Source organism: Amblyomma maculatum, chromosome 8, assembly GCF_055883805.1.
Source record: "Amblyomma maculatum isolate TAMU_Amacu chromosome 8, ASM5588380v1, whole genome shotgun sequence".
NCBI lineage: Eukaryota > Metazoa > Arthropoda > Arachnida > Ixodida > Ixodidae > Amblyomma > Amblyomma maculatum.
This window is the reverse complement of record NC_139351.1, coordinates 91,633,454-91,775,955: the sequence shown is the minus strand read 5'-3', so window position 1 is coordinate 91,775,955 and position 142,502 is coordinate 91,633,454. Positions and strand designations below refer to the sequence as shown.

Sequence of the window (142,502 nt, the reverse complement as noted above, 5' to 3'; positions counted from 1 at the left end):
TTTTTTTGCGTGGAAGCCTTTGTCGGTGACATCACTGACCCCTTTTGGAGAGTATTCCGTGATTGTGCGGTACAGTATGTGGGGGTTAGAGGGGGAACGGTCTTCCGCCTCGCTCCTACTCCGCAGGTGCAGCGTTCTCGCTAGCGACCCGCGGAGGGGAACAAAGGGACGAGGACGTGGACGACACAGCGTTAATACTGAAATGCTATTTATTACACATGCAAATAATACAGAGCATGCCGGCTAGCTATACATCAACAAGGTTTTCCTTGGAAGGGCAAGGCTACGCAAGAAGGACTTTTGACTCACCGGCTGGGGAATTGGGGTGCGACTTCGTCGGCGGACATTTGCACGCGCCGTGAATATGGCGGCCGGGATCTCCCGTGCGCGCCGCATTCTTCGGACAAAGCCATACCATGGCGTCTGCCGCGGGAGGCGGCGAGAGCGCGCGGTACTTACCGGTCGCTTCGCCTTTGGGAACCAAAAGACGGGCGGTCATGCACGACGGGTCCTCCCATGTGCGCTGCGTACTCCGTGCCTGCTATATCCCTCGGAATTTGCCGGGAGAGGCGGCGGGAGACGACTGCTCGCGCTGCCGGCTGGATCCAGAAGCTTTCTGTCTTCGTCTCGCGGGAACCCGCGTAGACGTCTTGGTGGCGCATCCATCGTTGATTCCCCCAAGGGGAGGTATTTACCTCTGCCAGGCGGCGCTGCCACGAAGCTCGTTGGGGTGGTGGTGGTCGATCGCGGCGAAGGGGGAGAGAGGCAACTGGTTTTCCACAAGTATCCGCAAAACTGCGGCGTTGGCTCTCTGCCACTTTTTAAGGTGGTGCGCGAGCTGGCGAGCGCAGGCCAGTGCCGCACATCTCCCTTTGTCCTATTAGGCAGTGCAACATTTCCATTCGTCCATGTGGTTTTATGCGGGTAATATGTGTTAACGACCAAATTTCACGATATCGTCCAGCTTTCAGCTTTACTTCCATTATGGTGGTCGTAGATGACAGCGAAATGTGACCTCCGCTCCACTGATCCTAACTCGTTCTATTTTATTCAGGTGCTGCATTCTCTCTGACGTCGTTTCCACCAAGTTGTCGTCGAAGCTCGCCTTTGTGAACCAGACTGACTATTTTGGGATACTTATGGAATTTGAGAAAAACATGTCCGACTCTGAAGGACAATGCGCTAACTCTGACGACAACGGGACGGATGCAAGCGGCTGGGGTACCACTCACCCTACGTTCCTGAATGAAGCTGGAGTTGAGTTGTCCATGGCATTTGAGGCAGAAAGTATGTCAGACGCCGAAGGACATCATTGTGAGTCTGACTGTAGTGAAAACGCAGCTGGCGGCTATTATACTCTTTGTCCGACATTTGTGACCGAGGCCGCCGTTGGATTAGCCCCGAAAGTAAAAGAAGAAAACGTGTCAGAGTTAGAAGAACAGTATGGTCAGCCTGGCGATAGCTGGAAAGCTACAGAAGCCTATAATACGGCGAATGGTATGCACATCAACGAGACCGCTGTTAAGTTATCCATGAAATTCGAGAAAGAAAATATGTTGGGCGCAAGAGCACAGTATGATGACAGTCAGAAGGGTTCAGGAGGCTATCACTCGACTAGACCGCTGTGTGAGAATGAGACTACAAAAAGAATATTCCCGAAAGTAAAGGAAGAAGAGGGGTCAGACGTACAAGAAGAAAGGAGTCAGTATGATGACAACAGAGACGATGCAGGCGGCTATGATAACGCTAACTCAACGATCCTGAACTATACTTCAGATGAGTTATCCATGAAAGTTGAAGAAAATATCTCGGACGCAGGACAGTGGGTTGAAGGTGAGAAAACAACAGTCTGCTGTGATATGACTAGACCTACGTTTGTGAACGAGACTGAAGTTGGAATATTCCTGAAAGTGGGGAAAGGAAACGTGCCAGTCGTGCAAGGACAAATGGGTCAGTGTGGCGACAGCGGCAGCGCTGCAGATGGCTCTGATACCACTAATCCTATGGTGCGGAACGAGGCTGCAGTCGAGTCACCTGTGAAAGTAGATGGAGAACAGTGTGGCGAGTCTGATGACGATGAGAACGATGCAGACGATACAGATGCACGTGACAGCGACTTTGAAAGTAAGTACAAAGTTGCATTAAAAACTCGAATAAGTTCTGAAACTGTAGTCACTAATTCCTTAACCTAAGTTTGATATACGAATAAGTGTCCGCATTGGACTTGAGAAGAAAGCCAAGCGAGCAATGCTTTCTGATCCAAGAGGGAACACTCGTAACAACGCTGCAAAGGGGCCTAGTTGGTTTTCCACCTTGAATCATATTAAAAACACACACACACACACACACACACACACACACACACACACACACACACACACACACACACACACACACACACACACACACACACACACACACACACACACACACACACACACACACACACACACACACACACACACACACACACACACACACACACACACACACACACACACACACACACACACACACACACACACACACACACACACACACACACACACACACACACACACACACACACACACACACACACACACACACACACACACACACACACACACACACACACACACACACACACACACACACACACACACACACACACACACACACACACACACACACACACACACATGTCAGTGCACGTTAAAGAACTCCAGGTGGTCGAAATTTCTGGAGCCCTCCACTACGGTGTCTCTCATGGCCTGAGTCGCTTTGGGACGCTAAACCCCACAAACCAACCAACCAACACACACAGCGTGGCGGGGCGAATGAGCAGCGGGCGACGCCAGTATGCAAAAAAAGCAGGGACCATGGAGGAAGGTAAGAACTTAGGAGAGGCCCTGACGTCATTTCTTTGAAGCCGGCGCGGCCGCGCCGAGACCGGACGTTGCAACTCTCTCCTCCTCCTTTACTCCCCGCATTTTCTTTCTCCGCGACGCTCACGTACCTGGGCCTTTAGCAACGCTGTTGCTAGTGGCCCGAGTTTTCATAGCAACAGCGTCGCCGTTGCTAATGGCCCGACTTGGCTAACCCTAAATTTTGACGTCACTTCCGCCACACTTTCTCTAATGCATTGGGAATGGTAAGGGCCTCTCCTAAGTTGTTTCCTTCCTCCATGGCAGGGACATATGAACTCGGCCGCGTGTGGAATTTAGTAGTGCAGTTTTGGAATCCGTGAGTACGTATTGTGCTTGCGTGTGGGCAATCGCAAGAGCAATGGCGTCCGCCTCGGCCACTTCTGAGAAGGTGACCGAGGGGAGGGGGAGGGTTACAAGAGATGAAAGCTATTGTCCACTGCGACTGCCGCCGCTTCCTCGCCCGAGCATGCGGCGTCTACCCACGCAGGTGGACGGCGCTCTGATCGAGAGGCCGTCCACCTGTTTTCCGTCGTGTATAATTGCAGTCCTGTACCATCCTTCCCTGAAGTAGCTAGAGACTACGATTATTGACGTAGAAGGGCATCCGCCAGCGCCTGGAGCTTGTCGTGCTGATCCTCCTTGTCCACCTTAGTCACAAGGAGCCGAAAGTAGATGCCACCTGTCCACAGCTCGGACAATCGAACCCTTTCCATCGTATGATAGTCATTTTTATATATAAATGATAAAAGGGCGAAGACGCGGTCTGGGCAAGAAGCGCGTATTGGTTACCAAGATGCGCCTCGCGATGTTTGCTATACCTGTTCACCAATCATCATGCACATAACGCAAGGAGTAGCACATTGGAAGTTGAGATCAGGAGGTCGGGCCCGGGGCTGTCGCTAGCATTTTGCGGAGCACAACCTTCAAACAATCTAGTCATGCCTCCGTAAGTGGAGGCAGGGAGTCGAGTACAATTAAGTGCGAATCTAGGCATATGGGGGCCGCAATGCATCCGTGCTTTGAAACTCTCGTTTTCGGAAAGGCGGCGAATGAGCCGGCCCTCTTGATCGGCTATTTTGCGGAGTTTGGCAATAGTTTGGCAATGGCAACGCCTTGCGATGTGAATTGATGAAGATACCGAGTACACGGATCCCCTGCGCTTCGCGGATGGCGAGAGAAAGCTGAAGTGGGATATTACATTTCAGAGAAAGCTCAAGTCAGATGTTACATTTCGGTCAAAGTCGAATATAACAAATTCAGACTTGAGTGGGGACCAGCTGCTTGCAGGCATTCCCCCGGGTGATTTTGTTGGGCCCACCCCGTCGTGTTAGAAGAGAGGCCCAGCCTTTATAGCGGGTCGTCGGCTTAACTTCAAAAGGCTAAAGGCATGCCAAAAATTGAAGCAAAGAACACAAAATCACTGTAGTTGCGGCCGCGTCCCTCCTGCTTCCCATAGTGGCCCAGAGAATGATATGGCGTAGAGTGCATACTTAACACCGGTGACACACGCGAGCTATGCCAGGAGAAGCATCATGGCAATTTAAAAAAACAACTGGCTGACAGCACAGCGACTTATGCGCACTGATTACATGATACCATCTGTAGCACACAAGGCGATCTTCCCATACCCATCGATGTCTTTTTTTTTTCTATTTTACTTGACAGCTCATTGTGTTTAAAGGGGCCCGTATTTTCTAGTTGCATTACTGACAACGCCTTACCATTGATTACATCCAGACTTAGAAATAGGCCAATTTTGTTTCAAAATTGGATTTGCTTAATGACACTCAATCTTGTATTATACACGCTGTCGCACGCTTGGAACCAGTTTGCCCTCGACATTTAGCCGCTTGCGACCGTAGCGCTCGTGATCTGTGACACGTGAGGTGCTGCATTTAAAAAAAAATACAAAATGTTTCAGGTGCCGCCTCTGTCACCACACAAGACAAACAAAGCACGTCTTCCGGGAAAGATTCGCCTGATGGAAAGTGCTCTCCGGAGTGTTCTGCGGGAACCAGTCGCACTACTTCAGGACATCGCCGCTCTAAAAGCAGCAGCAGCAGCAAGCAGTGGTACCAGTGCAGCCAGTGCAGCAAGTGCTTCCCCCAAAAAAGCAGCCTTACGACGCACCTTACCATCCACACCAGTTACCGCCCTTATCAGTGTGACCACTGCGAGCGCCGCTTTCGCCGAAAAGCCCACCTAGTGGCGCACCTCCGCACTCACACGGGCGAACGCCCATACTCTTGCGAACACTGTGGCAAATGCTTTGCTTTGGAGCGTACCCTAGCGGTACATCTTCGCATCCACACCGGCGAGCGCCCGTACCATTGCAAGTACTGCGATCGCACGTATAAACAAAAACACATACTGGTCGCACACATGCGCTACCATACGGGTGAGAAGCCTTTCCATTGCCAGCTTTGCCCCATGGTATTCACACAACGCACGAACCTCTCGCGGCATATGAGAGTTCACCAGCGTGTGAAGCCATTTCAGTGTGAGTTCTGCCTAAGGGTGTTTAGAGAGAAGCACCACTTAACACGTCATGTAGACAAAAAACATCCAAAGGAAAAGGCAGCCCCACAGTTGCCAACTTGACCTAGCATTAAGACGGACTTTGGTAACTGACCTGCTTGTATATAGGTTTTTCCCTTTTTGCATGCTACGTATTAAAAAACAGTACCTGCCTTCCAGGTGGTCGAAATTACTTCGTAGCCCTCCACTATGGCTCCCCTTTCTCTCATTACACTTTCATTCCCACCTTCATCCCTTCCCTTACGGCGCGGTTCAGGTGTCCGCATAGCAAGTGTGACAGATACTGCGCCTTTCCCTTCCTGTGAACCAATTACTTGCTACTTCAAGGCAGTCGCCCTCTGCACAAGTAAGATTACTATACTTGAACAATGATTTGATGGGTTTGAAATTGTGTCGTGTTCTGGTGGATGCTATTCATTGCAACAAAATAAAATTTCCCTAATGAATATGTTAAATAGGGCAATATCTTGGCGAACAAAAACATTCTTGGCGTTCAATAGAAAGTAACCTTCAACAGTCACGCAGTGAGTGCACCCTTTTATATATCTGTCATTGGCTTCAAGCACATTTGCGTAGAAAAGTCATATGATATAGGTTAGTCAATTTATCTTTTATTGCATTCGCCATTATAATGGTCTTTGCATTGCAGCTGCTACTGCCATTCATACATATGATTCACAGTTACATCAATAACAAATGTTCATAGCGTGACGCTGCACCGAAGTGTCGCAAGTATCAGTAAAGCACTGAGACCTTGACAAGAGAAGTACAAAGGATTTGATAGATTATATGATATCAGTTCTGTTTCGTCTGTGTACCTCTCAACAAAATGTTGCCATTATAGACCATTGTGAATTGTGAGTAGGTCCAGACACAAAATAAAATTTCAAGTAAAAATGTCTATACGATAAACATAACTACGAAGCCATCATCGAGAACAAGCCAATATCGCACAACCTTTGAGTTCTTTCGCAACCAGTCAATCCAAAACAATTGCTACTCTTCAAAAAATACGATGAACGAACTGGCTAACAGGCTTATTCCGAAAATACGTTTTAATGCAAGCCAACAGAATCCATATTATAATAGGGCATTAAAAAGAGTAAACAATAAGAAAAAACGTCTTTTCCGTGCTGCGAAACGAAAACACGATGCTTGCGCCTGGAAAAGATATTATGCAGCAGAACGCGCATATCTAACTGCAGTCTTCCAATGCTAAACATCCCTTTCTTCATGCCGATCTTGGAAAAATCCTAATTGACAATCCTAGCAAATTCTGGCAGATAGTAAACGATCAGCACCCTAAACTTAGCATCGCTCTTACTAAAGAATCTGGAGGAGCCAATGACACCGAGTGTGTTGAAATTTTTAACGCCTTTTCCTTCTCGTTCACTAATGAGACTCACCCGCCGGCTACTGCTGCGTTTGTCACTAATACACAATCCACTAAGTTCGCTGTCACACTCGGAAGCCGGCATTTCGTCGCTCATAGAAAACTTGAAAATTTAATCACCAGATGGCGTAGACGTAATTGCCTCTGAAATATTGTGCAATGCTAACGACATAGTGTACTTGTTTTATTGTTCTCTCAGACACTTTCTGCAGGATGCATACCGGACGACTGAAGGTGGGAGAGGTTGTTCCCGTCTATAAATCAGGTGACGAAGGTACCCCACTAAATTGCCTTCCAATCTCATTAACTAACGTGCCATGCAAAATCATGGAATACGTCATCTACTCTCAAGTGATGCACTTCCTCGACAGTAATAATTTTTCTTCCATCCCTCACAACACGGGTTCCGCAAAGGCTTCATGCGAAACGCAATTGGCCATCTTCCTTCATGACTTGCATACTAATCTCGACTTAAATTCAGTCTGACACTGTGTTTCTAGACTTTGCCAAAGCATTTGACAAGGTACCCCACAGGCATTTACTGCTAAAAACTATCCCTTCTAAAATTGCATCCTAACTTACCATGGACCGAAGAATTCCTCACTAATCGCTCCCAATTCGTCCTCGTTATTGATCATAGTTACACTCCTCTCCCGGTTACTTCAGGGCTCTGTACTAAGGCTCTGTACTAGCTCCCCTCTTGTTCTTAATCTATATAAATGAATTACCTTCGACACTGGCTTGTAATATTCGACTGTTTGCCTACGACTGCATCATTTATCGCACAATTTACTAACACGTCTAGTCAATCGCTGCTCCAAAATGATCTTAACCGCATCCATGCATGGTGCGAGGACTAGCTAATGCTAATGTCCCTAGGGTCACGTCTGATCTGTCGCTGCTCCAAAATGGTCTTAACCGCATGCATGCATGGTGTGAGGACTAGCTAAATTGTTCCTTAAAGGGGCGATGACAGGGTCATTCGAGGTACTGCCATTTTATACTTCTTTGAATAATATACAAATCTGTGATTCCAGTCGCCAAGTTTTAGGGCCTAGCGCGCGGCCCATATTATAAAAAAAAAAAAAAACACGACAGAAATCGGAATCGGGAAGCTCCTCCCACCGAGAGCGTCCGCCATTTTGAAATGCTTGTGTGAAGACACAAGAAAATAGGCGGCGAAGCGTCGTCTGCAATGCAGGCAGCAACATCAAAGCGCACGTCTCTTTTTCTTGAAGAGGTTACTGCACAAAAACGATATAGAGTATGTTTTCTTCAGCATAAGGGTCACAGTCACTTGATTGTGCGTTTAGGTTCCTTATCTTATCGACGCACTGATCTGTCGCATTACATCGGTAACGACGCTAGCACGACCAACTGTCGCCTACCGCCGTAGTGTGAAGTTTTCGGCCCCGCGACGTTGATGGAACTAAGTAGCGGACGATCGCTGTTTTGGTCAGACAGGAGTCCGAGGAACTTGACACCCCATGAGTTACGGCCTGAATATCTGCGCTTGCCTGTAGCTTAACCGTCTTAGAAAAGGGAAAACAAGCAGTTACACTTTATATGTTCCCCATTCTCATCAGCAATGACATTGGCCTGAAATATCTGTCGGCGCAGAACAGCCGGCCCGTTCCACTATAGCGCGAGTTCGCGGGGTTCGGGTTTGCAGTTTCGACGATTACGAAGCGCACATTCACAAGCTTTAGCGGTTGCATGCTGCCATCGAGTGTAGTTCTGGCAGTAGTGATCCCAAATCGACGACCGCTTACATCACAAAGCGCGTGCACATTGAGCGGGATGCGTCGATGTGACCATCTGGGAGCGCAGCATGGCAGGGGACGCTGTCGGCTGCCGCGCGGGGGACGACGGGAAAAATGAAGCCATTTTCCGCTTCCGGTCCGCCATAGTCTTGGTGATCGTCGTCGTCTGTTGAGGTTGTTTCGTTTTTGTAGTTGGGAATATCCAAGCTGCTACGTGAACTCTGTAACTTGCTACAATAATGGTCAATTGCGATGTCTACGGATGCAGCAATAGGTCCTGGTGTAAAAACTCCGAGAACAGCACAGCTGTCAACTTTTGGGGGGGGGGGGGGGGGGGGTAGACGCCTGCTGTCGCGGTTCTTACATTGTTGCTTCTGCTGAGTTGTATTGGTAAAGCATTGCTCTGCTAACTGTCCCACTCGATGTGATATAAACGCGGTACGTGCAAGTGATCGCGCTTACTCAATAACAAGTTCATAAACATGCTACTTTTAATCCTTGGAGGAGAACCTTCGGACTGCTGCCCCTGGTCTCCCGGTACGTGTTAAAAACTTAAGCTTATGCAGCGTAATCTGCAAACGCGCTAAAGCGCTAAAGGAAATAAGCGACAAATACCGTCAAGCTGTTGCACGTTACTAATTAGCTCTTGATAGCTTTTCTCTGTGGCTGTGGGTACCATACCTACCGCTGCGCGCAGTGTAAGCGTCGGGCTAAGATGATCGGGACGCCCGTTCGTGCCTGCTTTGCTGCCATATAAGTCAGTCCCTCAAAGCCCGCTTTCCTTCGGCGTTTTAGTACAATACATGTTACGCCCTACATGCTTGGGCACCGGTTTTTGGCTGAAAAGATTTCCGCTACAAAAACAAAATATTAAAACAAAAGGAAAGTGTCGTTCGTGGAGAATCCGAACTGCGAAAACGCTGCTCGCGCAGACAGAAGCAAAGCAGTGGAAATCGCTGTCGCAAGGGTCACGTCTACCCGCGTAATTACTTTATATAAATAAAGTTTATTCTCTCTCTCTCTCTGCAGTGTGCTAGAATATTCTAGCTCACTATAGTCACGTAATGACAGATCGCTATAGCGCTTCGTTATTTTGTCCGTCGTGTGAATCAACGTGGTGTGAATCCACCACACGTCAACTTTGGTATGCGACGACCGGGAAGCGTCGCCCACGTGACCAAAAAAAAAAAAAAACGACGGGCAATAGTTTAAGCAATCAGCAACACAACGCGCTAATCCATTCCCCCTTTCGCGGAGCACACGGCGGAAGGAAACGTCATGTACCTTTTTACATGCGGAAGTGCTTGTTGCTAAAACAAGCAAGCTCTCATAGCATACGAATAATATGCTTCTGACTGTATGCTTAAAATACAATACTGCATGAGCCCATCGATTCCGGCCTCCTCGACGATCTCTAGACAGAAGTCCAAAACAAGTCCGAGATAAGATCGCATATTATAGTGAAGTCATCTCTATGAAGAAAGATATCATACAAATAAAATCTTTTTATTGAATGAAAAGAAAAGCTCTCGCCGTCCACGGCGTGCATGCAAGAGCGCAGCCGACACCGCGAATAGTAGACGACACGGGGATGAAATGTAGTTGCGTCGTGAGCGGCCAATGGGTGCCAGACCAGAAAGCTGCTTTCGAATTGATAAAAAAACATTTTTAAAAATATCTACTGCATCGAATGAGCTCAAAGTTCGAGTATTATAATTTAAAGCATGTGGAGTGAAATGCAATAATGAAGTCTATGCTAAATATTAGCTGTCATGACCCCTTAATCCCGGTAAATGCAACCTCATGTCTTTTCATCGCTTACGTAATCCATACCACGTCACGTATTCAGTTGCTAACATTCCCCTGAAATATGTACATCATGCAAGTACTTACGTGTCACCTTGGGTTAGGATCTGTCCTGGCGCATATACGTAACAAACTTCCGTCACATTCGCTAACCGATCAATGGGATTTCTGAAGCGGCATCTGCGACATGCACCTCAAGATGTTAAGCTTCTCCGCGTACAAATTGCTTATCAGACGAAAGCTAGAATACGCATCTGTTATCTGGAGTCCGCATCAAGCATATCTCATCAGCACATTTGAATCAGTTCAGAATCGTGCCACGAGGCTCATTCATTCCGCTTATTGACATCAGTGTATCGTCACACAAAGCACAATCAGGTCTGTCTGTTTTGCAAGTTTCTTTTTTTCTTTCTACAATTCACTTTGCCAAGCACCCTAAATCCCCCTCTAATGACTCTAATTTCCACTTATGGACAACGAACAACATTTACGCAAGCAGTTTATGTGACTTCTTGCACATGGCTGCACTCCACACATTTCTGTGTTGTTGTTGTGGCTGTAGGAAGAAGGAAAAGAAAATGCACGGGCCTGCTACTGGCTCTGTAGCTGAGCCACCTCCACTGCCTCGTGCAGACAGAAGGGAAAATAGATAAGAAAAAGAAGTGGGAGAGCAAGACGCGCACCGCTACAGCCGGCGTCCACCACCGAAGCAGTGGCGGGTGCAATGACGGCCTACAACAGCTAAACATTGGTGGCTGGCTAGTCCCTGCCGCAAGCGGCGTTGACCTACCGTCCCAGCTCCGTAGGGCCAGGAATAGCTACCCTTCCCGGGACCGATGTCAACGCACGTTAAATATCCCCATGTGGTCGAAACTACTCCGTAGCTCTCCACTACGGCTTCTCTTTCTCTCCACTCTCACCTTCCTCCCTTCCTGTACGGCGCGGTTCAGGCGTCCACAGGAACAAGTGTCACAGATGCTGCTCCTTTCCCTTCCTGTAAACCAATTATTTTATATAAAGCAAAGCAAATTAGAAAGCCGCTATCCTTCATGCTGTATAGTAGAAAATATGCGCTTTGGGCTCAGCGCATATCGTCGGTATGTGAACGCTTCTGCTGGCGGCTCTTCGGTTTTTTTTTTCTTCTTTTAAGTAGGAATTCGGAACCCGAGCAATATGACACTTTGAAAGTAAGGAGATATGCAAAAAAATCAGCTCGCGTTTAGTTTTAGTTAAACCCGGTAGGTTGCGTAAGTAAAGCCGACGTAGCTTCTTTTTCTCGGCGGTCGCTTTTCGATGGAGACGAAAACCAAGGCGTCCGTGTGCTGTGCGATGTCAGTGCACGTTAAGGAACCCCAGGTGGTCGAAATTTTCGGAGTCCTCCACTACGGCGTCTCTCACAGCCTGAGTCGCTTTGGGACGTTAAACCACACAAATCAAACAAACCATCTTCTTCGGCGCGGCGTGGCTACCGACCGGGTTTTTTTCGCCAGAAACTTCTGAATGGCTATCGGAATCTTGGTCTCCCTGCTGATACGGAAGGGCAATTGCTCTTCCCAGCTCGGAACCAACTTTCTGCTCACCGGCTCCTCCTGATTTATCTGGAGGAGTCTGGCCTCAGCTCTGTTCTGTAGCCCTGCATGGGCCTATAGTGCTTCGTGCGGAAATGGCGGCGACATATGCGGCGTCAGCAACCTTCCCCTCCCCAACCTTCCCCCAACTCCAACTTCCCCTTCCCCCTGGTCACCAAGAGTGATGCCACAAAGATGGGCAACATAAGACGTGACCAGTGTCCCCTCCCCCCAAAAAAAAATAAACCATAGTCACCACCACCACCACCGACAGCTTGAAGAGGGGCCCCATCTGCGGTCGCTCTTGTTGCTATGATTGATTGATTTACTGGAAGGGAAAGGCGCGGTAACTGTCTCGCTTGTTTTCTGTGGACACCTCAACAGCGTCGTAAGGGAAGGGAGGAAGGTGGAAGGGAAAGTAGAAAGAGAGAAAGAGGAGCCGTAGTGGAGGGCGACGGAGTAATTTCGACCACCTGGGAATCTTTAACGTACGCTGACTTTGCACACACGGACGCCTCTTCGTTTCGCCTCCATCGGCTCTTGTTGCTATGGCAACGACGCGCTATCTGCGGCGCGGCGTACTGTTTACGCGGCGTGGGACGGGCTGAGAGACGAAGAGGCGTCCGTGTGCTGTGCGATGTCAGCTCACGTTAAAGATCCCCAGGTAGTCGAAATTACTCCGTAGCCCTCCACTACGGCTCCTCGTTCTCTCTTTCCATTTTCCCTCCCGCCTTCCTCTCTTCCCTAACGGCGCGGTTGAGGTGTCCACAGAAAACAAGTGAGACAGTTACCGCGCCTTTCCCTTCCTATAAAATCAGAGAGGGGAACGGAGGGTGGCTGATCCTGGCCCTGATGGGGCTGGGACAGGTAGGTCGCCGCCGCTTGCGGTGGGGGCTAGCCGGCCACCTAATTTTTATTTGTTTTAGGCCGTTATTGCACCCGCCACCGCTTAGGTGGTGGACGACGGCTGTTGTGGCGCGCGTCTTTCTCTCCCTCTTCTTTTTCTTTCTTCTCTACTTTTTCTCTTTGGCCCGAGGCCCCGCCGGGTTGGCGCAGTGGTAAGATGCCCGACTACTGTGCCGGAGTACCCGGGTTCGAACCCGACCTCGGCGGCTGCGCTTCGATGGAGGCGAAACGAAGAGGTGTCGTGTGCTGTGCGATGTCAGCGCACGTTAAAGATCCACAGGTGGTCGAAATTACTCCGTAGCCCTCCACTACGGCCTCGTCCTTCTCTCTTTCCACTTTCACACCCACCTTCCTCCCTTCCCTTACGGCGCGGTTGCGGTGTCCACATAAAACAAGTGAGACAGTTACCACGCCTTTCCCTTCCTATAAATAAATCAGAGGCAGCGGGCCTCGGCGGCTGCGTTTCGATGGAGGCGAAACGAAGAGGCGTCGTGTGCTGTGCGATGTCAGCGCACGTTAAAGATCCACAGGTGGTCGAAATTACTCCGTAGCCCTCCACTACGGCCTCCTCTTTCTCTCTTTCCACTTTCACACCCACCTTCCTCCCTTCCCTTACGGCGCGGTTGCGGTGTCCACATAAAACAAGTGAGACAGTTACCATGCCTTTCCCTTCCTATAAATAAATCAGTCAGAGGCAGCGGAGGTGGCTCAGCTACAGAGCCAGTGGCAGGCCCGTGCGTTTTCTTTTCCTTCTTTCTACAGCCACAACAAAGAGACGGGTTGGAACCTCCCTTAGTATTGCTTACGCAATAAAAACTGAGCCAGTGTGCAATGCTCAAGCTTTTACCCTCGGTGGCAATGTATGTGTAGACGGCATGCTACACTCCCCAGAAGCGAGAGCCGAGTACAGCCGGGCACCGCCGGTCAATGGAAAGGCTCTTAAAAAAAAAAGGAAAAAAAAAGAAAACTCTTCCGCAGGACGGAATGAGCACAGGTTCTATCTCAAGATGTGCCCTAAAGCATTGGGGCTCGCGGGCGTTTTTCAGCGCTCGACAGTTCTGCCGTAGTTTTTATTTTCTACTCGGTGCGTCGAAACCACTGTGACTTGTGGCAGCGCAGTGCGCGGAAAAACAGGCACGGCTGAGTAGCTCCGCAGCACGTACTGTTCTGTGGATTTCGGGCTATCGAGAATGCTGAGACATTTAAGAATAACTGCTTGGTGCACGGTCAGAAACTGTACGAATACATGCACGTGTATGGAGTGCGCGAGGAACTTCACAGTGCAGAGCAAGGGGCCCTCGGATATATTCGGAAAATGCGCTGCCCAAATGAAAAAGCTTCTACGATGTCAGCTTGGAGGTGAGTGAGTGAGTGAGTGAAAAAACTTTATTGAGGTCTTTTGGTTAGTCTCGGAGAGTCTTCCTGCAGCCGCTTCTTCGCCACCGTTGGAGACTCCTTAGCACGGGTGGTTCCCTCATTCCAGGGCTCCACTGGTCCTGGCTACCTCGCATGCGTGCTGCACCAATGCCCTTTGGGCGGCGAGCTCGCAGCTGGTTAGCAGGCCCTCCCATTGCTCCGCACTCGGGTTTGTTTGTGGAAAGTGTAGTTGTGTTTACATTCCCATGTGACGTGGTATAGGGTCGGACTGTCTCCGCACCAGGGGCAGCTATCTCTATACTGTGTGGGAAACATTTTGTTTAGAATGTATAAGTTGTGGAAGGTGCCAGTCTGCAGTCTTCTCCAGCTGGTCGCTTCTTCTTGTGTGAGTCGCTTGTGGGGCGGAGGGTATTTTAACCTGCTGCCTCTGTAGTGATTTAAAATATCTGCGTACGTCGGGTCCACCATCACGGGGTCCACGAGGTCTTCTGTCAGCAAGGCTCGGTGCGTGATTTCGCGAACCAGGCGGTCTGCCCTCATGTTGCCCTCTATGTTGGTGTGCGCCGGTGCCCAGAAAACTACTTGTGTTGCTTTATAGCCCGAGGCTCCTGCGCCGAGGAGAATGCGTAGGACCTCCCTGCAGATCCTTCCTTGTTGGAACCTTCTGCAGGCTGTCTTGGAGTCTGTTATTATAACCTGTGATTCGTTTCTTCGATAGCCCTCGGCCGCTGCGAGTGCCACAGCGATCTCCTCTCCGTCTACTACCAATCTTCCTCTCGCGGATGCGCAGCTGATCGTGTTGCCTGAGCAGTCAACCACCGCTGCTGCTATCCTCGTGTTGGTGCTGTTTCTGTCTCTCGGGTATAGCCCTGCGTCTGTATATACTGTATATGCCTTTTTAGCTAGGTGGTTCTCCACGTATTCTGCTCCTGCCTGTCTTCTGGTCGCGTGTAGGTTGGGATCCATATTTCGTGGTATCGGGCGAATTCTGAGGGTTCGCCGGATTTCGTCTGGAATGTTTTCGTTTGGGTCTGGCGTGTTTTCCGCCTGATAGCCTAGTCTTCTCAGCAGTCTTCTGCCTCTTTCCGTGAGTTCTAGCCTTTCTAGCTGTGCTTCCAGTTGGGCCGTCGCCAGCTCCTCAAAGGTGTTGTGAACTCCCAGTTCTAGTAGCTTGTTGTTTGAGGTGTTTCTTGGTAGGTTTAGGGCCGTTTTGTAGGCTTTCCTTATCAGAGCTTCGGCCTGTTCTTTTTCTTTCTTGATTGCCGGGTGGTAGGGAAGGGAGTATGTCACCCTGCTGACTACCAGGCTTCTGACTAGTTTAAGAGTGTCGTCTTCCTTCATGCCATGCCTTCTATTGGAGACTCTTTTAATCATTCTGCTGACTTGTTCGGTTGATTTTTGCAGTAGGCTGATCGTGTGGCTGCACTTTCCGCTACTCTGCAGCCACATGCCTAATATCCTTATGACGTTTTTTTCCGGTATGTTTTGGCCTTCGAGCATGATTTCCAGGTTCGCCTTCGTAGGTTTCTTCGCCACCCTGAGTAGCTCCGACTTGTCTGTTGAACACGCTAGGCCTCTTGCCCTTACGTATTCTTCTACGCATGTTGCGGCTCTCTGTAGGCTTTCCTACTTGGTCCATACCGTAATGTCGTCCGCATACATGACATGCTGTATGTCTTCGATTTCTTCCAGTCTTTTGGCCAAGCCGATCATGGCTAGGTTAAAGAGCACGGGCGAGATCACCGACCCCTGTGGGGTTCCCTTGTGGGGGTGCTGAAAGGCTGACTTCTCACCTCCCCCAGCCCTATGGTGGCTGTTCTGCCTGCTAGAAAGGCTCTTACATAGTTGTGAGTTCTTTCCCCGCAGTTTATATTTTGGAGTCCCTCCATTATGGCCGGGTGGCTGACGTTGTCAAAGGCCCCTTTGATGTCTAGGGCCATGACCACGTTTTCCCCTGTTTTTGGGATGGATGGATGGATGGACTAAACTTTAATGTCCAACAGATAAGGGGATCTACCCACCCCCCGACACGCAGGTCAAGGGGCGGGTGCCGCCGCCTCAGAGGCAGGCCGGGAGGTCTTGGGTCCCAGCAGCCTCTTCAGCCAGTTGGACGAGTAGGAGCTGGAGCTCAGGGTCCGAGCTGCACAGCAGGGTCTCCCAGGTGTCTCTACAGCCTATATTGTTCGTCCTCCTGGGAGAATACGGGCATTCCCATATTATGTGGTCGAGGGTCCCTCTCGCCCCACAAAGATTGCACTTGTCACTCCTAGCCTCAGGGAACATGTGGTTCGCCATAACCGGGTGCGGATATGTATAAGTTTGCAGTCGCCTCAACGCTACTGCTTGTCTGCTGTTTAATTTCGGGTCTGGTGGGGGTACCAGTCTACGATCCAATCTGTAGTGCTGCGTGATCTCCCCATATTTTAGCAAGCGCTCTCCGCTTCCTCGGTCATCAAGTGGCCCTGTAGCGGCTCGGCGGTAGAGATCTCGAGCCAGCTTGTGGGCCGCCTCGTTGCCGGGGACGGCTTCGTGCGCAGAAGTCCAAATTATTTGAATTTTCCTATCCAACTTTTTCTGGCCTAGGATTCTGGCTGCTAAGGGCGAGATCCTGCCCTTGCTAAAATTTTGTATGGCAGTTTTGCTGTCACTTATGACAAACTTCGCTTCCGTTCCGACGCAAGCTAACGCGATCGCAGTTTCCTCAGCTATTTCTATGCTCCGCCCGCGCAAAGTGGCAGCTGTCACGTGATTGCCCCGGCCGCTGACGACCGTTGCTACCGTGAAACTGCCACCACCTCCCGCCGCGTCTACATAGGCCACTTCATGTTCCGAAATTTCGCCGAATCTAATTTCTAATGCTTCGGCTCGTTTTTTCCTCCTGTCCTTGTTATATTCCGGGTGCATGTTTTTTGGCAGCGGGGGAATCACCAAATTTTGTCTGACTTCTCCAGCTACCTCCACCTTGACCGTGGGACCCCTATCCGGATTTATTCCAACTTTCGTCAAAATGACTCTTCCTGTCTTCGTGGTGCTAAGTCTCTCAATTTGAGAGGTTCGCACCGCTTCCACAAGTTCTGCCCATGTGTTGTGTACCCCTAGAGCCATCAGTCTCTCTGTGGATGTGCATATGGGCAGTCCCAGCGCTCTTTTTACGCATTTTCTCATTAGAGACTCAATTTTTTCTTTTTCCACCGCTTTCAAATCTAGATACGGCGTTGCGTAGCTCACTCGGCTGAAGATGTAGGCCTGTATCAGTTTCATCAAATTTTTTTCCTTTAACCCTCGGCCTCTGTTGGCCACCCGCCTAATTAGGCTCAGGGTCTGCATCGCGTGATTCTCCAGCCTCTTGGTGGTCTCGCCATTATGTCCGTGTGACTGGAGAATCAAGCCCAAGATTCTGATTTGCTCGACTATTGGTACCTCGTTACCCGCCACTTTAATTTTGATCTCCGACGGTGCCTTGCACCTTAACTGCTTCGGATTGTATATAAATAATTCTGATTTCTGCGGCGAGCACGCTAGGCCTCTCTCTGCCGCGTAATCGACTATAATGTCGGTGGCGGCTTGGAGCAGGTTTTCGACGCACGAATCACTTCCCCGGTTGACCCAAAGGGTGATATCATCCGCATATATACTAAATTTTAATCCTTCGAGCTTTGCCAATTGCTCTGGGAGTTCCCTCATAGCCACGTTGAAGAGTAGGGGGGACAGCACTGATCCCTGGGGCGTACCCTTACTCCCTAGCTCTATTGCGGGGGATTCCAGCGTCTGGAACTTCATGCAGGCCGTTCTACCCGTCAGAAAGTCCCTGATGTACCGATATGTCCTGGTACCTACATTAATCTTGTTCAGCCCTTCCAGGACCGCCTCATGTTTTACGTTGTCGAAAGCCTTCGTGAGATCGAGCCCCAAAATTGCTTTCGCATCTTTAGACTTTGAGTCTATTATGTCATGTTTGATTTGGAGCATGACGTCCTGCGTACACAAGTGAGGACGGAACCCGACCATCTCATGTGGCCACAGATCACCCTGCTCCATGAAATTCATCAGTCTGGTCTGGACGACGTGCTCCATCAATTTCCCCACGCATGAGGTTAAGGAAATTGGTCGTAAATTTGCTAGTTGAGGAGGCTGGTTTCGGTATTAAAATAATGCTTGCCGTCTTCCACTGTTGTGGGAGCTCGCCTTTTTCCCAACATTCCTGCATATACTCCGTTAGATACCTAAGGGAGTCATCATCTAGGTTCCTGAGCATTTTGTTCGTTACTCCGTCAGGGCCTGGAGCCGACTTCGTTTTAAGTCTTACAATCTCCGCCCTCACTTCCGCTTCTGTGATGGGGGCGTCCAGCGCCTCGTTAGGCGCTCCACCATAGTCAGGAAGTGGGGTTCGTGAAGTTTCCCCCACATACGTCTCAATTAAGTTGTTCATGAAATCGTCATCGTTCCCTTCGAAAGCGTGCCTCACTTTTGCCAATCTTATACCAGATTGCGTCTTCGAGTTGTCTGGGTCCAACAAGTGCCGGAGGAAGCTCCAAGTCTTGGAGAGGTTCATGCTCCCCTCCATTTCGTCACACTTGTTGTCCCAATTTTGTTCGCATAATTTGAAAGTATAGTCTTCGATTTCCTTATTATGTCGCGCAATCCTTCTTCTGAGGTTGCGGTTCCATTTCTGCTTTTTGAGACGACGCTCCATGCTCTGCTTAGCTTCCCACATATGCAGAAGACGGCTGTCCGCAATCTCCGGGGCGTTATCACCTTCGAGCAATTTTGTTGCCTCTCTAACGTCCGATTTGAGCGCCGTCGCCCATTCCTCGATGCTTCTGATGGGTTCTAGTTCCTGAGCCCTCCTCATATCTCTAAATTCATCCCACTCAACGACGGCCGGCGTGCGAGCCCGGCGTGTTTTAACGCCTTTCCTCAGTGTGGAGACAATTATGTAGTGGTCGCTGACAAAATTTTGTTCCGAATTATGCCATTCTAGACCTTTTACGTTTTTCGAGAATGTTAGGTCTGGGGATGTATCCTTACTGACGCTATTGCCCACCCTCGTTGGGCTCTCGGGGTCCGTGTGCAAAGTGAGCCATAGGTCATGCGTATCCTCCCACAGCTGTCTACCTTTTGGGCACTGGTGCGGGTACCCCCATTCCTGGTGATGTGCATTAAAGTCCCCCACTATCAACAGTGGCTGGTTGTTTGAAATTTTGAGGGCCTTGCGAAGCAGAGCTCTGAACCTCACCTTCCTTTGCCTGGGTGAGCTGTATAAATTTAGAATGAATAGACTAGGGTCTTTCTGTTTTCCAGTTAAAACTTCTACAAACACGTTCTCGATCTCTCTCGACTCTAGATCGTGTTCAATGGCTGCAATGTTTCTTTTCACGAGTGTTGTGACCGAGGATTTCTCTCCCCTGCCACTATGAAATGACTGATATCCCGACAATTTTGCGGGCCCCCCGGTTTCCTGGAGAGCAATTGCCAATGGAGTCTCATCTAATAGCAAAAGGTACTGTTGCAGAATCGGCCGCTTGCGCCGGAAGCCGCGACAGTTCCACTACCAGATTTGATTTTCATTTGCGCGCCTGGCCATTTTGCAGTTGCGAGACGACCTGTTCTATATTTTGTTGCCACCCGTTTATGGCGGCCATCTCATTCCTTAACCTTTGGCATTCCTCGGCCTGTTTCTGAACTGCCCCGAGGACAGCTTGAATTTGGATGTTATGATTCATAAATTCACTCATCTTGGCATCTAACCTTTCCAAATTTTCCATCCTTTTCTCCATAGCCTGAATAGGGTCGGTGTCTTGAATTTTGCGTTTCACCGGTGGTAGGAGGGACGGCTCTATGACCATCTTATCCTGTCCCTGCGGCTGTTGACGTACCGCTTGGGAGGTCGTTTGTCTAATGGGTTGTTGCGGAGGAGGTGTTGCCTGCCTCTGTGATTTCTTTAAGTTTTGGATCTCGGACCGCTGCGATTCGACTATCCCCGTTAAGTTTTGGATCATTTGCTTTAATTTCTCAATTTCCTCGTCTCGTTTACCCCTGTGATTATTTTCCTGGGAGACCTTGCCCGCAAAACTCACACCCGTACGTTCCTTGCTCTTACCTCGTCTCCATGCGTTGGCAGTATCCCTTGAGCTTGAGCGTCCCCTGGACTGGCTCCTGGCACAAGAATCGGAGCGGTCTCTGGGCGGCGGCGGTGGTCTGCCTCGTTTCGTTTCCAGAATCGGGAAAGAGTCCTCGCGGAATTCGAAGTCTTCTTTTACTTTCGGTTCGCTTTTTCGACTCTGATGTCCCCCACCAGTCGTCGCTGCATGTTCCATCTTCTCCCAATGTCGCTTCTTCACTTCGTAGGGAGTGCGGAAAAGTTCTCGACACTTGGGGTCTCCTAGGGCATGGCCTTTGCCGCAGAGCTGGCATGTTGGTTCACATTTGTGTTCTCTTGACGGGTTCTCGAGGCCGCAGCCACGGCACTTGACGTTCGTCGGATCCGGGCACACGTCCTCGCGATGACCGAGTCGGCCACAGGCGACGCATACTTCGTATTTTTTGCGGTACAGCTGGCACCTGTGCGGCGTCCCGTTGAGATAAATCCATCTTGGCACTTCTTTCTCCTTGAAGAGAATGAAGATCGACTTGGAATCTTTGCCCAGCCTGCGGACGCCTCGAATCTCGGGGTTGTCTTTGCGATCTAGGCGGTATAGAATTTCTTCAACAGAATATCCGAGCGGAACCCCGTGGATGACTCCCTTGCCGCAGTGCTCGGGGGTGGCCACGTAGGTAGAAGTGTCCACTTTTTCACCGTCGAACATGAGGTGTTTCACGCTCACGTACTTCAGCTTCCTCTCCGCACTTGTAGTGATGACCAGAACGGAGTGCTGCTTCATATTTGGAATTATTATATCTTCCTTCTCTTCGCGTGGATTGATCCCCGCCGACATTTTGATGATGTCAGTGAGATGTGCTGTTCCATATTTGGTAAGCCTAAGTAGGCCTCCACGAGGTCGGAGAACAATTTTCTCGGCGCCATCTGGAATGCGCGTCTACTGACGCTCGATCGACTTGGCCGCCATTTTCCTGCGTGCTTGCTTTTCCTTGGCTCGCTGTTGCGCAGTTTTCTGCCCGCTCTTCTCTAGCGGCACGTACCTTCCTCCTTCGCTCGTGAACCATTGTACTGGTTCCGAAAATTCCTCCGGTGTAATCGTGGTTCCTTCCACAATATCCATGATTCACAGCTTTCGCACGACCACGAGCGGCAAACGATCCCCCGGTAGGGACGCCGTGGGCCCGGTCGGCCGTTTTAGGCTTAGCGCCGTTAAGCTCAACTCAGCTACGTGCTGCGTCGAACAAACAAAGTCAAAAAATGGCAAAATAAAGTCCCACTTGCCGAAAAAGTGGTATCCTCGTGGTCCTCTTCTCTTCTGCCGTCGATTGAGCACAAAAGCCAGGAAAGCAAGATCGACAGGCTGCCGAAAAAGCCAAAATTCGCGGAGCCCATGTGAAGCGCGTCCGCCCGCTTCGGCTCGTGGCTACCGCTCCTGATGGGGCTGGGACAGGGAGGTCACCGCCGCTTGCGGCGGGGGTTAGCCGGCCACCGATTTTTTATTTGTTTTAGGCCGTTATTGCACCCGCCACCGCTTAGGTGGTGGACGACGGCTGTTGTGGCGCGCGTCTTTCTCTCCCTCTTCTTTTTCTTTCTTCTCTACTTTTTCTCTTCTGGCCGCACGAGGCAGCGGAGGATCAGCGCACGTTAAAGATCCCCAGGTGGTCGAAATTACTCCGTAGCCCTTCACTACGGCTCCTCTTTCTCTCTTTCCGCTTTCACTCCCTCCTTACTCCCTTCCCTTACGGCGCGGTTGCGGTGTCCACAGAAAACAAGTGAGACAGTTACCGCGCCTTTCCCTTCCTATAAATAAATCAGTTTTAAATCAGGCAGCGGAGGAAGGCCCCGCCGGGGTGGTGCAGTGGTAAGACGCCCGACTACTGTGCCGGAGTACCCGGGTTCGAAGGTTCGAACCCGACCTCGGCGGCTGCGTTTCGATGGAGGCGAAACGCAGCCGCCTTACGGCGCGGTTGCGGTGTCCACAGAAATCAAGTGAGACAGTTACCGTGCCTTTCCCTTCCTATAAATAAATCAGTTTAAATAAATCAGGCAGCGGAGGAAGGCCCCGCCGGGGTGGTGCAGTGGTAAGACGCCCGACTACTGTGCCGGAGTACCGGGTTCGAACCCGACCTCGGCGGCTGCGTTTCGATGGAGGCGAAACGACTTCCCCACCCCCCTTGCTTCATCCTTATTCGACCTTGGGCGGGCAACTCACCCCTTCTCTTGCTCTTATGCACTATACTCGGACCAGTCTTCGTAGCCTCAGTCAGCATCGCATGCAGGTGGCCACACCAGACCCACCTTTTACGAGAAGAACCCACCTCACCCGAAGTCAAGAAGTCTTTTTGAATAAGCTCATCGCCCATGTGGCTTACACGCCACGTATTATGGCCCGCTGGCGTCAGTATAAGGAGAAAATGATTACGTGCCCCCACTGTACGACTCTAACCTGCGGCGGCATATCTCATTTACTTTGGGAATGCCCTGCTTTTTCTACTGGACGCCCCGAGATCGAACCCTACCGCCTGAACTACCGTTCTCTTCTAGAAACTGATGCAAACACACAGATGATATTTGCCAAGTATGGCTCGCTTAGTGGCCTGGTTAGAGCAATGTGATTCGAGTGACGACCTAAACAATGAAGATTCTGTCTACTCCCCTTTATCCCCATCCATGGCCATGAGCCTTCCAATTCAATAAAGGACATTCAATCAATCAAGAGGCGTCCGTGTGCTGTGCGATGTCAGCGCACGTTAAAGATCCCCAGGTGGTCGAAATTACTCCGTAGCCCTCCACTACGGCTCCTCTTTCTCTCTTTCCGCTTTCGCTCCCTCCTTACTCCCTTCCCTTACGGCGCGGTTGCGGTGTCCACAGAAAACAAGTGAGACAGTTACCGCGCCTTTCCCTTCCTATAAATAATTCAGTTTTAAATCAGGCAGCGGAGGAAGGCCCCACCGGGGTGGTGCAGTGGTAAGACGCCCGACTACTGTGCCGGAGTACCTGGGTTCGAAGGTTCGAACCCGACCTCGGCGGCTGCGTTTCGATGGAGGCGAAACGCAGCCGGTTGCGGTGTCCACAGAAATCAAGTGAGACAGTTACCGTGCCTTTCCCTTCCTATAAATAAATCAGTTTTTTTTTTTAAATCAGAGGCAGCGGAGGGCCCCGCCGGGGTGGTGCAGTGGTAAGACGCCCGACTACTGTGCCGGAGTACCCGGGTTCGAACCCGACCTCGGCGGCTGCGTCTCGATGGAGGCGAAACGAAGAGGCGTCCGTGTGATCTGCGATGTCAGCGCACGTTAAAGATCCCCAGGTGGTCGCTCTCAAATATCGGGCCAAACCTCGCCTTCGTGCACTTCGGGGAGCTGTACACACTGAGCAGAAATATGCTGCCTCTGTTCTTTTTACCGGTCAGGATTTCCACAAAGACCGTTTCGGTCTCCCTGTTGCCTACTTCGTGCTGGACGACGGCGACGTTGTTTTTGACGTACGTCACGACCTGTGTTTTACTTCCCTTCCCGCTATCGTAGCTTTTGTACCCCGAAAGCTTCCATACACCTCGCGTTTCCTGCAGAGCCATTGCCAAAGGCTGTGTGTTCTGGCTAGCTACGTACTGTTGCAAGAGCCATCGCTTCATTGACAACGACCGGCAATTCCATTGCCAAATTTTAGACGTTTTGGGATCCATTATGATTTTGATATTGTATACCCGATGCGTTGCAAAGGGCTTGAAGCATCGTTTCTAGCACTCCAAATCTCGCCTCGAGTTTCTTATTCAGGTTCAATTCGAAGTCTATGATTTCATCCTTGACTAATTTTCTAAATGCCACGTGCTTTCTGGCTTGTCCAATTACACTAGTGTCGTCTGATTTACGTTTCGCGGGTCTAGCCTGATCGATATTCATTTCATCTGAATCGTCACTGTCCCTTCCACAATTGCTCTCGCTTGCCCCACCGGTGCCCCGTATGACGGGCGGCCTGAGCATCGGAGGTGCCGGTGCAGGTATAGCTTTTACCTCTTTTAACTCTTTAATTACCTCGACTAGGGATTTGAGGGTTTTTTTAATCTCTTTGATGTCTTCTTTAATGATTCTGATTTCTTTGCTATGCTCGGCTTGAGTCTGTTGTAATTCCGAAAGTTCCAAGTTTTTTTCTTTGGAGACCCCGCTAGCGAAGCTGACCGACTTACCGCCTGCGTTAACTTCTTCATTCGTCTTTGCTTGTCCGGCCGGCGTCTCCCCGGGCTTCGGCCAGTGGTTCTTGTCGTCCTTGGGTGGCGGTGGTTGTGGCGGCCTCCTGTTCTTGCTCTTGGATCTGGGCTCATCTCTGGTGACGGATGCGCTGGAGTCTCTCGCACGGCCCGTTGTGCCCGCGGCGTCGCCTCTTCCTCTCGATCTGCCCCGGGTTTGCGTTGGCTCTTGCTGCTTGTTTTGAGCCTGGATGGCTTCTTTCTCTGCTTGTCGGACTTTGAGAATGTGCGGGGTCCGGTACATGCTTCTGCAGCGGTTGTGCCCCAGGGGGTGGCAGCCGCCGCACAGTAGGCATTGCGGCTGGATGTCTGGATGTGCGAAGGGAACGACTCGTACATTACATCCAGGCTCCAAGAGGCAGCAGATATAATCAGCAATCACGCAGAGGACGTAGGTCTATGCTGTTCGCCAGAAAAATCGGAGCTCCTGGTAATGACCAGCAGTAGTGGGAAGATAACTCCAGATATCAAAATTAAAGTCAACGGAAACGAAGTCCCGAAAGTAGATGAAATTAGAATATTAGGTATGATTATCAACCGCAGGGGTAGTAACAAAAGCTTGTTTAAGAAATTAAAAGATCAGGCGGAGCTCGTAGTCAGAGTATTTAGGAAGACGTCCAACAGAAGGAGTGGTCTCACGGAGGCTAGTAGACTCAGACTCGTACAAGCTTTTGTCACGAGCAGAATGTGCTACGCGACTCCATTCCTAAATATCAACAAGACCGAAAAACACAAATTAAGCACCATAATTAAGAGATGCACGAAGTGCGCTCTAGGACTCCCCATAACTACTTCTAACGACATTCTAGAGAAAATGGGATTGCATAATGAGTGGAAAGAGCTGGCTGCGGCGGTCAGGCTGTCCCATAGAGAGCGACTCGCTGGAACGGCGGCGGGTAGGCAAATCCTCGACTGGGTAAACCTACTAGCGCCCGGGGAAGGCGAAAGTGTCAGAGAAAGCATAGATCGAGAAATCAGAAAGCATCTATACGTCTCGCCCATACCGAAGAACATGCACCCCGTACACGACGAGGGGAGGAGGAAAAGCAGAGCTAAGCACCTCGCTAACAAACTGGACAAACTCCTGCCGGGATCGACCGCCTACACCGATGCAGCGATCGGGAAAGAAGGCGACGTAACCTCGGTCGCCCTATTAGACACTGGGATCGCCATAGGAATAGAAAGAAACCGAGATCTACCGCCGGTAGAGGCGGAGGAGATTGCAATAGCCATTGCCATTGCACGACCAGGCGTGAAACACGTCATCAGCGATAGCAAAGCGGCGGTTTGAAATTTTAGCAAGGGTAGAGTCAGCAATCGTGCTGCAAAACTTCTGAACGAGTCGTCTCTCGCCGAAAGCGTGACCGTAATCTGGACCCCAGCACACGCCGGTCTCTCCGGTAACGAGGCTGCCCCCATGCTCGCCCGTTCCTCGCTACCTCGGGATGCTGCGGACGCCTCCACAACATCTAAAACCAAAGATTGTATTGGTACCTTTAGGGATGTAACCGACAACCTGAAGAAAGACCGGAGGATATATCCGCCACCGGTTAGATCCCTGAGTAAGAAGGAATCGTACGACTGGAGAAGACTCCAAGCTCGAAATTTCTTTTCGCCCCTGTGGAGTTGGACGGGTGCCAGAGGGCGGAAGAGGGACGGTGCAGAAACCGAAATTTGTAAATTTTGCGGCCATGTGGCAACATTAGATCATATAATATGGAGATGCGTTCGTGCCCCAGGGCGCAACGCGATTAAAACTAGCGATGAATGGGAGACCACGCTAAGAAGCTCCGAGGAAAAAACGCAGCGATTCGCCGTCCGCCTGGCGGCCGAGGCTGAAGACCTCTACTCCTAGACGAGGCCGGGTGTCCTCTGGCCGCGGTGCGACAGACTGCCTCCCCGGACGCCTGCGTGCGGACCCGTAGGTGGCTGCTGCGCCATATTCGGCGGAAATAAATGTTCTTCCTCCTCCTCCTCCTCCTCCCCAGGTGGTCGAAATTACTCCGTAGCCCTCCACTACGGCTCCTCTTTCTCTCTTTCCATTTCACTCTCACCTTCCTCCCTTCCCTAACGGCGCGGTTGCGGTGTCCACAGAAAACAAGTGAGACAGTTACCTCGCCTTTCCCTTCCTATAAATAAATCGGAGGCAGCGGAGGTGGCTCAGCTACAGAGCCAGTGGCAGGCCCGTGCGTTTTCTTTTCCTTCTTTCTACAGCCACAACAAAGCGACGGGCTGGAACCTCCCGTAGTTATTGCTTACGCAATAAACTGAGCCAGTGTGCAATGCTCGGGCTTTTCCCCTCAGTGGCAATGTAAGTGTAGACGGCATGCTAGACTCCCCAGAAGCGAGAGCCGAGTACAGCCGGGCACCGCCGGTCAATGGAAAGGCTCTTAAAAAAAAAAGAAAAAGAGAGAGAGAGAAAAAAAGAAAGCTCTTCCGCAGGACGGAATGAGCACAGGTTCTATCTCAAGATGTGCCCTAAAGCGTCGGGGCTCGCGGGCTTTTTTCAGCGCTCGACAGTTCTGCCGTAGTTTTTATTTTCTACTCGGTGCGTCGAAACGAGTGGTAACTTGTGGCAGCGCAGTGCGCGGAAAAATAGACTTGGCTGAGCAAGCTCCGCAGCACGTACTGTTCTGTGAATTTCGGGCGATCGAGAATGCTGAGACATTTAAGAATAACTGCTTGGTGCGTGGTCAGAAACTGTACGAATACATGCACGTGTATGGAGTGCGCGAGGAACTTCACAGTGCAGAGCAAGGGGCCCTCGGATATATTCGGAAAATGCGCTGCCCAAATGAAAAAAGCTTCTACGATGTCAGCTTGGAGGTGAGTTTTATTCGGCCCTTTTGGCGTCTCTTCCCCCACATATGTAATTTAGTCTTGCTGTTTGTCGTTGTTGGCAAACACACGTAGTACCACGGATGCCAGTTGCATCTGCAAGGCCTGGTGCCACTGTTAACGACGAGTCACGTCGCTCTCGTAGGGTTTCCGAGAAAATCGAATGTAATAATAATAATAATAATAATAATAATAATAATAATAATAATAATAATAATAATAATAATAATAATAATAATAATAATAATAATAATAATAATAATAATAACTGATTCACGGGAAAGAAAAGGCGCAGTATCTGTCACACGTGATCTGTGGACGCCTGAACCGCGCAGTAAGGGAAGGGGGAGATGGGAGTAAAAGCAGAAAGAGAGAAAGGGGTGCCGTAGTGGAGGACTCCGGAGTAATTTCGACCACCTGCGTATCTTTAACGTGCACTGTATCGTACAGCACACGGACGTCCCTTCATTTCGCCTGCATCGAAACGCAGCAGCCGGCGGTCGGGATCGAACGCGGGTGACATGGAAGCCCGACATCGAGAGCGAAGCACATTAATTAAATTAAATTAAATTGGTTCACAGGAAGGGAAAGGCGCAGTAACTGTCACACTTGCTCTGTGGACACCCGAACCGCGCAGTAAGGGAAGGGAGGAAGGTGGGAATGAAAGTGGAAAGAGAGAAAGAGGAGCCGTAGTGGAGGGCTACGGAGTAATTTCGACCACCTGGGGATCTTTAACGTGCGCTGACATCGCACAGCACACGGACGCCTCTTCGTTTCGCCTCCACCGAAACGCAGCCGCCGCGGTCGGGTTCGAACCCGGGAACTCCGGCACAGTAGTCGGGCGTCTTACCACTGTGCGCGCTTTCTGACTTGCCACGCGTTCATAGCTCTCCGCAAAGAGAGTGAGTGAGTGAAAAAACTTTATTGAGGTCTTTTGGTTAGTCTCGGAGAGTCTTCCTGCAGCCGCTTCTTCGCCACCGTTGGAGACTCCTTAGCACGGGTGGTTCCCTCATTCCAGGGCTCCACTGGTCCTGGCTACCTCGCATGCGTGCTGCACCAATGCCCTTTGGGCGGTGAGCTCGCAGCTGGTTAGCAGGCCCTCCCATTGCTCCGCATTCGGGTTAGTTTGTTTGTGGAAAGTGTAGTTGTGTTTACATTCCCATGTGAAAACGACCTTTAAAACTAAAAGCTCGATTTACTGCTGTGTTCATGGGTGCCATAATAGTAAGCAGCGGCGAACGGGGGAGCGCGCGCAGCAATCAGATAAGCGCGGTCGGCGCCACACAGGAAGAGGGGAACTGAGCTGGGGGGCTGAAAGGAGGGCGGAGCTGGTTACGAGGCCGACGCCGACGCGAAACCCAGGAACGGGCGAAGAGCTGCGCTCTAAAAACTCCCGCTGTGCAGGAAGGCTTCGCGCTCTCTACAGGCCGTGTTCGAAGACTTGCCGATCGCTGATTCCAAGCATGCATACATAGTAAACTCTTAGTCCTCAAGCTGGGTCTAGCAGTAAAAAAAAAAAAAAAAAAATCTGCCCTGTTTTTTTTTTTTTATTTTTTTTTTTGCGTGCCGCGCGCTCGTTACAAACAAGCGATCGGCCGTGCCTGCTTGAAACCAAGCGTTCAGTCGTGAAAAAAAAGGTAAAAAAAAACGTGCAAAATGCGCAGCCGAAACGAAAAGCAATGGGTGCAATATGAAGTTGGAAATGACCATAAAGACCACAGTAAGTAGAGGCCGTTGTTTCAGTCAGCGCTTATTTGTTTATTCTTACGGGGAACCAAGAAGAAATCGGAACACAGCGTCAGCGCTACCCACGGCTGCGGATCCAGACAGCCGCCTTTTTCGGCGGCGCCACATGTACGGCCAAATAGGCAAAAAGCTGCAGCGCACCAGGCCCATAGAGACACAACAGTGAAAAAATTTAAGTTCTTATAAATTTTATCATGTCCACTGTAAGTGCAGGCATAATTAAACAAGTGAACTCTGAATAACAGTCACTGGTCCCAGAAGCACTGTTCAACGAATTGAGTATATAAATCTCTGCAAATTATCCTGTGGATATCCGTGTATGTGATGCATGCTTGTCTCTCGTGATTTCTGTAAAAACTTGTAATTTCAGTCCACTTGCATAAAAGTCGGCTCCCCTAGCTCGATTTTCGACAGAGAACACTGAAATTGCATTATCCATTCTCGTTTTCAACTATGGGGTTCAAACCACTTGAGCTCAATGGGTATGTTATTTGAGTTCAATTGGTGAATCATTTGGTTTTCATGAGTGACCAGTTATTTCCAATTGGAAGCACCAATTCATATAAAAAGGTCAGGTACAATGAATGGCAAGAACACAATTGGTTTTTGACCAATTCCTTTCACTTGGAAAATTCCCAATTTGACCCATTGATTTTTTTTACTGGGTTATGCATGACTCGTCCCCTACGGAGCCGTTGCGCAGTGCTGCCAGTGCACCATGACCGCGCAACACCGGCGGCTCTTGACGCGAGTAGGGCTTTCAGTATTTCATTACCAATTCATTCTTGCATTTTTCAAAAATTATCATAGGGCGGGCCTGGTCTTCGAGAAACTTCATACAACCTTAGAGCGCCTAGCAATCTGTCTATGGCTAGCTTCAAACCACCGCCCGCAACAGCTTCAATAGCCGTGTTTACATGAATGCGACAGCTAGCGCATCGCATCGCATCAACTTTCTAGCGTATCGCATTCATGTAAACAGGGGTAATGTGCCAGGAAAGCGCATCGCATTAATGCGCCAGGAGGGGCTGGATTGAGATGGGTAGGTCGACTTTCTCCTTGCGTGTAAACCCGGTCGCATCGCATTACGGACAAGATGGCAACGTCCGGCGAAGCGGCGGCCGCTCGCCTCACCACCAATTCGTCATTGCTGCGCCACTGTGTCTCGCGTTCGTTGCAAACGAGAGGTCAGCGAAGCTTTTTATTTGACTGAAGATGCCAGCACCATGCAATTCTGGCGACAAAACGCCTCAAATTTTAAGATAGCTTCTGGAATCGGGCAGGTGATAGTAGCTGCATTCGATTCAGCCGTGGTTCTCCGCACCGACGGAACCGGTTCACGGTGCGCAGCACCAAAGCGCTCGATTCACAGCATTCCCTTCACCACTGTCCGCGATTGATTTTAGGTGCAGTCGTGGTGCCGCTGTGGTGCAAAGAACCGCGGCACCCTCCGAGGAGGAGATGCAGAAAAGTGGTGCACGTGTTGACGGCACTAGCAGACGACGCGCGCTGCCAATGAGATGCTTAAAAACATCGATTATCGACTTAGGGACATTTTTTCCCGTCGTCGACGGATCCGGCGTCATTCTCTGTGAAAGGCAAGTTCCTCTGAGGTCTCTCGTGACAACCTGAATACCCTCTCGAGTTCAAAGCTGAAATATCTGGCAACGGCGCTTCAGTTGTAAGGGAACTCGGTTACTGCGGTCTGTCCGAACCAGTCGGTCTCGGTCTGAACAACGATGTTGCCTCGAAGGAAAGCACGGCGTAGGGCTCCTCATCCTCACTGTCGAAGGACTCCAGAAATTCCTTAAAATTGACTTCGATGATGTTGTCGTCCACGACGTCGCGACGCACCGCGAAAACTTAGCTCGCGGCGCTCGGGAACTCGCGAGCAGACGACTAGCTCGTCTGAAGTGGCGCTGCTGACGCGCTGCACCTGCACCTGAACCACAAAACTGGAACTGCACCTCACCGGCACCCGACTGGCACCGGCGGAACTTTTTCAGAATTGATGCCGAGAACCAGTTCTGAATCGAACGAACCTAGTAAGCGTTGTTGGGCGCCATGGACAGAAAGCGCGGGATATTCAAATACATTCGGATTGGATAAACAAAGAATTTTAATTTCGCTTCATATGCTGTTCTGGTATTTATTACAGCGTTCCTTTCATTCTGGTGTGTATAAAATAAATAATAAATGAATTTGAAAAATTTACAACCTGGTGCCACTAATGCTTTCGATATGCGACACCGCATGTCGCCACCACCGCGCTAGAGGACGCTGTCGCATCGCATTACCGTGGGGCGCTACGCAATGCGATGCGCTACTGTCGCCTTCATGCAAACGCGGCTAATGCGAAGCAGGTGTTACGGTATGACGTCGCTACAAGACCGTCCATACTGAACTATTCGCTACCCCCGTCGACTCTACATGTTTAAGCTCGCCCGTGTGAAGGGTGTCGCAGCATCCCCTCAATAGCAGAATAGAAAATTTTCCTTACAGAGGCTACTCGCGTACAGCGTGTCTAGGAGACAACGGGGCTGAAGAAGCGCGAATTGGCTGCAAGAGGCCCTTGCGTATAAACAAAAGGTGGCATGTACCAGCGGCCCATGGAAGTTTTAATTACGTACTTATGGTGGGTTGGCATGCCCACTAAACAAGAGCGTAAACTGGTCAAGCTGGTTCGTAATGTTTACAAGGTGGAACCAGCGAATAAAGACGCTGCTGGAAGCGTTTTTAATTTTAAAAAATGAGCAAACATGCATAAGCGATCCATCAACTATCAGCGAAAAAGGCTATTAGCTTTTGTGATGGATGCCTCTTTTGGTCGAAGTGTGTGCCTGCACAAGGACAATGTGTTTGTTTCTTTATTGGAATAGATCAGTTGTAAATGTGCCGGTGTTATGCGTGTACCTTCTCTTCTTGTCCTGTGCCTTTCTCTGGATCCATCTTTGTAAACCTACCAAACAGCATTTTGAAAACCACTCCCAATCCAACTTGCTACCCAAGATAATCCGACAATTTTGTTGCCTCCATATGCTCTAGTGGTGTTGAAGGAGCAGGCCGAAATCATTTTGCCACTCAAACGATCAGTTAAGACTAAAAGCGACTTATGCAATACAGAACAGCACCTAATACAGCTGGTATGCTTACATTTGTTTCCACTATCAATGGTGCAGTCTTTGAAGACATGCACTTGTTTTCATTTTGTTGACTCACAATATCAATACTATAAGTTTTCCACTCTAATGTCTAATTGATCCACTCCTTGTACTTGACTGGAACCTATGCAACACTCACAGTTCCCTCTCACATCAATGCAAGAGCCACGGTGCAGTGGGTGCTTTGTATCAACCAGCCGTGCGACAGCAAAGCCGGTTTAGCACAGGTAGGTGAAAGAGCAAAGGAGCATAACGTGGGAGTACTGGATTGTTTATTTCCTTGAAACGTAACATTGACTGATAATTATATACACTGAATGGATACAAATGAGTATACGTTGCACGTAGCTGACAGGGAAGGGATAAACACGACTAGCGGCGGCGAGAATAAGTCAGAAAGAGAGAGCGAACACAAAACGCAGAGAATATTTGTTACTCAAGCAGTATGCATATTTGTTTGCAACGATGCCCTACCACAACACTCCAACGCTGCATGTTACAAGAGCACCGAGAGGAAAAGCAGACATTCTCGAGGTCGGCAACAGAACAGAAACGGCACAGTGAATGAATATAGCAGCGACACAGTGAAACACCAACCAACATGCGTTCCACGCTTTCGAACTTTGCTGAAACTTGATACTTGGTGGCGTGCGACATTACCTGTATGGCACTACTGAAAAAACCCTGATTGGACCAAGCTTTGAATGGTTAGTACAGGGGATCGGGTACTTACTCGAGAAGGTGACAGCATAAATATACACCACTGGCAGAGAGGGAGGAGGAGGAACAGGGAAGGGAGGACGTGGAGGGGAGAAAGTGTTCCGCCAAAGCCACAAGCGTGCTGATACTAGACACAGCCGAGAGATATACAGAGCTAACCGTTATTGTGAAACGAGCTAGTATGCAAGCTACTACGCTGCGGGATGTCTACTTCCAAACACGGAAAACGCTGGCTGCGCCGATGAGGTGGATAGAAACATAGGTTACATACGGGGCGCCGCTAGAAAGCCAATATCTCAAATGATGCAGCCCTGCCTCGGCCACCTATTTAAACACAACGGCGGCTTGGGGAGGAGGGCAAATGGATTATGTACAATACGGAAACCAAAGCAGCAAAGCTACGGGTGTGATTACGTGTCAGACACAGCGTGCCACGCTGTCATGCATAACTGAAAATGAAGTAAAGAATAAAGGAACAGGCCCCCGGGGGCACTGTGAGAGGCCAACTGTAATGCATGGGTAAATGAACAACACAAACAAGAAAAGCAATGTTTCCTCATCTCTTTGCCACGAAAAATATATTCGTAGTGCTTGAAATAAAATTTCACCAGGCTCCATTCAAGACACTAAATGCCTACAACGAACGCAAGATGCTACTACGTATGGGAGAACAGACAAGAGCACAGAGCACTTACTGCGACAAAACGGAGCAGCATTTGAAAAAGTTCACCACGAAAGGAAGAAAACAAACAGAACGGCACTCAAAACGTTTCAACTCGGGTTAACGGCAATAAAAGTGAAAAACAGACAAAAAAAGGAGAAACATTTGATTCTGCCGTACAACATGTAGGGAAATGCGATCGTCACGAAAGGAGGGTCACGAGGAAAAAACTGACGAAACAGCAGGGAGCAGGGAGGTGGGGTGGGGATGAACCCAGGGCGACAGACACAATGCGAGGTATCCTATTCTTACACCGTGCATCCTTATGCCAGTATATCTGCTTGCTACAACTACTCCCGACGCAGAAATAAAAAAAAAGTAGGGCCCCTTTCCAAACAACAGCAGAGTAGGGACAACCGGAGTCCTCACTTACACACAAAATGCACGCAGGCGCACACACACGCACACAGTAAACCCATCACAGCGGCAAAAGGACGCAAAAACGACACAAACATAAAAACACGAAAATCAAAGGAACCATCCGTCACTGCCGCAGTACCTGCCGGCAAAAGAACCACAATCCTCATAGTTGTCATCTCCCTTTGTACAAGCCATTGGTACAAACACAGCAACTTTAACACGTGGGAAAAAAAAAAAAAAAAAAAAAAAAAAAAAAAAAAAAACCGTGTTGGGGAGTTATTACAAAAAAATGTGTCAATAAAGACAAAGAGAAGTCTACACCTGTGTTGAAAAAGGAGTGTGATAGTGTTTCGCTATAACTGCGGGGGAAAAAGGACGCAACGATTAAAATGGGGGGGAGGTTGCCAACTTCAAGAATAAACGAAACGTGAAAACGACGGTAATGGGGACACGGCTACGGTAACAACAGTACTGACAACTAAGCCACAACGGCCCGATTTCTAGGCCTTGTTTTTATTCTTTGTGTATGTGTGTGAACCGCAGTTCAAGGCTGCTGCTCCCAGAGCTTCGAGGCAACGCCTCGAAGATGTCAAGAAAAAGAATGCGCGCTCGAGAAATGCACCAACATCGTGTGCAGGAAAAGAAAAAACCTCGTGCGCGAACGGAAACACAAGGAAGGGAGCATTGCCGCAGTCAATTTCTTCTCTCGCTTGGAAGAGAAGGTTTGTCACTAGGGCTACAAAGTCTGGGGAGAATTCTGCAAAAGCAGTGCATAAAACTCCGGAGAAGCGGGGGGCTGCTGCGTGTTCCGCGAGGGAAGAAGTTTGCAACTCCGCCGCCATCTAAACTCTGGGCACGTCTCTCTCTCCCTTGGCGCTCTGAAGAGGAGAAGAAGCCTTGAAAAGCAAGGAGATGAGTGCCAGCCTTCGCCCGGTACCTCGGCGATGTGACACGGCGAAATCAAATGTTGCGAGTAAGAGGAGAGAGAGAGAGAGACGACGAAAACGGCAGGACTGCCTCTGGAAGTGTCGTCTGCATAGGTTCGTCCAACTCTGTCGCTACTGTTCTCCACGCGAGAAAAAACACTTTGATGGCTAGTTTGCACGAAGAGGAGGAGGAGGATCTCCACAACATCCTTCTTTCTTTTGCGGTGCATTGTGCACACTTCGTGTTCATCTTCGTCCTTCTTTTTTTTTTTTTCTGTAAATCTAGGCTCCCTCTCCCACTGAGAAAGAAAACAAGTCCTACGGCGCTCGCAAGCTGATGATGCGCTCGCTATCTACTACTCCCACCAATGATGAATGGGGAATATGGGATAACAGGGAAGCCACATTATCTGGAACAGTGGCAGGCTAGAAAGAGGGAGTTCTCGGGAAAGAGACAAAGCATACATGGAGCCCCCAAGACCTCACTCACTGAACGCCAGAAAAAGCTAGGCAACAGGGCACGCTTTCCCACCCCAAAACACTTTTCGCTCTGAAAAACTAGGGAACAACCACCGACAGACAAAACTGCTTCGGCGGGTGGAAGCGCTACTGCCCGTGATCTGTCTGCATCGGTCTCTTTATTTCTCCGCGTCGGTTTTTGACGCAAAAAAAGTGCTTCGCGACAATGTCGACGCGCAGTAGGTGGTATTTTTGTTTCTTTGCATCGAGTTTCCGGCCGGACAAGGTGGGTACAGTAGTCTGCGAACCCGTTTAAAATAAAGGGGCCGGAAACGGAAGAGCATCATTATTCTCGTCTTTGTTCAGCTGCTGCTGTCGACGACACAGAGTCAAAGAAAGAAAAAAAAAAAAAAAAAAAAAAGGAAAAAAAAATCCCCCGAGTTGTCATCGTAACCCCCCCCACCCTGGCGGACCTGCCCACCACCACAAGACCCCGCTGCAATTGATGTGCTCTGCTCATTATATTTATTCGCTGTCCCCTCCAGCACCTGAGTTCCTGCAGTGTGAAGGAATACTGGGACTGATAACCGTTGGAATAGAAAAAGGCAGGCATCAATTAGGCAGCTTACAAATGAGTCACAACTCAATTCAAACTAGGCAGGAGTACACTTAACTGCTCTAGAAAAGAAAACAGCTTAGGCACAGCATGGTATGTGTACCGATTCTCAATGAGGAACACTGGGACGAAATGTGGTGACGCATTGGCAATGAGGACAGCTTTTGCAGCACAGTAAAACAAAAAGAAACAAGGAGAAAGGGTGATGGAAGAGAAACGCATGTTTCTTTCACATTCCGCCCACGAGCGGGTCGAAAGGGAACTCTTCGGATGAGCTGCCACTGGCCCTGAGGCTCGGCCCGCTGAGACCGGCGGCGACGGTGTTGGAGGGGGCGAGAGAGAGGCGGTGCAGGGCTTGAGGGGGGGAGGTGGGCGGGCCTTAAGTGCCCACCTTCATCTTCTTGTAGCGAAAGTATGAGTCAGCGTAGTGGCCGCCCAGTGCCTGCGAGTGCTGGCCGATGTAGCCGTGCTCGGGCGACGGCTCGGGTGATGGCATCAGCTGGTGCACCTTGCGCTTGCGGTCTGACGGGGACATCTCGGATTCCTGTTGAAGAAATTGGAGGAAAGTGGGGGGAGAGGAATTTTTTTGAGCATACCTCCGGCAGAAACCACAGGTATGAGGTAACAGCTTGACGAAATAAGTTCCAAGAGGTCAGCCACAAACCGAGCCTATGCAACGCACTAAGAATGCGCTAACACTGCACGACGAAAAAAACCTTGAGCCACACAACCATATCTACATGACTGTAAATCGACGACTGTATGCGACGAGGAGAGCAAGAACAGAATCATAAGAATGCCACAGTGTCCCTGATACCTTTATAGTCTATATTCACAGTGCCATGCCTCTTGGTTTAGATTGTAAGTCATGCCCATTTTGCGTTTTTTAAATTTAAAAGACCAGTAGACTAACAATCATGTAAACGTTGTCCCACCCTAACTATCCCAAAGCACCAAGAACAAGTCAGTTGAGCGAAGCTCCTCACCTGTTTGTCGTAGGAGGAACCCTGCTGCATGATGGGCTGACCCGACTGCTCCTGAGATTGCTGCCCTCCTGCCCAGGCTGACTGCCAGCTGCAAGACGCGCCGGGGGGACTCTGCTGGTCGCGGCTCTCGCTCGACATGTTGATGGCTTCGTTGTTTGCATCAACCTGCGCAACACAAGAGGAAACACGGAGAGATTTAGCACAACACGCCGTGCAGCAAGCAGAGACAAAGCTGCGGAAGAATGAAGAACAGGCAAAAACAATGCGATCACAACCTATCCAGCCCCATCACCATCATCGGCATCAGCAGCCCAGCCTTGTGCACAGCAGGACAAAAGCACCTACAACTGACGTCCAACTAACCCCGTCTGATGCCAGCTACCCTAAGAAGGCTGATTTGTGAACAATGGGGAGGCCTGTTCTGCAGTTGACCGTACCTGCTGCTGCTGCTGTTGTTGCTGCTGCTGCTGCGGCTGGGGCGGGTAGGTGCCCTGACGCTGGCAGGCGCCCGCTGCCTCGAAGGCCCAGCTGGGGTGCTTACTAGAATTATCCATGGTGGAATAATTAAGTGGACACTGGGGCTGGTAGACGGGCTCGCCCTTGCGCTTGTGGCGCTCCTCGGGCGAGCCACCATCCTCCGCCGCCTGCTTGGCCTTCTCCTCCCCGTTGCTGCTGCTGCTCGAGGCTGCCGAGCCAGGCTGCTGGCCCTCGTACTGGCCGGCCTCCGACGGGGGCGCTGGCAGACCAAGCGCCATCTGGCCCTGTGGTATCGTCAATAAGAGACGATGTCTCACACTAGATATGTAAGAGCCCTACAAAATCCACACTACAGAGGCCCAGCTTCAAAATTGTGGTGTTTAATTGGTTACAACACAAAAAACAAACGAACGACGGTCAAGGGAAAGTTTCGGTCTGTTGGCCAGCGTTTTCAGCAAGAGGGCCTCTCGAAATGTTAGTCAAGAGGATCGACGACTCCCCTCTCACACCTTGTTTGATGCGTTCAGTGTTGTCAGGAATCCCATCATACTGCCTTTCCTGTACCGTTGTACACTCATGATAGCCTACACTAAAAACGACGAACTGACGTCTAACTACTGGTGCAAAAATGCAGACAAGTGCATCACGTGGTTCTGTTGATGGATTACATTTTCTTCAGAGTATCAATCACCCGTAGTTCATGATCCTTGCTCTGGTTGTTTCCAAGTTAGCGTGAGCATGACCGCACGCTGATCCACAATGCACTGTCCCTGTCCAGCATCATATTCTTGAACTCCTTCTGAACACTAGCGGTATGCAAGGCTAGCGCCAATTCGCATGTAGCAACTCTACTGATTACACCTTGGTTCGAGAAGCCCAGTCATCCAGACATGAAAACAAATATAAACAATGACCAGATGATGACCAGATGACCGCACAGGTTGTGTAGAGCCAGCATAGCTCACCAGGGCTTGTTGGGTGCAAATCTGTTGGTTGAAGAAGTTTTGAAGAGCAATGAGTGCATGGTTGCTTGCCGCAGTCGTCGAAACCTGCGGGCAACACAGGCGGGTTAGCACAACGGTGCCAGCCAACAATAAGTCAATACTATACAACACTATAACTGCCCCTGCCTTTTTACCAGCTACGGTAGACGAATGGTTAAATCCAGAATTGAGTCCAGACGTTAGGAATAATTTGTGCGCAGCTTCAATAAAGTAACAATAGAGACAAAGGAAACGAAGCACATATTTTAGATTCATGCCTAGCATTAAAAATGTGCTTCAACAATTATAAAAGCAAGTGCAATTCTTCGGCCCAGTCAGCGCAGTTTATGAAATGACGGCTCATCACAATGTAGCTCTTCCAGCGAGGAAAAAGTCAGAAAAAAAAAAGATGAAATAAAAGATAAGAAATGTGCTTGCACACATTCTGTGTCACATGCCTAATGGAATGGCAGTGCACATGACTACTGTGGTATGGAGGAGCACACAGAGTGAAGCTCACACAATTGCAATTCATCAAGATAAAATAGTGCCCCGACGTTGCTAATCAAATGTGCTAAATAAGACTAGTTTGAGGAATAAAAATAAAAGCACTCACCTGAGACGCATTCTTCCCCTTGCCCTTGAGGTTGATGGCTTTCTGGAAGGTCTTTGCAACTAAAGGATAAAAAGACAGCAAAAAGACAAAAAGAAAAGAGTGGATTTTCATTCTATCTGCACGACACTCCTGACGTGTTTACAAAAGGCACCCTTAACGCGCACTTTGGAGTGACAGGTACTCTGCTCACACACTAGTTCCAGATGCCAACGTATCTTAGAGATCCTATATAAACTTAGCCTAGCTCATTAACTCTTCAGGCCAACATGTTACAATGAATTAAATAACCATTACAAAATATAAGCAAGTGTTTTCAGGCAATAACGCACTTCAAAGCTAGCCTATGCTATTCAATTCAAGCTGTTCAACCAGTAATTTCCGGCACTTACACAATGGTTTAAGAATGCCGGAATACCAGCACAAGTGCTCCAACTGCAAAGACAACCACTTCAATGATGACAGGGAACTGTTGGACTACCATTCAATCCTCCGCGTGTTTTCCAACTCAATTTTCAGACCGACTCCACCAACCCAGAAAGGGGAAACGGGGCGCTTACCCTTTGAGTTCTGCACGACCGAGAATTGGGCGAGCAGAGCGGGCGAGAGTTGAGGCGTCTGAATGATACCATTGTTCTTTTCCAGCTTCTTAGCCTGCACATACATGAAAAAATAAAAAAAAAAATATATTATTGGCACACGCAAAACACAAGACAAACACATCTCAAGTCAGTATCAGCAGTGTTCGCTAATGCTCAACGAGACGGACATATAAAGCGACTATCAACACTTCCTGTTCATGCTGCCACACGTGAGACTTTTCTATACACCCTTGGCTCCGTTAAGAACACTGACAACTGGCAGTGGTGGAACTGACAATTGGCTTCTTGTAGCTGCTCTTGTGGCAGAAGAAATCGCAGTTTGTAGAAGAAATTTCAAGTTTTGTAGCGAGAAAAATGGCATTTTGTAGCAAATATTTGAGCTTTTGCAGCAGAAAAAAAAAAAAAAGCTTTGTAGAAAAATTTCAAATCTTGAGACGCTTAAATAAAGAAGGCTTATTTTATTTCTGGAACCCAATTGCTCAGGTGTATATACTGACCATAGCCACGCAAAACCAAGCTTCAAGCTCAAATGCAGTCTAAAGTGCTGTTCTTTCCTTAAAAACACAAAATTAAGCAAACAAGAGGTTTTGCTAAAATAAAGCCGTTTTTATTCAAGGGAAGGCATAACGAGATATGTAACTATACTATAAACACTGTAGCCTAGGAAAAAGGTAGCTAGTTGTCTTAATATAAAAACTCTGTCAAGTCCAGAACTGCTGCTTAAAACTGCAAACTTTAAGGCACTATATCTTCTCGTCTTGATAACTACAGCTTGGACAGTGCCACTGCGAGCCTTTCCTGTCAATTCTACAGAAGGGCTTGTCCACTCTTAACGTCTGCAAAATTTTTAGACTTGACGCCTTTGAGAAAAGCAGCTCAGCTTTGGTGCTCATATTCCTGGCCAGCCGGTGTACCTTTTCCTGATTCTGACCTCTTTTCTGGGTGTCCTTATCCTGCACATGAGGGTAATGGCGAGACGCCTGTTTTCTTCAATACCCGTGCTGATTAAGGAAAAGGGGGAAGAATATTTTTCCAGGTCCTGAGTGGAGATCTTTTTTTTTCACCCTCGAGAGAGGCGCGCTGCTGGCGCTGCTCAGTCAAAAAGCACGATGCGCGGGGATGTGGAGTGAGCGCCGATTCCATGCGTTCGTAATCTTTACTTTTATTTTTTTTCTTCTGATGGTTTGGCAGAGTGACTGGTTAATCAAAGCAATGCAGGGACTCAGAGTCATGAGTATGCTTCTTCGCAGCGTACTGCAGGGATTGTGAGTATGCTTTCCTCATTGTAATGAAAATATCCAAGGGTACTTACTGACCGTATGCGGGGCTGCAAATATATTGAGTACCTGTGCATGAGTTAAGCTGTGAAATTATACAAGATGTTCCACACAAGGGATTGAACTTAAGGTACAAAAGCGGCCAACAGAGTCCAGTACGCGCGCATAGAAGCAGTTCAGTTGAATACTTAGCACCCCCGCCACTGCTACTCAGGACATCGCAGCCCATATATCACTGGTACAAAAAAAAAAAAAAAAAAAAAAAAAAAAAAAAAAAGAAAAAAAAAAAAAAAAAAAGGAGGAAGCAATTGCATAGTGCTGCAGCTGTGGTTTGCCGAAGGCAGTTCCAAATCATCACTCGTTTGAAACCGCGTCGTCTGCGCTGGCCAGCCTGCTCGCACATCCTTCGCACGCGCACGCACGTACACACACACAATTAAGCGAGCGCCCAGGGCAGCTCGAAGCCGTCACGCATTAGAATGTGCTTCGAACCTTCGACGGCTGGCCTGCCAGCCCCTCCTTTCACCCTTCCCGTGCATTGGACTTGAGAGATATCTTGCAGCCCCTTCTCACTCCCTCCCAGTAGATAGAAAAAAGAAACTCCGGCAGGAGACATAGAAGTCCGCCCAGGACATGGAAAAATATTCTTCCGCCTTGCACAGTGTAGCCAGCAGATGTCAGTTTTGGTTCCGCGACAGCTTGGTGTTGCTGTCGGCAGAGTTATTCAGCGGCTTTTGGCGCAGGCGTGGCGCAGAAGTAGGCAAAAAATTGATTCTGTAGCAGCATGTAGCAGGAGTTCTGATTTGGAGCAGTTTGGCGCAATTGGCGCAGCAGTTCCACCACTGTGTACGATCATGATAGAACACGCTAAGGGGTCTGTGGTATGTAGGAGAAACAAGGAAGCACTTACAAAGGACACAATACGGGAATGACAGAGACAACACAACTGAACCATGCCGAGCTGGCAGCAAGACTCTACGTGAAACAGCACATAACATAGAGAGGAATTTGAGAAACGGGCTAAGCAAGCAACTTTCAGATCGGTATAAACGAATGTGATGGCGCAAGCAAGCCAGTCCAACAAAGGACGCTTAAGAGGGATGTTTCAGAAAAATTCAATGCCAGTGCAGGTCTCAAGCAGCGCATGCAAGTATGCACGGTGTTTAGGCGATAACATCACTACTCCAGAGTCTTTCCAACCATATTCTTTGACGATGCACTCGGAAACACCACCACCTGTTCAAATGTGTCAAAGCTGTAGTCCATGCTGACAAATAGTAAGTGCACCTGTGGGTACTGTTGGCACTGCTGGCTCCAATCAGTCTGTGCCAACACCAGTATTGCCTCAGCTCCAAAGAAGCGCACAATATGTTTCCCGGTGTATTTACTCGCCCTCAAAGGACCACTTCAACTTACCTTTTCACCAATAAAACCCTGTTAGTAATATTATTGCAGTCAATGAAAAGTCTTGAGCAGAGCTCTTGTACAGAACCGTAGGAATGCGAGTGCCTCACCTGTGGGTCGTTCCACGTGAAAGGAGACGCGCCAACTTCTTGACATTTCGGCTGAAAAAATTCACACGAGTTAGGACAAGCCCAAATAGAAGTAGAGGGGGCGATCTTAAAGAGATAAGAAAGAAGGGAAGTTTTTTTTCGTTCTGCAGATGTTTTCTAAAAAAAAAAAAAAAAAAAAAATCCGCCCTGATCTGGAAAATTTCAGGAAGTTGTTGCTAATAAACTGCTGCCTGCTGCAGAAGTCAATGTTGGCAAGTTGACTTATGCTAACATTCTCTGACATGCTTTTAATGAAAAATTATGAATCACCCCATTTCATTTTAGAACGGGAGTGCCACACAGGGTAAAGATTTTTTTTTTTTAATCTGAAATCTATATTTTAGGGCAGCACTTTTTTTGCAGTGTTCTGTGAAGCATTCTTAAGCAGAATTTGCGTTAATGTTGACAAGAGCCAGTGAGATTCCAGTGAGAACAACAATGAAGGCCGGAAAATGCATACGGACAACAAAGCAAGACATTATCAAAGCAGTGAAATGGTCAGACCATTTAATCAGTTTCACATATAAAAAGAGCCGAAAAGAATGTTATGTAGTTAGGAAGAAATGAATAGTAATAATAATAAAAAAGAAAGGAGTCACGTCGGCGTGGCATCCAGGTACCTACCCAGCAGGCTACAGTCAAGTGAAACACGATCTTTCGACAGCTGTTAGAAACCAGATGATATCTGATGCTCCATAGGTGATCAGAGAAGACTGTCCCCCAAAAGGGTTTGAAAAGGCATATGCTGCTGTGGCAACCTGGATACCTATTTGTCGCTACAAGTAAAATGACCCTCTTAAGCTGTTAGAATTTTCAATGCTCTACAAATTGTAAATGAAACTACACTTAACGGAATACGGTTGAGTGTACCGCACTGCATATAAAGAAAAACGACAGTTGAGGAAGGTATTCTGCCCACAATTCTCTACTGTGATGTGCACAGTTCATATACAGAATGCTTAGTTTAATTCAATATAAGTAGAAGTGTTCGCCATACACTTTAGTTTTTAGAGTTAAATTATCTGGTTAGGAGCACACTTTATTCAAGCTAAACATCAATTGCCTAATTGTGTAAGATGTCCTGACCGTTTCTAAAATTTTATGTTTAGGTGCAAACTATAATGAATAATACGGAACACCCTGTATACCACAAGTGCCATGCCATAAATATTATGAAAATTGAAATGGCGAAACTTCATTGGGGCATTTAATAACAAGATGTTTAATGTTAACAGCACTGCTAATGACAGGAGTTAAGGCCAGAAATAAAGGTCGCATTTTATCCAGCTATACATGACACTGGCGCTGTGTTATACACAACTGCTTTTTAAAAAGCATCTCCCAACAGAAAGTTCGTTTTTTTAAACTTTTTGATATGTGAAACTGATCAAATGGCGTGACCATATAAAATTTTTGGGATGTCAGTATGGTTGTTTTTCGCAAACATTGAGAAAATTTCAATGACAAAACAGTGAAAGCACTCAATTAAATTTTTAACGCAAATACAGTCAGGTCCAGACAGTGAATCATTGCCTACATCAAACATCATGCCTTGCTTCACTGACAAAGCTGTTGTGGAAACTAATTGTAAACCAGTAATTTTGACCCTTATAGTGTGTTGCTAACAGGCACCTTATGATAGTGGCTAGTTTAATGATACAACCGTCCACTGTGACCTCGATGCAAAACAGGTTAGGCATAGCAACGCCCAGAACCCAGTGTGCTGCCAACACATCTTTGCAATTACCCCGACACAAGTGTGGGCACAATGTATTCTTGCTTGAAGGTTACAGATAAGCTTATCTACTGTGCAATTTTTTATACACTGAAATGCCGCCATATCAAATTATTTCGCGATTTCCTTTAAGTTCGATATATCCTGGTTTGCCTACAATGCTATTCCAAGGTTTGTGCAAATAGTGCAATGTAACGTGAATAAAGCGTAAATCTCAATATCCCCCCTTGTTCAGTGCTCGCATTTCAGATCAAAATGGCATTGCTAACGCTCATCTTTTAGAGAACGGCAGGGCATGTTGATATGAGTCTATGTGCAGCGACGCAGTTATGCGGTAGAGGTCAGCTCATGAAAAGCAATTTTCTAAACACAGCCAAATACTACTCAGATCATGGCCCTGCAATTTTAAATCTTGAGAGTTTGGAGAGTGGCGACAGGATATGGGAAGGGCTCCAGACTATTTAAACCACCTGGTTCCCTAACATGCACTGGTATTACACAGTATATTGGCACTTTACCTCCATCTAAACGCAGCTGGGATCGAGTAGCCATGTGCCCTAAACACTGAGCCATCACAGTGGGGGGACGCATCCGGAGAACGATTCTTTTTCGTGATAAGAACGTCCCCTGCACTTCTATTTGGGCTTAAAATTATTTTTTTTTTCACTCAATCTTAATATGGCAAGAGACTGGTGCATCACACTTCGCGTGGAATGAAACCAGTGATAGAAAAAAGGAATTAAAGCCGTTCACTTGCTGATGACACCAACACGACGGTAGAAATCTAAGTACAACCTGCTGAGGTTTACTTTCTATGATTTTAGACTGTCATGCATGAAGGCCATTTCGAAATGCACAGGCCTTGGCACGCAGCTCCATGCAATGTAACGATCCTGAAGTCGATTTCCTTCAGTTACGGCTCTGCTATCCTTTGCCATTGGCTGAAGAAACATCAAGCTCCTACTATATAACTGCACTCAAGCCAGTAATGAATAGCGACTATGGGGCGTGGTACTCATTCATGAAGGATGGAGAAAAAAAAAAAATGGAGAGAAATTAGTTTCAGAATTTTCATGCCAGCCCAATGAACTTCGAGGCACGAAACAAAATTTCAACTCAAAGGAAACATGCACAACCATGCACAGCGCTTACAAACATGCATTCAAGCCACGACAAGAGTGCACAGCTAACGACACGCAGCAGGATGTTTGCGACGCAAATGCATGACGCTCTCCGTACCTGTTCCTCGATAATGCGGTTGTAGAGCTTGTACGCGCTGACGCCCGGGGAGGTGAAGAGGATGTTGAGGCGGTTGCCGTTGAGGCAGTGGCCGTGGAGCAGTTCCTTCGTCTTGCGAGCGTCCTCGTGCAGACGGAATTCCACAACGCCAAAACCTTGTGGTACGCCGTTTACGATGGACAGCTGGCAGTAGGTCGGACTGGCAACGGTCGTGAAGAGCTGCCGGAAGGCATAGATGTCGCAGAAGGTGGTGGGCAGGTTCCCCACGTACAGGCAGCGCGGGTACAGGTCCGCGTAGTTGACCAGGTTGTGCTCGAGCCAGTCGCAGTGGATCTCCCCCTGGGCCACCTGCTTCTTGTGCAGCAGGTTCTTGGCCTGGCAGGCGACGGCACGACTGCAGTACTCGACCAGGCCGAAGCCCAGGCTCTCATCCGTGGCGTGATGGTAGATGAGGAAGCAGCGCACCACAGGCCCAAACTTCTCGCACAGCTCCTGGAACTGCTTGACCGTCCACTGGGTGGGCAGGTTGGTCACGCACAGGAAGCTGTCACTGCTGCCCATCTTCAGCTTGGCGTCCGTGCCCAACAGGGTGCGCGGGAAGTTCCAAGGCCGGATCAGCGGGTCAAACTCGTACGAGCTGTCCACTTTCATGCGCGCTGCACGCAACAATGCGCATTCTCAGAGAGCGTAGCCTTCTACGTTCGGCTACGCTGACGGGCGAGAGCGTCCATAACTTTGCCATTCCAGTACAAAGTTTGGCGACATCAGCGTACAGCATGGGTGCCTTGCTCTCTAGGCGGTACGTCCATATCGACCCCGAGAAAGCTAGCATCTTGCAATTAGACACGCCTAGCAAATTTGTTAGTCAATAGCAGTGTTTTTCTTCCCCTTGACTCTGAACATTGAAAGTTCGTAGCAGTCTCGTAAAAATTTACAAACACATACCAACAAGGCACTATGTTTTAGGAGAAAAATGACAACTGCAGGCATTGAATTTATTTCACCGTGTAGGCAAAGAATGCACGTTCCAGCTCCGCAGCTTCCACACCAGTGCCAGAAACAGTCGTTGAGTATCATCAACATCAAAGCATGTGTCTAGTTCATGATCACTGAGAGCTCGTGTTGACTACGGCTCGTAACTTGAAAGAAATCATACAATTATCAGTCAACCTCTGATGACATGACCCCGTCAATACTTGTCTATTATTACAATTATCTTTAGCATCAATGCTACCAATAGCTTTGTTTATGCCGTGGCTTAGTGACATTCTGCACTCAAGCATCTTTTATGACCGCTGCACTTGTAACACACCCTCATAGCCACACCTGCATCCAACAGCAACTGTTTCGTCTTGACAGCTCGCCAACAGCGGAGTACCATTGTTTTCACCGCGACAGAGTGTGCGAAACAGGTGTACGGTCAGACGCCTCCGAGACAAACCGTGCTCTTTTGTGACCCACAAGACGGGGGGGATTGGCTTTAGCTAGCAGCGGGATAGGCAGCTGCTGCGAATGGACGGTGACATTTTAACTTCTGTCCTCCTACAATGAAAGCAAACTGCGGGCATGTTTTCTTTCCAGCCAAAAACACATCGCTGGAGCTCCTAAAGCGCAGCTTTATGAGCGCATTACGAATGCAAAACTTCACTTCAAGTATTGCTGTGAAAAAGGCTTATAGCGACTTCTCTGACTGTTTATCAGACAGCCAAAGCAGATCTCAATTCTGTGGCAAACCTAGAAAACATCAAACAAGGTGTGCTGAGACATAAAGGACAAGTTAGCGATGCAAAATGTAGAACCACTTTTCCTCCCAGTGCAAGTTTTGCAGAAGCCGTGACAGTTTAGGAGCAACATAAACCTTTTCCGCAGCATGAAACGTCTAAAAGATTTTTCAGGGCAGGCATGGAAAGGAAAATGTTCACACGGTAGCAATACAACAAGAGGTCCTTTTATGAAACACTATAAAACCGAGAAGTCTTAGTTGAAGAAACCAGCATGACACACTACTATGAGCATGAATAAGCCACCAGGATCAAGACAGAAGGGAGCATGTAGTGGGATAGTGCACCAAGCATGCTCGGAGCCAGTGTTGGGAATGGAAACAACCCATGCGACAGCAAAACAACATTGGCCTAGCAAGTTAACCTAGCTTTTCAATATGCAACAAATGTCATTATTTCATAACAATATTTGGTTCACAGGGAAGAAATAGCGCAGTACCTGTCACACTTGCTCTGTAGACACCTGAACTGCGCCATAGAGGGAGGGAGGAAGGTGCGAGTGAAAGTGGAGAGATAGAGGAGCCGTAGTGGAGGGCTCTGGAGTAATTTCAAATACCTGGAGATCTTTAACATGCACTGACAACGCACAGCACACGGACACCTCTTTGTTTTGCCTTCATTCCAAATTAGGTTTTCAGCGAGATGAGCGAATGCATTAAAAACCATAAAGGTAAAAAAAAAAAAATTACCTGTAGTACTTCTAAAATTAATTTACACAAAGGTGAAAGACGTATAACATGCACCATTTCTCCGCACATCGCCAACAGGCACACAAGCTTGCATAATCGTTTCGAAGAGCAATTTTCAGTTGCTTGTGCAGGCCACTTTGAATCTGAACTGTCTGAACTGAGCCTCAACTTTTTCGTTCCCGCGTCTAGGTGTGTGGAAAATTGACGACCTCATATAACTTTCTTGAGCTGTGCATAGAAGAAAGTTGGAGGTACAGATATCTCGCTCGTAGGGAGGGTGTTCCACTGGTAACCCAAAATCCAACCTGATGATTTCAACTGTATGGTGAGCTGCGTGCAGGCATGCACAGCCATGTGACAATGTGCCGTTTCTGCAATGTGCCACTGGCAAAACATGCGCACGTAGACGGCTGACATACCGCCACACTGGTCATGATACAGCTATGCTGGGTTTCAAGGTGCTGGAGCACTATTGATACAGTTCAGACATTGCTCCCACCAACTTGCACATCTGCTTGGGCTGCTTAAAGTGACGTCCTCATTTTTCTAGAAAGGAGAATATGCAAGCTTGCAGCCCGATGGAACAAGTGCATTAAGAGGAGAGGAGACTACGCGAAAAAATGGTGTACACTTTTCTCTGCGTTTAAAAAAATAAAAGTTGATGTTTTATGTACACTCGTACATCACTCAGCAACAGCGTGAAAACAGATTTCTCGCCTAGCAGAGCCTTGTGCAAAAAGAAAAAAAGAGAAATGTCTCCTGCAGGGCTTACCTATGTGCGTCCTCCTGTTTATTTCTACCTTCTTCACCAGGGTCCCGGTTTGTTGGAAGAAATCAATGATATCCTGAAAGGGCAGAATAGCGGCTGTTAAACAATGGCTGGGGATTAATGCTGCCTCCTGACAGGCATTTAAAAAAAAAAGAAAGAAAGAAGAAAAAGACCAATGATGCCAACACAACATGAACTCATTTGGGCCCAAGCCTTTCCAAAACCATCAGTTAAAGCGATGAAAATTCTTGTGGCAGCAAAGAAAGTGGACAGACAAATTGAATAACTTGGCACATGTCCCTGTCACATGTCAGGTGTGGCAGAACATAGCCCTATTTTTATAAAGCAGCTGCCCACCTTAGCATGAAAGAGAATGTTTTCCTTGATTGATCAGTTTTCAGCCCCATGTTTTCTTCAATTGAGCAATGAAAGATCAGAAAACCAAATGAAACATCATAAAGGACCATGGAGGGAGTTCAGCTTTGAAGGAGTTGTCGCCGTGTCACACGGCTAAGAACGAGTTTCTTAGAGACGCTGTCGGGGTCCCATGAGGCGCTGTTCATTTTGTGCATGCATATAAAATAATCAAGTTAACATGTAAAATAATTTTTAGCTGCTTTATTTTCAACAGATTGAATTGAATTTAAAGTATAAATGTACAGCCTGTCACATGGGCACGGCTGAACTCCTTTCAACTCCCTTCACCCAAGGTCGTCTTTACCTTGAGGGAGATGCGTGCCGTGCCAGACGGCAGTCCTTTAGGAAAAGGAGTTTAAGGAAGTTCCTAGCGAAAGGAGATCCGCGATCTCCCTTGAAGGGTGAAGGGAGTACTCTCGTTTTCAATGCGCTTGACTTCTGAGTCGCTAAATAAACTTTCTTTGATAAAATTATTTTCACTCTTGAATACATTAGTTTTTATCGCATGAAATTAGTATTCCAGCTCGGTTAGTTGTATTTGATTCTTGCAACCGCACCATAATCTCGCTTGACTGCGCCTGTGTCACTTGTTTTGATATCGTGCACACACGCTCACAGCTCGCACATGGAAATGGCAGACAGAACAGTAGCATGGTACGGTAATGCACCGAAAAATGAGCTCGCCGATAACCACTGTGAACAGAATGACAGAAGAGAGTGGCGGTGGGAACGCAGAGTTGAGTTACATGGTGTCCAGCAGAGCGGACAATATAGCTGCGTTTAGAACATAGTCGTTGTTTTCATTAAATGTGTTTTATTTTACAACGATATGTCTAGATAATTACATTTTGCGAAGAAACTAGAAGTGCGAAAATATATCAGTTGTTCTGAGCGTTATTTTGTTGCGTGTTTGTACAAAATAAATAGTGCCTAATGGTGCCCTGGTGGCTTCTGCAAGAAGCTCGTTGCAGGCTGTGTGACACGGCGACGACTGCTTTGAAGGGAAGCTTCCTATGACTCCCTTGTGCTCCTTCAGGCCAAGGAAGTTCAAGGTAGTTCTGAGTTCACAGTGTGACAGGGATATAAGAAGTGTTACACTGGTTCAAGCATCACACTTAAACTTTTGCTCCGCCAATGACAATTCAGCAGTCTAGACCCCATGGTCAAAAGAGCCTCTTTAATGCAATGAAAAGGTTTCGGTGCATTTTTACAACATGGGCATGTCGGTTAAATATATCATTATTGCAGTAGTCATGCTTCCAAATATGATAACAGCTTAAGTCATGACGAGCCTGGGATACTGCGAAGATTCTGAGATGTTGCGCCCACTACAGACAAACAGCAGCGGTTATGGCATAACGGATCATTTTGTTTCACTGAAGCCATTGTTACATGAGTGTGCATACAAAGCTGTGTCCAGGGATGCCCGAAACTGTCACGCATATAAATTCCATTCTGAACGAAAATCAGACAGCAGTGTATGCTAAAGTGTAACACTGCAGTATAACATGGCACAGAAAGCTTCGTCTGTGCATGCGCTTTTCAGGTACAACACGCTTCATGCCACCTTAAAATATCACCAAAGTCAGCCCCATGTAATTTTCAATCATTGTAAATTTCAGCGGCCTCCCGAAGCTTCTACGGGCACCAACTATCTGTGGGTCTTTAGGACTGGTAAGGGAACAGCTATTGAAGACAAAAGCAGCATTAACAAAACTTCTTCTGACCTGCTAGCAAGTTTTCTAGGTTCGGCTTTTCTATTGGAACAATTTATTTGCAAAAAAAAAAAAAGAGAAAGAATGCTCAATAATTTTGCATGCCAGTTAACTGGACTGCTAGGCGAACAAATTATGAACCTATTTTCTGTGATGTCAGAACACCTCACTCTGTGGTGCCAGGCACTACAGTCGGGCACAACTTGAGAATGAAATGGCAAATAAATGCCCTTTTAGGAAAGCCTTTCAGCCAATGACATCGACCTATTCCGAAGATGATGTGGTTGCTCTCTGCTGCAGCTTGTAGCATGACATTTCACAGGGAGCTGGCTGGCAAGTGTTACAAGGTTAAGGATAAAGCAAGGCATCACAATTGGTCTACCTAACTGGCTAGGTATAGTGGGGGGCTCCTTTGAGGAATAACTGTTGCTTCAAACGTGTACCAGAAAAATAGCAAGACCAAGAAGTTCATGGAGTCCAAAGGTGTTATGAAGAAGGGAAAGAGATTCAATAGGTGCAGTGACAACTGACATAATTTAAGGTAGTTGTAACCCCAGTTTAGCTCTGGGCAATCCAGTGGATCTTGGTGTCCATTTCTTGCAGAAGGCAACAATGGTGCACGCTGCACATTTAACATCTGCACCAATGCCAGATTTCTCCCTTGTTTTTGTTACGAAGAAGGGTGCCAAACGAGATCAGAAAAGAGTACCCGAGATGCCTTCGGATAAAAATGGCCCTTTCTTCTGCTGTCTCAACACTAGATTCAGCCAGGACATGGTAGTACACCTCCAGTTTAGTCTAGGCTTGCTTCGTGCATGCTGCTTCTCATAGTAATATCTGGCAGCGTTGTGCTGCAACTTAAGTTGGCTCTGCACATCTGCTAGGCATGGAAACAAACTGCCAGTATTTTCAAAGCACTCAATTTTCTATGCCTGTCAACAGAAAATTAGAATAGCCACTTCTGTCACTATGACAGTGCAGCATTATTTCGTCAGTTTTGAGCTTTTGGCCTGTGACAATTCTCACATCAACCTCCTCAGATATATACACAAAAACAAGGACTAGCTGGTCATTCTGTACACTAGCAAATACAATACTTTGGCAACTATCTTACGAACCCCACTGCAGGGAAACCATCTGTGTTACAGAGGGACCATACGCAGGACTCCGGCTCATTGAAAAGCACAGGAGCTTAGCTGCGACTGTTTAGGTGTCATGCGAGAGCTTATCGCAACACAGTGAACCAACATACTTTTGCCCGCAAACTATTTTCTTTTACTGCGCAAAGCCAGTAGCGACAGCGGGGGACACTCGAGAAAGTCAAGGGAGATAAGGGCGGGAGACCGATAAAAGACAAGCCAGCTCCAGGCACCGACCCCCAGAAGGCCGCCAACGCTCAGGAAAGCTGACGGGCGTCGCAAACGCGGTCCAAGCACGACCACACCACGGAGTCGGTGAACCGCTACTAGGCGTGTTCCTCGCTCGTCGAAGCGCGGCTTAGGCCATTTTCAAGGACAACAGTGTCTCGCCTGTCTCCTAGCTGGCAAAGCGCATTTATTATTCATTTTTACCCCCACGCCGACTTCCGCCCATGTCACGAACCGAAAAATTCCGTCTGTGTATCCCATCAACCTGCATTCGTTCCTGGCAAAAATTCGCTATTCTGCCCACACAATTCATCGCAGCGTTCACTTTCCTCGATACAGACGGAACACAAGCGCGAGCACGCCCACACGGATTTATTGACAAACAAAGCCGACCAGGAAACGCGCGTACGCGCCTGTTCTGTTTCCGCATAAGGTCATTCCCATCTATTCCCGCACAACGGCGGTGGTTGACAGCGGGCTTTGCCGTTCCGTCCTGATTTGTACGATGGCTCCGATCCAAGATGGTCCCATATTCTTGGAGTCGCGCCGTGAACCGAGCAACAAGCCAGCGGAACATGCATGCCCCCGTGCCTCACCGCGGAAGAACTCGTGGGGCAAGGCGCGCAGTGGCAGCAAGCGAGACGGGAGTAGCGACAAGGCGGAGATAGAAAAAATAGTTCCGCGAATCATTTTCTACTTGTAAATAAGCGGCACACTGCAGCATGCGCGCCGCCCTGTTCAAGTAAAAGCGAACAGGCGATCGAAGAAAATAAAGAAGGGGCGGGAGAAAAGGCGCGCGCTGCGCAGGAAAAATACCACCATGGGATGCGGTACAAAAAAAATCGATACACTCGCGCGCACGCCACCGCCGCCCCTCCGCTGCCGCTGCTGCCTCGGTTTCCTCCTCCTCTCCGCAAGCCTCCTCCCTCCTCGCCTGGGCGCGGACGCGTACCCTCCTTCACATGCGCCGCGCTGAAAAGAATTCACGACGAAAATAACGAGCGCAGAAGGAAAGGAAAAATGGAATAAAAGGTGTCGGCAGCCAAGCAAACACAACGCTGCGCATGACATGTTCAAAGACGCTGGTTTCGGCGGCAGCGGTAATGAACGCTGCGTTGCGCGGGCTCCATGTCGCGGCCGCACCAAACCGCAAGATAACGTTGAGGGAGGGGGAAAACAAAGAAAACGCAGCGCTATGCCGCTGGCTTTGTGGACGACGAAGCGGGAGCACCGCCGTCATTGCAGGCGCCGTGCTGAGGGCCCCTGTTTGTTTACGAACGCTAAGGCAGCATGAGACCGGCGCTCGGGTTCGGACCCGGTGTGCATGCCGAGCTCGTGGCATCGCGTGAGCGCGGCGTGCGATTGGGAACGCGAAAGACTCGCCTTTTCGGTGACTGACGGCGAAAGATGAACCATTTGGAGATTCCGCCCGTTGTGGAACTGGCGGAGGGACTGTAGCCATCGCTCCTCGCCTTGGCCCGAATCGTTGCCGTTGATGAAAGGGCAGTTGGCGTCTCCGCTGCATATTTTCTCGCCTCCTTTAATCTGCGAGTAGCAGTCTTTCATCGCTATTCCAGAGTTCAGGCCGACACTTCTCACACCTGCCGTTGAACAGGCCGCCATATTGATGCTTTTTAAGTCTGCTTTCGCGTCCCGCGCGCATGCGCACAGCCGGCCGAATTCATCTCGCGGCAGCAGGGGAGGGCCGGACACGTTTTTGTTTGCTAGCTGTGGTGCTTGGGTTTTTGCTTGTGCTTCGCTGGCCCGCTGCTTCTCTCTCGTTCGGTTCCTGTCTGGCGGGGCCGAGCAAGCGGCTCGCCTGCGCGTTGCTGCCGCAGCGCGTATTTACTGCGCCCTTCGGGAACACTGGCCTCTCCGGTTTTGAGAGCGCGCGCGTCCGCGCTATGTGCGTGTGCATGTGGTGCAGGGGATTTTCGGTTTCGACCAGTCGTTGACTAGCTGCTTCAACGCCGCTCCCCATGCCGCGCCGTGATACTCATAACACCGTAGAACAAAAGCCCCTGCTGGTTTTAGACTCGACCACCATGCCGCACACGCCCAGCGCAAGGCGCGAGCGGGAAGCAGCCGCATTTTCAGACCCCGCCTCATGGCAGGCTGTCACTCAAACCAGCTGCGCCTACCGCCAGCGCCTTTCGCACGGCGCGTGGGCCTGGCACCGCAAACAGTTAACTGTCTGCGTTGTTTTGTGGCAAGTCGACAAGACTGGCGCCACAGTTGGCTGTAGAAGTGATACATTTACATGACTTTTTTTCGCTCACAGTCAGCTGGAGCTAACTGGCTTCCTTGCTGTGCACGTAGACAGATGCAACTCTCGCCAGCGTACTTCACTTTCACATGCATATTCCCACTACACAAATCATGCTTGAATGAGAAAATAATGTGTTAGCATGCATAAATCAAAACTTTTTTTTTCAACACCATTTTCGACTCGAAGCATGCAAACACATGTAACCAAAGGCATCCTGCAAAATGACTTGTTTTTATTAATGGAGAATCCTCGTTCAAAAATCCGCACTTTGTGCATCAATAATGTACAAGGTTGCTTCTGCATTACATTCAAATGGCCTGAATCGTGTCATGACACCAGTGACGTGGCCCATGGTGACAGAGAGAAAAAGTAAAGTGAAAGAAATAAAGCAAACTTGAGGTAACTGAAAAAGGCCCAACCCGGCCTATTTAAAAAATATGAAAGCGCAAAGTTTCACCACACTGTTCCCCCCTCCAAATTCACTCAAACATAAGGAGAACAAGGAAAAAAAAAAAAAAATGAACACTTAAGAAAACACTGGGTACTACTGTCCTCCCCCACACTTTCCCCATCTTCGCAATTCTCGGCCAGCCCACCCTGGTCCCCTCCCCCTTGCCCCTTGCAGACATGGAGAGTGCTTCATTGTCCGGACTCCTTGAGGAATTCTTCGTAGGCTGCCGCGATTTCATCATCCATGTCGTCATTGCAGCAGTTGTTGGAGTATCTGCTTCCACTAAAAGGGAGATTATAACAAAAAAAAAAAAAAATTAAGGCTGCAGAAACGATAAATCCAGCCAGAGATAAAACCCACTACACCAAGTTTTACAACACTACGGTGCTACTCCACAGCTATTCTAGATAGAAGTGTAGCTGCCAAGGGCTGATTGTGACTGGTGCCTATTCAACTTCCTTCTTTCATTACATCTCAAGTCACGAATCTCATAAACCTGAGCAAAAACATGCCATCACTATCTTCTTTGATCACTACAGTGTACAGCCACCTATCAATGATACAAGTGTTAATTGTTGGGCTAGTTGGTGATCAGTCTTAAAATGTATCTTGCTTAGCGCAAAAGGACAGGACACACAGTAAGAAGACATGTACATTACACGCGCTTTGGAATTTATCAATGATAAATTTCCAAAATGCTGTTTCTGCTGCTCTCAACCAAATGAGATAAAAACCTCTCAGCTATCTTTGCAGCTGACTTGCATAAAGAAAACCTACACACATTGTGCATACACAGATAAGTATGAGGAAAGAAAAAGTGCTCCGGACAGTCATTTGTTTGGTTTAGGTTTATGGGGTTTAACGTTCCAAAGCGACCCCTTTCTGGATACAGTGGGCACTACCTAAACGCACATGAATCGTTCAAAAAAAAAAAAAAAAAAAAGAGAAAGTGTGATGAAGAAGAGTGACTGTTTTGCAATGCTTGAGTAGCCAAGGCACACTCCACCACAAAGCGAGAGCTAAAAGCAGACACTCACTCAGACATGTTGAGGTGCCCCATCTGTTCTGTGAGGAGGAGCTCATGGAAAAACCTCTCCTCTTCATTGGATACTGGAACACCGTCGGGGCCGCACGTAATGGGAAGGCTCTGCAGAGTGAGAGACAAAGGCAGCAAACATTAGTCAAGTCAACATGTAAATCATGGTTTTCCACTCCATGGTAATAAAAAGGAACGCAGTAAAAAGACAGGTGGTTCAATATATATATGGGACAAAGTGCAAAGGCTTTTCCTTCGTACAGCCACTGGATAGCTTGCGTATCGCACCATGCTGAGGTAGTGTTCGGGCTCTGGACTCAAACTAAATTGGGCTCTGGTGCCTTGTATGGTCCGTGTCCCTCCCCGTTTTAGACGCCTTTTATCACTGGCATTGAAAACAATATTCTTGGCCTAAATATCGCATCAAGGCTGCAAGAAATTCAATTCACCAGTTTTCCAGCAGAAGACTGCAATAGTGGATTTTTAACACAAGTTCACAAGGCATTTTTACATGCTATTTAAGTTGTTGTTTTAGAATCAACTCTCTAGAGTTCACAGAATGGCTTCAACCCACGAAATAGACACCCCCCCCCCCCCCCCCCCTCATTACACTGGTACTAGTGCCGAAATCTGCCCAAACTGCAGAAAATGGCAGAAGCTATGCTGCAAAGCCATCTTTCCTGGAAAGTGTGTTGCCGTGTTCACTAGTGAGTGTAAAATGCGTAACATTTGCAAGATTAATTGTCCTGAGCTCGTTTCAAACAGAGAACTGCGTGCTAGCTAAAGTACACTTCTCGGAAAAACAAAATCAAGAAAACTGGTGAATTCACAATACTATACACATTGTGCACAAAGTGTCCTAAAGGGTTGAAAAAGAAAATGCAGTTATGCATTGGAACTTGTAACCTGCAATAGGCAACAGTAAACGGCTGCGGCAAACCACTAAAGGACAAAAAAAAAAATACCGTTATGAAATGAAACAGACCCAAATTTAAATGTGCATGCCTATTTTAATTTGTGCGCACTCTGGATCCACTGGCCTCAGTAGGCCACAACACCTCATACTGATCTTGTCCAATGCTCACTAAGAATTTGCACAATTGCATGCTATTAACAAAATTGCCTCTGTTCGGTTTACCGGGTTTGACGCTCCAAACCAGATCAGACTGGTTATATACACAGTGTTAGGGCACCACATAAAACAACTCAAGCAGTTAAAAGTCTCAGCTGTTTTTGGTGCAGCCTACCTATGGGGGAAAAAAGCTATGTTTAGTTAAGAATTGGTTGCCTGATAACTGCGACACAAATATTCCTCTCAGATCCAAAAAAGAGGAGTCCAATGAGTATGATAAAAACAGCGAAGCCTTTAAAAGCAAACTCAGAATGACGTCTCAATCACAGCTGGGTACTCAGGAGTGAGAACATTCCCAGACATTAAAAAGAAATTTGTAGATTCTCCTAATATTGAGCTCAATCAATGGCATAGTACACTTGATTTATTGAAGAATATTACTGAACAACATTTATACCCGAAAATTTGTGCAGAAAACTGTTTGGCAGTATTAATCTCAACATTGATGTCAGAGTGATGGCTGCTACAATGGCCTAGGTAGTTTAAGTCTGAGGGCTTCCATAAAAAGTTCTTTTTAAAATATTTCCGATGTTTTAAATTTTACGTAATAACACGTACAGCTTGCTCTGCAGAAAGGCCGCTGTAGAAGGTGATGGGAAAAAAGGATGGATACTTGAGCTCTGCCTTAAAGGGACACTAAAGAGAAAAATGAAGTGGGTTTGCATCAATAGAATGCCAGTTCCTGGTTACAAAAAAGCCACTCTTACTGAAAACAGAGCTGTGATAAGGTAGTGAAGAGGAAGAACAGGAATACAGGCATCGCCGCCACAGCCGAAACGGCCGAGGCTTGCAACTACAAATCACGTGACGCGCAAGGGATCCCGGAGGATGACAAATGCGAATTACGTTGACCTTCTGAATGCAGTAGTCTGTTTTGTCTCGAATATGATAACATGCTTTTATCACACAAAAACGAAGGCGAAAAGACGAAAAGAAAACGTAAATGTTGCAAGGCAAATATAAAAATATACTCATTTCGTCTGCTTGTCGGTAGATGCTGCTAGTCTCTCAGCTAACACGGCACTACAGGCGTCCACTTCAGTTTCAGTTATGCTCCGGCTCAGGCACTTCGTGCGTGCTCGGATAGTTTGGTTTGGGCCTACCACGCCTGAAATACGAGCTCGGAGCAGCAGATGCCCCTACCCTAAGTGCGAATCGAATGAAGATCATGACTCTGCACACACCTGCGAAATAGAAATATTCTCCGCTCCCCGCGCGCTAGCAATCACAGCAATCCCGGAGTATCCTCTTGCGTCATAGTGTGCGTCATCCTACCCTACTATGTAATAGGAGAAAACAGTTTGAACTCGACCGGCGGGAACAAAAAAAAACCTCAACTTCTTATCGCAATATCTCAGCAACAATTTGATTTTTTGCTGCCGGATATGCGGTGACAGTGTTACCAAATGCCATTTCTTAGATTTTGATAGCATATTTGGGGGTCTTTAGTGTCCCTTTAAAGTTAAGTGTACAGAGTGACAGTGATGGTTCCCGCTTGCCGGCTCACCCTCACGGTTCTTTGCGGAATGAAACGTGGTTATCGATGATGTCGTTAGTGGCAGTATAAGCGAGCGACAAGACAAAGCAAAGCATCGGGTCAAAAAAGGAGGAAGCACCACACGCCCACACTTCACGAGGAACGTAAAACAGAAGAAAAAAGCCAAGCACAAAAGCAAAATAAGAATACTCAACTTTGAAGAAAAGGCATGTTACGCCTTTCGATGACTCTCCCCCATGCCAGGGTGCAAGGAGAGGAGGAGGAGCAAGCAGGGAGGAAGAAGGAGGTGCGAGGGAGGAAGAGAAAAAGAAAAATGCAAAAAACCCCCAAGAGGCACAAAAGAGTGCGAGGGGGGGAAGGAGCTGCGGTTTCGCAGCTCTTATCTCAGGCAAAATTCTGCAAAGAAGCAAGAAGAAAGAGAGCGTGCACAGACAGCGTAAAGCAGCAGTGCTATTTTGCATTCAAGACTAGGGATGAGTGGGATAGACAGGAATGCTGGCCATGACAAAAATGCGAAATGCGCTCGCAATCAGGACTTTCGGTACACACTAAAGAAGTAATCATACCACCACTCAACGTCATGTTAGGGTCTTCCACTAAACATGTTAAGCGCTATGAAAAAAAAAAGAAAAAAAAAAAAAAAGAAAAGAAAAGAAGAAGTGTTCATTGTAAAATGGCTTTCTGCAAAAGAAATATTTCCAGATTGTTACCCTTCACGAATTTCTGAGACAATAAAACACGAAACCAAAGGATCCTAAAAGTACAGCGCAGTGCAATTTCATCGGAATCGTTTTGGAAAATTCTCACACCTCAACCAAAGGCTCGTTTGCAATGAAACCGCGCAAAAGGCTTGCTTGTTGTTGGTACTTTTGTTGCGTGGTAAGTTCGGTAATGGTGCTTACCTGGTTTGGTCACACATGATGAGACAGAGCACAAAAGATGCTAATGCCACATTTTCGGCAGAGGGCAAAGGTGGCCATCTATCATCGCTACAAGAACACGCCACAGCTGTCTCGCCGCTTCAGCATCGCAAAGCTTTCCTCTAGTGATGACAGATGGCGCCCCCATTGCCTTTGCCAGTAACAGGACGTTGCTGCATTTCACTCCCTCTATCTCGTCACAGACGGTCTGGTTTTGGATCATGCACAGCCAAACCACATAAGCAACTTACTATGCAACAAAGGGACAACAATGTGCAAGCCTTGTGCGCATTTCATTGCAAAAGGTCCTCCAGTTAGGGCGGGAGAATTTTCCAAAACTGTTCAGATAAAGCTGGAGAACGCTGCACAGGGTTGTCTAATCTTAAGCCGAACATGCGAGCTATGCTCTTCAGTGCCAGCGCATTTGCTATAGTTGCAAAACTGAAGTAGTAGAAGTGAAGAAGTAGTAGTAGTGAAGTAGCAGAAGTGCCACTAGCAATTTCCTCTTCACCTATGAGTTTTTTTAAATGCACGGTCAGGCCGGACGCACCGGCACTTCAAAGAGCATGGCCATGTGCCTGCGTGTTCGTCAAGCTCTGCACATCGTCTTGAGAGATGCTTCAAGTATTCATACCTTCCTTATGTTCGTAAACTCCTCACTGTTCTAAGTACATGTGCACACAACTGCGCTTCGCACGACTGTTAATGCACTTTAGACTCTCCCTGTAACCTTCTTCCTCTTGCAGTCTCGCAACCGAGCCCCATTGCTATTACACTGCGCCTCCCTCTCAACCTCCTCTTCCTCACAACACTAGGCAACAGAGAGTTCAAAGTTCAAGTGCCTCAGTGCTACCCTGCTTTTCTGCTCTTCATAGCCTGCTCATCACCTACACATTAAGAGTCATTGAAGGTCTCACGCCATTTTCCTGAGCGCAAGTGCTTCAGTGCTATCATGCCGCTCCTGTCAAGCGTGCTGCCAAGATCTACTGCGCTTTTCCTCCCTGTAGCCTCCAACTCACTGCAAAAAATCATTAACACGACCGAGCATGACCATCATAGTGCTACCATGCCTTTACTTGCTGGTTTCCACCACGAAACGGCACACCACTGGTTTTTCCTGACATTAAACAGACCCCATTGTTAGAGAGAGAGAGAGAGAAAAAAAGAAAAAAAAAAAAGAAAAAAAAAAAAAACAAAGCAAAGTGAGCTCACGAGGTAAACAACAGAGTCGCGTAGAGTCCCATAATGCCATGGGATGTGGATTTGCGGAAAAGTGTTTTTTCCGGTAAGGCAGAAAATTGGGTGAGTTGGTGTTCGTTGATTAAACTTGGAAACCATCTTCTTCCTCTCATTCTACCTGGATCTTTAACACACAGGAGAGATACATGGGACGATCGCTGGACATTAAAAGTTGTTTCTTCCGGCCGGTTAGTACTGGCTCCCCCAGATGGAGCAAGCATGTCCCCTCATGCTTCTACGTTTTTTTCATTGGTCTCCTACGGTGAATTGCACAAAATTTTACTTTTGTGAAATCGCACCCTGTGAACTTCTGTCCTTGACTGCATGCGTGGAGATACAAATAAGCAAGAAGATGAGCATGCAAAGATGGGCTAAATGTGCAGCATTTCAGCAAAACGAATGTGCCCTGGGGCAGTACACTGCAGGCCTCTCGAGCTAGCATTCCTGTCTATCCCACTCCGTCAGGCAAGAGAAACAAAATATGCAACAAAGAGAAGGACAGAGAAAAGAAAGTATGAAAAACAACACAAAATGTGCATATAAGAGGACTTCACAACAACACAAAATGCTCATCTAAGAGGACTTCAAAAATGCAGCGCTTCACTTTCCTGTTTAACTAAGATAAACCAAATGAACACACCTGTCCACATTAGAAGCTTGCCTGCAAGTGCTGCGTGCAGTAGTAGAACCAGTTGCAACACAAGTGTTTAGTTTTGTAGAGCGCAAGTGACTAAGGCTGTTTATCTATAACAGCATAGACAGCATGAGCAGGGATAGTAAACACCATCCAGGCACCACAGCTTACTCTCAAAGTGAACTTTAATAAACAGTGCATTTTTAAATATGAAAGCTTTTCTTTCCTTACCTGGAACATGAGACCGGGAACAGCGCAAAGCGAAAAGCGCAGAAGAGCAAAAGCAGCTAGGCAAGTACGTAAGCGGAACCCCTTGGCCAATAAGAGGCAGCAAGGTTGACAAATGTCAAGACAATGAAGTTTAGTGCAACGAGGCAGCCTTATACGGTCAACACTCCATAATTCAAACTCAAGGGGGGAGGGTGCTGAAAAAATTTGTTCAGAAAATGTGTAATTAGGATTCACAGCAAATTATTTGCATGCTTATAAAAATAACAGAAAAGAAAAGGTTGATATAAGTGGCCTTCAATAACACCTTTACTCAGCCACAGGAGAGAGGACTAACAGGGCACAGCTGGTAAAATGAAAAAAAGTGATCATTCACTCTATTCCTGCGGTACTTCAAAATTTAAGAGTACCTCTCTTTACGCACTAAGAGCAGCAAAGAACATTAGCAAACGGGAGGACATAAGAAATGGTGCTGGCAGAACTCTCAATTTTCCAAAACTAGCTCGTAGGGCTGGATTAAAAAAACAGAGGAGTTGTTCCAGGTAACAATTAAGGCGACTGTATAGCCTGGGGGAGCAGGGGTAGAGGAACGAATGAAGATACACTAAGCCTTATAAGCGCAGTGACCTTGCTAAAAAAGAACTGCAAATGACATCAAACACTCAAAGCTGCCAGTTCACCTAAATACCGGCTTCACAGCCATGACCTGACCAGGAGAGTGCAGTTACATAAACCTGCAGAGTCAAAGAAAGGTTAAGCAACAACAAAGTAAACCATGCATAAAAAAAAAAAGAAGAAAAAATCTGGTGTAATCAGCGGCCGTGCAGCATGCATTGCTAGGCATCTTTTCTCTCACATCTACACCTTAACCAAAAAGTGATACGGCTTATTAGTTCCAAATAATACGATTAACTAAAATACATGCATAGCCCGACTTGACTGCAACCACCTACAAACTGAAACCGAGCAATGCAACTGGAATTGCAAATAGAGAAGGTATTAGAAGAATGCCTCTGCGCAGGCACATTAAAAACCACCCGTGCTTCAGAAAGTGCCGCAAATAAAAAGAATCAGGACAGTCAACGACAAAAGGGCAGTGGCAACGACAAGGCAGGGCCCTTCAGGTCTTGAAAGCCTACTGAGAGGCTGGAGCTGGTTGGGATCACGATGCTGAAAAAAGTTGGCTCACGTCTTCGCCTGGGCCAGCCGACGGGGAGCTTGAAGATGACGAAGAGCGGCCCCAGTTCATCTCGCGGAGCTCAAGGACATTCCGGACCATCAATGCCGCGGTCCTGCAGCACCCAAACAGATAAGAAGACCGGGGAAGCATATTTTCTGATGCAGCAACGACAGAGACGCAAAGTGCACAAAAAAATATGTCTACAATCTTCCAATGTGACCGAACCAAATGGGCCAATGGCAATTAAAAGCAGGCGGAAGAGCTTGTCGGCTAGTTCACAGGCTACTCCTAGATTGCAGCAGGGTAGCCTTTATGCAGCAGGTTAGCCAAATCAGAGCAGAAGTTAGCCTGCAAAGCAGTAATGTGTTCTTTGTTTAGTGGCACGTGTCATCTTTGTCAAGAGTAACTGGATAATGGGGCTGGCTTCTGAGCCGTACAATAGAGCCCTTATGAAAGCTGAAGACTAAAAGGCCTTGAAAAATGTTAGTTTTGGTTAGGAAGTACACACTAAGAGGAGACTGCAGTGATCTTTAGAGCCTAGCTTTTCCTCCCAGTTTGTGGAGCAACTTTTCAAACGCGCATCGAAGTGAAGATCAACAAGAAGGCAGTACGACACTTACGGATCGACGTCCTTCTTTAGAGAGATCTCGCGGAGCTTATCAAACACGCTGTCAAGGGCGCTACTGTCGGCTGAAGCCGACCCAACTTTTTCGTAGTCCTCCAGGCAGGCACCAGTGAGCTGGTAGGAAAAAGGAAGGGGAGGCAAGGAAATAAAATATATACAGAAAGGAAAGCATGTAGTCAAAAATATTTAGCTAGAGTTCAAAAGTTTTAATAACAGGCATTAACCCAGTGTTTGATGCACGATAGCCCTCTTTGATAATGAGACTTCGAGAGTGAAGGTAACTATCCCACATTCAGCATCCATGGGTCAGAGGTGATACCAGTCGAAATGAGGCCACAAAGACCAAGGATGCATGACTAAGCTCAGCGTAGCGCAAATACAAAAACAGAATAGCAAAAAAACAATTAAACAGTGAAAAACAAATTAAACTGCCTTGCAGCTTCAATATCATGCTTGAAAACGGTCCCGTTCTGCATTCCCAAACTAGGGTGCCAGACCACAAGAAAAATAATCTTTCAAACTAGACAAGCTGTTTGTTGACGCAGGTTCCTGCACTAATTATAGTTTAGAGTCTTGTTTATATAGATCACACGGGGCAGCAAAAAATGTATCACAAAAAAAGCAAATCCATGAACAAAAGCACGAGATAGAGATTCACGCAAATCAGTGCATACTGCGTGACTGGAGATCATGTGTCAGCTATGTGCATGCCGTACTTAGTTTTCAGATAAACACAACACAATAAGTAGCAAAGACTACAATAAAATTGTAGTATCCATAATAAGAATGTATCCCCATTTTAAACTCTCAAATAACTATTAGACATAGCATTCTCCCATCTTATACGTCCATTGCATGTTATGCCCCATTATTCTCTGCAGTATTCTATGTATCTCTATGTATTGTTTTTTACGCTTTGTCTTCATTATTTTGCTGCAGTTAAAACCTGCAATGAAATATTGTAATGGGCTGATGAACAGCTCATGGACCTAACAGTGAAAAACGTATCCGTGCACATTCTTTGATTTTTGAAAACAAAGCCTCATGGACAACAAGTTGGACCCCATGTTAGGAATTAACAAAGTAAACAATGCTAGTATGATGGCCAAAAAGGCATGGCCAGCAGGCAGTGGCAGCGTGAAAGGTGTGCAATTCAATCTAACCCAGTGATGAGCCACCCTTAATACTGCAGTCAAACCTGGATATATCGAACTCGAAGGGGATCGCGAAATAGTTTGATATATTGATAATTCGATATACAGAAATCGGCTTGTGACGGCACTTACGATGCGAAAAAACGATATCGTATTTGTCGCAAAATCAACCCACTCCCATAATGAACCCATCCTCCACTTTTGCGCCCGAGAAGTTGGAAAAAAAAAAGTGTTAAGGCCAGCTCGCTCACATGCAACCGATTGAGCGAAGAATTTCCAACTTGTTGGAACTGCGTCCCTCTCGCCGCTCGAGCCCACCGCGGCAGCTCGAAACAAGGTTTCTGTGTCTCCACAGCAGAAATCGCGAGCGTTTTGGCTTGATGTCGATGGCGCGCGCCATTCCGTTTCGGTTGTCTCATCCACAGCTCATTTCTTGGCAACGTGCCAAGATTCTGCGCAACGATAATGTCACGGTGCGCGCTTTCATATTTTGATAGCTCCTGCGGTGGCGAGCAGCGAACTTGGCAGAGTGCCTGTGATGGCTTGATTGCAGAAGCCTGGTCCGATTTATCACGCCGGGCTTGGGGCGGGCCTAGTCCACTGCTACAAAATCATTGGAAGGCACGATAGCTAAATGCTGTTTGAAGAGAAAAACTGCTAAAAGCCAGTGTCATGATCGAAGCTTACTGCGTGCTTTCGTTGGTTCATACATGCAAGAATAAATGACTTAAAAAAAAAAAAAAAAAAAAAAAAAAGAAACTGCCGTTTCTCAACATCAGCAGCCACCATATCTTACGCTATGCCGTGCGTACAGCACAACGATAAGAATAAACGACTCTTGGAAAAAAAAAAGAGAGAGAGAGAGAGAGAGAGATCTGCCGCTTCTTAAAGGAACAGAACACTGCAATTTAGATCTCGAATTTTTTTCCGCCGCAATGGAAAGATTGATGTCTAAAATGTTCGATTCCATAGCGGTTTTAGTAGAAACCCTGTAGAAAATGTTTACAGAGAATTTCTATCAGTGCATGCACCCGTTTTTATGTAGTCCGATGCTGGAAACCAAGAGCAGCGACGGCGATGACAACTGGCGGTCGACAAAAGAAGCGGATTGAAAGCAAATATGAATTTCATTCGCCAGACAGTAATTAGATATTTTTTGCGTAGAGAAGCGTCCAGACAGGTTTCCACACTGAAGTCTATTACGGCAGAATAACGTGCGTCTCGTCGCCGAAAGTTTTAATGGACCCTATCATCGCTTCATTCACGAAATTCCAAACATTGTGGCATCATCTAGTGGCAAAAGCTGAAAGCATGCCTCTCTCTGTGCGAAAGGAGAAATAGTTTTTATTTAATGATGCACTGGAGAGATCGCAAAATATACTACGTTATGACAAGTACTCCTAGAAGAAAAAAGAACAGTGTGCACTTACGAAAACCAGCGATATTTTGCTGAGATGTAGTCACATGGGGTACCACACCGAAAGTATGTAATAGAGTTTCTCCGCTAGATAGCGCCTCAGTTGTTTTTATGTGATTTTCAATGGCAAATTAAAATTGTAAAGCCTTTTTTTCTTTGATATTGTAGTGCTTGATCTGTACTATATGAGGCAAGATCTTTTCATCTCCACCATAATCTCATGACATTTTGGTCAGTGTTCTGTCCCTTTAACGTCCGCAGGTGCCACAGCCATGTCAGCCACCACGCGCAGAGGGTTCGCAAAACACGATGGAGAAAGCGTCCGACATTCTGTCTGAAAATGGGCTGAGCTTGCTTAGCACATGCGCAGCGCGTGCTACTGCGAACGAAGGCCGGGAGAGAGGAAGGAGAGAGATAGTTCGACAAAAGAATAAGCACACCCTTGCGCTTCGCTCTATCGCGTTTTTCCCCTCTCGTTCCCACCGGTTCTCTCTGGTTCATTCACGCACATGGCTTGCAAATGTCACGTGCTGGCGCGCGGGAAACGATAACCGCAGATGCGAGCGCCTTTGGGGAATGGCCGTAGTGCTGCCCTAGACTAGCCGTCGCCGAACTGTCCCCTCTCATTCCTTCTGCGCGAGGCTTGAAAACGTCATGCGGCAAACGGCTGAGGGTGATGCGATCGCCTTTGAGGAAGGCACACTTTCCAGTGCGTGGGGCAGAGTTCGATATATTGAACGACCAGTGAAATTGAGTTCGATATATGACGTAGCTTTCCTATACTTTTTCATGGAATTTTCAAGGGGATATTCCGCGAGTTCGATATAACCAAAATTCGATATATCCGGGTTCGACTGTATTATGAAGTATAAGTGGGGTAGTATCACTGCTAGTTGAGCGCTGGCAAAGAGCTTTTAACCAAACTGCAATACAGAGGAAAGACACACAAACAAGAAATTGCACATGCAGACTTGAAAATGGAAAGACATTGGACCGACAATACCCGAGGGGTGTTAACATTTAATAAAAGATGACTTGTTTCCTCAAAGTGATCTGACTCAGTCTGACGAGGCCCTGCTTGCATTTAATTAAAAGCTCCCCACTTATTGTTGCCATTAGCATGCTGAGCAGCTGCATTGCAAATGTTAAAGAAGTAATTTTGGCAATGGTCCGCATCACTGCCCCAAGAGGACAGGAGAATTTGATTACAAGCATTCCGTATAAAAAAGATGAGGCAAGGATACAGTGTTACAGCCTGTGACCGACCAGGCCTAACTACCTGCATCTTTATAACAGTTTCAATTAGTTCGCTCATTTTTTTTTTTCCACTAAGAAGGAACCAGTGCTAAAAGCTGCACTGAACAGCTTGATGAGAGCCCCAGCACCTGGGAAAATGCGGTACCGGAACAGCACCGAACGCCAAGAAGCATTTACAAAAAGTTCCAACGTCGAAACACACTATACAATGCAACAAACAAATGAAAACTATTTTGCATGGGACCAGAAAAGCAACACCCCCATCATACTGAAAGACAACGTTCCTTACAAGAACGTATTTCCGCAACAGAAATGCTTAATGGACTTTTCAGATTGATGACCCAGGTCAAAACATTTCATTGTCAATCTATTTAACAAAAAAAAAAAGGCTAAGTACAACATAGAGATTGCATATCGTAGTGTCGCACAGAAAGATTTTCCTGCAGTTTTGCAAAAGGTATTTTGACATTAATGGTTATAATCAATCTGTATCGATCTAGCTGTGAGGCAACAAGCAGTGGCAGTCTGTGGCTCACCTTCAGCACCTGGATAGTACACTTGATGTTTTCCTTGGTCAGGGACTGCAGCAGAACGTGCATCATGTTGGGAATGCAGGCTGCCAGGTGCTTCACCTTGTAAGAGTGGTCTTCCCGCAGGAACTGGGGAAGGAAACGCCAAACCCCCAATAGAGAGAGAGTTCTTGAGCCAGTCGCCAACCCAGACTCCCACCCCGCATCTCCCTGTGAGGTAAGCCGGGCCACTGTTGTGCACGCGTCCATTAAGTAGATGTGGTTTCATTTCGCACACATCCAGTAAAACACACGGGTCCATTAAATAGATGTGGCTTCATTTCGTACACATACAGTAATACACGCGGGTCCGTTAAGTCAATGGGGCTTCATTTTGCACGCATGCAGTAAAACCTTGATAATTTGAAATCCTGAAAAATTCAAAGATCTTCTGCAGTCATTTGCTTTGTAACGTGAATATGAGTGATAATTCGAAGCTGCAGCCTGCACCAGCCCAGACAATTCGGTATGGGGTGCTATGCGAAAACGTCAGATCCCAATTTCCCCGCGAAACAAAGATGGCGCTTGATAAGCTGCAAGTGCCCTAGCCACAGAGCTCCCAGCAAGAAAGCGTCCCTCCGTGGTCAAACTCACGGACTGCCGAAGCGCATGCCTGCACGGGAGAGGCGTGCTCCATTGCAAATGTAGCTGTCAAGGTGTCATAGAGTGTTAAAAACCTTTAAAAGAATTGCATGCAGACAGCGCTGCAGGGTCGTGAAAATACACAGCAATGTAAGAAATGGGACAAAAACACCAGAAGCAAAGCCTACCGGGCCGCTGCTTCCACATCCTTTATAAGTTGTTGCTTTAATTTATGTGCATGTAGGGATGCCATCTTGTCAGAAAACTACAAAACAAAGTACAGCGGTGTGCGCAAAGCACAGGATAGGCATTGTGCACATCTCGCTCTTGCAATAAAATTTTCAGCAAGGTCAGATTTATAGCTGTGCTCGGTTAAATGTAACATTTACCGCAGTCTCAAATTAACGAGGTTTTACTGCATGCATATATTAGACATTTACAGCTTAAAGAAGGTGCACTGAAAAGAATTTTGAAGGAGACTTTTTAACTGCAGGAACTAAAAGAGCACAGGCGTATTTTTATTGCCGTTGGCTTTATTTATGACTACTTAGTCTGCGACTAAATGTGTTCATTCATGGAAACGGGGAAAAAAAAAACGAAGCAAAAACTAAATTTTATAGAGCGCTCTTTAGTGCACTTTTCAGCTTTGTCGACCAGCATGAATGTTTTCACAACTGGCATGAATGCTTTTTGGCAGCATTAACGAATGCTGCTGAGATAATTGGCAACTCATTGTTGTGAAATGAAAACAGCACAAGAAACAAGAGACAGAAAACACAACACATACAATGAGGCACTGTCTAGCAAGTGAATGCATTTATTGCACAAGCGTACTAAACACACATGAGGAAGGCATGTGTATGCACACACACACACACACACATACACAAGAAAAAGAAAAACGACAATGACAATAACATCACTAAAGCAATAACACCATCGGTCATCAATCATGGATCAGGACAGAATTGCTGATGTTATTTTGCAAGGAAGCAGCATGTGTCAGCAAACGTGCAGTTTCTTAATCTCTCAACAATGTAACCTATCTTATCTTAATTCATGATTGATAGCCCTTAGTGTTATATCTGACCTTTCTTTTCTTTTTTTTTTCCTATGCAAGTACATGACTTCCCTGCACATGTTTAATGCCAATGCCCTCAAGCAACGATTCATTTCCACTTTGAATAAACAGAGAAAATTCGGTTAGGAAGTAGTAAGCCCACAGCCCAAGAATTCCGTTAACAAAGGAAGGAAAGACAGAAAGGAAGGCGCTCGCCACTACTCACCACTATCTGCGAGAAGAGCTCAGCAATGAAGAGGAGTAGCCCACGTAGGTAGGCATCATCAAAATCCCCCGACCCCAAGTCACTCCGCTTGACGCACTCTTTGTGGCACCTGGCGAATAAAAAAAGAGAAAAGGAAAATTAAGCAGGCACAGTAAGGATCGCCTCCGTGAATGAATGTGAAAGCTGGCTTGTGAGATGAGCTGCTGCAACGCCTGCTCTCCACACTCTCTCCTCTGGCGAGCGCTCACCATGTAACTGGTACCGCGATTCCCTCTGTACATTCTTTCCGCTTCTTTGACGGCAGCATCTGTGCTAGGTCCCGTGGTGTTGTGAGGTATTAAGACACACAATTACAGCTACCATAGTCATCAAATGAAATGTGAACTGCGGAGCACGTACAAAATAGTCCAGTTCAGGCAGTCTGCCTGTCATCAGAGATAGGCATGCCGTATTCACTTGAATGTAACAAATTTTTTTCATGATTTTTTTTCGCTCTCAAAGTCTACCCTCGCGTCTTAATATAATACTGCGATTCGGTTGGCTAAAGCAGCGCTGGGATGCAGCCATATTGAATCCGCTACCACTCGGTTTCCGCAGTTTTACGATATTATGTTGGCAACATGGGTACCAGGGAAGCCAAATCAGCCAAATCCATCCAATAAATGTCGAGCTTTCTTTTTGTGGGTTAAAAATCATGTTGTCCCTTTGATCACGTGCTTGTCGCATCTTCCGCAGTGGATTAGAGTGGTTGCTTCTGTTGTTATTGCATTTTGCACGATGCCAACGCACTGTGCATGGTATGACGCTCACCTCAAAAAGACTATTGAGAAAGCAGAAGGAAACTGAAATTCTGTGGCAGCTCGATGGCTAGATATTACTAATCTACCTTGCATGGGTGGCGAATGCAGCGGGAGGCGATTTTTAAGGCCGCAAAGCCTTCCGAATCGTCTGGGAGGACAAGGAAGACTGGGTTTCCGGGCCTCCGACGACGAATGAGCGTTTTTGATTAGACTGCAATGGACATAATGCCTATTAAAAGTACTTTTTCAAGCGCTTATCTCACGTCACATTCGTGATTTATTTTTTTCCCACTGGGCAGCATGGAAATTTGCCCCTCACGTTACATTCGCGGTCGCGTTACATTCAAGTAAATACGGTACTCTTCCCGTTCGCAAGAGTTTTGCTCGTGTTTTTTTTTACGCTTGTTTTCCCGTTCTCCTACTGGAACACTTCATTCTTTGCAGAGATGGCGACTTGCACAGTACGGTTTCGCTATCGTTACAGCCCGCATAGGTCAAGCAAACGCTCATGGCTCGCAGGCTTACAGCACTCAGAGTTTGCTTCTGTAATTGCCGTGTTATCAGCATCTGGCTGCAATGCGGATTGCAGCTGTTTTGCGGGAAATCCAAGAAGAGGTTCACGACGTTTACGACCGCACAAAGTCACTATCGTTCGCATTATTTATACTTGAAACCAAACATGCTCTGAAGCTTGTACTTTCTCAGCAAGAATAGAAAAAAATATGTAATCACAGATATTTCCAAGGACTTGAGAGACACACTCGGGCAGGCCTTGCAGAGGCATCCAAGTGCGTTCAGTGGAAAACGTTCTGGCTTATGATGTGTCGGTACTTGGTGAAATCACCTCCAGCGGCAAAACAGTTGCCATTTGTGGATTTCTTTTTTTTTTCTTTGTTGTGGATTTCATGGCAATTCACCGTCAGAAAACTAGCGGCTCAGGAAAGGTCACGCTGGACACTGACCACAACCTGACATATTTTTTTTTTGTTTCACTGTTCGTATCGCAGCCAGGCGCTGATAACATGGCTACGATGGAAGCAAAACCAAAAGTGTTCCAGACCAGGGAGCTAAGAGAGAGAGCGCATGACCTGCGCGGGCCGCAGCCGCCAGCAAGACTGCGCGGTGCAAGTCGGCATCTCTGCAAAGATTGAATGTGGCGCTTCAGTGGCAGAATGAGAAAACGAACATAAAATAAAACAAGCAAAACTATCACAAACCGAATGAGCGTGCCTGTCTCTGATGATGACCAGGAGACTGTCTGAGCTGGACCTCTTTCAACACACTCCACATTTCCCATTTCATTTGACGCCAATAGCAGTACATAGGTCGTCGGTTCAAATCTCTATTGCAAACTACCCTATAACTTGACTAGCAGATTGCATGCTAAATGGGAAGCGAAATGATATGACACCACCCATTATGCTGCCTTGAAGAACAGTTGCATCCCAATTTCTAATTTTGTTAAAACTATAAATGAGCGTATTAAGTTAGCCGTAAATAGAATCAAATGAATAATTAAACAAAATAAAGCCCAGTGATACGTACCACAGACATCAACAACCATTAAGTATAGCGGCGTCTTTGGTTGCTTTATTTTCTGTTCTGAATGCATTTTAAAAGTGACGCAAGCAAGATTAGAGCACAAATAACTGTCTGTATGATGCTGTGGCAGCCATAAAAAGACATGGTCATAAAAATAAAATAATCATAAAGACACTTGATACAGATACCGCTTAGTAGCAACAAAAGGACGCCACCATCCACTGAAACCAGACTTTCTTGATCAATTTAAAATAAAAATTCTTGGTTAAACCGAGAGTTCCTTCCTTGATACCGACACCAAGCGGTGAGATCTACCAGAACCAGGGAGGTTATACCAGAACATGCCAATATATTCACAGTCAGGCCGAGTAGCATAGCTACAGTCTTGAATGCACAGCAGACTTGCAGAGATTGTTCACTCACCGGTCGAGGAGCAAGTTTGTGAAATCCTCCTCCACGCCTCGAATGTGAAGGTTACTTCCCAAGTGGTTGCACAGGCGTGCCCCGCTATACCTAAAGTTGGCTTCCTTCAGGCCCTGCGCTCAAGGAAGGGGAAGAAAAAAAGAAACAACCAGAAAGGATCACGTAAGTATGGTGCACCCCCCCCCTCCCCCCTGCCACTAAATTCACCCTACATTCAAGCGGCTTTGAAGAGGGTCAAAGGGTTTATAGGGTCAAACGTCCCAAAGTGACTCGGCTATGAGAGATGCCGTAGTGGAGGGCTCTGGAAATTTATACCACCTCGGGTCCTTTAACGTGCACTGACATCGCACAGCACACACGCACGTTGCTTTTTGCCTCCATCGAAAAGCGGCCGCTGCAGCCGGGATTCGATCCCGCATCCTTGGGCACAGCAGTTGAACGCCCTAACCACTGCGCCACCACGGTGGGGCGCGGTTATAAAGAGGCTCTAGACAAGAGGGCACACTTCGATCTGCTGCTGTAACGAAAACTCAACCCGCCCTACTCTAACATTCTTATTGGCCCGGCCTTCTCAGTTTACAGAAATTTAAGGAGGACTTTTGCCGAGCCAAAAAAACACAGCTTTGACGAAATATTTTCGAACGCCCTTCAGAGGTTTCGCAAAGCTTGTTGGCACTGGCTTGACGAATCAAAATAGAGAACAGAAAAATATTACAATCAGCCAGGATATAAATTAAGAAGGATGTTAAAAAAATAACGCCCCTCATTTTCTTATTGCTTATTCAAAATTGTGTTATGTAAAAAGCGAACTCAGAACAACAGTCGCCAGTTCCCTCCCAGCTGAAGTTTAGGCCCAGGGAGGCAGCAAAATACAAATGGGCCTTCAAGGATCTTGCCTGTGCTCGCAACAACGGGCCTGGAAAGCAACACTGACCTGCTGGAAGATGGTGTCGACGACCTGAGACAGGCCGCTTGCATCCGTAATTCCACTCAGTATGCTGGTCACATCCTCGATTTTGGAGTCAAACTCCGCAGGACACAGCGTTACGTCATCAATGAAGCTCATGAGCTCCAGCATTGCATACTGGTTGGCATCCTGTGACTGCTGCTCAGTTGAAAACGAGAAATGAAAGAGAAAAATACAAAACAAATAAAGTGAGCAAGCACAAAAATCCCGCTTCGTACGGCAGCACAGCAGAACCACGCTCCAGTAAGTTGCTTGGACTAACAAGGATCTTTACTAATCATTCATTAGTTGATGGTGATAGCATGGCTCTGAGCATGCTGACTTGTAATTTGGCTACTAACTAAGCATGCAGTGCTGGTTTAAAGAAACCCTTAGATATACTTTATTCCTGCTCTTACCATTATACCAGCCCTCTATATACGCCAATGATATACTTTCAGTCCCCACATTTTACGTTACCCTGTTTTCGATTTTGTCCAAGTCCCGACGAAGTAGTACCACATGATCCCAGTACCATTTGACAGCTAACATTGAGGAGTCCTCACTGCTCTCTTGAAGTCTTCCCCCTCTTAACAGGCTGCATCACCTTCTTTCCACACTCACTTTTCTTTCCCCCAAGCGTGCCTCATGGGCTGGAGCCTCGTTGTTAAGTCATCTCAAATAATAATAACTGGTTCACAGGAAGGGAAAGGCTAGTACCTGTCACATTTGTTTCTGTGGACACCTGAACCGCCTCGTAAGGGAAGGGAGGAAGGTGGGATAAAAAACGGAAAGAGAGAAAGGGGTGCAGTAGTTGAGGGCTCTGGAGTAATTTTGAAAACCTTGGGATCTTTAATGTGCGCTGACATCGAACAGCACATGGTCACCTCCTCTGCCTCCTCTTCATCCGTGTGCTGTTGTGCTGTGCGATGTCGGCGCACATTAAAGATCCCCAGGTGGTCGAAATTACTCCGCAGCCCTCCACTACAGCTCCTCTCTCTTTCCACTTTCACTCCCACCTTCCTCACTAATCATTTTATTGTCTAAAGTGAATATCCATTTGGCTTCGACTGTCGCCTTTGCAATTATGTTGCTACCAAGTCGTCTGTGGCTTCGAGATGTCATGAATCTATGCTTGTCCAAGTGTCGTCATTCCGCGAGAAGTCTGCTGGCATGGCCAGATGCCGTCAACTATCTAATGGCTTTATCTTTTACTACAAAAGGAATAAAAAAAAACTCTTATATGAGAGAGGAAACTAAACCGCAGCTTAACTTTACTACGGCAGGTTTCTAGTATACTACAAGGCTGGACAAAAACTACAGCTCCTAGATCGAAAGCGAAAATTGCGGGAGTGTTCAGTACAGAGAATACAAGAATAATGTACTATGTAGTAGACAGCTAGGCTAAGGCTGATGATCACGATTCTGCGTTAATAGTGAGAACGGTAGCTTCACAAAACAAGTGCAAGGACTAGTGTATTTACATTACACATAATAGGCCAAGGATCCATTTCCCAAGCATTTCTTTAACAGATGAAGAGAAAGCTTGTATTCATTGGAAGATTGTTGGGCATCTTATTTGACCACATGTGCACTTAGTTACGAGAACCCTTCGTAGAACCTTTTATTTTTCTGTTCCTGCCCCGCCGGGGTGGTGCAGTGGTAAGACGCCCGACTACTGCCCGGAGTTCCCGAGTTCGAACCCGACCACTGCGGCTGCGTTTCGATGGAGGCGAAACGAAGTGGCGTCCATGTGCTGTGCGATGTCAGCGCACGTTAAAGATCCCCAGGTGGTCGAAATTACTACGTAGCCCTCCACTACGGCTCCCCTTTCTCTCTTTCCACTTTCACTCCCACCTTCATCCCTTCCCTTACGGCGCAGTTCAGGTGTCCACATAGCAAGTGTGACAGATCCTGCGCCTTTCCCTTCCTGTGAACCAACTATTATTATTTTTCTGTTCCATAAATTCTGCAATTTGCACTCCCTTTACTTTTTGAAAAGCCCGTAGCCAGCAGCAGAAATTTACAGAGCATGGTCGCAGTGAAAAAGAGATTTCACTGCGCTTGAAATGCCTGAAAGCATGACGAGACATGCCTGCTTCATCCATTGGCATCAATTTTATGCATAGTGATCGCAATGCGATGCTACGATAATGTTTTTTAATAATCACGTTCACCCCAACAAACATTTTGAGCCAACCATACCAACAGGAGGTATTCATGCAATGTCACTGCCCAGCCTGAGCACCACACTGTGGCGAAGGGGGGAGGGCGCACTTGGCGGTATTTCCAGAGGCACTTTTCTACCATCCATATTAGAATTCCCACTTTCCATTACAATAGGACCTTCCTGCAAGTATGCGAGTGAGCAGCCTTGTTCAGAGTGCGCCAAAATCTGGCCACGGCCCTAGACATAGCCACCGATAGGACATGCATAGTAAATACAGGAGTGTCCTCCTTATCAGTCCTATGGCATGTCCCCACTTCAGGATTTAGCTACCCGCTGTAAGGGCAGTTGCCATGCTGGCAGCTTTTGAATCCAGGCGGCACTGATGGCTGGCCACACGTCTGTGCCCTGTGTTCAAGAACAGACCGCATTTTATTCACATGCAAAGTCTCAAATTTGCTGTGAGCACGAGTGTGGTGATACAGCATTATGAAGTTTTGTATGTCACCACAGTTACGGCACAAAATAATTGGATAATGCTTTACCGTCCCCCCCCCTGTCTGGTCACACCAAACTGCAAAAACTGAAACTATAAAAAAAGCTACTCAGCGCTGTGGGAAAAAGGCACTTTGAATAAGCTACACATACAAGACTAAACTTATCACTCACAAAAAAATCTCCGAGAGCACTGCAGGATCCGAAAAGAAATGTAAGACTGGTTTAAGCAGCAGCTATAAGGTGTTCAATTTCAGATAGTTTTAAGCGGCCCATTGTCATTTCACATGCTCACAGACTATCACTCGCATTCGCTTGACCGGACACTTCGTTTTATGTTTGATAATGCGGCAGCCGCAGCCGGTACAGCAACATGGCGGGAGTTGAAAGCCCGAAGCATGCATCAACAGGACCAAGAAACAGGCCGCTCCAGTATTTTCATCGGACGCTTATCTCGAGCCAGGCAGCCAATGTTAACTGGCGTTGGATTGTTTCTCTGTGTCCCAGCAACATGCTCTAGACAAGGTGGCTCACTTCTGTACAGCGAGATGATGCAAGCTTCACTCGCATCCTGTGTGTTGTAGGTAAAGGTACAGCCTTGTTAAACTCTGGCGAAAGGTTTCCAGAACAGATGGCTTGCTTTACAGCTGAGCAACAGGGAGTTCAAGGCGTCCGTAAAGTTCTAAGTATCCGCGGAGAGAAGAGCGAGGAGATGCCTCACTTTTTAGTCTCAGGGGAAAAATTTTATATGGCGCCTTACCTCAGTGAGGCAAGCCTTAAGAATGGCGCTCCCTCTTTTGGCCAAGTTTTAACATCCTAAATAAGAAGCATGGTGAGGTGCATAAAGAAATAGTGAGGCGTACTTTAAACAAATGATAAGGACGATCACGATACTGCCTAATACAAAATTTGAGCATAGCTATTTGTTTTTGTGATACATTGAGGCAAAGAATTTGAGAAATGCTTGTATGTATGTATGCATGTGCAGTTATAAAGCGCTATCTTTCTCACAAGCCAATGAGTATTTCTCAGAGGAGAGCGAGTGTAAAGCTCGTGACTCTTCTTTCTCATCTCCAGAGAAATTCTCCTTGGCGTGCAACTCTTGCTCGGTTACACCGGCAATGGCACCAATGGTGACACAGCTCAATCACCAAATGGGTGCATAAGAGCTACGCTCTAAGATTCACCGAAGGAGGGGGCTTCGCTCTTAAGACATCTTCACTGAGGTAAGGAGCCTTCTAAAGTTTGGCCCTTAAAGGGTTGCACTAAGAGTGGCCCGAAGACTTGACTAAGACCATACACACCGTGCACTGCTACTGAGCTAACGCGAACACGCAAGCAAGTACAGAACTGTGTCAACTGAAAGAGCTTGCATAACAAGTAACCATGTACGGTAATGCACATCTTTACTGTCAAGACTTCAAAATTTTAAATATTCCCACCGCAAACAATGATTAGATTGTGAAGAAACTGCGCACGGAGCTTGCACATGACGATAAGCTTCACCTGGCAGCAAGTTTGACTATTGTACTTGGCAGTTTTGGCCACGTGTGATGTAAACGTATTATCGCCTGCGCTACGATCAAACAAAAAAACATCAACACCAGGCTGCCGCCAAAGAGCTGCGGTGGAACCATCTGTTGTTTGCAAAAAGAAAAAATGCACCAGGACGAAAAAGGCGCCGAGGCAGCACTGCATGGCTTGTGAGTCTCCTGCAGACGACAGATGGTGCACTCACTGCCCTTTGGCGGCGTCCCGGCATTCACAGTTTTTAGTTCCTTGATCTTGGAACAGACGACTATGTGTTTGTATGATGCATGGCCAAACAATGCAACTACCAATGTCGAATTTACAAGATAAAAGCTACTGCAATGTTCAAGCTCCAGGCGTAGTTTCGCAGCAAATGAGCGAGAGGCCGAGGCGGGGGAATTTTTCAGTCTTCACGACAAAAATGCCCAATACTGCATAACGAATAATGCATGGATTATTTGTTGTCGGATGTGAGATTAAAGCAACCAGAAAACATCAAGGAATTGTTTCACAATACTTAGCAGCATAATCTGGCTAGATTCCACTACACTTGGCTCTGTTTGCACTGCACGCGGTCCACACAGAGGTAGCCGTGTGACAGAGCACATACACACAACACAAAGCTGACAGATGTCAATAATTAATGTGGAAACTCACAGGTGAAGGTGGGTACGGTGGACATGGCTCGACAACTTCCTGTGGCAGAGGGACTCGGAAGTGCCTCGGCACAAACACGGGAGCTTCAGGAGACAGAGTACTCTTGAGCACGAAGGATGGCATGCCTTGCTCTGCAATCAGTATGCAATGCGAGTCAACGTGTGAGAGGTGGTCGCTCTTCGGTGCGCATTTGCAGCGGCATCGAGTATGTAAATCCATGAACCAGTTAGGATTCCTTATAAACCCGAACTTCACGTAATTTAAGCAAATTTTCAATTTTCTCAGAGTTAGAATTACTCAACCTTATCTCGTCACGCTGAATAAGAGATCAGATTCTTCATGAAACTGAATCTAGTCATTGCGGCGACTGATATGTTCGATACAGCAGAAGATTCGCGAAGCGCCACCGGAACCTGCGCGACAACGTTGCGGGGTTAAGTTCTGTGGATAATCTCCGGAAACTAACAAAAACCAGAGACGGTACATACGGCTCATATTGTGCAAGTTCTCTCAGGTACCAGACGAGGTGACAAGTGACACGAACGACTCAGAAATGGCGAATGCACGCGCACGGGCCGGCGGATGCACGCGCACGAGCTGGCGACGGGACAAACGTCGTTCGAACCACAGTAGGTCGTGGTTCGAACACTATCCAATTTCTCGCAGCTGGTACGTGCACATATTGCGCAACTGCTTGCAGGTAGGAAAGCGGAAACAGGCTTATTACTGTGGAGACCGAGTAGCCGCACCGGCGGCAGTAGCAAGCATGCTAAAAACGTTGTTTCGCCGTTGTAGACTAGCGCGCGCTTGTGTTCGAACAACGTGCAGTCTGGAACCAGAACGGCGATATAAAGGAAAGTCGGGCTGACGCGCTTTTATCTGTCGCAGCCAATTTGCGCAACGAAGCCTCCTGAATTACGCCGAGAGCTAATCGGCACGACCAGTTCTGGCTAAGGAGCCCTGCGAAACAAACGGGTCGCTAGCGAACACTCACGGCGCCTTCGCAGCGGGGTCCTTAAAAAATTCACCGCCGAGTCTAGGAATCGCACTCACAGTCAAAGTCGCGGGATGGTCTAATGCGAACGTCAAACCAGTACTGCAACCGTTAGATCGTTCCACATCGAAGCATCAGCCAGGATTACAACGTCTGTTCCCTCCTCCCCTCAACTAGCGGCGTGAAAGAACCGGTCAAATCTGCGACAACGTGACCCCCCCGGGGCAAAACAAACGTCGGCGCCGACCTGACAGCTTGTTGTCGTGTTGAGAAGTCGCACCGTCAGAGCGGTCTGTTGACGCTTGTCCGGCGCTTCGTGTTTGCCTCAGCGGTGTGACCGCTGGTCCAGAAGCGACGCCGCTGGCTTTCGTTGGCGAAGAAGCATTCCCACTTGAATCCATGCTAAACACCGCCTCAGAGCTAGGCGGGCAGGCACACTTCCCTTCTAGCACTGGATTCCAACGTGGAACAACCTAGCACTGGCGATGGCAAGCATTAGCTTGTTGTTCACTCGGGTTCTAGGGTGATGCGACGTGCGCGTCGGATTCGCCGCTGCTCGCTGCCGCTGCTAGTAAACGAAAAGCAAAACTACCAAAAAGGCAGACAAAGCGCGTCATTTTGATCCAACATAGATGAACTAACTTCTTCAAACAATTTACTGTTTAAAACACTTTAATCACTCATGTTTTTTAATACTCATTTATAGCATTATTATAAGTTAATAAATAAAAAGCTTACTTTTGTCATCAAAACCGGGACATGTGTGGTTGTGTAGGTTCGCAGAATCTAAAAAATGGCGAAGCGCAGGAAACGTTCACGTGCGGCTGAGGACTCCGAGGAACCTTCGGAAATACAAGAAAGATTGCCTCCAGTGACGAGAAAATCGGACGATCCACCTGAGAAGAAGGTATGAAATTGTATTTGGCGTAAAATACGTTGGAGGAAGGCATGAATCTTAAGTTTGGGAACTATGGCTGATAGCGACTTGTCACGCGTGTGCTTGAAGTTTGTAAACAGTCGTGTGTTGCAAGAGACATTTTTAAATATTTTGCGTACAGCAAATACATGTAGATAGAGTAATACGCGAGGCGCAGCAGCCTGTCTTTCCTTTCTAATAGATATTGTTATTCAACAGTTCAAATGGATCAACAAGCAGCGTGTCATGATCTTCGCATCGCGTGGAATCACGTTCAGAGACAGGCACCTGATGCTGAACCTCCGCACCTTGCTGCCACATTCCAAGCCAGGTAAGTGCACTGTATGAATAAAGAATTGTCTTCATTATATTGAGCCGAGATTTTACAACTCTGGTTAATACACCTCCACGGATGTAAAGTTTGCAAAAACGGCAGTCGTTCAGAGAAACATGTAGTAACCGGGACACGTGTTGGAATTTACAGCGCACGTTGTTACGGGGCCTCCTGGTGGCTTTTAATAACGATTAGCTATGCTGGAGTTAGCGTACCTACAGGAGAATCTATAGGTGAAACGCTAGATGAGGGTTACTTTAGCCCATTATTTTTAATGAAACATAACAGGCTTAACACTATAGCCTTGTATACATGAACTCGACAGAGTCGGGTCGAGTAAGAAACCAGTTGTTGGGTTCATGTATACGCAGTCGGGTCGAGTAAAATAGGTGGCGGAGCGGGTCGAGTTAACTCGCTTGGCCCACTTGTCATGCCCATTTCCTGTATATTACTGGAAATAAATTTTTTTTTCAATTTTTTCAATATGTATGTAGACGCTGTCGAGTTATGTGGAACTCTAATATCAAAAAGCTTCTGTCGCGGCTGATGGCACCAGCGAATTTGAATGCTTTCTAGCTGTCATGAACGATAAATAATAATCAGAGCTCTCGATAGTAAAAGGCAATTGAATCAAGCAACAACTGCACGAATTTCTACGCTAGGCGCCAGTGGTGTACTTACTTGCCAGAAGCGTGTTCATGTAGACACCAAGCTGGCCGAGTAAGGGTGACCTTGCTGACTCGACCCAGTGCTGTCGAGTCCATGTATACAGGGCTTATGGGGTGGGTTGGTGACAAGTTGGTGACGTCGAAGTTATTAGGCTGTGGCAGGACGTCAAGGGGACGAATTTAGGCGGTAGAGGCTCACGAAGAGCGATGAGATTAAAAAGGCTATTAATTAGCCACAAATTCTTAGGAGAGGCCTGAGTGGTTGTAATAAGCGATGTCAGTAGTGGTGATCTGTAAATGTTGTGTTGGTCCACAAGGCCGAATAAGCAGTGTCCACATTCATTACATTGCGGTGAAAGCCATTTATTTCAAGGAGCAGGGTCTGCTTATAGGAAGCGGTGACAAGGTGCAGGCACGTCCAGTAAACAATTACGCAAATGAGTAACAGTAATCCACTGAGCTGAAATACAGACTAAAACTCATAGTACAGCATAAACTCTCTTCTTTTGAGAAAAAGGACTGGGAAAAATTTATTTGCAACAAGAAACAAACAGGTGCACAGAGGGAAATTTCAAGAGAATAGGGAAACAACCCATCACCTTGCACAATCTGCTCTGCTTTGGTGGTGTAGTGGTTAGTGTGCTTGTCTGCTGTGCCCAAGGGTGCGGGTTTGAATCCCAGCCATGACAGCCACTTTTCGATGGAGGTGACAAGCAAGGTGCCAGTGTCCTGTGCGATGTCGTAAATGTCGAAATTTCCGAAGCCTTCCACTACAGCATCTCTCATAGCCTGAGCTGCTTTAGGACGTCATAAAGCCAAGCCAAGCCATACACAATCCATAAAAGTGCATATAAAAACATATAAAAGTACTTGCTCAACAGTACTGGAAACAAATTACTGAAAATACCTATTCAGAAAAATAATTTCCTGTGTTACTGGAAATTGTCATTAAAAACTATCATTGAACAGTGACATTATGACTCTATGACACCTCTCCCCAGGGGAAAAATGAACTCAAAAGGTACATAACTGGAAGATTAAAGTAACGAAAATTGAAACTTAGAAAGTCTTCTACAGGGATCATGTTTTCGATGGCAGTTTCCATTGCTATAAACATTTACTACTTAAGAATGTGGTTTGTCCATGCAACTTTTCCTGCATAACTTTTCATTATTGTTTCTAGGTGCTGTTTGGCATGAAACATTGCACTTCATGCAACCACATGCAATCACACATTTTGTCGAATGTTATAGGGTCGTATTCATGCTTGAACATTTTACATGAACTATTGGAAACAATAATGATTACATTAAATTTTAAGGGCAATTTATGCAAGCAGTTATCTCTGTTAATGTTTAGATATGGACAAGCTCCGCCCCTTGTGCATCTTCAGTGGATCTGTACACACGCATAGAAATAAATAAGACTATCCACCAAATTGAAACAAACTAAATCTTAAGGTATAGCATATACTCCCACTAACAAAGTAAGAATTCGCCATGAGCCCAAAGGGTTACCTGCCAAACCTTAATGACATTTTAGTGCTGCTGTACGACAGGTATAATGATAATAATAGCCTTTGTTAGGAACTTGCTGACTGATGTATTTTCATAAAAAGCACTTTGTCCTCAATTTGACATCCTTGCTTGTATTTCACGGAGCATTGTCGTACAGCCAACTGGCACCACCTGAGCATGAAAAGAAGCAAACATTTGTGGCGATTTAAGGGAAATCTTCCTTTCAGTGGAATCTCTTTAATTTAAGCTTGCTCGATTCAGATAATTCAAACACTTGATAAGTAGAGTGCATATTTTGGCAGCGTAAAATTAAGGCAGGACTAAAGGAGAAAGACAAGGGACAAACGCTGAACTTCAACTGATAGTTTAATGGACGTAACATCAATATATACAAAAATTTTTCAACGCCATCACTTGAGCGCATGCTCCCAAACCTTCGCCTCTGCATTATCGAACAGATTAGAGCCTCATCACCTATGGCCACGTGTCATTCTCCTCTTTAAAAATTCCAGCTCTTTGGGTGACAGCACAACCGAGCTACTGCTAACACAATTATCACCTTGATTGTGAATCTCAAGGGCCTCAAATATCTCCCTGCTCAACTGCTGCTTGAAGCTGCGCAGCACACGTGTGTCGCTCAATGCAGGGGTGCATGATGGACTGGTAGGGCTAGGGCAACGGCTGCAGTGCAAGGCTCTTCGGTGCTCTCGCAATGCACCGAAGAGCCTTGCACTGCAGCCGTTGCCCTAGCCCTACCAGTCCATCATGCACCCCTGCATTGAGCGACACACGTGTGCTGCGCAGCTTCAAGCAGCAGTTGAGCAGGGAGATATTTGAGGCCCTTGAGATTCACAATCAAGGTGATAATTGTGTTAGCAGTAGCTCGGTTGTGCTGTCACCCAAAGAGCTGGAATTTTTAAAGAGGAGAATGACACGTGGCCATAGGTGATGAGGCTCTAATCTGTTCGATAATGCAGAGGCGAAGGTTTGGGAGCAGCAGTGATGGCGTTGAAAAATTTTTGTATATATTGATGTTACGTCCATTAAACTATCAGTTGAAGTTCAGTGTTTGTCCCGTGTCTTTCTCCTTTAGTCCTGTCTTAATTTTACGCTGCCAAAATATGCACTCTACTTATCAAGACCAACTAGCCCGTCTTTCTACGTTAACTAATCAAACACTTGGTTTATATGAACTGGCGGTTTTCTTCTACAAGCATAATTTAAACATATTTTTGGTCCCCTTCATATTGAATTTGTTATTTCTGTTAGGTTGATTATTACAATGCTGTAGCATCTGTTTGAATAAACTGGAAGTTTGGTTTAATAAGCAAGTTTTGACTAGGGAAATTCTACAGCACCTGAATGATTATGAAGAAAGCGCTGAATGCATTGTTTCATCTGTGTGCATATTTTTCTTTTCAATGCCTACAGAGTCCAAGATGGAAAAGAAGGACCCCCTTGTAGTCATTAATGAGGTGAGCAGCCAGAATGTGAATAGGTCTTGCACAGATCTCATGCAATTATTAGGATACAGCTTTAAAAAAAAAAAAAAGAGCAGTTGGCAACAATAACCCTTGGCCCTCAGGGTGTTACTCTGATAATGAGGTGTAGCAGTAAATGAAATGCAAATCAACATTTTGTTGGTTCATCATACGCAAGAAGTAAGGGGCGTCAAAATTCTTGTGCTTATAATTTTGTCTCCAGATTTGCTTTTCATTTAGATAACATAAAAAAAAAGCTGCGACAGGAGACGGTATCCTTATCGTGGGAAAATAATGCCGTGTTTTATCTATCTTATTACACTTTCTTTTTTTGTTCAAGATTTGACTGTGTCCTCCTCATTTCAGATATGTGAAATGAAAAATTGCAACAAATGCTTGTATTTTGAAAATAAGAAGAGAAAAGATCTCTATTTATGGTGAGTGCCTTCATGATTCCTGAAATTGGTTGGTGTGTTGGCGCCTGAACTCCTTTTTTTTTACCATTGTATTTGTTTCTTTTTTCCGTCCAGGATGTCAAATGTACCAGATGGGCCATCTGTCAAGTTTCTCATAGAGAACGGTATGTCAGGCAGAACCTTGCTGCGTCTGGTTTGTCTGGTTGTATGCGTTGTCAGAACTTCGGAAACAGCACGAACGCTTTGGTAGTCCGATCTGTTTACTAGTTCCTTAGTGGACGCCTGCAGGGACTTTCAAGAAATGTTGAAGAACCATAACATGTCTTGGATTCCATTCCTATTTTGCATAAAAAGCATGCAGCAATAGTGACTTGCGTTGAGCAAAAAAAATTATGCTACAAGCAGTTATAGTATGATCAGCCTAGAAATCAACCAGGCAAACAAAGAAGAAGCAGGTGATGTTCGGTGAAATTGGGGGGGGGGGGGGGGTGTGCTCTTGAGGCATTTATAGAATCAGGTGCTTAAATCAAGATGGAATCGAGGGCTTCATGGAACCAAGCTTGGGAATTTAAGCTGGAGGGTTGGGCTCAGAAATCGCATTTGCTGTAGATACAGAAAAAAGGAAAAATAATCGTTAATGAATTTTTTAAGTGCTGTTTGGGTCTTCTTAAAACGTTCTATGACGACAAATTAAACATGTTTATTCCTAGCGCTGACATCGTGAGGGATCACTAGATGTGCTTGGCTGGTGAGATCGAGTCTTTACCGATCCAGGGTGTAAAAATTTCCATGTGCTGGGGGAGGTTTTGGTGACCCATGATGGTGATGTTGGAAGAGCATGAGGAAGTTCTTCTGCGGAATCCACTGCAACATGTTTTTTCATAGTCCATGGTTTTGCTAATTCATGGAAAAATGATTTAATCAATTGGCAATTTTTTTTTTTTACAACGTTGTGCACAAATTGTTCTTGTTGATACAGTAAAAACCTTGTTACCTTGAAGTCATTGAGACAGTGAAATATATTTGAATTGACCTATTTTTGTTTCACAGAAACGGCGCTAAACAATTGGGACAAAGCGAGAACACCGGATGAGCTCTATTGCTTTGTTTCGGTTGTTTCCAGCAGTTTCTACTAAATGGATTACCAACTCGCCCAAGCTTCTGCTTTAACCTAGTTTCCTGATTATACGATTGCCAAGTTTTGCACTGTAAAAGTCGACTTCCAAACCTGTCGCCCTTGCTGGTCAAAATAGAAAAGCTTAATCTGAAAGGTTGTATTGTACACATCTATGGCCATCTGTTTTTGAAGGGTAAGGGATTGGTTATGTTGTGTGGTTGTGTTCAGAATGAAGTAGGCTACTTTTTAGTTATTTAGCTGAGATGTTAGCTGCTTTGGGAAGTGTCCTGACTTTAATAATGTCTTGGATTGACTTTTACTTTTGCGACTAGATTGCCGCCTTTTTTTCTGAATTCTCGGTTGTTGAGAGCATATGATGAAAAGTGAAATTGTTTTTTTCTTCTTGCAGTTCACACTATGGAGGAGCTGAAAATGACGGGCAACTGTCTCAAAGGATCGCGGCCGCTGTTATCATTCGACAAGGTGAAATTTTGTTTTCGCTGAGTATAGTTAAAGGTACTCAGAAGGGTAAATACTAAGTCCACCTGCTTTAGGAGCTGAGTGTTCTTTAAGACAGCATTTATGCTGTTTTTATAAAAAGAAAAGTTACATTAAGGCAACAGACTTTACATCACCCTTTGGTAATGCTGGTAACTTCGCCTGGTCAGGTCTTAATGCGCCATTTGGCACGTCGCTTTCACATGCGTCACTATTTCGACGCCAAGTTCTGTTGAAATAAGAATGCAGCATGATGAGTGCTATTTAACTACAAGGACACAAAGTTCCAGACGATGTGCGTGCTGTCCAGTCATGTGCGAAGCTTGCATTAGAATTTGCACTTTTTTTTTTAATGGTGAGGCGGCCTCTAGCAAGAAGGGCAGTAAAGTAGGCTTAATCACTAATGCGCTATGGAAGTGTCATCTGTCGATCAGTATATTCAAATAAAGGTCCACATAGTTGAAGAGAAAAACCTGCCGGGGTGGCGCAGTGCTTACGGCGCTCGACTACTGTTCCCAAGGACGCGGGATCGAATCCCGGCCTCGGCGGCCGCTTTTCGATGGAGGCGAAAAGCAAGGTGACCATGTGCTGTGCGATGTCAGTGCACGTTTAAGAACCCTAGGTGGTCTAAATTTTCGGAGTCCTTCACTACGACGTCTCTCATACTGTGAGTTGCTTTGGGACGTTACACCCTACAAACCAACCAACCAAGTTGAAGAAAAAAGCAATTGTCCGTTTTCGGCGATACACTCAGAAATTCGGCTTCTCTCTAGTTTGCTTAAATGACATAAGTCATAAAAATGAGGCAGTGGAAGGATGCCATATGTTACTGGGGTTGTAGGTGGGAGGTAAAATCTGGCTGGATGAGAAGTACGAAAATGCGCACGTGCTGTGTGACGTCAGTGTTCATTGAAAGAGTCAGGTGGTGTAAATTAATGACTCATCTACTAAGGCATGTATAATGTGCATATCACTTCAGAACAATAAATACTACCACAATTCACGTTCTGATTTTAGATGTGTCTGCAAAAAAGTATAACACCAGCTTCCAGTGAATGTTTTTTCATCTTTTGACATGCTTCTTGCCATAGCTGAAAGTGTCTGATTAGATTCAAGAATCGCTATATCTGGCCCCTTTTTCCTGCATCGGTTTCAGAACTCTGGAAATTTTGGAAAAGTTGCTCTTGACATCTTTTTTCCCAAATTTTATCTGTCTAATTCTCCTGAAGGAAATTTTCCTGGATTGAAAATGGAACTGAATTGCCACTGTTATGTTGGCAGCTTCTGCTTGTGCAGGGTATTTTTGTAACATTTTTTTTCCCTCTTATTTTGTTGCAGGCCTTTAATGAATCCCCTTTTTCAAGGTTAATGAAAGAATTGCTGTCTCAGGTGAGGAATTGCCTTTGTTCATTTCTCACTTCCACTTCCTATTTTTGCTGATTTCACTGAATATTTGTGACACTTTGTGTGTGGTGCACATAGTGCTGGCTCACAAATTTTTTCTTAGCCGGGGCCAGTTCCAGCTGGTGTATATTATGGCAGTGCTTCAAGAAGCAGCGTCAGTGCGGGGCTTTTGACATCGACAACTCTAGTTCATTTAGTACCCATGAAATGGACTCACAGCAAGTGGGCTTTAAAAACAAGAAAGGCAAATAGTAAAAATTTCTCATTGTCCTCTAAGGCGTCAATCATGCGAAGAAATATGCATCCAAGCCCATCTATGTTGAACTCGTATGTTTTGAATTATTGGCTGTAATGAGCTCAAATTAGGCCCCTGAAAACCCTGTGTAAAAGTACAGGAGATTCGTGTTGCATAACAAACCCTAATCTTGTCAATAATTCCATATATCAAACTACACACTGCACCCGCATAATTGGCATTGCTTCTAATGGCACTGTACGATCACTTTTCATGCATGGAGGCTGCTCGTCTGTGTGAGCATGGTCACCTGCTGGAAGCGTTAGTGAAGAGAGGAACAAGCTGGGGGCCTTTGGTCACTTATGTACTTTCTGTCACATTGCTGTCTCATGATGAGGCCAATGTACCGAACTAAGGACTATTAACGACTCCCACCTGACATACTTCACATGCATTGCTACCACAGGGGATGTGGAAATCAACCAGCCCCCAATTTTAATGCGATGCGAGTTTTTAATGTAAATGTTAACGTGTAATGTCACTGCAGAAAGTGTGTTGGGTCATTGGGGTAGGTTCAAGAGTTTTTTGCTTCAGGCTTACAAATACGCCTATCGACTGCCGTTATTTGTACAGTAAACTCCCATAAATTCGGCCTTCAAGAGACTAGAGGAAGTGTTGACTTTATCGAACGGGCTTGAAAAAAAAGCTGCCGAAAACCGTTTATGTCACAGCAATTTTATCTAATGAACAGCCTTATGTGTGTTGTCTGCCTTTGAGATGAAACCTTAGTGAGAATGATGGTTTTCCCTGGTTTCATCAGGTGCTTTGCCTTATGCATGCTGTTGGTTACATTCAAGAAGTGCTTCAAAATCATAAGGGCCTCTGCTACCCTTTTCGCAGTGTGATGCAGTGGCAGTGGTGCCTCTTCACAAAACAGCCCAATCATATTTTGAGGATGCTTCACTGCGCAGTCAGGGTGGTGAAGCACCGAGTGAAGCGCGCAGTGCAGTGAAACTGTGTGTGTATGACTAGCTCGCAGTTTCAGTTTGCTGGAATCGTCTTGCTGTTGCACGCAAGGGATATAACATGCACAGGCATTAGAACAGTGTGACAAGATTCCAAAATAAAAATAGAAAAACAGTTACTTGCCAAGCAGTATTTTAAACGACCCTACTGGCCGATGTGCATGCCCGATTGCAGCTGCAGGATGTCTCGAAGTTGAAGTGATCATAAAATGGCTCCCAAGGGCATTATAAACATTTTAAATTTGTAGAACGAATGCTTTTGAGCATTCATCCAAAGCATAACTTCTTTCAAGCGAAGCCAGTGATTTATTATTAATTTTAAAATATTTTTTTTTTTCGTAAGTCTATTAATTCATGCGTTGTGGTGAGATTTGAAACTATTCTCATTAAGATCATTCGTCACAACTGTGGAGAGCGACAGGCAACTAGAAGTTGCCATTCATTGCATCCACGATGGCCACGATGTCGCAGACACACTTCCAGTAGCTGCGAAAGTTGTCCGCTTGTGTGGTATGGAAATCCCTGAGCTTGGAGACTTTGGTTCGCATTGTTAACTGAGAAATTTGTGGCGTCTGGGAACTGAAGGTGCGCATCGGCACCCGAATGCGAAAAGCGCATGAGCTGGCTCGATTCAACATCGTACACTTCTACTTTAGATCATGTTACGAGAGCAACATGTAAAATAGGCAGCGTCAACGTTCGAGGCACTGACCGGCGGCACAGCAGAGTGTGTACTAGTTCCGTCCTGTCTTTGCAGTATCGATCTTTTGTGTGGCGTGTTGGTAATTAAATGGAACGCACTTAAAAGAGAGGCCTGTCCTCAGCTGCATAATGAAAGTCCACACGTTTGCAGTGGTTGTGTGCAGCATTAGATGCCGCGAGGTCACCGCAGAGGTGCCACCTGTGCCTCTGAACTGCATGCTGCAGAGTTGATCGCGCACCTGTGACATGTGCACATACAGCAGGCGTGGTGACAAATTGATGGCCTTGTCTCCGTGGATAGGCAGACTAGTACTTAGTTTCAGTTTTGCTTTTATGAGTTTCGTGCTAGCCTGTGGCGACGGTGGCTGTCAGGCAGTCATTAGCAGCACTGTGCGTTCTCTACCCTTCCATCCGCGTGATTGCAATCAAACCCGAATATATTGAACTCGAAGGGGATCGCGAAATAGTTTGATTAATTTGACACACACAAATCGGCTTGAGACGCCACTTGTGATCGTAAAAAATGATACTGCATTCGTCGCGTAGTCAACCCATTCACATAATGAACCCACTCTCCACTTTTGCCCCCAAGAATTAAAAAGAAAAGTAAAGTGTTAAGTCCGGTTCACATGCAAGTGATTGAGCGAACTCAGCGACGAGCGGCAGCGACAGCAAAAAATTTCCTACTTGTTGGAACTGCATCGCTCTCGCTGCAGCAGAAATTGCGAGTGCTTTTGCTTGCATGTGAAACAGCCTTTAGTTGGTGGCGCGTCTCTCAGTTTCGGCCGTCGCATCCATAGCTAATTTATTGGCAGCGCGCCAAGATGTTGCGCAGCAATAACATCATGGCGTGTTTGTCTTTTGACTATACTTTTGATAGCTCCTGCGGTGGCGGGTAGTGAACTTGGCAGAGTGCCCGTGATAGCTTGATTGCACAAGCCTGGTTTGATTTATTACACGACGCTTGGGCGGGCGTAGTCCACTGCCACAAAATCATTGGCAAGCATGATAGCTGCAAATGCTGTTTGAAGCTAACAATGCTAAAAGCCGGTATTATGATCGCAGCTGACCACATGTTTTATTTGATTCTCAGATGCAAAGATGGATGACTCTCGCAAAAAATTCTGCCGCTTCTTAACGTCCGCAGTCGCCATAGCTTACGCTACGCTGTATCATGGCCGGTCTCGAGGGAGAGGGCGCGCGCTCTTTCTTACGGCGTTCTCAATCGCCGCGTGAACAATGGGAATTTTTCTCCTTGAGTCACGCTCTCCGCCGCCGCAAGGGACGCGACCTGCTCACCGTTCACTCCGCATCTGCTTCAGTGGCGGCGGGTAGCTTTTGCCTGATTTCGCGCTGTCGCCCGCGGGTTTCGTGGTGAGTGCAGCCCCTAAATGAAAGATTACAGAAGGTAGATGCTGCAGCGGCATCCTGTCAACGTGCTACACACGTGAATGGAGTCTTTATATTAAAAAAACACTGTCACTCAGCAAACGTTCGACAAGCATATGACATGTATTGCGGCATGGTATCTACTTTTGTTCATTTTAATCTGAATTTTTTCCCAAGCCTGTACAAGAAGATGAATAAAAAAAAAATGAATGAGCAGTGATCACATCGAAGCTTCTTCAAGGCAAACATAACAGCGACAATAGCAAAACCGTCTTTCAGCACTAGATGAGAAACCATTGATGTAGCACCGAAGATGAAAATAATTTTATAAAAATGTAATGTAAGTTGCACAATGCTTACATGACATAAAACGCTTTTAAGTTTTGTTATCAATTTTGCTATAATTTATAGACCAGCAAATGTTTTATGTTGTATTATAAACATTATTTTAATTTTGCAAATAAACGTTGGTTTAATGAAATGTTTGCATGATATCATAACTATTTCATGAAAAAAAAAAGAACAGGAAATCTATTTCAAGCACTAATTCCTAGCAATATTTTCTTTCTTTTTCTAGTATGTTTTTGAACTAATAATTCCTTGTAACTATCTGTGCAGTAATGCCTGCCTTAGAGAGCAATCGCTGTCCCATTGTTTTGGTAGAATGCTTTGCTTATTACACATTCGGCACTGTTACTCAAGGGACACTCCTCAATAATGGATATAAAAACTTTTCTCTGTGCTATTTATTCAGAGGTGACTATAGGAGTTGTATGTCGCGCTGTATTGCGTAGCTGTGTACCGTCACCAATGGTACGTAGGCTACATGCTCGTGCAGGGTTGTTTTATCATTTTCAAGAACGCTAGTATAATGCTGCACATATATTAGATATATGTTGTTAAAATATTTATAGAAAGGTTATGCTAACGTTTATTTATAGCTCTATTAGGCGTTAAAAAAAAAGAACAGGAACACCGAAATAACATTTGACCAAAACTGAAATTGAACACTACTGTAATATTTTGAGCGATAGCTGGGCCGAAATGGAGGAGAACAAAAAAATTAATTACAGTAGTGCCTCATTAATATGGACAGTTTTGTTCTCGGGTTGTCCTTAAAACGAGTTGTCCGTAATAACGAATCGCGAATAAATTTTTTTCAAATATTATGCCATGATAGGATCTGCTTCTGCGCATAGTGGGGCAGATCCTATCATGGCATAATATTGAGGCTCTCTTCGGAAAACTAAGGCAAATGTGCGGAGGGAACGACATGCTAGATGCGAGAGCCGTAACAGCGGCACTTGACCACATTGTCAAGATGGAAGTTTCATCTGGGAGCCAAATCAAGGCATCTAGTGTCGACACCGACGAAATCATTTCAGCTCTGCCGCAATCAGTAACTGAGGAATTGAAAGAAGTGATGGTATCTCCTGTCATCCCATTACCCACTGTCACGTATTCTGGTTTAGCTTACGTCGCTGGATACATTGTGAAGTTAATCTGTGACTTCGGGTGTGACGCTTGTGCTATCCTTCTTGAAACCAGTGAAAGAAGCAGCCCCATGTACACTATTCTGCGAGGACAAGATTCTAGCGGACTACATTATCCAAAAGCAGAGTTTGTAGCCCTCTTGGACAAGGTTGTGTCTTTTTTTTGAAAAAGCTGTCGTGCACCTACCACACACAAATGTCCTTGAAGTCCTTCAAATCTTAATCCAGCCAGAACTTGAGAACTCACCTTTGCTGAGTTGCCCGGAAGGCATTGACAATAGCCATGCTATAAGGTCCGCTTCTTTAATATGTGAGAAATTTCTCAGAATCCTTCTTGTCAATTATGCTAAGAAAGTGACAGACAGGAACGAAAGGCCAGCTCCTTATGTGCACAAACCGTCCAGAAAGATTTTGAGACTTTAATTTTCTAGCTGCATGTACTGTTTTGATGAATGAGTGCAATGTGTTAACTTTGAAGGACATTTTTTTTTTATTTGCTTGCCGCTCTTTTCAATTATGCATATCTGTTTGTGCCCATTTCCTTGATTAAATGTTTTTTATCACTGTATTAAACTGACTACGACTGTCTACGTGTGCGTCAGTCGCGAGACTACGTATACATCTGCTGTCTTTCAACCTACTGATTTTTTTTAAACGAAGCTAGAACAGCCCACTTCACTAGACAACTGAAATTTTAACTGTATGCGTAAATTTTTGTTCCTTACTCTGAATCTGAGACGTGCTATGAATTTTCGTCAGGGCCTCTTTTGCTCTAAACGAAAACGGCAGCGGTTGACAGAATATCCACCGAACAGTTTGCCATGCACTAGCGTCAGGTCGCGCTCTACATGCTTACAGCTTTCAAAGGCACAGTGCATAAAATGGTACATATAGTTTTGTGAAAAATTTAGGGGCAAAAAGTGTTGATGTAAGTGCACCCGAAACTTCATTCGACCGTGCGCGACAGCACTGACGAAGGAGCGCGCGCACGCGCATTATTGACTATTTTATTGCTCATACACGATAAATCAGACGCTAATTACGGCTTCTTCCTATAAGCCATATGGGGTGAAATATCAGGACCTGCCGGTGCAACCGATGCGGGCGGAGCGAAGAGCGAACGCGCGTTTCCCTTGCGCGTGAACGGCTGTAGCGGAGGAGCAGCAGTGGGGCGGTGGAAACAGACCCCATTGGAGAGGCCGTAAGAGAAGAGAGAAACGCGCTCTCCCTCGAGACCGGCCGTGGCTGTATGTTCAGCATGACAAGAATGGACGATTCTTGCCCCCCCCCCCCTCCTCGAAAAAAAAAATGAAAACATCTGCTGCTTCTTAACGTCCTCAACAGCTATAGCTTACGCACGTCGGGTGCCGTGCGTAGAGGGTTCATAAATCATACTGGAGAAAGTGTCCGATGTTCTATCTGCCACGGGCTGAGCTGGTTTGCCCGCACATGTGTAGTGCGTGCTGCTGCGAATGAAGACCGGAAAAGAGAGAGGAAGAAGAGAAAAAGCTCGGCAGAAGAATGGGCACACCCTTGCACTTCGCTCTACCGCATTTTTCCCATCTCCCAAACGCCACGGCTGCATTGGCTGCGTCTGCTCTGTACCGGCCGTTGCCAACCAGTTCCCTCTTGTTCCTTCACACACATGGCTTGCAAATGTCACGTGCTGGTGTGTCACAGCAAATGATCACCACAGATGCTCGTGCCGGGTGCGGCGCTGCCATAGACCAGCCGTTGCCAAACTGTTCCCTCTCATTCTTCCGCGCATGGCTTGAAAACATCACGTGGCAAATTCCTCCATAGTTGTGTTGCAGCCTTACTATGGGACAATAATTTAATGCTGGGCTGGCATTCTATATATCCACGTAGAAGTCCACCTACCTTCAGAAGCAACTTCTGCCCGTGAAAAGGTGCGCTTTGGTTCTGCAGGGTCCTTGAGTCGGAGATTAAATGGATTGAATGCAGTGCCTGCAACGTATACCATGGGGCAGGTGTGTTCATGAATGCCCAGTGTACACATCTGCTTGATTCAGGTGACACCGGCGCTGTTCCTGCCTTTGTCGCAAAGTAAGATTTGGCCAGCCAGTAAAAAGTTTGAGGCTGATGATTTTGTTCTCCGGTTGTCGCGAAGTTCAACAGAGTTTTGTATACATACAATACACATTCCCCCAAGTAAACGGAGCACTCTGTTCTGTTCTAATTGCAATCATACCTTTGCAGCCAGACATAATGAAGCTTTATTTGTCCTCGAGAAAGCGCACTAACCTCTACTAGTAAGCAAGCTGCGTATACCACGGCTGCCAGTTTGAAATAGGCAACCCTCGAAAAATGGTAAAAGGCAATGGCGTGCTCCATTTAGTTTTATGTGCACCTGTATATGGTCAACTTCCTGTGCGTATTTCGAGTGTAATTACTATGTTCAAAGCATCAACCACTTAGTGTGGTTTGAAGAAAGGCCTGTCAGTCTCCAAAATACTCGCTCAAGACCTCCTTTCCATGCTGCTTCTTAATCTTGTGCCTATAGCGAGCTTAATAGCAATTATGGCATCTATCTCTTTTTTTTTTTTTTTTTTTTTTTTTTCAAACTCGAAGGATGTTTGTCAACAGTGTAGGTAGTATAGTGCAGTGCACCACGTCCCTGTCATAGGCATTCAGTGGGTTTGGAAGTTTAGGATTCATTATGAAAGCAGCACAAAAAAATAATCGCATGACACCACAACACAGGCACTAGGTCCAATGATGTCATAACAGGCCCAAACAGCACAATGGCTTCTGATGGTATCCAGGAGGTGTTGCTAGAGAAGTTACAAAGACGGGACATGCGATTTCTTGTACATTAGGCCGGTCTTCCTCTTTGCTACTTCCTCATTAGAGAGTTTTAGAATTGGGGCCCCAAACGGCTTGGGGCCCCAAGAGAATTGCCTGCTGGAAGTGCGCATGCGCAGAACCCAAGCCAGTCTTGGGCTCTTGCATCCGCACAAACCCAAGACTCAAAAATCGAAAACTAGCGTGGGCCCCCAAGCTGCCTTGGGTCACCCTCGCGAGTGATGAGAAATCGCGAGATAGCCAGGAGAGCCGTACGAGCTGCAGCCATCCAAAGCCGTTATGTCTAAGGCGGGAAACATGACTTCTCCGAGAGCTACGTACACGCGCTCCCACTACGCAACAGAAGATGACATCTATTTGTAGCGAGAAGTGCTCGGAACGAACCCTTTTCAGGACGTTAAGCTGTGGCCACAAGTTGTGAAAAATCTCGCAGAGGCTATGAAGAAAAGCTTTTCGCTGCGATCAATACGCAACCGCTGCGAGTTGCTGATGGCACAGTTCCTGCACAAGGATACGGCCAATCTGAAAAAGTAAGTACATATTTACCGCACAACTTCTTCCGCTTGCAGTAGGCACAGGTTAGCTGTGTCCTTTGCTTATGCTTATTGTACTGTTTATTTGCTTTCGATGTGCTGCATCCGTAATCTTGCCAGGGGAATGCAGCCGCTTCTCCTGCCGCGTGTAGTTGTATACTCGCGGTGAGGGAACTTTATGTGCTAGCGCCTGCCTTTAAGCAGCTGTAATCATGGCTCTGTGGGCAATAAACGAGCGAGTGTCAAGCGTTCTTTATTTGGAAGGTTACAAACCAAGTCATATATCAGTTTTTGCCAGTGGAACAAATGAAAACTGCCCGTGAGACGAATCCAAAACTGTAGTTGCCGCTCGCCCGCGTATGCCCGGGTGCATGAGCAATAGTGTACGCGCTGGTGTAAACAAATCTAATAGTGAAACACAAGGCCAACGGCGTGAGAACAATATACCTTGCATCCCCGCAGGGTACTAGTTCATGCTGGGAAAGAAAGTTGAAAAATTGAACCGTTTTTGAAACATACAGATGATGCCGTAAATCACGGCATCGCCCATTTGGGACTTGTTCGCGGCACCGTATATTACGTAATTAACTTCCAAGGTGCTAACGCAGTAGTGAAACACCAAGTCTAAATAAAGTATGCGACGAAGAGAAAACCTAGGAAGCTGACTGTTATCTCTTGTTGCAGGTTGGGAACCGAGGAACAGTATGCAGAAAAGGAGCAGCTTCTCTCAGAAATTTTAGCTATTGCAAGAGAATTTGGGTTTATAATCAGAGGAGCCACCTTGAAAAAGGTATTTGCGCGAACACCTGACATCCAACCATCGACATCCAACCAGCGATACCAACTGACCGCAGAGCTGCAAATTTGGAACGATGGGCTGCAGCTGTAACAAGGGATCAGCCGCAGCAGATCATTACGCTCAACTGGAAAATGCAGGAGAATATGGTACTGCATGTTTTTGCAATCAAATAATGAAGGTGGAACAAGAAATTTGATACTGTATTATTCTTGTGTACATTCGCATACTCTGGCGTTTTGTAAAGCAGCAGCATGTATCCTGCAAATTATCAGTTTGCATATTACAGGTGTTTGTTTAGCTAATGTGTCCAGTACGACTTATCAAAACTGATTCATAGGTTATGAAGTTATGACTACATGAATAATAAACCAATCCCAAATGCTATTCATACCTTTGCTTCCTTTGCAGACATGGAAGATAGTCAGCCTACAGAAGCATCACAACTTCTAAACAACATCTACAGTGACAATTATGTAGATGTGTCACCACCGAGTACACAAAGTGCCATCTATGCCAACCCAAGCAGCCCACAAAGAGACACCACCTCTCCAGTGCCCCAAGACAGCCAGCCGCAACCTCCAACCTTGAGCCTCCGAAGTGGCACTCGGTCACCTGGACCACAGTCCTACCATCGTGACGCAAGCAGTTTGGCGCAAGGAGGAAGAAGGAGTACGATTCCACCATACAATGCCCAGCCCAGCAATCGTACGCACGCCACAAGCAGCACCCAGCAAAGGAAAAGAGGCAGGTGACCTGCACATTTATCCTCGGTGTGGAACATTCTGCACTGAATATCTGTGCTGCCTTAGGCAAATCAGTGTTAACATTTTTCCCTCACAATTTATTACCTCACAAGGCACCTTTATGAGGTTGTTCAAAATAATTTCCTGCTGCAGCAAGGGCTTACAAAAGTCACTTTGGCATGTGTCCACAATTTACCCATAAAAATTCTAAAAAGGAGTCTATGAGTGCACTTATAACCCTGAGTTCCACTTTTCGGACTTCTCACTGGATGTTGCACTGCACAATAATGTGCAGGCAAATTTTTAATGTCTAAGGGTGAACATTGAAGCGAACTTGATTACTAACACATCCTAGGTTAACACATCCTAGGGCATCTAATACTTTTTACAAGTTATTCGAAGAGTCGTAAGTAATAGTTTTGTGCTTTCTTTACAGCTACCAATCCTTCTGAAGCCAACCTAGCATTTTTTGAGCAAAGGCTGCAGTTCGAACAGTCCGCTAGGGATAGAGATGCGGCACTAGAAAAGCAACGCCTGGATCTCGAAGGAAAGAAACTTGCTCTTGAGCAGCAGAAACTACAGCAACACATTGCTGAATGGAAAGCCCAAGTAGAAGACCGTGCAGACGAAAGGAGGCTTCGGAGAGAAGAACTTGATGCAGCACGCATGGAGCGTGAAGCGGAGAGGAATATGTTTATGGCGCAACAAAACGCGCTGCTTGGTGTTTTGAAGGATGTGTTGGCTAAGAAAGGCAACTAAACATTTTTTGTTATTCACAGAACAGACGTGTGTTTGTGAACATTGCAATTTGGAAAGCATTTTGCTCCAACATCATAATCGCGTATTGGTCACACCACAATTTAGAATTGTATAGTCCAAATGAGCCAAAGTCTCTTTATTTATTTAATTTTATTTTATGTATTGATACAGCAATCCCAGGAAGGGATTTTCACAGGGTGGGCATATGGATAGAAGCACGAATCAAATATTTACAAAAAAAAGGCAGAAAAAACAAAGGCCACAAATGATCAGTAAACGAAATGGATCAGCGTTGCAGACAAAAAAAAAATGATGGCAGTGCAACATAGGAGTAGACAGGACAGTACAGTAAAGTTTATGGCATATCTTAATTATTCAAAAACATATAATTAATTATTGACCGAGAACAATAACACAAAATGTAAGGGGCAAGTTGATAGGTGTCCATAGAGCAAGTGTGACAGATACTGCACCTTTCCCTTCCTGTGAACCAATTATTGTTATTATAAAGTTGATAACAATAAGAAATTAGCAACTGTATGGGCAGCAGGGAATGAATACATCAGAAAATAGATGTTAATGGTCATTGAGGCTTGTGGTGATTTCTGCCATAATTGATCGTTAGCTAGCCGGTCTACTTTCCTTAAATAGGACAAATAAACTATACTCATACCAGCTTCTGTCTCAGCTGTTACACAACACAAGGTATCCTTTCAGAGAAGGTGAAAGAACATTGCCACTTGGTTGCCGTAAAGGCAAGTGTGGCAATTTGTTAGAATCGTCGCTACTTTGTACATTTGAGGCACATTTTGGAGAAAGATTTTCTGATTTTTTTTGTAGTCCAAGAAGGCAAACAGACATTGTCTTGCCGAATCCCCATTCCACTGACTGCCTTACAGTGCTCATGGCAGTATTGAATTCTTGCTGCTGTTCGTTGAGACGTGCACCAGCATATGGCCGCATGAGCAGAGGGCGGAAGGGCAGGATCACCATATATAGTGAATGTATTTCCCTGCACCAACTCGAGAAGCTTCTCATACAACCCACTTTCCCGAAGTAGTCCTGCAAAAGAGAACCAATTAAGAGTGCATATATTTAGCCACAGAATGATGCACCTTGCCGTTTCAAAGCGAAGTTTAGTTTTAAGAGCAGTGCATTTCTTGGTGATGTTCTTGCTGGGGCAGCGCCTTAATGTGACACTTGAAGTATTCGGCTCGCTGCGAACTGAGGCGTACCCCATTTACTCTTGTTCAGTGCTCCTTCATACCGTGTAAACCATCTTCCTCTTGTTCTAGTTGAAGTATTTGTTATTTAAGAAGTCGCATGTCGAAAACAATTACGCAGAAACTTTCTTAGCAGAAACTACACTCCACACACATGTTTAATTACCTTTTTGAGCGATCAGATCATAACTGTGGCAGCATGCGGCTTTTGACGGCAGGAATGAGGGGCCTTTGATTTACCTGCATCATGCCTGTAATATTGGCTGTCAAGGTCGCAGACGATGCCGTTGGCACACATAACGACCTGATATTTGACAACGTGCTCTCGTTTGTGTCCAGAGAAGTACATTCGCTGGTGGTACGTTGGTCGGCAGATGGGTCGGGCGGTTCCGTCCACGAATCCCCAGCAGTTCGTCAAAGGCGCACCTCGATCATGTACAGCCTGCATTTCAAAATGTAGGATATTGTTGCAGTAGTATTCATTGCAATATCGCGCTACGAAGATTTCAACAACTATGGCCAGGGGCGAGTCACACTTGCTAGTACTAGAAAATGCATAAGAGGAAAGTATGCGCATCATATGTGCCTTTTCTTTCTTACATGGCGTATGTGTCAGAGGAAACGAGGTAAAACGCGTTCTGTACACTTCCGTTTTGATGGCACCCTGTCTTTTATAGCTTTTCTACCAACGTCGGTAAAGCTTTTATAGAAAATGAAAAAAGCCTAAGGTTACAAACATTGTTTACAGAAATCCTGCGAAGGCAACAGTCGCTTACATAATTGCAATAACGTACGTATCTTTCATTTGTACATACTATGATCTTCTTTCATTTGTACAAGCCATCGTCATCGCCCCGCGTCGCGGGCTCCGGCATGCGCCTGGGTTCGCCATCGGATTAAACGCTAGACACGGCCTACTTTGCCTTGCCACCACGACCTTGCAGTCTCGACCGGGCCTTCTTTCACAATATTTTAACTTTAAACAGTACGTACCTGGGAAAATAGCGATGTTCGTGAGGTTCAGCCAACGATGATTTGTCATCGACAGGAGATTACCAAAGGTCATCTCAATGTGGCCGAAGACAGAGGCGACTATGCTGGACGTCACGGAGATATGTCGTCCGAAAACGTCTTCTAAGTCGCACCACCTATTAGGATATGCAAGCCGCGGGAGGCCAATCAGGAGAGCTTCTTTGCCGGATACTTGCACTCCCTGAATGCTCTCAATTGTATCGGGAATTAAAAGAGCAGATGACAATTCATCAATGTTTTCTTTCTCGAAACGAAACATTCTCCAAAAGACGTCGTCTTCAGTGCTTCCGACGTCGAGCCATCCTTTGCGAGACGTATACTGCCGCCGGCCATGTCGTCGGTGAATCACTTCTGGCAACGGCAGAAATAGTTCTTCAATGTCAGCCCAACTCAAATCAGCGTACAGCAAATGATTGCAGAGCAAACTTGCTGTCCTTTGACTGATTTTTGCCATTTGACACAGGTGAACTTGCAGTTTTGAGGTGAATCACCATAAGAACACCATTTAAGAGCACTTGGCCAGCTCGGCTGACTTAGCTGTGATTGGCATTGCTTGACTTGAAATAGTTTACTTAATTCGTAGTACTAACAAAACCGTCACGTTTATAAGATTTTGATGCTCGCTCTTCTTGCTCAAAAATGCATTCTGTTCGTTTTCACTTGCAACAAAGACTTTTCTTTTTTGTTGCTTTCAAGCACCTTTTTATTTTCCCCACTGCAGCCTAACGAGCGCTCGACCCAATGCTGTCTGCGTTTGACGCAATTCTCAAACTCTGCTGCTCCTCTAAACCCAAAAGCAACGACACAATGCGGCTTGGGGCCCATATTCTTGGGTCCCCAATGCTAAAAGTCTCTATTGTGTGTCACTCCTATCGTAGCAGCAACCTCTTGAACTTGTCTTTATACCTTCTCTATCAAACCTCCACTATGGCATCTCTCAGCCTGAGTCGCTTTGAGACGTGAACCTCATAAAACCAAAGCCATCTTGCTGTTCGAGCCTGTTATGCCATAGTTGGGCTCTTGGCACCCGGGTTGTGTTGTCACGTCATTGTTTTTGTGCTGTTTTCGTCGCCAACCTTCAGTGTAATGACTAGCCCACCAAAATGCCCTTTTGGATTGCCAGTTTAACTCCATGTACTACACTAGACACAAACTAGAAGGCACTGTGCAAGGTTTGCCCCCCTCTGCCATGCCTAGGGGCCAGCAGTAATTACCAAGTTCTCCAAACAGTTGAAATGGCAGACTGATGTAGCCATGATCGCCATGTCGTAGCACATCTTAGTCACCTGCATATAGGTCCTCCATGCATATCACGTAGCACGAATAGAGTCCGTACTGCCCTAGTCATGCTTGGTATATTGCTACTTACAGTTGTTCCTGCAATGGGCTTCTCTCTCTCTTTCCAGGTATTTGGTACGCCAAGGTACCATCCCAAGAGCCAACCGTTTGTAGACCATGTGTTCACTTTCTCACTGTTGGACCACCGGATATGGTTCCGCAACTACCAAATCGTGGAGGAGAGTGGGGCACTTGTTGAGATTGGTGAGTGCGCTTGTGGATATAGTTCTCTGTACCACTGCTTTGATGATGAGGATGAAGTAACTGAGAAAGTCGGAATCGAGTAGAATTCATTTGGCAAATACTACTCTCAGGTTGTGAATAGCAGCTCACCTGGAGGAAGGTATATAGTCGTATCTTGCCAGTGTATTATAATCTCATTGATGTGTTTTCAGTTTGAAGGCTGAAAATTTAAAGCATTAAAAATGTTTCATAAAGTTATGCAATTTTTCTTCCTGTTAATATGATATCTGGCAAATATGTTCAAAATTTTGCCAATCCTGGGTGTGTGATGCATTTATAGGCGGCACTGCATGTCTCCCTGGTTTCCATCCACTTAATTCCTCCATTGCACCAAAAATATGTTGAGAAATAGTTGCGAAATAGCACGCTACGGTAAGGAGAACAATAAGGCATTAACAATAAGAACAATAAGAGAAACAGGAAGAAGCAGAATGGCTTTGGAAGCAACCGAGCTAGTGCGTCATGTCAAAAAGAAGAAATGGGCACGGAAAGGGCACATAATACTAACAAGATAGCTAGTGACCAGTTTGGGTGGCACAGTGGTCCCTGAAGAAGGCATGAACGCAGCAGGAGTGGCTGTGAGTCGGGTGGGCAGCCGAGGTGTTGAAGTTTGCTGGGTTAGGGTAGCCAGAGCTTGCATGGAAGCAAGTACGAAGAACTGAATTGTCTTTAAATTAAGTCCTGTACATTATAAGCAGCCTGAGAGTATTAATAGGGTTAACGGGATGTGCACTGTTGGTGGCAAAATGTTTGCAGAATGTGATTATGCAGAAAAACTTATTTTCACGCCTTTACTCAAGCCGGTCACTTGAAATTCTTTCGGACATGCAGGCACTTAAAATGCGGGGAGAGGATTGCAACAGAAAGTGCTTGTGTTTTCGTCGTCATTTTTGTGGTCTCCTTTTTCTGCTATCTTCCGAAGATGTAGGGACTTGCATGCTCCGTTGCTAGTTTCGGGCGCCAGGCGACTGGATTGCCCTCGCAAAGCAGCTAAGACACAACTTCACTTCTTTTGCTTTGTGGCACACTTCTCGAGCGCTTGATGAAAACCTAATAGGTCTGTACATTATTGGTCTTAGTCAGTGGTTGCCAAACAGCAATGGGAAAGTAGTCATGCTGTTTGTACTAGAAGCTTACATTGCTAGCTTTCAGCACCAACCGTTATCCGAAATCTAATATATAATATTATTGCTGTCTTTTTTTCTCCTCAGGCCCCCGGTTTGTGTTGAACCCAATAAAGGTCTTTGAGGGAAGCTTTGGAGGAGCGGTGATCTATAGCAATCCAGACTATGTGACTCCAAGTGCGGTAGGTGTGACATGTTGTGCATCACTTGCAGGGTCAGCTAGGCTGCTTATACTTTCAGACTCGTTAACATTTGTTCCCTGTGCAGCCTCATAGCAAGCTTGCGCCTGTGTTGGGGGACATTGTCTTCATAGGATGCATTCGAGGCAAGCCAAAGGGTGTGGACCGCTGTGCAGAATTGTAAATTATCGGTGTGACTACCAAACTATATCAGGGAGAGAGCAGAGCGGGTCAGGGAACAAGCAAGGAGCGTAGTGGCAAAGAGGCAGTGCAGGCAAATGAGATTTAGGAAGTTTGGAAGGCTATGGTGCCTGTGGTGTGTGCACTAGAGAATTGTTGACATGTGGCAGAAGCCTTTACTCTGCAGTTGGAGCTTACCATAACGACAAGAGGGGTGATTATCCTGGTGAGGCAGTTCTTGTGCGAATGTACCATTGTAATTTGTCGGTGAACTTGCATTCTTCACCTTTGGTCAAGGTCTGGAAATGCACGTGCGTTTGGGTGACACTTGTTTTTGTGTTTGATTCCTAAGGCATCACCTGTACGTTACAGAGTGGTATGGGCCTTTCATGCAGTAAGGAAGCTACTTTGCTGTTGTGTGTACCTCCGAGTTGAGGGGAGAGGGAGGACATTCTTTTATTGCCAATATCTTTGGTGTTAAAAATTCTTTTTTGTGGAGATGAGTAATGGAGTTGTGTTTGTTATTTATTGTCTTGTTTTAGTAAGGAGCTTTTTATGGCCCTTTTAATCTCTGCGTTTAAGGGTTGGTCACAGCAGCGATAATGACTTCCTTTCGCAGCTCCCCTGGCAGATCCTCATTTGCGTCCATTCCCATTGGTTAGACTTGTATCTATGCCTCTGTTATTAGCATACTTATTAGCAAATGGTCATAGTTACTTCATTATGTGAAAGGCTATCCAGCATAGATATAAGACAACACGTTAACCTAGCTGTATGATTGTGCCTGCATGGACAGCGTTTCCAAGTCAGGAACCATGGGGTGTCCTGGAAGGCTGGATTCTAATCTCAAGCTCGAGGGCGTACCACCTGCCAGCTTGATCATGTAATGTGGTCTAGTGGTGTTACAGAACCAAATGACCAATCAGTGTATGGCCACGCCACCTGCACAACAGCGCCTTTAACACGATAGAGTTAAAGACGCTGCCTTTGTACGAGTTTATACATTAATTTGGGTTTGCCCCGCTAAATCACCCATCATTTCCACACTGCGGTGGCTTAGTGGTTAGGGCGCCTGACTACTGAACCCTAGGATGCGGAACCGAATCCCGGCTGCAGCGGCTGCTTTTCGATGGAGGCTAAAAGCAAGGCAGCCTTTGTGATGTTAGTACACATTAAAGAACCCCAGGCAGTCAAAATTTCTGAAGCCCTCCACTATGATGTCTCTCATACATAGCCAGAGTTGCTTTGGAACGTTAAACCCCACAAATGAAACCAAACCAAGGCAAGCGGGAACAATATTTTAGTAGTCCACTTCCTGTGGTATGTCACCAAAATGACTGCTGCTCTTCTCGTTGCATCTGCAGTACAGGCACAGCTTGAAGGCTAGCAAATGGAGGGCATATGGAGAGATAGCAGGAGAGGGCTTGGTTTGATTAGAAAGGGGCTCACCTGGATGCATTGAGGAGGCATTGGTTCAGAGTGTGAACACGCGATCAGGCGCCACTCTCTTCAAAGCGCCATTGCGTCTGACACAGCGATATATCAAAGCTAAGTGGCGCAGGCTCAGAGACCTGAATGTGGTGCTTTGCATGGCCGGTCACTTTGCTTCAATGCATGATTGGATCGAATGCAATAGGCTAACACTTAGTCACGTGTTTACATTAAGATTGGAAAACCCTGCACTGCTTTTAGCGTACAATAGATGCTTCTCTTTGAGTAGACAGACCTGTTGTTGACACATACGCAAAAATGAATGTGCTAAACGGGGCAGCACATAGTTTCGAGGTTTCGTTCTGATGGTTGCTCCTCTTTTTGCAGTATCGGCGCTCCCTGAAGGCAGCCGCGGCCGGGAAGTACTTGGAGCGGAAGGAAGCGAAGGCCAACCTAAAGCATCGCATTGCCGAGGGCCCCGCGCCATCCAACCCACTGGACGACATCTTTCAGACAGTTCCTCCGGAGAAGGCCAAGGGAAGGGACAAGTTACTGTTTCGACGGAAAAAGTAGAAGCTCGTGCCATTACATGTCACTTTTCACCCACACACACGCAGCTCTTGCCTATTTATTCTCTTTGTCTCCTTCCTTTCTTTTGTGGCGAGAGCTACACTACTCTACCCTTGAGCATTTCGCCAGTTCCTGAAAGAGTGCCAACTTGGGTCTCTCTTTTTATGTGGAAGGGTAACATTAGAATCAGCCTAGCGTGACATTTGAATTCATGTTAACCTTTATTTAAAGCAGGGCTTTATATACGGGCAGGTATATATAGCCTACGCTATTGTGTAGGCTATATATACCAGCTCCCTTAATGGCAGAGCTTAGGTGTGAACTATAATTCTGTAGTTAAAGGTGTGCTACCCTACCCTTGAGCATTTCACAGGTGCCTGAAAGAGCATCCCGTTGCCTAGCAACCGGTTTCGCCGCTGTTGCAGGGGAACATCGACAAGAAGACGAAGAAACCACTGGTGAAAGCAACAACAACTCGATAGTTGCCATGCTGATAGAGACAAACGACAATAGCAAGTTGCTAGGACAGAAGGTTCGTTTGAATGTTGTGATGACGGTGTGGCCCGGAGTTCTACACCTGAATGAGAATGGTCAGCGAGAGGCAAGGGGTGCTCATGCGGGAATTAAGGGATTCACAGTGCGACGGACCAAGAAGCAAAGCCGGTGCAAATTTCGCGATTCCTGAAAGAGAGCAGCAGGGCACATACGCCAAGACTGGTGTTTGCCACAGATGCGCCGCTGTAAGTGCTAGCTACAGAGGAGAAGGAGGGAGGTAGTGGCATACCAGCCGATACATGCTGCCGCGGAGAGCAAACTGAAGGGAACAGAAAAGCGTCTGCCGGCATAAAAGTGGATTCTGTCTAGAACACCGGTGAACTTTGAGAACGCTGGTTGTGTTCGATGCAAAGCTCGGCCATCTGCAGCCAAAGCTCTCACTCCACATTTGGTTCAGCAGCATTGAACACCTCAAATTTTTTGGAATGTATTTTATGCATTATCCAAGGTAGAACGAGAGGAAGGAGATGGCTACACAATATGAAAGATCACTGAGCAAGGGTTGAGAGGGAGCCTCGGTTCACAAGCCAAGCCAACATTTTGACATGTATACTTGTAGACCAGACAAAGACAAGTGCCCTTGTCGAAATGGCTCAGCTTGCGAACTGAGGGCCCCCTCTACCTTTGTTAAGTGCTATTTCATACTGTGCATTATGAAATCTTAGGGATATGTGAGTCTTAGAAGGACAAAAATGACCAAAAAATCGCTTTTGAGAAAAACGCATTATAAGAGCGTTTTGTAGTTTCGACCAGCTGCCTTAGAAAAATTAGCATCGAAATTGATTGGGAAATACGACGAAATCGAGTTTTCAGGTTGCACTGGATCCTCATAATTCCCCAAGAAGGAAAAACTTTGCTCAAAGTTTTCATATACATGTCTCCAAGTTGCTTTCTTTGTGCATATTTTGCGCCATCTCAAAATGGCATTCCTCAAGCAGAATAGCTGCCCTTAAGTGTGGCCCGCATGGAGCGTTTTTTGCACGCGAAAACGCGTCGCACGCCCGACGCCCGCGCCGGCGTCGACGATTTCACTCCCGCATGGTCAGCAGCCGACCGAGCGGCGTTTTTTTTTTTGCCGCCCAGTTGCGCGACGCACACGCCCCCATCCGGCCGTGCGTTGAGGTCGCGCATATCTTGTTTTCCCTGTCGCCGCGAGCTTCAAGTTGTGGTTTCCTCTCTTTCTTCTGGGTCAGGTGTGTCAAGAAAACAGGCACAGGCATCACTTCCAACAGCTATGGATCTAAATGCAGAAGCCATAGCACAAGGGAGGTATCGGAGGTCCGCTGGCAAGGCTAGCAGCTCATAAACAACCTCCGAGCTCAGCGTAAACACAGTAAACACTCGTGGCCCCAGCGGACGGCCCACCTTCACCGAACTCTAACCTAAAAACCTAAAAAAAAAAGAGGAAATGCACGGTGCCCGATGCCCGGACCTTGCTGTCGTCGCCTTGTGCGTGGAGCGACTCCGAAAGACTACATTGCTGCTCGGCCGTTTCGGCCGAGAAACCCAAACCCTCGGCGCCGTCGGAGCGCCAAACCCCCGTCGTTCTTTCCGCTCTCGCGAGCTTCTCTCTCTCGGCCGGGGTGGGCGTGGCTCCAACCGGAATCACGTGACGGCTGCTCCGGCTCTCATTGGCCCGCTGCCGACTTCCGGCGTCGGCGCGTCGTCGGCGTTTTTATCTGTTCAGCCAGGTCCCGATGATTTGGCAAAATCGTCCTCTCCGGCGGCAAAAAAACGCTCCGCTGCCGTCGACGCCGGCGAATCGTCCGGAAAAACGCTCCATGCGGGTCACACTTTACCAGTTTTCCAAAGTTTGTTTCTGGGCCACTGATTGGCTGATTGGCTTGTGTGCTAATGCACTTTTCGTGCCTCCATTGGCTGGCGTGACCGGCACATCTTTTGTGTTTTTATTTTTCGAACGCTCGCCTGCTTTGCATATGTCTGCTTTTGTGACTATGTTTCCCCACACACTGCGTTTCTGCTTTATGCTGGGAGTTTTTCCAAGCAACCGAGATGCCAGGAGATGTTTGGAAACTGTAAAGTAGGTACTCTGAATCTGAACAAGGCAAGAGATGAGAAGTGCAGCCTAGGTGTATAACTGCTACTCATCTGCGGCACAAGGAACCGATTGTCCGGACACTAGCAACCATGAAAACGCTAAAGAATCGGGCAGTCCTAAAAATCAGATTTTATGGGAAAAACAATCACTTTACTTGCTCTTCCAATTGCCACTTTTGAGGTGGAAGGGGTTAGCAGCTTTGTGCCTATTCTGATGCTGGAGGGTCTCGCTGGGTAGTGTTTTTGCAGACAACGGGTGCCAACCAGCTTTGGATGGCTTTGCTGCCGTCTACACATTGTAGATGAATGCGTGGGCTTGGATGAGGCCCGGACGCGAAAGCTGCCCTCACACTGCGCATTTGCTCAACTACTGCTTTTTTGAGGATGCTTCACTGTATGGGCCTCGTAATCCATGGCAGGGTCATGCGAGGAAGCACCGCTGCATGTCCGGAAAATTGGGGGTCCGAATTTTCAGTTGGTGACTTAAATAGGCAAGGTTGTGACTGGCCTTGCAGACTTCTGTGCTTTCATGAACCTGTCACACAGATGTCTTTGTTGTAACAGTCATCAAGAACTTCTATGCTGTCTTTTTGAATATTGGGAATATTTATGTCACCTTCGATAGACTCTGGTGAGTCATGGTAGCAGCTGCCAGATCTGTGTGGACTGCTTTGTCAAGCTCTACACTGTCCTCACAGTTCCTCCTCCTCCTCCCAATTGACCGTATTGTGTTCTCAAACTTTTACCTTTTATATTGTGGAACGACAGGAAGAAGTTAAAGTGACTGGCTCATGACTCACGAGTGCCAGTGGAATATAGACTACAGATCTGGCTGAACTCAGATCTTGCTGCATGAAGGTGAAAGCCGACCATGTTTCGGAGGTCTTTGGCCAAACATGGTTTACACTGCATGGCCATCCTGTCTGACGGAGACAGGTTGACTTAACACGCCTTGTTTAAGGCAGAAGCATACGGATTCACCAAAATTTACAAAAAGGACTGCATCAACCTTGTCCACGGGTTAATAGGGACTGCTTTGTGGAACCTTGTAGAAAGACGACTCAAGATGAATTGCTTGGCTGAAGAGGCAAGCTGACAAAGGAAAGGATCAAGAAGATCACAAATTACAAGGCTATGTCCCGAACCACACCAAGTGCCCCGAGAGTGCTGACTCTCGATTCTAGTTGAGTAAAGCCCCCACAGCTTGTGTTAAGGCTGCTTTGCAGCCAGTATTTACCAGGTTTATGGTCTATAGGATTTAATGAATCAAACTAGCTTACGCTATGACAGACTTCATATTTAGGGCTCCGGATAACTTCTACCATCTGGGATTCTGTAACATGCACTGATATATGGGTTCCGTGCATTTTGACCAAAGACTTTTTGCCAATTCACATATTAACCATCCAATGTCAGTCTGTTACGCTCTTTGCCCTCAGCTGCCCATGAGCGAATAAAAATGATTGATCATCGTCACCAACAATAATGTAGCCGCCGCAGCCAGTTTCAGACCAGTTCCCCAGACACAAGGCTCAATGATCAAAATCTGTTGACACAGGGCAGCAAAGGAGAAATGCAGAAAGTCGAAAGCCTGCATTATTATCTATTAACATACAGTATGTATGCTATGGATTCTAGTGATCACATTAATTGATAAAATTAACTAGCCAACCTTTCGGTTAACAAGGGCAAAATTATATTGCAGTTTTGAAGGCTGTCAACATCAAAGGCGAGCCTTCTTAAAGTTTTCTTGATTGGCAATGTGGCTTGAAATAACTGATGTCAAAAACAGGCATCTCAAAGCTCGTTCTTATTTAGCTGGCTTTCACCCATACATGTGTAGGTGTCAGAAGCATGCTTTTCACGCTTACACGGACATTCCATATTCACATAGAAATTCTGATATCCATCAAGTTATATGCTAACCCAATTCCTTTGATCAGAAATGTGACGGATTTTTTTTCTTTATAGCAGATTTGTATCTTAAAAAACTGCAAGAGCACGGGAAAGCTGATGACATAGAAGGAAGAAAGGAAAAGGGGAAAGAAACAGGAAGGACATTGCAGCTCTAATCAGAAGCTTTAACCAAGCCGTAACACCTCCCACCGCCACTTCCCCACAGCTCCCTCATGGCTAGGGGATGTCGAGTTGACATTACGCGCAGCAAGTTGCAATTTATAGTAGTAGGAGACACTAAATTTTCGGATGCGAGATTTCTTTTTTTTTTTTTTTTAGAGTAGTGGAGAAGACAAAGTACATAAGCCATGACCTGAAATTCGTTTATTGCAGCTGAATAATTTATAATCGAATTTTTTTTTCTTGTGCAGTTTTGGTTCTGGTTTTAACCACCGAGTGATGGCTTTTATGTACAGACAAGTGAATGAACTGCTGTCTGGCTAGGTACTAGACTGCGTTGTTCTGTCCAGTTTCTGCCATGGGGGCAAGTGCGGACTATGATCTGGCAACCCAGAGTATGTGAAACGGAACGCTAAATTAACGCACCATAGTAGCACGACAGTGCTGCACTACAGTACACTACAGTGCAGTGCAATGTGAAATAGCACTGCACTACAGTACACTACAGTGCAGTGCAATGTGAAATAGCACAGTTCAAAAGGCCGCAGTGTAGTTTCAGTTAAAAAAAAGAATCAGAAGTGGGCGGTCACTGTTCTGCCAAGCCTCGTCGCAAAAATAAAAAAAAATTTAACTAGAGGGCAGTAGTAAGAAGAGTTTACTCACCAGAGACCTAATTACTAAGTGACATCAGCAGAGTGCTAATCACGACAGCTTACCGTCATGTAATAGCATCAAGCAATGAGAAGCATAGCCATTGTTTTCATCCAAGATCCCACTGCGATAGCTCGATGCTTGGGGCATTCTGCTAATCCCAAGGATTCAGATTCAACCCCGGCTGCAGCAACCATGCTTGGATGGAAGCGAAATGGAACATGCCCGTGTGTTGTACAATGTTCATGCACTTTGAACAACTCCGAGGGGTTGAAATTTCCGGAGCCCTCCACTATAGTGTCCCATAACTGCCATGCTGTAACCAGCATTCATTATCCCTCTCCCAAGAGTACCTTGAGGTAATGAGAAGATTGGACGTACAGCTCAAGAAGGTTTATTAACCGGTGCCCATACTCAAAAGTTGGCCCTATTCGTTCAGGGTTCATTGGTTCAGGGTTCAAGGGGGGGGGTTTGACAATAGAACAGCCAGTGCTGAATGCACTAAAAGAATTTAAACAAGCTAGTAAAGCGTCTAAAAAGAAAAGACATAAAAACCGCACTGCAGGGCTGAAACTTGAGAAACAGCAGTCCTAATGTAAGCACAGTGGTGTCACTAAGGATGTGTCATGCATGTAATCAGTCTCTACAAAAATTCGTTGTCAGCCATGCAAAAGCAATACCATAGCTTGGACCAACAGATTATGTTGCATCATCAAGAAAAACGAAAACAAAAGGGTGTTGTGTTTGGCACATCTTTTCGTTGGCATGCTTGCCTGGTGGCTTTAAGCTCGCGCTAATTTCAAAACATGGTTGTCCATATTACGCTGTGCTGGTACGGTGAAACGTGATTTATAAAGTAGAATGTGTCACAATGCTGGTACGGTGAAACGTGATTTATAAAGTAGAATGCGTCACAGTGCGTTTTCACTGGTTTCCCTGTAAACAGAGTCAAAGGCGGGGGAGGTACTAAGCTCACGTGAACCTGTGACCGTGCAAAAGTTCAGCTAAAAATGGCTTTTTTTTCCTTGTGTACATATAAACTTCGTGTAATCTGGTTGATCAGAATAAGAGCACAATGTTCTTGATGCGCATGCATGTTGCATCTGAACAGCAATTCAGTGTGGAAAACGTTTGTGCCATCACTTAATTGCAATAGCTTCTTAAGTGGACGTGTAGAACCGAACAATAAAGTTACTCTCTCGGAACAATCTTCACTCATCAAGACACATGACAGTTGCAAAGACAGTTCGCGCAAGGAATACAAAGCGGCCCGAAAATGACTTCACGTTGCTTCACATCTCAAGATGTGCTATTTTAACAGTGCAATAGGACGGCTGCTTGCCGTGTCTAGTGTTTGGACAAGTGCCGTGCAGAGATCACAGTCTGAGGAATATCTGAAAGACAGGACAATGGTGGAGTGCATGCAAAGGAGATAAGACGCTCAGTTGGGACTGGTAGCGTATATTGTGCTATTGCATACAAACAGAAAAATCTTGCAGCTCAACATTCGGGATGGATCACTTTTTCGTTCCCACTGCTAGCTCTCAAGCTAACAAGGGTAATTTTTAATCTGCCCTCTGGTATTCAGAGTTCTCTGCGAGTCTTGTAGATCTTGACACTAAAGGAATATTCAGGGTGGCTTGGTCAAATCTCTTTTGTTTTTCCGAGAAATTCAATAGTTGGGCATTTTTTTGCTGCTGTTGATGTCATGTTGATGTTAATTCGGCAGGAAAAAAAAGAAAATGGAGGGAAATTTGAACTTAGGTAATAAGTATTTTTTTCTCAATACACTATTCAATCCTACGACATCAAGTGCGACATGGACTCTATGACTGCTGGCCAGGGTTGGATAGCATGTGGTCTAGCTTTGGGAGGCTGCATATTACAAAGATCTTTAATGTTACCTTAGTTTCGCTGCAAAAACAGCCTTGGTGGTGGTGCCTCTAATTTTTTTTTTCTTTTGTCGTCGCCTAGATCATAGAAAAAGCTCCATTTTCGGTCACAGTGGAATGCTATTTGTCATTGGAATGCTATGATAAGTTTGCTTGCAAAGTCCTCTTGAGTGTTTAAAGTGATTTTTCATCTACTGTAACCTAAAAAATTTGAATAGATTCCTGTGGCATTTTTGTGAAGCAACTTTTACAGTTGATTATCGAGAGGACGCACTCAAATGCTGACATATAAAAAAAAATTTAAGTAGGTCTGGTCATTGCATCTTAGCTATTGCGTGGGCTAAAAATGGTGGTTTGAACAAAGATGTTCACCTTTTTACTGTGCCGTTTGCACCACTGCAAACAAATATAATCGCTGGGTTTGTGCAACATGTGACAAACACATGTCTACCATTGTCCACTGTGTTAAGTGGCTAAATTTAGTGTTCCACTGGACTTTATAGTGCTGTGACTAGAAAATGTTAGCAAACCTTAGCCTAACTGAAACCTTCATGCACAATAGCAGGCATGCATTATTTAAGTCTTAAAGAGACACCATGTGTGACTGTAGCTACGGAAAGATGTTTTATGTTTTGGGGTTAACCTTGTAGCCTATTTTATGTCGGGGAAGCAGTTGGAAGCTGAAGAGGGCTATCACATGCTTGAAACCTGGTAACAGCGGAAGGGACATGCCTCCTTGGCCAATGCATCTTCAGTGCCATGAATCGCCACTGGTAATGGCACTGCCACTCGGCTGCATTCCTGCTTCAGACACAGCCATGATGAGCGCCAAGCTTTTCACAAAAACATTGTCATTGCACATCAACAGAAATGTGGAACCAAAGCATCTCCTCTTAACCGAGAAATGCTTGGTTATGGTCAACGAGTAGTAGTTGCAGGACTTTGGCAGGGACATGTCATGCTTGAGACATAGTGACGCATACAACACTGACGAGATCACCTCAACAACAACGTTTAAAAAACAAAATAAAGGAGTCTGACATTTTGAAACATGGCATATGTTTAAACATGTAGTCATCACCTTGACACCGAACCTTTAAAAAAATTAAGGAACAACAACGAATGGACATATCAAAATGTGGTGCACATTCAAACACACAAGTTCATGAGAAAAAAGTCTATCTGCATTCGACATTAAGAAGTGCCAGTGGCTTCACTTGCTCTTAAGGCAGGTACTAATGGGGACAAAAGTTTCCAGAACACGAGAAAAGCAAATTTGGGCAGTATCATTTGGCAATCTCTTGATTTCGCTAGCTACGTCACAACATGAGAGTCCGACTTTCAGATCGTTAAGTCTGGTCTTCGGGCACCGGCTAACAACGGAGCTATTGGCCACAATTTCTGATGATGCATCCTGGAAACTTTTGTCCCCAATAGTACATTCCGACATCTATTGCCGCACTGATGTCAGCACCGTGGACATTTTCGAATCTTTCTGGTGTCCAGTGGTTTTAATTACCCATAGCTATGGCACCAATAAAGGTGGTGCTTGCAGGTCTGGTTGATCCACTCCGTTGGCTGAACTAGTATGACACACACTTCGGACTTGCTGTCTGCATTAAAACCACAGATGCCTGCCCTCGGCAGTAAAATGTGACCATGTAGAGAGTTCACGTCATTTGTGCAGTTGCGTTTTTCTTGTCGCACAAACTTGACTGCAGTCTTGTTGTAGAGGTCAATGCCCTTAGTTTCCTGTTGATGAGTGTCGAAAAAGAAATGTCTGCATAAAGGAAGACAAGGTCCGCTTCGTTTTGCACCCCAGGTGGTTGCATTCACGTGATGGTTCCACCTGAACTGCGTTCCATGGCCGCGCGCCTACGCGCGTGGTACGATGTGAACTTTGCTGAAGACGTCGGACATCGATCGGTGGTGCATGAACAGCACAGCGCGGCATCATAGCACGACGCATGCTTTGGACTTGCGGTTCTTGACGGAAAAGAGTCTGTCAGCGCCGAGTGAGATGCGATCTGCCTTGTGCGTTCCAGGCGATGGTGTTCCCGTCGCCGTTCCGGCCGACTCGCTGTCCACGTTGTCGAGTGCGGGTGGCGGCGCTGTTTGGATTTTGTGTAGGACGATGCGGTAGGCCCCCGTGACGGCGCTGCGCGCGCCCTTGTCTGCACAGTCGCGCATAAGTTCGTCATCGATGCCCAGCTCGCGCAGGTGGGAACGGGCTTCGAGCTCTTCTTCGGACACCGTGGCGTCCGGATCGAGCGTGGGGAACATGTTGTAGCGGGGATAGCCTTCGGGCAACCGCTGACTCCGGAGCCACTCGGAGCAGCCGATGTCAGCCACCGTCGGCCGGTCTTGAGGGCGCACCTGCGAGGTTTGAACAATAAGCATATGTTTCTGACTTAACATCGATTCAAGAGAAGCAGTAGTACTGGCATAAAAACAGCTCTTATATTAACACACAGTCAACACTACAGGTGCCTGCTAAACTAGACTGAAGAAAAACGTCCCTGGTTTCTGCACGATTCAGCTACCAGAACGAGATGTTGATTGTAGACGAAGCGGTAGCTGTCACGGCGTCCCGGCGTCACGGCGTCCCAGTAGTCATTCCCCGGCGAAATGCATGGTGGCGCGTATTGCCTGTCAGTAAAGGGCAAAAGGCAACGGGAGAAGCCAGTCTTGGCCCCTATTTTTGTTTAGAGCGCAACTGCACGTGTTCGCGACTAGCGGAGCGGACGAGCACAGCGAGCGAACGCGGAGCACAGCGGAGGATGAAAGTCCGGCGACAGCGAAATCTACCGTAAAAGCGACGGCGGTAGGCGGCTGCTGCTGCTGCGGAACTCGCCGTCTGAGTACGGTTAATGCTGCCTAACGACCCCTTCCCCCGCAGGAAACAAATTCCGCAGACACATCAGAATGCTTACGGCGATCGGAAATGTTTTCGACGTGTGTTTACACTGCGTCATTATCCGAAACCACGTACGGTTTGAAGATATTGGATTCAAACTGCGTCGTCAGTTAGTTTGCTCACCTCCAATTTTACTAGCAGATATATGCCAAATGCGACAAAGAATCGCATGACGCTACCCAGGGACACTGTATGACGAAATATTGCATTACAGTTTTGATACAAATGTCGAGGAGACTGCCGCCGTTGGAGTCCGTCGTAGCTCTGTTGTGGATCTGTCAGTGTCACGAAATTATGTCGTCATAGCTTTTGCGTTATACGGCTGCTTGACGTATTTCTAGGTCCACTTGTGAGCTCACACACGCCGCCGGCTGTAAAATCAGAGCCGCCTTCGTTCGGCACTGCGTGTTCCGTCTGCGTATGGTGCCTCGATGCCTTGGCGAAAGGCATCAAAGCACCATACGTCTGCGGTTGTCTGCGGTCGCTATTATGCCTCGATCAAACGGTGCAGCAGGTGCGCCCAAAAATCACATTACCAGCAGGTGTAAGCGGCATTTCTTTTGTATATAGGGAGCTTGCATGAAGTGATGCATGCCGGGTAATCCGCCATGATGATGTCGCTGGCAGCAGACGACAGGCAGCGCAGTCAGGCTGAATTGAGCAAGTGCCTTGTCGTTTTCGACGATCCACCGAGCAAATATGCGGCTTTTCGTGCGCTGCCCTTACATGCGTGCGTGCAATTGTCGGCAGATTACTGAGGAACGTACGCGTCGACGCTGTGCCCGAAAAATCGGGCGCGCTATGAAGAAATCCAAAGCAGTGCGACGTACTTGGGCCTGTTCAAGCTAAGCGAGACCGACTGACTGCACTATGCATCTGTACCTGGCCGCCCGATCGCCGACTTTCATGATTTCTAGTTCTGGCAAGTATAATACTTGCCCGCATTGGCGTCGATCTCGCGTGTTTTGGCCCGTGCGAGCCATTCGCGTCGGCGTCGCTAGAGGAATCCTTTGCCTTCTCGCCCTCGGGCAGACATATTCTTGGTATCGTGAAGAACTCGCAGTCGGTCTGTCCGATCGCACCAGCATATCGTCTGCGCGCACTACGCGACCATGCAGACGAAGCTGTGTGACAGTCCCGTGCTGCTTCGTCTGCTGCCAACGACATCATCATGGCGGATTACCCAGCATGCATCACTTCATGCAAGCTCCCTATACATAAGGGAGGAAGCCGCTGCCTGTTGTTTGGCGCCGTGTTATATCTGCTAGCAATTTCACCGCTAAATATGCGAGAGGGCATCAAATGCATTGCATATAAATCTGGTACGACGCATGCGTGAGGCGTGAAATACATTAAGACGAAAGCCTTTTTAGGCCCACGTAACGAAATCCCATGGGCGAAAGTTGTTCATATATAGGATCTGTCATATTCCGCGAGATGTGTTCTTGTCTAACGCTCCTGCCAAGTTCAAGTTCAAAATAAGTTTATTGCCGTCGAGGTAGAGGCCCCTCCGCTCCCTTCTGTGCATGCAATCCCACATTTGAACGCGCGCCAAAGAACGCCACGCGACAGGATCGCGATGGTGTACCGTCCAAACTAACACTTGCCTGAGAAAGTGTGACCGATATACTAGGTCTTTACTTTCCTGTAAACCAATCATAATTATATTTAGCACTGCAACAAATGCCGATAAGAAGCAAATGATAGGAGAGGAAGAGTAGGCTTTCGCCATTATCCTCTTAACAGACATCAGAGAGACCCTCTAATTTTGTTTCTCTAGCACGTAAATCCATAAAACGAGCACGTTTTGTGGGGAGTGGTTGTACCGGTGTGGGGCGTAGTGGTTTGAGCTTCTACCTTCCTTGTGCGGCAAGTACGCTGTCTCCAGTGCCGCCAAACATCCACCACGGTTTCCAGCGGGTACAAAAAATTCCCATGATTAAGTTTCCGCTCGCTTTCTCCGGCGTGAATTGTTTGGAAAAAGCCTTTGACACTACCGCCTTGAGTAGGACAAAACTCCTTGTGCCATATGGGCTCTTCGGCCAAAGATGTACTCGAGCCAATAAGAATGAAGTCCGCCAACATCACCAGAGAGCTTTAGCGTACCGGAGACTAACTGTAGCCGGACGGAATTCGAGAATGAAGCAAGAAATTTCCCTCGCAGGAGGCCCTCCAGCTAGCCAATGGCGGGTGCCTATTTTCATGACGTCACAGCCAAACTCTGAGCACCTGCGATGCGAAGCTGTAGTAGGCGAAAGGTTGTTGACCACTATGTACTAAGTCAACGCCAGTTGGTGGAAAGCTTCTGTGCCGCATCGGATTTTATTTTTGTCTGCATCCTGCTATAATTCTTCCAGCGCCAATTTACGCGTGACGCTGCTTTGGAGTTTGTACACCTGGCATTGGTAGTGGTGCAGGCACGGCGGAAGTGATTGGGCTTGGTGCAGGCAACAACCGAGCTAGCCACAGTCTATCTGTATACCTGTTGCGTAAACGTAGTGGAAATGTGCGCCACACCTCACGCACAATTGTGACTGTGCATGTGCAGCAAGTATACGTACCGGAATCTTGCTTACGTCTATGCCTGTCTGATATATGCCTAAATACTTCATGAAAGGCCAACAGCTCGTCAGCCTCCCAACAGCGAGTTCCACCGATGCCGCGACGTCTCGTCACACCAGCAACGGTCTTTCCGGGAAAGAAGGAAGGATGATGGGCTCACCTGCAGTATGGAGGCGATGAGCTTCTTGCATGGCTCGGACAGGTATTCGGGCATCGCGTAGTGTCCCTCGAGGATGAGCTTCTTGAGCGCGGCCACGGTCTGCGCCCTGAAGGGCATACAGGCGGTCACCACGAAGTACAGGAGCACGCCCAGCGCCCACACGTCCACGCCGGGCCCCGCGTAGCTCTCGTCGCGGAACAGCTCGGGCGCCGCGTACGGCGGGGAGCCGCAGAAGGTACTCAGGGCCTCCTCCCTGGACCGTAGCTGCGTGCTGAAGCCGAAGTCGCCAACCTTGACCAGGTTGTGGCCCGCGATGAACACGTTTTCCGCCTTGATGTCGCGATGCACGATGTTGCGTTCGTGCTGCGTACGTCAAGCGTGGCGTTTTCAATAAGAGTTTTTTTTTTTTTTCATTTCTGTGCAGAAACCAAACTGAGGGCAAAGCTCCCCGCAGTATTTTACAAACCAGATCATTCTGCCCAAACTTGCTCTTTGGATGAAATGAAGTCGTTGACTCATAAATCTGAACACTTCTCTACAGCATAACATACATCTGTAACCGTCTATTTGGTGTATGATAGCCTTAGTCGCTTATGCGCCATAAAACCAAACATAATTACAATGGAAATGAAGCCTTGCGATAATCCTTTCGATGCTGCATACCATGTTTGGTGCCCCGTTCCACGTTTATGCTCTGGACTGGAAAAAATTATGAGGGACTTTAGCGACTAAAGTAGTGAAAGGGGAAAGCCTGAGCGCCGCATTCTGCTACGCAACTGGCACTAATTAATAGTAATTCAATAAATATTTAAGATAGTTATTTATAATTAATTAGTTAATTAACTAAATAATCAATTAGTCATCAATTGGCAATTAATTCATTATTCATTAATTGACCATTCATTGGCATATGACCACATAAGGCACCCATTCGCGCATACTGTGATGGTGCTCTGTGATTGGTCGAGACCTCTAGGACGTCATCCGCCTCGGCCAATCAGAACGCTGCAAAAGCGGGACACATTTTGTCCACAACAGCATGAGCCATTAAATGCTTTCGCCTTAAAACGCGAGCGCACAGGACAGTCTCCTGTCTCGGGCTTTTCTGTTCTGCTCCAGCAGTGGTGTTCGACTCGGGAACTTCCTCCTTTTCACGGAAATACAGGTGGTGGGGAGATTTTCGAAAGGGAAATTCTTTCGGAGTGTCAGGGAATTCGAACAACCGGATTTGGCTCCAACTTTGCTAGAAGGAGATAGTTAAGGAAGTGTGTATATAGATTTCTGCAGTAGATACCTACAGCAGCGCAAGTGTGCTTTGACTGACCGTTATGCTCGTGTCAAGTGCAAATTGAAATGTTCACGCGAATATCACATGCACGTTAAAACAAGTGACTAATTGCACTTGCCATATCTAAAAAAGCATCATTTTTAAGCGAGAAGTTGTACAGCTTAATTGCTCGGTAGTAGCTGTTATCGGCATCTCATGTCTGAAATAATCGGGAGCTGCGTAAAAAAATCCTATCAAGGTAGTTTGTGGTTCTAGTGATTGGTTGTTATGTGGTAGCTAGGAAATGTTTTCCTTTTTTTTTTTTAAAGTGGCGTCTTCAAGATTCTGCAGGGAAAAGGGACCTGAAATAAGGAACTTGGGTTTGATTGAAGGAATTGTCGATTACAGCATGGAACGTCATGTTCTCCCGTCTTCACTTCCTGCTTTAGCGTAGCTTACAACGCATCCACTTCAAAATACTATGGAAACCTGCCTGCTTTTATAACCGACGCTGTAGCGCGCATAGAGCTTTGAGATTTGCCTTATATGAGCAGGTGCAAGGTTCGATCACCGGTGCCGCCGTTCTGTCTAGTTTTCCGATGCTTCGTACAACCTTCACCCTTGACCTTTCCCTTTCGCGGAGACCAAAAACACATTATCACGGCACCGGCCTGGTCAAACTGACCACATATGACACTATAACAAAGACTATCTTAGGGAAAAATGCAAATCTTCGACACAGCCGAAGAACCAAAGGAAAGAACAGGATAAATGCAACTGCTAACTGTGCATTTCTCGACCAGGGCGCGCTACTATATATATGTATACATCAAGCGGTCGAAATTGATATGGAGCCGGTCGCTGTACGACCAGCTCTCATCTTTTCATCATTACCTCCCTCATCCCTCACGGTGTGGTTTGGTCGTGTGCCGAAAAGAGGTACTGTACTTTTTATTTCCTCATAATCAATTAGTACTGTTAATCTACCAAGTTTCATTGTAAATTATGTGCGCGTGCGGGAAATTCGGAGAGGTGCTAAGGACTTCGTCCGCTTACAAAAAGTAGTAAAACGTGTACTTCTATAGTAGGATATACTATAAAAAAAAAAAAAAACAGAAGTTGCTAACAATGGGCATTGGTAAGCATCGTGTGTGTAATTACCCTGAGCAATAAAGAGAATCAGTTTTTAATATTTGACATACCAAACAAACCAGAGGCATCGAAATACTTGCGCTTTTAATTTGCGGTGACGGTTAGCTTTTTATTTGCATAACAAGGAAAGCCCTAACAACGGACTACTTTCTGTCGCGGAGCAATTGTGCCGGCTCAGCTCAAATCATGGGTCTAATATTGGTGCTGCGTTGGCAATTCGGTGCAACATCGGATTATTGCCCTGTAAACGCGCTCCAAATTAGACCAATGTTTAGTGCTGACGTGTGTCAGTTACTGTCCTACTTTATGCTCGAAAAAGTGTTATTTGTGGGACACTGAAGTTCCGCTTTTAAGGATATGATGCGACAGAGCGTCTACGGCTTCCTTTACTTACGGGACCTAATTTGCATACACGCACTTTACTACTCGGTTAACCCTAATTACGTTAAGGTTTGCTCTGTTTTCACGGATATGCTCATTAGCACACAGTCCCCCTCCCCTCCCTCGAAGAACAGCAGAATTCTGAATTAAAACTTAACAAAAAGATCAAACTGATGTAACGGGGGCGCAGCGGGACGAAATGAAGGCCCACCATGTGGTTGATGGCCGAGGCCACCTGGGCGAAGACGACACGGGCGTCCTCCTCCGCGTAGCGTCCGTCACTGGTGATTTTCTGGAAGAGCTCCCCACCCGGCGCAAACTCGAGCGCCAGATGTACCCGGCTCAGGGTCTCGATCACCTCGTACAGTCGGATCACGTGCGGGTGGTGCAGTGCCTCCATGCTGGCGATCTCCCTGGCCAGCATGCGCTGCGTCTTGGCGTCCATCTTGCTTTTGTCCAGGATCTTCACCGCCACTTTCTCTGCGTCGAGAGGAGTACGAGCGCAGAGGTAAACGAAAATGGAGGAATGCGTAAATTTGAGTCATGTCAATGCATTCCTGCGTTATTTTAAAAAGTTAGATACACTGAAAACCGCCACAACTGGCCGTTTTCGCCAGCATACTGATGTGACACCAGGGCAGTTCATGTCGCAGACTCCTGACGGCGGTCACGGAGTTCTTTCCGGTCTTGAAATCTACGGTTAATTTCAAGTGGCAAGTCTCAAATACAATTTCGTCTGAAATAAACGCGTCTTTTGCATCCGGATGAACATCAGGAGTGCGTTGTCTACTTACAGTAGGTCGTAAGCAGCGGCGGAATTGCCATGCACACCCCTTCCTCGGTAACGCCTTTTGATATCCTGCCATTAGTTGGCGTTTAAAATATCGGGCGTGGCAACCGTTCCACATTACATCATTCGAACTGGTACAGTAAGAGCTTGTTAATTCGACCTGCCCTCAATTCGGTAAAAATCGGTTATTCAGAAACTCTTTTTGGTTATGTGAAATGTATGTTCGGTTCAAGGCGTGCAACTCCAGTTAGTTCGCAGGAAATCGACCAGGATGCGGTTAATTCGGATATGCGGTAGAGCTCGCATGTGCGCAGTGTGACTGCATAGAGTTAATTGGCGCTGTTTCCTAATTGGAATGTATAGCTCCCCCCTCATCGCTTAGGTAATTAGTAAGGCACAGCGGGCCCCATTTCCTCTATCCATTGACCGGCTGCTTTTTCTTTTTTGCTGCGCTTCGACATTGTCACCCTTTCTGTCGTGCGTGCGTCGCTGCTCTTTCGTTTTTATTTGATTATTTGATTTACAACACCCTTAAAGACCCACTGAGGGGTATTACGTGTCATCTCGGCGTAACGTCGTGGTCGCGTACTCAGTGCTTTTATTTGTCTAGCGCAATGTGTGCGTCTGAGTTTCGGGAGGAAGAGGCAGTTGATGTCCTTAGTATTTTGGAGTAGACCAAGGTTCCAAGGAAGACCTATAGGTTCAGTCGACTGTGCGCGTTCGAAAAGGGCTCACTCAACATTTGCACTGCTATGCGTATCTTGAAGAGCAAAAAAAAGAAGGCGGGGGGGGGGGGGGGGGGGGACATATCACCGCAGCGACGGAAAGTCAGCTCGCGCCTTTGTGGCGTACGAACACGCCGATGAAAGTGCGAGGTCGTTCGTACTGTTCGCTAGGAGGCTAGTCTAGCAGATAATCATTGCCTGCGCAGAATTTTTCTTTCCTTATAAAAGGCTGGCTTACGATGAAACAGCCGCTTAGATAGGTGATATACGAGGCGAGCCAACGCGTGACTCAGCCCCATGGCGAACCGAGGCTTGAGAAGCGGCGCGCTTGAAAAGTTAACTTCATGCGTTGCTGCAAACGTGAGAACGCCTGGAATTGCCGTCATCGGTGCGTTCGCCAACCGCAGCGCTACGCGGTGCGGTGACCAGCGAGAACTGGAGCGTTGGCTGTTCAGCTGACGGAGCATAGTTTATTTAGGCTCAACTGAGCTACTGTATTGGCATCAGACGTCATCTCTCCACGGACTGCCAATACGCTACAAAGTACGAACCGCATTCGCGGCATGCGGAAGAATTGTGTTTGCAACATCTGTGATTGAGTACTATATCGCCCTACTGCTAATTCAAGAAGTCATCTCCAGTAACAACCACAGGAAAATAACCAGTTGGGTTGATGTTTGCCGTGTGCTCAGCGTGTGTCGAGAGCTCAGCCACTGTGGAGTGTTCAGCCCGTATCTTTCTCGCAAGACGTAAGAATGCCGCCATGCTTCCAAGGTGGCACAGGAAGAACTACGAGCCAAGTACGAGTGTGCGGGTAAGTAATTTGTTTTAAGCAGTCAGCCGACATGCGTAGTCATCGCAATACGCTCAGTAATCAGTGGCTGTGTTATGGGAACATGCATGGTTTGCTCAAATCATTTTCTCGGACTGACGTCGACCATGGGAAATCTGGTACCTGTGCTGCTTCTCGGCTATAACTTTGGTTGCGACGTCGGCCTATAGGTGAAGCACAGGGAAATAGCGCGGGGGCTGGCAATACGACCGATAAAAGCTAAAAAAATTTGTTCGTAAACATATAAAAGCGCAACAAAAACGACACAACAGGGAAGAAAGACAGGCCAGGGCGCTACTTGCAACTGATTTGTTCGAAAACAACGAGGACGGCTTAAATACTAAAAGATGAGCCCGTGATCAAATCAATGGCCGTGATCCACAATGGGCCTATTTGGGACGTTGGAACCGCCGCGCTTGCGTTTGGAGCTCGAGTGCTTCGTCAGGGCTCACTGAATTTCGTAACCCCGCGGCTGGGCACGAGGTTATCTCGAGGCTCGCGATAAGAATTCCAGCCTCGGAGGGTTTGAGAGGGGAGCTTGATGAAACCCAGTGTTATCTGCAGCATGTACAGGTGTACCCGTATTATCATCTAAAGGGCAGGCAATGCAGACGAACGGTTTCTAGCAGTGCTCGCTTCGTTAATGGTACATTATTGCCCTCGTGGTGAACGAAGGGGCTGAAAAAATAGTCTGCAGTGGACACAGCGTGCTCGCTGAAAGTCGTAGGATGAATAAACTCGGCCACTGCAAAGTATATACGTTAACTGCAGCGTTGTGCCGCGCTTATATACGAAGTACCACCTGTACGCCGCTCGTGTATGCACTCTGTGATGTGTCGCCTTGTCGCTTGCGTGGCTGTCCGGAAGATGTGCTTCTCCGGATTCGACAAGCGGCTTTAAGAATCTCACAAAATGTCGGCATCAGCCGTTCTTGAGGTGCTCTAGGGCAGCGTTTTAGAAGGATCCTTCTTCCACTTCGCGTCCGCTTGCTCTTCTGGCATTTATCGCCATTGTTGGGCGATGAAGCCGTGGCTTTAAAAGTAACCGGTGTTATCTCCGTTAGACCGACTATAGTGCGAAAGCATAAAAAAGTTGCAGTTTCAGCTTAGAGTCACTCGATATTTTAGCTGTACATTTGGCGCCACCTGGGAGCTACCGTGTCAACCGTGGCTTCCGCGATCAATCCTCGTGCAACGGCACGCTTGATAGTGAAATCGAAATCCATGGGTTTTTAACCCTACTTGTGACGACATGTGGGAGCCGCCATGCCAAATTTCGGATGTTTGTAAGCCTACTTAAAGCTAGTTATAAAGAGAGAAATTACCCGTCATGGTGGCTCCGTGGTTAAGACCTCTGCTACTGAGCCCAGAGTTCGAACCCGATCGGTTCGTATCGCTCCATGATTTTTTTTTGTGTGTAGCAGCAACGGCACAAACTAAGAATGATCGGACAAAATTATTCGCGGGAGTGAGCTTATGAGTTTTTTTTCGCGCTAACGGCGTCCATGGGAAGCCGCCGCGTCGTTGACAAACCGGCGACCGCACCTCAGCATTTACTGCATGAATTAGGCTATGACTAGCCGGTGCGGTCGGCAAGTGGCAGTGGTGCCTAATGTACTGTGATTTGCCCGTCTGGGTGCTGTTATTAGAGAGTTTTAGCTTACCGTGATCCGCTACCGTGATCCGCCACCACGCGTTCCACTACGCATGCCCAGACCCCCCTTGACGCCGATAGATGGCGCCACATACTGGATATCGGTAAAGCCCCTCAATAATTTGAAAGTAGCGACACTCTCCTCCACTCCGGCGTTTTCCTCCTCGAATATCCTCGCCCGCTGGCTGCGCGCCCTGCACACGGCAAGCTTTTTTGGGCAGCGCTCGCTCGCCGTCCGGGCAGTTGGCTGGCACATGCGCGCGCTCTTAAGTTCGCGCTTTTTCCACACTCTGTGATTGAATAAAATCACGAGTAAGACATGCGACGCTTGACTACCACGAGCCACATAAGTTAGCGTCTCGTACGCGCAAATGAAAGTGCCAATTAAGAGCGCTTGCGGCACGAACAAAACCACTTGCTGCATACATCTCACATTCCTTTTTACTTTTCCATACCGTCTGTCTCAACACGGCATAGTATATGAAGCTTAATATTTACAATATATTTGAACATTCCAGAATATTTTCAGCATACCAATTGTTAGTTAAATTTAGATTCACCTCGAACTAATTTTCGCGGAAGTACAGTTTATGAAGATGCTCACAAGTGGAGTTTTAGTAGCGGGATGTTTGCTGGGAACAAGCTGGGACATTTGCTTTGATGGCCATCCTAAAATTTTTCATTAAGGTTCAGTCTGAGTTTGGCACCGCGCACTGCACATACAACGGCTTAATCATTTTTGTAGTTAAGAATTTTCGCGGCGGTTTGAAAACGAATATGAACTTTTTTCTATTAAGCATGAAACGCCTTTAGGTCCCGCTATCGGCGACCTTGAGGTGATGTCGAGCCGAAATCGAGAGCCAAAGAACCGCGCACCGATTTCCCGTCATCCAAGGAAAGTGTCCGCGCCCCAAAGCCCTCTCGACCACCGAAATTTGGATTCGACTTCACTGAATTCGCCATACCCAAATTATAGTTTAGACATCGATTTTAGTCACATTCGGATGAGGTCAAATTCAGAGGGTTCCTGGGGCTGCATTTAGCGGGAGGTCCCGAAATTTGGACGTAACTACTGAATTCGCCATATTCAAGTTAGGTTCGACACCAATTTTCGCCAGATTCGGACGAGGTAAAGTTTTAAGGGTTTAAAGAGAAATTTTTGATGTGCGGATATATAGTTTTGCAGACACGTTCTGTGGACGAGTTCTCTACACGCCTTCCTGCAACATAAGCCTATTAATGCCTAATAATATCCTTCATTGCACGCGCTATCGCTGAAAAGCGAGACCTAAGTTCAGAAATTAAAGCGGGTATTGTATGCGAATGTATATGCGCATTGTATGCATCAGCCGTCGCTATTATAGCACGTTGAGCGGTACCATGAAGTGAAAACAATAACACGCATAACGACGCAAAATGATCAGTGAATTAAGTGAGATTGCCAGATTAGTGATGCGCTTGCATGTTGTTTCAGTATACACATTCGCTGGTACCTCGCAGAGATGGGCAGTCTTCGTCGGCGTAAAGTTCTTGCGGCCGATGTTGTGCAGCCACTTTTTTCTTCTAACAGTGTCTTTCTTGCCGCTCGGAATCGCGAAAAGAACAAAGCCTTTTTCATGCCGGCTTGTGAACTGAAATGCGCAGCAACTGGGCATAGTGCTGCGCTAATGGAGCGCGTATAACGCGAAGTGCAAGCGCGATGTCAGGGAGCTCGGTCGTAGCAGCGGCAGCTGCCCAAAAAATGTCGCCGACGAAAAATGAAACCACAAAAAGAGCGAACTTAACGCGCGCTTTTCCCGAAGACCGCCCGCGGAGCCAATCACCGTCCGATGGGAGAGGTGAGAGAGGAGGACCGGCGAGGGTGCGCGGCGAGGCGGCATAGTTCACAGAAAGTCGCTACTTTCAAATTATCAAGGGACTTTAGATATCGGCACACAGACCTGCCACGTCGGGACCAATCAGCTTGAGCCCCCGCCCACGCGCGGTAGAGAGTCACGGTGGCGGATCACGGTAAGCTAAATCTCTCTATTATGCTTTCGTCGTGCCAAATGAAGTGGGTCTCTATTGAACACAACTCTTTGGCTGCAGCGCAGAGCTGTTGTGGTCAGAGTCATTTACCAAATTTATTACAAAAAGCAATCATTCCTTAAATGACCCAGTGAGGATGCCCATGTAGCTGCCCGATAAAGTGCTTTAAACTCGTTAGAAAGACACTGAAACACTGTCCGACCATACGGATGTCGAGAATCACCTTTTACAAGACAGTGGACGGCCACCTTGACCTGTGAGAAGTTTCCAGTGCCCAGCTCTCCGCGAAACCGATAGAATCCAACCCTCCTGCCGAGTGCCACGTCTTTTTGCCACCTGTTGTCGTGGGTGAGGGCGTCGAGCAGCCGCTGGTAAGGCGTCGCACCACTAGAGGTCACCGTCGTCGCGGGACTCCAATCTGCGCACACGTTTATGAAGTTGGAATGCCGCTTGTGGAGTTCAGGTGAACTGTGCCAAGTATTTCAAAACGAATGTAGCGAAAGAAAAACAGTTACAGAGCGCTGAAAACAGCTGACTGTTAATGTCACATGTGACACTACCATTATTTGGTATGATACATTGTATATACCGTTTAACGTCACTAAGCGACGTAGTCTATAAGGGACGCCTAGTGGAGGAAGGACAACGGATGAATTTCTACTATATCTGATGTTCTTTAACGTGCACTGATACAGCACAGTACACGGGTGCCATTTGCATCTTGCCTCCATCAAAACACTACAACCGCGGTTAAGATCGAAACTTCATCATTGGGCTCCGAAGACGCGTGTCTTGTCCGCTGAACCATTGTGCCGGGCTCACAATCTTGTAATCTTCACAAACCTTGACAAGTCTTCTAACCTTAATAAAAATTGTAGTTTTGTACCTAGTATGACCATAATTAAAGAACTAAGGTAGTCACCAACCTGGTGTCGTCGCGGCAGTGCTCGGTGTGACGGGGCACGGGGCCTTGGTGCCGGTATCAGACGTCCGGTGTGAGTTAGAGGAGGAGGCGTTGTTGCGGTGACGTCCGGTGGGCGGCGGTGTGTCGCTGGGCGAGGCGGGGGGACCGAGGCCGTCGGCGCCCGCGGTCCCCCGGCGATCGGCCGTCCACGATATCGGCGGCTCGTCCGCCGGGGACACGCGCGCCGCTGGCATCCTGCGAGAAAGGAGGAAACCGGAGAAAGTTAAGGCTATGTAACAGTCCATTCCAGGGCGGGCATGTGAGACAAGTGGAAAGGGAAGGAATGAAGGAGGGAAGGGAAAGGGGGATTGAGTTAAATGAGAAACTGAAGTTGACAAGTGGTTCAACTGGGTCGAACCTAGTCACATGAAGAGCGGAGACTCGGTTAAGCATGGTTGGAGACGTTTGTTGTGCTTTATTTGACCTTTGTTTCTGATGATGATGAAGAGTTTGTTTTCGTTTAAAGTAGGGAGGATGGGGAACCAGGCTGCCGGGAGCCCCTGAGTATCAGCGGCCTCCGCGACTGCAGGCCGCTACCTCCGCTTGAACGGCAAGGCTAGACGTGTGCATCACAGTCACTCCCACTGCTCCGTGGTTTGGTTGTATTGATAGGTGTGGTGGACTTTCGTGGATATGCCTATAGTATATGGGTCAGATCTGCGGGTTCTTTGTAAACCTTACATATAGCGATCGGGGTAGTTGTTGGTGTACAGAGTGGTGTGGGTATGTGTTGGTCTACAGGCGACACCAGGCATGCTCCTGGGCCTTGGACGACGTCTTGTCTGCCTCCGTGTACCTGCTGCGGGCCATTCGGTACGCTTATGTTATTTCACGGCAGTTGTTGAGTGTATCCTTATGGGCAATCTCGACATTCCTTTCTGCCTTTGCCCGGATTTGTTGCACTTCCATGGTTCCGTGAGGCTAGTGAGCGCCGCCGGCTCCCCGCATCGCACTTGCAGCGGCGGGCCACATCGTATGACGTCACAGACACACCTCCTCTGTTCCGCTTGATGGCCAAATGTTTGGCGCCAGATGACCTTAAGATTTGACATGGATGAAGTAGAGCCCCCGGCGTAGACTTGTGAATCCGCTACATTCCAGGCATCTGGGCGCGGGAGGTTTATCTCATATCTGCAAGCGCGTCCACAAACCTACATACTAACCTCCTTTTCAAAGACTGACACCCACCCACCTGCACTGAACCTCCACAGCAGACTATCCGTCACTCAGGCACCTCCAGGAGACTTCCGATACCGCAAATACACGATGGAAACAAATTCAAAGACGAAAATGGCTTGCCTATCAACAGAAGCTGTGCACAGCAACGCAAACGGTAGGCGAATTAAGAGAGAGCCGCGCGTTCCACTGCGCATGCCCAGACCCCCCTTGACGCCGATAGATGGCGCCACATACTGGACATTGGCACACAGATCTGCCGCGTCGGGACCAATCAGCCCACGCGCGGTAGAGAGTCACGGTGGCGGATCGTGGATCACGGTAAGCTAAATCGCTCTAATTCCAATGCCAACGGTAACGTTATACGATTACGAAGCTAACCACGAGCCGTAGATGGGCTGAAATCCGTCCAAGACTAGCGATCGATGGGGTCCGAAAATCAAGATAACCGGTAATCAGAACGAGCGCGAGACATGTTGATATTTAAAAAAATAATATTTTCTTTTATTTTTCTAGAAATGTTTTCTTCTTGGCCCTATAGCGACGGGTAAGAGCATTCTCAGTCTTATTCTGCCGAGGGACATCTCCAATTTCGTTTAGTTATGAATGCGGGGTAAGCGCACGGGGAATCAGGTCACTTGTACTTGTATAGTACTTTACAAAGAAAACGTCAGAATGGAAAGAGCGAAGTGGAGATCAAAGGGTAGGCTAGTTGGAAGGGGGAGGAGGATTGGGGCTTGGTGCGTGTCTGCTTTCCTCTGGCCAGCTGTCTGCGTCCGTCCTGAAGTTGACCTATATCAATGGATTTCCAAATTTTATGCAAAAGCGACTGCTTTAACCTAAAATGAAACTCTTATAGGTCGAACAAAAAATGAAATGCAGAGATTGACGTCAGATGCCGCAGTCAAAAACTACCTGCTCTGACGTCAAGGGCATTTTTAACGCGGATACCAGAGGAAAGACCTAAGTCAGTTTCTAAGTGGGTGGTCGCGGATCACCTAATGAATTAAACGAAACAAAAAATCATTGTTTTAAACTCCAAATTTTTTATTAAGAAGTGCTTCTTTCCCCCTGCTGTCGAACAAACTTTAGTACAACCACAAGACAGCGAAGAAGTTGGAACACATATTGGATATTTGCATGTCTCGGGTGCTTGTTTGATTATGTTCGGTTTCATGGCTTTTAATTTGCACGCCGCACAGTCGAATAAACTGACAGCGTGGGGCCCAGAATGAGGCCAAATATTTTGTCATCCGGTCATACCGACAAATTTTCACACTGTTGCAAAATGTTTATCAAGCTTTCATTAAACAATGCATTGTATCACTACGACAAGCTACGGAAAACTCTATAGCTTTTACAAGAATGTCCGTCGTTACTGCAAGGCCATGTCCGAGAATACTACAAAAATTTGTTGGGACAGAAAATTAGCTGTTGTGTTTTTTTTTTATAACAAAACAGGTCGCGATGCTGGTTGGTAATGGATTCTTTTATCGCAAATTATTTCAGCGCTACTTCTGTATTTTTTTTTTCAAACGAGCACACAGACATGACACGAAGGCAGGTTACTGAAACACACACTTTGTATTTTCCCGAAGAGCACGCATAATTAACTACATGATGCACAGCGTTAGTGAAAATTGTATATATCCCCAGATTTTCATTTTAGCCTTATAATGAAGCAATTACGCTTCAAGCCCTTTCTAAAAAAAACTAAAAAAAAAAAACGACTAAAATGTGCTTAAAGGTAAGGAGAACCGTCCTCCCGGTCGGACAGAGACAGATCCCCAAGGGTGTATAAATGGCATTAAGACGTTTGGCTGGGGCTACATATACTTTATGCTCATGGTGCAGGGTCCCACGTCTTCTAGTTGGCATACGGACAGCTAGACGTCCCACGATTGCTTGTGTGCATGGAGATGATTTAGCTCAGTCTTCGATGAGCACTTCAAAATTTCCTTCACAACAGGTGGGTTACACCTATTATCAAGAACTGAACCGGTCAGGAGGAAGATTATCTAATGTTTCATGTCTTGCTTTCGTTTTTTTTTTTTTTTTTTTTTTATTTATTTTTTTTTTTTTTTTTGTGGAGGCTAACGAAAAGGGTTCTACTTAAGCTGAGGACAACGCAGAGAGGAACGAAAAATGGTAGGTGTCACGTTGAGAGACAGGAAGCGAGCGGAGTGGGCCAGAGAAATAACTCGAATTAATGACATTCTAGGCGAAATCAAAAAGAAGGAATGGACATAGGCAGGACATCTAGTGCGTAAGGTGAACAACCGATGGTCGCTCAGCGTAACACATTTGAGTCCAAGGGAAGGAAAGCGTAGCAGGGGGCGGCAGAAAGTTAGGTGGGAGGATAAGGTTAAGAAGTTCGCAGGGGTCAAGTGGATGCAGCCAGCACAGAACCGGGTTCGTTGAAGCAATATGGTTTGGTTTGGTTTGTGGGGTTTAAAGTCCCAAAGCGACTCAGACTATGAGAGACACCGAAGTGGAGGGCTCCGGAAATTTTAACCACCTAAGGTTCTTTAACGTGCACTGACATCGCACAGCACACAGGCGCCTTGGTTTTCGCCTCCATCGAAAAGCAGCCGCCGAGGCCGGGATTCGATCCCGCATCCTTGGGAACAGTAGTCGAGCGCCGTAACCACTGCGCCACCCCGGCGGGGTTGAAGTGATGTGGAGTAATATGGAACTTCTCTCTGCAGTGGGATAATCCGGCTGCTACTGCTGCTGCTGATGCTGATGCTGATGATTCACATCATGTCGCATTGATTGTTTTTGTTGTTACCGTGTATTGACGCGCAGTGCTGATTTCTGCTTCTTCTCCCGTGTGGAAGGGGTGGATGCGTGGTCAAGTCACATAATTCTGGTTTCGTTGCCACTTTGCTGACCATATTTGTGTCGTCAAAGAGGAAGAAGTCTAGCTTTCTTGGACATCATTTTTTATTGTGAGGTAACTTTGGGATGATCGGTAAGATACTGTCATGAACGCACTGATTGGAAGATTGCTCTATAGTCTTTTAATGCATACCAATATCTTGCTTTTGAAGTTTGTCCCGCACACGTACTGAGTGATTTAGACTGTCATAGAAAACGAATGGGATATCTTTTTAACACTAAATAGGAGAAAACTAATAGGCCTCGAGGGAGCATCTGTGGATACTCTGGTTGGTATAGCACAACGTCGGTTACAGTACCTGAAAAAACAAAAACAAAATGTATTCCTAAACAACCTCCCGTTGGAAAATGCGCTGGTGCGGAATATCTGGGTGTATATCTCGGCGCGAGACATTTCAGACCAACGTATTTTTTCAATGGGAAGTTAATTACGAATTCAATTTTCTTCTTGTCCTGTTTTTCTAGTGACAGGGTATTAATACAGAGACATAGTGCTTTTATGGTGGGTCGAAAAGCCCACATGTCTTTTGCCAGTAAAACGGCTGTCTACTGACCGGGCTGTAGTGAAGAACTTTTCTGCGAATTCACTGTCTCGCCTTCGTTTTTTTTTCTTTTTTTTCGTTGTCGGCAATGGTCTAGTCTCATCCAAATCCTTGAGCCCCTAATCACTGTAAGGTCGCTTCAAAATGATTATTACGTCCGCTCCAAAGGGTTCAACACGATTTATATTTCCAAGACCTGTGTCTCAGCTAACTGCTCACTTCACCGCGTGCCAGAACATGCCTCAGTCTCACTGCGCATGCGTTGGTCATCGACTTTTTCATTCTGCTCGATCGGAAAAGGCGCGGTGTGCGTATAATGTGGAAAGCAGTGAACGGAACGACTTGTCGCGCTTATGCCGCATTGTGCTTACTGTTTCTGCGTTCATTCTTTGATACCATTGGAATGACTCGCAAAGGTTTTGAGGGAATTCGGACCAACAGTTTTAACGCTCGGAGATGCAGTTTTAACGCTCACTTGCTCATGGGGAGCCGCAGCGTCGTTCGTACACCATATCGATGCTACTTAAGAATCTTCGAATGCGTTGTGAGGTACACTGTACCGAATTGAAATCACTGACACCCTGTAAGCATAGTCGAATCGAAACGCGCCATATCTCGTCCCTGGCAGCAAATTGAAGGCCAGAGAATCTCGCATGGGTGCGGAGTAAATCGTTGCAAGTATGGCAATACATATGGACGGAAGGTTTCTAGATCGATTGCGATATTTGGAACCGTTTTGAGCATTTAGGTACTGTCTAAAAAAAAAAAAGCACGAGAGGAGTCGAGAGGGCAAGGCAGTCATTAGCCTTGGCTGGTATTCAAACGCGTTGTCCACTCCTCAAAATAAAAAAAAAAGCATTTAAGGATCACAAGAAGCACGTACACAAGAGCGCTCCATGCGGGCGCCAATTTTACACGCTCCGACGACAGAGGCGGCGTGACGTGGTCACGCTGGCGCTGTTTTACACGCACCCTGCGAGTGGCACGGACTTGCAAAAACATTTTGTGTTTTTTCTTTAGAGCTTTTCCCGGATGCTCGTGGTTACCACTGTACCCTATTTCTTTCTTTTTGCTCATCCCCTATCGTCCTCTCTCTCTTTCTCTCTTTACTGTTCTTCGCCATCTCTATTATTTCGTTCTTTCTCTCTCTTTCTGCAGGACTGTGCGCTCTACCAGGCAAAATTAGAAAGCTCGTTTAGGCCGCGAGCCCTCGCGGTTGACGAAGTGGTTTCTCAACCAAGCGTGGTCTCACCCCTCGCTCGCCCCGCTTCAGATGAAGCGTTCTGCGTAATCACAGAGCAGCGGATATTGTTATTGCGGCTGTTTCTTGTTGATAACAACGATTACATCTGCATAAGCTGGGGAGATGTGGCCCTGAATGAGAAAAGGCTTCGGGTAGCTGGATTTTTTGGCTGAAAAGAAAATTTACGTGCAACTCAAAACGTTCGGTCAGAGGGCCCAGAAAGGCTTTCTCACGCATCGATTGCCTACAGATGCTTGTGTTCTACCCGTAGACTGCCTTCTGAAAAAGAAAAAAAAAAATGCTTAGCTGCTCACTTGTTCAGCTTCAAATTTCGGAAATATGTCGAATTTGGATGTTCCTTTTTATATATACTATAGCTTAGATCGAGTATCTGCCTAGATAGGTGAGAACTAATTGAAATCCCGCATCGTACGAGGCGATGCCGGATTCAAAAATGCGATTTCGCTACACCTGTGCCTCCATCGCCAGCTATTGTTGGCTGCAGAATGATAAAAACAGACTAATGCCAGGCGCGAAAGTTACAGCGTCCACCTGCATTTAGGGGGCCAGAGATGGCGCTGCGTGTACTTCTCTTGGTTTAGTTTGGTTTGGGGGGTTTAACGTTCCAAAGCGACTCAGGCTATGAGAGACGCCGTAGTGGAGGGCTACGGAAATTTCTGCCACCTGGGGTTCTTTAACGTGCACTGACATCGTGTACTTCTCTTGATATGTATGTCGTATCCGCCCGTTACAAAGGGGATGGCCTCAACTCATCATCATCATCATCACTGCGAAACTGTCTTTGTTGATCGGGAGCTTGTTTGATTCTCACCGAGTCGGACAAGTACCCGTCTCAAGCGTGGCACGAAGTAAAACTTACCGTTCGGTAAGTTTAGACTTCTGAGTGAGTGCTGCTGGAGACAGTGTCGTTCTGTAATCACGCTGTGGGATCTTTTAACGCGTACTGACATCGCACGTACAGCACGCTTTGTCGGTTTTTTGATTGCTATGTGAGAGTTAATGTAACTTACGATAACATTACGTTCATGCTCCCGTGTTATCGTTTCGGAAACTTTCAAAGAAATATGATATTCAGAACACTGCAATAACGTTTCGTTCAAACAAAGACATAACATTGTTATAAACTCTTGGTGCTACGTGGGACCATTCCCCACAAAGCTCGCACGTCTGCAACTTCATCGCAAAAAGCAATAGCCCGACTATTGTCCGGCGATTACAATGGTGCAAGCAACAACCAGACAAACAGCATCCGTCCTATTGTCCAATTGTTGCTTCAGACTTTAGAGCACGACAAAAGAAATGGATCGCCGATTGAGAATATGTTTCCTGCAGTTCGAACCAGCAATCTTGTACGCAGCGGGACATATTCGCATGCACTCGGGCTGCAGCAATGAAAAGTCGTTCTGCTTTCTAAGAAACTACTTTTCGAAGGACGCGACCTTGCCTCCTTTAACGTCTCAATCGCTACACTAAGTGAAACTAAGTGAAATGGAGTCCTACGTCGCACGAACTCGTTCTGCGAGAACCCATTACGAACCGAGTTCACGAACGTAGCGAGGCTTCTTCGATCGGCCTGAATCGCATTGCTATACGCGTCCCAGGGCGAGCGTCAAAGGGTCCGAGACCTTGGCCAAAGTCGTTGTGAATGGAGCCCCGTTTGGCGAGGTCAGCTCTATTGCAGTTCGTGTTGCTTCACTCCGCAAAATTACGCCGGTTCAATATCTTCTACTTTCTCGATTGCGACTTTTTTTTTTTTTTCGTCAAGCGAAGGAATTGAATGGTTCACACCGCGCTCTATATAGGATGTGACCAAATGTTCCTTCGCGAACCAACTGGAGTGCAGAGTTGTACACTTGGCTACGTGAGTTGACGCTGTAGCAAAAAATAATTTGATTTCACGTGTATAAACAAAACTTGGAGCCCACCTGATCATCATTAGCTGTGATAACGCAATAACATAAGAACCTCGCTGTGATCTGCCATTGACTGCCACATACACCAAGCATTACCATGCGCAATATTTGAATCTATTATAACTTTTCATCTTCTGTGCATCTACCTTCCGGCCCCTGCCTCCTCTCCCCTAGAAGAGGGAAGATTTTTCTCTATTTTGTCACCTTTCATCGCAGATCGCAGCTAGCTATTGCGTGTTTAAACCTTGGAAGGTGACAGGGTTCTGGATGCATGAATGGAGGTATACCTCTCGCCACCAGCTGTCAGGTGAGGATAGCTTGAACTTGAACTCTTGAACTTGAACTTGAGTCTTGAACTCAACCCTGAGTCCTCTAAAAACTTAAGGAGCTCCTTCACTGATTTCCTTTGCGATGAAGGAGTCATCCAAGGGCCCAGAATCATATCTTCAGTACCTATGTACAGTGAAAGACAACGAGCCAATAAGAGATTGGTGGGCGTTAAAATCACCAGTAATGATCCAAGGAGCCCGGGTTACCTTCATGATGGCCTTCATGATGGCCTTCGATTTTTTGCAGTCCAATTGTGAGGAGGGAGACACATATGCTGCAATCAGTGTGAATAGTAGCGTTTTTGTCTTCAGCATGAAGCATGCGTACAGATTTTCGTTGTGAGGTGGGACTAGGCAGCAAACATACGTCATGTCAGTGCGGATGTACACCAAGACTTTGCTGCGCTCTCCGCATGTAAGAGCGGAAAAAGATTCGTACCCGGAGAGCCTGACTGCGTTAGTTAAGTTAGGATCGCAGATGACCTATATCGGGAAGTAGTTGGTGAAGACGTATTGCCGAAAACTTGAGATTCGCGACTTCAGGCCTCTTGCGTTCCACTGGAACAGCGCGGCGCCTCTGACTTCCTCACGAAGCGTGGGAAATTTGTCAGCTATTTTAGGTTAATGATCCTGAAATGCTGGACCGAGAGAGTCAAGCTCCACTAAGAAGCTTCGAGCAGTGGGGATTGCAGAGCCTGTAGTAGAAGTTGGCTACCTTGCTCCTTTTAGATGGGGTCGATGATGCAAGCTTTCGTCGCGGTGCCTAAGGAGAATTTAATGATGGAAGTGCTGGCCAAGAATCTGACCAAACCAGACCAAAACAAACCAATCCTTACGACATAGTTGATGAGTGCAGCAAATGTGAGATAGTTACTACGCCTTTCAATCCTTGAAATAATACAAGCGTAACTTCAGTTCAGGAAGCGCGCATTTTTTCTCGCGATTCCTTTTTTTTTTATGTTAAGTAAGCTCTCTTTGCTCTGTTTATTTCTGTTCCTTCGTTGCTGCCGCTCCGACATGTTTTGTCCTTCGTTCCTTTGTGCAGCCATGATTTTCCCAGGTCGGGCTCATTGCAAGAGTTACAAGATCATATTGAGAGTATTAGCTCCTTTAAGGGCTCATCCTTAGAGGAGGGAAAGGAGGCTCTTTCTCTCTCTTTCTTTGTGGATAAGTATGGGCGCATTCTTACAGTCAAGCCATTCGGAATTGACGAATTCTTCCCTGTCGAATCAGCACTATGGGGTAGGCTTGCCGTGGAATAGTGCGTCAGATTAATTTAGACCCCGCAGGCTCATTTCATGTCCACCGCAAGCACCTTTCAGTGACGATCTAGCGTGTCGATGCCATGGGAAACGAACGCCGAGATTGGTATACAACAAATAACGTTTTAGATTCGATTCATATAAATTCCACTAAAATGCAATCGCCGTGACCGTGGCCAATGAGCGTGAGCTCGCTCAGCGGAACGGCTCGGCCATCACTGAATCATGACCGCGCAGGTTCATAATGATGAAAAGTAAACACCCGGTACGCCACCAGGCGGCGGTGCTGGACACGCCAGTGTCGCAATGCTCCCTTCTCATAACGGTCCGCTCACCGAACGTGCGTCCATTCGCTTGTATCACCACATATACCCCGTCTCTAGTTCTGTACGCGGCTATGAGTGGTTTCAAGCACCGTCGACCGGAACTCACTCCATTCATCCAGCATGAAACAATGCCCCACAAATGGTCTCCCCCCACGAGAGTGAGCGTTCCTCCCTTTCAACAGCCTTTCATCTCTCCATTTGTTTCTGTATTTTTTTCCTGGGGTTCTTGACGTTGTGCGTTTCGCTTTCCACAGACCCTTCATTCCGTACCGCGATCTGAACGACTCTTACGTGCTTCATGGCCGTCGTTCGGACCGCGGCTCGTCCTGGCCCATTAAGGGGCGATCGGCATATAGCCTGGCGTATTACGACGAGCCCGCGGTCAGCTGGCCGAGTTTCCGTTTCCGACCCGAAGAACGCACGGTTGCTTTGTTGTCATCGTCTCCGGTTCGCTGGCCGGCTTCGTCGTAAGAAGAACCACGGCCTCAAGCGCATGCGCGACATGCGGTGTTCGTGTTTAGGCGCTCTCCTGTTTCGACCTAGCTTTTGCGTCTGAATGGAGCAGCCACGTGCCCTGTATAGCGAGCAGCGAATGCGTGCGCTTGCGTGGCCGTGTATACCGAATGCGGACAGCTCAGATCGAAATCTCGGGGTTAGCAGGACGGCGCTGTTGTGTGCGTTAATAAGCGCTGACATTTGAAAGGGGTCAAAAATACCGCGCGAAGGCCACCTGTATTGTGGGACACGAATGGTGACGTGCGCAGCGTTAATCAGATGTGAGTGCGCAGACGCCCCCGTACTTCTCTCTCTCTCTGGTACATTATCTTTCACTTTCACCTCTGATATGCATTCCGCAGAATAAGGTTTCACGTTAGGTTGGGGAGACCGCTGGGTTGATGCGAGGGGAATTACAGTCTGGAATTGCGGATAGGTAGGAGTTTCTTTTGCACGCATATCGCTCGCGCATGGGCTTCATGCATTGGTTCTTTTAAAGGGGATCGAATTGAAATATCCTAAGAGAAACTTGCAGTTATGCGCCCCAGCATGTGCTATTAATGGTGTCTGTGGAAAACATGTAACGGTAGAAATGAAGACTCATTTTACTATGAAGTAGTTTATGAATTGTGCTATTTTTTTTCTGTCATACAGTTGCAACATTTCAAGCGCTTGCCACTTTTTTCATTACTTCAACATATTCTGAAGAAAAAGACAGGGAAATGAGGGGATCAATATGACACATATAAGAATAAGGCTACTAGCCATCGAGGTAGCTAACTTCGATGGCTAGCTATCACAAGAATTAAGTGCTAATTGTAGTATTAACCGATGTGAAATTAACCCAGTCGAAAAAAAACCTACAGAATCGTGTCAAAAAATACGACAAAATATTCTTTAGCTCTATAGTACCTTTCTGTAGTTCTGTAGATTTTTTTTGTCTGTAGTAGTTTTGTGTAGTCTGTGGTTCTGTAGTACTTTTCTGTTGTAATTACAGAAAATTTTGATACAGAAAGTTCTGTTTTCACAACAAATTTGTTGTCGAAAACCGCACAGAATTTCTGTTGTAACAACAGAAAATTGTCTGTAGTTTCTTCCGAGTGGGAATGTATTAATGTGTAGCTGAAAAAGGATAATTCAAGGCCAAAATTAAAGCAATAGCCAGCACATGCCGCTGATGGGACTGAGACCTATGGCACTGAAAATTTCTGCCCGTGCTCTACCAATTTAACTGCAGCGGCGGGTGTTCAGTCTATTTTCGTGGATGTTTACATTGCGTGCAAGCTTACTTTGAGGGTGTTCGCCAGCGCCACCCTCGTGCACAGGGGCGGCGGTAGTATTTCATTTATCACCGCGTGTGCCACGTGGAATGCGATCCAATGGGAAGGTTGAGAGCTGTGCGAGAATCCCCTTACGCTATCTATAGAATCAGGGCTGCAAGAATCGAGGCTCTGGTTAAGCTATGCTGCAACCAAATATACGATAATTAGAAGCTCATTACAATATATATAATTATGGATTCGGATGTCGGGGGTTTGGATCTTATCGACGGCATGTAGTTATGTTTTATTCTACTCTCCAATAAGATTTTGGTCATAAAATGATTGCAATATTCATTTAGCAATAATCAACACAACAAAATAAAAACCTTCCTCAATGTTTTTTGGCTTCGGTGGCTGTTGGCTTCCTTTTTTTTTTTTTTTTTCATATGCACATCATAACAATCTCCTCAATTCCCTATATTTTTCGGCAGAATTGCTTAATGAGAGTCTCGGTGCTTGCAGAAGTTATCTGATAAGTAGTAAAAGGAGTTCTCTTAAATCTTCCAACCTCGTGAATGCATGAAGTACTACTGCTGACGACGAGGTGTGAGCTGGTGAACCCCGGAAAGTTTGTGTTGGACGCAACTTAAAAGGCCGTGAAAGTTGAAGCTCGAACATGTTCCCCCGTAGTTAGGCTGACATAGCATCAGTCACGATGACTTTGAACCACACAGGCAGAAAGTGGTTGCTGTTTTCTAGGTTATGATCTGTTGTTATTCAACAATAATCACAATAGTCATTTCATACTGATCAACACCACCAAGTAAAAAAAAAAAACATTTTCCAATGTTCTCCTTGGTTATGGCGGCTGTTGGAGCCGTTCGTATAAATGCTACCCTCCACCTCCACCAAATATGTTACTAGTGGAAATCACGCACCGATGGGTGTAACAGCACTCTGAAATCGATGGGCACCGCTTAGCCGCACAACTCAACACTGAGCGTCGTCTTCGTTTACACACACAGACACTTCTTTCTTCACTTGCTGAATGCCAGCGTGGTACACCGCATAACAGTATATTTCCACTCCCGAATAGCCTTGACTTCGAGGTAGTACAACATAGGATATATTCAAAAGTAATTAGCCCGAGGACGCAGGTTTTACCCCGGCCGCGGCGGCTTCGTTTTGATCAAGGCGCAGAGGAAAGAGCCAGACGCGATGTTAGCGCACATTTAAGACTCCTGGTGGTCGAAGTTAATCCTGAGCCCTCAGCTACGGCGTCTGTCCAGCCATGCGTAGTTTTGGGATCTTAAATCCCGTATACCTTATACGGTTCGTTTTCCATTGCGATACGCAACCACGCGTACAGCACGAGAAACCTGACGTAGGTAATCTTAATCCATAATTCGATTTATCAGTAGTTCTTGATCTTTACGGTAATCGATGCGTTATTCACGGGGACACCTCATAGCATAGCTTTCAGGTGTAAAACATGAGAAGGTCGCCGACAGTATCTTCCAAACCTACTTCAAACACTTCGACATTTTTGAGAATGTCTCCCCCCGTAAACATTTTGTCTTTTATGCCGTGCTGTTTGTAATGGTATTGGTAATAGTTTTCGTAACATTCCTAGAGATATCACGCACAGTATGACGTGTCAAACTGATTTGCCTTCTTAAATATTCTTGAACTTTTGAACGCTCGTACAAGACTACGTGTCGGAGAAAGGTAATGTAGATATCCTTTTTATCTCTAGGCCTCCTTCAATGCACAGCCAGCGAGAAAATACTTGCACTTAGATTACACAACACGTTTGAAGAATTGAAAGAAGCACTACGCACAGTGCAAATTCACAGGCTACGCACTACAACTACAGGAAGAGCCATTCATAAACTTGGAATCGAAGGAGAACCGATGATGGACTCCCCAGGCTAGCACCAGCAAACTTAAGAAAACGGGTCATGATCAAGTCACCACCTAAAAACGTGAATACACAAACACAACAAGGCCAGCGTAAAACTAGAGCGAGGCGCTTGCACCTAAGTTTGCAAAAACTCGAAGACGTCTTATATCTAGGCACCGCCTGTTATCAAGATGACCCGCATAGTCTTACCGTTTTCGGGGCCACGCAACCCAAGATAGGAAGACCGGCAAGACTAACGATTTCAGAAACCATCACAGCATCAAACTCCCTTGCCGCGAAAGAAGCCGCGGTAAGCTACGTCAGAGTCACTCTAAGCATCAAACGAAGAATCTTCGTTATTGATTGGGACATACTCCTCAACTTTGACCCAACTGAGTCATTAAGAAAAATCGACCTGATTTGGGTGCCAGCGCACGCGCGGAACCCATGAAACGAGACAGCCCGCACATACATGCTCGAGTAGAAGACGGCAGAGCTGTGGACGTCGCCTTGGACCTGGAGCCATTCGGAGAGCCGCTGACCATGATTACACCACATACTACTGTCGCGGGAGAAGAACATGCCCAGCACCACACAATTCATTCTTCAGACAGCGACAGGTGACGCCCCCTAACCCATACATATTTTTTCCGACCTGTCACTTGTTGGGCCCGTCTATTTCCCTGAGAACCCAGGCCTGGATGGGATGGATGGAATATAGGAGCGTCCCCTTTGAAACGGGGTGGTAGCAGTAGCTATCATGCTCATTTTTCTCCCTATATCTTAATTATTGATTTAGATTGGTTAACTAAACCATCATTCTATTTATTAAATTTTTGTTTCTAAATTACTAACATCATGTCACTTCTCTGCTTTTATTCCACCAATCTTCCAGTCGTTTTTTTGC

At 46.7% G+C, this 142,502-nt stretch overlaps 6 protein-coding genes and 1 pseudogene across 7 annotated transcripts; 2 read left to right on the top strand and 5 right to left on the bottom strand.

Moving 5' to 3' along the window:
* Nucleotides 1–32,603: 32,603 nt before the first annotated feature.
* On the bottom strand, nucleotides 32,604–54,390 carry LOC146181799 (uncharacterized). 2 transcript variants are annotated; one of them, XM_084576794.1, is made up of 10 exons: nucleotides 53,737–54,387; nucleotides 48,858–48,930; nucleotides 45,616–46,271; nucleotides 42,603–42,653; nucleotides 39,770–39,863; nucleotides 39,213–39,271; nucleotides 38,579–38,662; nucleotides 37,574–37,897; nucleotides 37,137–37,301; nucleotides 32,604–36,694 (listed from the first exon to the last, which is right to left on the bottom strand). In XM_084576794.1, the coding sequence occupies exons 1-10, from the start codon at nucleotides 53,974–53,976 to the stop codon at nucleotides 36,530–36,532; spliced, it is 1,911 nt and encodes a 636-aa protein (XP_084432920.1). In that variant the 5' UTR covers nucleotides 53,977–54,387; the 3' UTR covers nucleotides 32,604–36,529. The 2 variants fall into 2 exon arrangements, with proteins under 2 accessions (XP_084432920.1, XP_084432921.1); XM_084576795.1 differs by lacking the exon at nucleotides 42,603–42,653 and having other exon boundaries at nucleotides 53,737–54,390.
* Nucleotides 54,391–54,834: 444 nt separating this feature from the next.
* Nucleotides 54,835–79,982, bottom strand: LOC146181798 (polyadenylate-binding protein-interacting protein 1-like). The gene is made up of 10 exons (XM_084576796.1): nucleotides 79,632–79,982; nucleotides 78,391–78,521; nucleotides 73,530–73,700; nucleotides 72,596–72,708; nucleotides 69,831–69,939; nucleotides 67,930–68,052; nucleotides 63,561–63,679; nucleotides 62,950–63,052; nucleotides 56,111–56,220; nucleotides 54,835–55,355 (listed from the first exon to the last, which is right to left on the bottom strand). Exons 1-10 carry the CDS (start codon nucleotides 79,783–79,785, stop codon nucleotides 55,262–55,264), a joined length of 1,227 nt encoding a protein of 408 aa, XP_084432922.1. The 5' UTR covers nucleotides 79,786–79,982; the 3' UTR covers nucleotides 54,835–55,261.
* Nucleotides 79,983–80,135: 153 nt separating this feature from the next.
* LOC146181794 (ribosome biogenesis protein BRX1 homolog) lies at nucleotides 80,136–105,620 on the top strand. The gene is made up of 10 exons (XM_084576797.1): nucleotides 80,136–80,291; nucleotides 80,520–80,631; nucleotides 84,251–84,294; nucleotides 84,667–84,737; nucleotides 84,831–84,880; nucleotides 86,243–86,316; nucleotides 87,670–87,720; nucleotides 101,901–102,036; nucleotides 103,287–103,381; nucleotides 105,377–105,620. Exons 1-10 carry the CDS (start codon nucleotides 80,178–80,180, stop codon nucleotides 105,560–105,562), a joined length of 933 nt encoding a protein of 310 aa, XP_084432923.1. The 5' UTR covers nucleotides 80,136–80,177; the 3' UTR covers nucleotides 105,563–105,620.
* On the top strand, nucleotides 93,830–98,427 carry LOC146181797 (uncharacterized). The gene is made up of 4 exons (XM_084575550.1): nucleotides 93,830–95,935; nucleotides 96,623–96,883; nucleotides 97,146–97,481; nucleotides 97,917–98,427. Exons 2-4 carry the CDS (start codon nucleotides 96,811–96,813, stop codon nucleotides 98,237–98,239), a joined length of 732 nt encoding a protein of 243 aa, XP_084431676.1. The 5' UTR covers nucleotides 93,830–95,935; nucleotides 96,623–96,810; the 3' UTR covers nucleotides 98,240–98,427.
* Nucleotides 98,953–100,082, bottom strand: LOC146181796 (uncharacterized; annotated as a pseudogene).
* On the bottom strand, nucleotides 100,098–101,010 carry LOC146181795 (uncharacterized). The gene has a single exon (XM_084575549.1). The coding sequence runs from the start codon at nucleotides 100,946–100,948 to the stop codon at nucleotides 100,277–100,279; it is 672 nt and encodes a 223-aa protein (XP_084431675.1). The 5' UTR covers nucleotides 100,949–101,010; the 3' UTR covers nucleotides 100,098–100,276.
* Nucleotides 105,621–113,713: 8,093 nt separating the features above from the next.
* Nucleotides 113,714–128,416, bottom strand: LOC146181793 (serine/threonine-protein kinase NIM1). The gene is made up of 5 exons (XM_084576793.1): nucleotides 128,185–128,416; nucleotides 127,482–127,676; nucleotides 121,442–121,710; nucleotides 118,431–118,793; nucleotides 113,714–115,167 (listed from the first exon to the last, which is right to left on the bottom strand). Exons 1-5 carry the CDS (start codon nucleotides 128,414–128,416, stop codon nucleotides 114,745–114,747), a joined length of 1,482 nt encoding a protein of 493 aa, XP_084432919.1. The 3' UTR covers nucleotides 113,714–114,744.
* Between the last annotated feature and the right edge of the window lie 14,086 nt (nucleotides 128,417–142,502).

What these genes read in the sequence shown, in the direction of transcription:
- LOC146181794 (XM_084576797.1), top strand. Translation starts at nt 80,178, where the DNA reads ATGGCGAAGCGCAGGAAACGTTCACGTGCGGCTGAGGACTCCGAGGAA. An exon ending in ACGATCCACCTGAGAAGAAG is followed by an intron (nt 80,292 to 80,519) that starts GTATGAAATTGT and finishes GTTATTCAACAG; the next exon opens with TTCAAATGGATCAACAAGCA. An exon ending in TGAAAGAATTGCTGTCTCAG is followed by an intron (nt 87,721 to 101,900) that starts GTGAGGAATTGC and finishes CTCTCTTTCCAG; the next exon opens with GTATTTGGTACGCCAAGGTA.
- LOC146181799 (XM_084576794.1), bottom strand. Translation starts at nt 53,976, where the DNA reads ATGGCGGCCTGTTCAACGGCAGGTGTGAGAAGTGTCGGCCTGAACTCT. An exon ending in GGTCGTGCAGAACTCAAAGG is followed by an intron (nt 39,272 to 39,769) that starts GTAAGCGCCCCG and finishes TTTATCCTTTAG; the next exon opens with TTGCAAAGACCTTCCAGAAA. An exon ending in TTTGCACCCAACAAGCCCTG is followed by an intron (nt 37,898 to 38,578) that starts GTGAGCTATGCT and finishes ACGATACCACAG; the next exon opens with GGCCAGATGGCGCTTGGTCT.
- LOC146181793 (XM_084576793.1), bottom strand. Translation starts at nt 128,416, where the DNA reads ATGCCAGCGGCGCGCGTGTCCCCGGCGGACGAGCCGCCGATATCGTGG. An exon ending in CACTGCCGCGACGACACCAG is followed by an intron (nt 127,677 to 128,184) that starts GTTGGTGACTAC and finishes ACGTGTGCGCAG; the next exon opens with ATTGGAGTCCCGCGACGACG. An exon ending in TCATCGCCTCCATACTGCAG is followed by an intron (nt 115,168 to 118,430) that starts GTGAGCCCATCA and finishes CAAACCTCGCAG; the next exon opens with GTGCGCCCTCAAGACCGGCC.
- LOC146181795 (XM_084575549.1), bottom strand. Translation starts at nt 100,948, where the DNA reads ATGGCAAAAATCAGTCAAAGGACAGCAAGTTTGCTCTGCAATCATTTG.
- LOC146181797 (XM_084575550.1), top strand. Translation starts at nt 96,811, where the DNA reads ATGGGCTGCAGCTGTAACAAGGGATCAGCCGCAGCAGATCATTACGCT. An exon ending in GGAAAATGCAGGAGAATATG is followed by an intron (nt 96,884 to 97,145) that starts GTACTGCATGTT and finishes CTTCCTTTGCAG; the next exon opens with ACATGGAAGATAGTCAGCCT. An exon ending in CACCCAGCAAAGGAAAAGAG is followed by an intron (nt 97,482 to 97,916) that starts GCAGGTGACCTG and finishes CTTTCTTTACAG; the next exon opens with CTACCAATCCTTCTGAAGCC.
- LOC146181798 (XM_084576796.1), bottom strand. Translation starts at nt 79,785, where the DNA reads ATGGATTCAAGTGGGAATGCTTCTTCGCCAACGAAAGCCAGCGGCGTC. An exon ending in TCGACACCATCTTCCAGCAG is followed by an intron (nt 72,709 to 73,529) that starts GTCAGTGTTGCT and finishes CCTTGAGCGCAG; the next exon opens with GGCCTGAAGGAAGCCAACTT. An exon ending in CGGCTGGCCCAGGCGAAGAC is followed by an intron (nt 56,221 to 62,949) that starts GTGAGCCAACTT and finishes CTCACTCTGCAG; the next exon opens with AGCCTTCCCATTACGTGCGG.